Below are 134,689 nucleotides of genomic sequence, written 5' to 3'. Positions count from 1 at the left end.
GACGCTGCGCTTATAGGTACTTAGGGTTATAGATACCACTTAAGGAAAAATCGTGGTCGATATTATTAGGATATAGAATAAGCCTATAGACCTCTAAGTACCGGCTGCTTAGCGCTTTAAGTAAAAGATCTCCCCTAATATAAGGCAGATTAATAGAAGTTAATTACCACCTATATAAGGCGGAGCGCTTATAAAGGGCTTAGCTAGAATAGCAATTAAACTACCCTAAAGGCACTAACAGCTCCTTTACTATAGATGGGGGGTCAATATACAAGATTAACTGGCTAGGATAAGTCTACTACTTAGGTAGTGTCTTGCCCTAGGAAGGATAGGCGTCGGAAGTAGATTATATAATGCTATTCCTACTAAGAGAGGCGTTATTAGGGGTCATTGTTAACTTCTAATTCTAGTTTATAACTTTATGCGAACGCTTCTAAACCCTACTAAGGCATGCGGCGTCCGTTAGGGATTGTTAGCTATTTAAGTTTAGCAGCAGCTTAGCTAATAGCTACCCCTAATAATGCCTTACTTATAGATCACTCTAGGCACCTATAGTCTCGGGCGCAGACAATATATAAGCTGAGAGTAATTACAGCCACTAAATATTGTATTATAGACACCACATAAAGTGGAAAAGGGCGGCTAGTATACTCCGCCTTTCCCTTCTACCTTCTATCCTAACTCTGCCCTAGAAGAGAAATGGAATATAAACGTCGTGCTCCTGGTTTTTATATGCCATTAATTTGACTTACCTTTAAATTTGACCTCTTGACTATATATCCCTTAACATCCCTATAAGAATACTAGACATTATATATATTACCTTAACTAAGCTTAGATACGTTGCTAACATAACCTATAGGTCCTTAATCGGTACTTATAAAAACATTATAATATGCTATCGCCCCGAAGATAATATACCTATTTATTAACTTGCTAGAAACCTTAAATTATCCTAAAATCGCATTAACAATAAAGATATAGCATCTGCTAGCAGGGAGAAGAAATAATTATAGCTTTCTAACCCTATGTAGAAACAGATGCCTTATACGCCTACTTAAATACCTAATAAGGTTAACTCTTATAAAATCGATAATAATACGGAGGGTGATATATAAGAGGATACGGAAATATATGCTAATTACCTTAAGAGCCTAGAAGGCCGTAGTGAAACTAAAATAGTCTTACCTAAGCTAATAGAGAGCTATGGCGAGGCTAAAACAGACTTACCTTAACCAAAAGAGGGCCATATTAAAGGTTTGCCAGTACCTCTAGGTATATTTATAAAACACCTATATATTTTTTAGCAATACTAATAGTTAAGTAGAAAATAGTTTAGCCAATTATATAAACTTCTTTAGAGATATATCTCCCCTAACTAAAGTATTAATAATTTCCGATGCTACAATTTTAGACGGATAACTAAAGTATCTCTTATTATAGTTACCAACTTGCTATATAATAGAGGACTTAAAGCGTCTCCAAAACCCTAGATATAGATTAGTTATATCTATATATGGTCCTATCGCAGTAGTATACTAGTATCCTACCTAGGTTTTACCCGCAGGTATACCGCATAAGAAACTTATATTATACTATACTAAGAACCCGCGTCGTCTCCGTTATTATACTAGGATATATAAACCGCTTAAAGATATTATAATAGAGATAGCTTGGAAGGGTAAACTATATAAGTAAAGAGACCAACTAGGAAAGGCACTAGATAATTATTTAGATCTATTAAGGAGAGGGACATATAAAAGAAAGGTGGATTACACTATAGATAGAGCCTCTAAGAAGCTAAAGAAATGAGAAATTTCTTATAAGAAAAGATTTTTATAATTATATTCTTGTTTTCTAGCGTTAAGAATTAAGGCGCTAATTAGGATTTCTTTAGCTCGGCATTGTTTTTCTATCTAGTTGCTTCTATATTAAGAGTATCTCGTTATCATTTACATATACATTAAATTAAAGTTAAGAACTTGCTTATAGTAAAGTCCTCCACCTTTATATACTTAGTAGCGATAAGTTAGCCGCCCTATAACTTACTTAGTCCTCCACAAAGAATTAAAGTTAAGGTGTTAAAGTCTCTAGCGTTTTTATGGGTAACTAGGGTGCGGGTTAACTCTAAATTTCATATTAATAAGGTGGGAATGTTAAAAATAAATATAGGATATCTCTCTTAATATTGGCCTAAGTTGTAACTCTAAAAATAGGATCTTATTTTAAGAACTAGATCTAATTCTAAAGACTCTATCCTATCCCAATTCTGAGCTAAACGTACTAAATATAGCCAAAAAGGTATAGCGTTAAGCCAAGCGGTTTAACGGTCTTGGAAGAGAGGAGCTATTTTTAGTTATAGCTTAAGTTATAATTCTAGGAACGGAATCTAATTCTAAAACCAAGATTTTAATTTAGGTTTATAAAGTAGACCAATTAACTACTATAAAAAGGGCGTAATCCTAAAAAAGGATCTAGTTCTAAGAACTGGATCTTAGTTATAGAAAATAGGTTAATTAAGCGCTATAAAATAGGGTTGGCTATATCTATATTTAGTATATTAGGTTTAGCTCGTTTTAGGACTAGCTACGTAATTAATTATAGGTGCTTACACGACTAACCTAATAATTAACCCGCTGTCGCCAGCTATATCTTACCTAGCGCCTTTTAGTATTACTATATTAGAGCCTTATACGTCGCGGAATAAACTAAAAGCTAATAACTATAATTACTAACAAATACTGCCTATAACTTTCTAATAATACTAGAACCCTATATGCGTATTATATTTTTAACCTATATAACTAGGACTATAAACAATATTCCTATACTTTAGGTTATTATGGCTTAGTATTTAACTAAGCCCTATAAAGCCTTAGTCTAAGCCACGTTAGATTAGCTTAACTTTTCCGCGCCTAACCTTTAAATCCTCCTCGCATTCCGCTCGTACCTTACTTCCTCTCTTACACTTTTCTCTCTCGCTATTCCCTTATTTTAAGACGTACCCGACATGTATTTAACCTCCCTACACTTATTTACTTTTCTACTATTATACTATCCTTATATACTAGTCTCTTTAATCCCCCCCCGCCTACCTACCTGCCTACTACGTTAGCCCTCCTAATATAGCTTTTAGCGCGCCCGCCCGTAATAGCGAATCTCTTTAGATTAAAAACAAAGCCTATTGGGGAAGGGCTGAATAACTTTTATAATTTATTTAACTTAACTTATTAGGATCTGGGCATCCCTAGCTCTTTAAACTTATTATACTAAATAGGTAATAAAGGTAACTATTAATAGACCTATTATAAGTTTTTATCTAACGCCTATAGGACTAAAGGATATTTTGCTTAATCTAATACTTGCTCTATAAAGCCTTCCTACTTTTTATTTATTGCCGTCCAATAGCGGCAATAAAAACCTCCTTAGTGATTTATTAAGACTTAATTTAGTAGTTAATTCTGATAACTTCGACGTTAAATAGTTCCTGCCTCTTCTAAATGCGATCCTCCGGATTAAATCTAATAAAGTCATTTAGGAAAAGGTATACGCTACTATTACGGAGTCCACGCCTTCCCCCTAACCGCTACTATTCTACGTTTAAACCCTACATCTACGTAATATAAGCAGCTTCGCTAACTCGTCCAAATATAGAAAATACGTGGATAATGTTTTAAAGGAGGAGCTAGGCCCTCTTTACGTGGGGATTCCTGGCTTATATAAAGTATTCTTTAGAGGAGTGGAAGGTCTTAAAGAGGTAAGCGCCGCCGTTTTTAAGAAATGCAAGGAAGGGGATAATCCACTATACGCCGATAAGGGCGGCTAGCGTAACTAGCCTAAAAGTGTAGAGCAAGATAATATCCTAGAGTAGTTTAATAACCTAATTAAATTATTTTTAGGCTTTGCAGAGGAGTACGGGTCCGCCCTAAAGATATGACGAAAGCTTGTCGCATATACTAAGCAGCCCTTATAAGGGTCTACGGCGAAGCGAAAGCTAAATATTAGTTTTATGGATAATCTAATAGCCAGCGAAAGCTCTTAATGCTATTAGTTATATATACTTATACTAGGAGAGCTAAAGAGTAATCTAAACACCGATATAGCCTTATAGGCATGGTTTGCTTTAGGGAAATATATAAGGGAAGTCTTCGCCGCTTAGGACAATCGTTGCTTTATCCTAGGTTTTACCCTCTATAGATTTATTATACGGCTATGGGAATATAACCAGGTAGAAGGCATCGTATTATTACTATTCGATATTAATAAAGACGGACTATAATTTACCTCGGCGATATTAGGGTTTCTCTTAATAAATAAAGAGTAGCTCGGGTTTAACCCTACTATTTTAATATTAGACGGTAAACGATATATTAAGGTCGTGCGCAACAATCAGACTAAGCGTCTTATCCTTAACGAACTTATAAAGCGGGCACCCTGCATTACTAGTTAAGCGACAACTTACTAGAAAATACACCGTAAGGGTAACACCTCTAAGATACCTCTTATTATTAAAGACTTATGGCAGTACCTAGAGCGTAAGGAAGAAGGTAAACTGCTGCATAAGGCAGCGGAGAAAGGAGTAATTAACGTGGCTAGGTACTATTACTATGGGACTGTTTGTATAAGTGGACAAGATAATAATATCTTTAATATCCGTAAGGGGCTGGATATTACTAAAGCGACAAACTATAAGCCTAAAAGCTTAATGGTACCTCTAAGCGTAGCTAGAGTGCAAGGCAGTGTAAGGAAAGGCTAAAGTACTAGCAGAAAAAGGTCGTCCAGCTATATTAACGCCCTATTACCGCCTAATAAGCGCCCGTGTTCGAGCTCTCTAATTAAACGCCCTATTATATAGAATTGGGTATATTAATATATCATTACTTACGACTATAGAAAGGCTCTTTATAAGGCAAGCTCTCCGACTGCAATACTTACTGCGCTAAAGGGTAGCATTAAAGGATATAAGTCTTTATATACGTAGGCTGGCATCTTCTAACGTAATATTTTAATAGGCAACCTCTTAATAAACGAGGAAGACGACAATCCCTCCTAGAAGTCATTCTTAATTAATCTTAATCTCGTAATTAAAGAGAAGTAAGAAGGACCTTTAGGAGCACGGGGTAAGACCGGTATAAGAGTGTTTATAGCTATAGGAGTGCTTCTAGGCAAAAAATACTCCTTTAGGTATGATTTGGAGTTGTTCTTTTAGGTGCTTTTTTAGATATATATTTATTATAAGGGTCTAAATAAGGAGCGCAAGCCTATCCTAAGGTTTAAGAAGTGGAATTATATGGACACTAAAGAGCTAGCTAAGTTAAAAAAAGGAGAGGTAGCTTATAAAGGTGATTTTATTAAAACAGCGGAGGAGTACTTTACGCCGTACTATTAGTTATTAGTCCCCTGGGTTAATAGGCTCCGGAAAATAGTATTTCTAAATAGTAGGAGGTAGGAGAAGGATAATCTAGAGCTATATTCTAGGATAAAGAAAATACTCTAGCAAGTATAGAAGGATCTAAAGGTATTAGCAGAGTAGATAGAATAATATTTTATTATCTTATACTCTTCTACAGCACGACTAAAGATTTGGGCGGCTAAGGCTAGGTAGTAGCCTTAGTTAAAACGCATATAAAATAGCGTAGGGTAGGCTAAATAAACCCGGAAAAGCGGATAACCTAATCTTCTGCCAGATTATCAGGTCCCTACACCCTACTATCCTATATAGGCTTTATTTTTCTATAAAATACGCAATCCACTTACTAGCCTATTAGAAGCCGCCTTATACTGCCTAAATAGAGGCTATAGGAGAATTAATCCCCTACTCTAACCAATCCCCTACTTAAATAAGTCCCCTACTTAAACAAATCCCCTACGGAAGCTAATGCCTACGTATTTTGCCGCCCTATAGGAACTAGTCCCCTACTCTAATAAATCCCCTATAGAATCTAGTCCCCTACTCTAACAAATCCCCTACGCTAATAAATCCCCTATAGGAGCTAATCCCCTTCTTTAATAAATCCCCTATACTAACAAATCCCCTATAGGAGCTAGTCTCCTACTCTAACGAATCCCCTACGCTAACAAATCCCCTACGCTAACGAATCCCCTACGCTAACGAATCCCCTATAGGTGTTAATGCCCACGTATTTTACCGCCCTATAGGAACTAATCCCCTACGGCTTATATTCCTATATAGCTTTTAGTCCCCTATAGGAGCCTATAGCTACGTTTTCCTCTCCCCTATAGGAACTAATGCCTTATAGCTTCCGTTCTCCTATTTTTAGATCTATAAGTAATTCGCCCGCGCTCTAGCCTACTATATAGGCTTTATTATTACAGAAGCAAAATTAATAAAGAGATATCCTCCTTATAAAGGTAGCTCCTATATTAGCTAAGTAAAACTTAAAGACAACATCTACCCGGCTAAGTCTTTGTCCTTACAACGCTGTAGCTTACGCTTTACCCGTTCTATAGCTTCCTCTCCGTTTTCTATCCTTTTAACTATATTTAATAGTACTTTACCTAGCTTCTGCGACCTATTTAAAAGAAAAATCCTAAGTAGGGTAAACCGTCTCCTATATAGGGGGGAAGTGCTTAAAGTAGGGCGGAAATTAATTATGTCTAAGACCTATAAAACTGTTAATATATAAAAAGCCACATTATTTATAATATTTACCTTAACTTGCTTAAGTTGGTCATTAAAGGAGACCCATTTAAAGAATTTTTAAAAAGATAAAGTATTTTTTATCTAAAGCCAATTATTCCTATCCTCTACCTTACATTCTACCTATTTAATCATTTCTAGCCCACCTTTTATAAGTACGAAATCACCTAAGAATACCATGCGTTTAACCACTAAACTATTAAAATTAAATATCCCTAAAAAGATACGTTCGCCGTAATATAGGTACGAGCTATTTTACTAGCACTACCGTATATAGCAGAGGGCAAAAATATCTTTAACCTATAGAACTACTAAACTAATATAACTAAAGGGTAAGTGGTATCTTTTACCTTAATACCGTTATAATCTGTACTAGGTTTATAAAAGCCCTATAGGAAATCTTAAGGAGAAACAGGAGGACAATTTAGTCTAAAAATTAAATCGTCCTTTGTAATTTCCGGCAGCTTCATTACAATGTTATTCTTAAGGTAAAAGTGCTAGGTAAGGATAACGACGGGAGTGAAGGTCTAGTAGCCTCTTTATATAGGACTAGAGGATATATATCTATATACGCTATATAGCATATCCTCTTCACCTATAAATATTAAGACAATTTCGATAAGTCGCCCGCACCTCTTTTGTAAGGCGCGTTAATACTTAGGCGCGCATTAGCGCAATAACGGTTCTTAGGAACGGGCGGTATTATATAGGCCCTACCCGACCGGAAATCAGCCCTACTAAAAATCAGCCCCGCTAAAGAAAAATCAGCCCCTTTAAAGGGTCTTTATATCTATTCACTAATGCGTTTATTACTTACATCTTTCTTAGACTTATTATGTCCGCACTATAGATAGCTTCTAGCATAGATAGCAGATATTTAGATTACTTATACGCCTTTCTATTAGCACAGAGCCAATCCTTATCCTTCTAAAAGGAGGACTTCCCCTTCTATAAAATACCTAATAGTAAAACAACGTTACTTTATATTTCACTATATATTAAGGTATTACTAACGCTAGGTAGATTAGCAGTATGCTAATAAAAAATATTTAGAAAGTCGCTAGGCAGCACACTGCTAAAATCCTCCGCACTACTAAAGACGCGGTCTCCGTCGAAAACCAATATCTAGTATATTATAATAATATAAATAAGGAAATCTAGGCGAACCCCAGGGATAGCACGGTAAAGGCTATAGTAATATTAGTACTTGGCCCGCTAAGTTTAGATAACGGTTTACCGGGGTTTAGGATTTCCACGAAATATAAATACCCTAAACTTTAGAGCGGCAATATAATAGGCGCACTTAATAATACGCCTTAACACTTTGTAGGGAAGGGGGGTGGATATGCTTATATATCTATATGGGTCTATATAGCCGCAGCCTTATAGGAGCCGTTTAAGGCCGCGGGTTCCCTAGAAGCAGAGTAGGAATAATATTAAAATATACAGGGAGTGCTATATTGCGAATTCTGGTTTAGGTTAAGGCTTGCTATATATAGAAATATAGGATATAAATTAAGCTAGTTATTTATTACTATAGTAGCTGGCGGAGTAATTAGCTGGAGATTAGAATTTAAATTAAAAGGAATTAACAGAGGATCTAAATAGATTTTAGGAATTAATAGAGGTTTAAAAGGGGGAGGTACTTCGGAATTTAAGTAATAGTCTAGGTTTATATTAGAAGGAATTAATAGTAGATCTAAGTAGATTTAAGGAATTAAGGTAGGTTTAAAAGAGAAGGATATTCTAGGGGTTAAGTAATAGCTTAGGTTAAGAGGGACTTCTAAAGGGTATGAGTAGATCTTAGGGATTAAGGTAGATCTAAAAGGTAATAGTATTTTAGGAGGGTCCAAATAAAGATTAGCTATACTATGTTGGTCCCTTAAAGACGTTAGAAATATTTAATTAGAACTCCTATTAGGGACGGCTTACGGACTACTTATTTTAGATAACTCGCGCCTAGTACATTTAGTATTAGACTGCTTAGTAGTAGTTAATCTTTTTATACCCCTAGGGCTTTAAATAGCGCTACTGGCTTCGGGCTGACTTATAGAGTTAGTATTAGCACAATAGAGATATGCATCCTTTAGGTTCCTCGCTAAAGGAGATAATTCCGTCTATTTCTAGCATTGTGGTTATATTTCTATCTAAGCAATAAATATATTAAATTCTTTAGGTACTATATGCCTTTTAATACTATTATAGGTTAGTCGTTAATTTAATAGAGGTAATTAAAAACTAATATTATACTAGAATCTAGGTTATAGAGACTAATAAGTACTCTAGGTTTAAGACAACTCCATTTTTAGCTAGCAATATTATTTAGTTTAAGGCGCTCTCCTCCTAATAAATAGGCCATCTCCCGTGCCAAAGCTCTAAATTATTAGCCCTTTTTAGGCTTATACCCTTTTTTTTTTAATCGCTCTACCTTATTATTTAGCATCTTAGATAGAACAGACTTTATTAACCTATAACTAACTGCATTTTTGCCTGCGTTAAGGACATTAGCTAGGTTACGAATTATTACCTAATTATTAGCTCTTGCTAGTTTAATATATAGTTCCCAGAGAGCCTTAAGTAATCCGCCCTTAGCCGGATTATAAAGCTTAAGGAACTGTTCTAATTCACAATTATCTAAAGACTAAATTTTTGTGTAAACTATAACTAGTCGCTTTATGGCTGCCGGCGATAAATTCTAGCGTTTTTTGGGGGCGGGGTTTCCTCTATAAAGTAGGTCTGGGCTTCTATTAGGAGGTAAGGTTCCTTATCTTTTAAGAATCTAAAATAATAAAATAAATTCAACTATAGCTTTCCTAGTCTCTAAATCTATAGGGGTTGTCAAGGCCTTTAGGGCTTTTAGGGCTTTCGCGGCTTTTAGGATTGCTAGGGTGTTCTAGGGGCCTAAGACCGTTAGGGTTTTATTTAAACTAAGCGCCTCTCTATAGTCGGTAGGTAAGGCCTCCAGAATTTTATCTACTACTCTTTTATAGGCTTTTACTGCTTTACCTTTATTAGTAGAGCGTAGGAATTACGCAAATAGCTCAATCTTATTTAACAATGACTATTATCTATAAGTATCCCTTAGGAGAGGAGTAATAGAAGGTAAACCCACGGTGTAATAAGGATGGACGGTGCAAGTAAGCTATAACAGTGCACTGGGAAGGACTACTTCTCTATCCTATAGCGGATAATAATTAGCCTTAGGAAGGGAAAGGCTATAGAATAGAATTACCGTGGCGCTAAAATCTATTTCACTATACTACTAAAGTAGAGAGGCATTTACAATCCTATAGGTTAGCTAAACTAAAAAAAGAAGGTAATAGGGTATAAGAGTGAGAGAAGTAGGAAATGTTGTAGGGGATTATCGTTACTATCGCAACAATAATACCCCTATAATTTTAGCTTGGCGTATATTAGCCCCTCACCTTATTACCCCTAAGACGCCATACTATGCTAAACTCCACTACTACAACTTATGCTCCTCTAAAGATCTATAATAGAAAACTAAACAGCTAATTAAAGTAAGGATATGCAGCCGTCTCCCTAGTTAATTAGACGTAGCCTACCCACTGCTATAAAGTCTAAAAGCTCCCGTTAATTTCTTTTTAATAATATAATAATACGTCCCATAAGAATTAAAGGCTAAAACGCCTTAATAAACCTAAGAATGCTTTAAATCTTAAAGGTATAGGATAAAGATAAGTGATATATAAAGCTAATTTCGCCCCGTTATACTAGGGATGTATAATTACCTTTACTGTCTACTTCACCGGTTGCCTTATTGCCTTCTTCTACAGCTTTTATTTATTACTTCCTTAACTTCGCTATTTTTACCGCTCCTTTTAAACTATTCCCTAGTCTCCCCTATTTCTGCTAGCTATTTACGGCCACTTTATTCTTTAATATGGATGCTACTTCTTTAATAATTAGCTCGCTCTTTTAAGCCGTAATTCGCTAGACCCTACTAGTCTTAGACTAGTATATTTAGCAGCCTTTTATAACTATCACTAGCAGCTAGGATTAAGATTTAAGCTATAGTGTATTAATTACCGACCCTGGCCTAGGAGTAAGTGCTTTATTATACGCCGATATAGATCTAGAAAAGGGGTCTTTAATTATATTAGAAAGTCGTCCTAGATTAGCTACTAGGCTTAAAACTTCTTCGCGTTCTGGTACTTACTAACTTAAGGGTATATAAGGCTAGTAGACGGAACCCCTAAAGTCGTGTCCTAGTACTGGCCTATTAGGGGATCAAATCACTATAGGCCTAAAAGACTAATAAATGGCAGGTGCGGGTCTAGGAAATCCTAACCGCCTAAAATACTAACAAGTCGCTCGAACACTTAATGATTTAATATTAAGTGAAATTCTCTGCATCTACCTAGATGAGAAGACTACGGATAAACTTTCTTACTCCTTAATTTATTCCTTCTCCAAGTCTTAACGGGAGTTCCTTAGTACTCTTTATAAAAAAACTAGAGGGCGATAAATACGGGATATTATCTATTTACCTACTTTCCTTAAATTAATGTGTAACTACTCTAACGCGTATACGTTTTAAGTACGTTTAATATCTCTTATACGGTATCTATTCTAATTAAATTGCAGACTATAATTTAGGGAATCTCTAAGGCTTAGAGAACTATATTAAAGAGAAAGGTATAGAGAATGTTTTAAAGTAGAGGCCGCGTCTATCCATTATGGACCCTTAATAGTAGTCATTTGTATCTAGCTTAGGAAACTAAATCTTTTACCTTAGCACCTTATCCTTGCATCTAATGGCATTCGGCAGCGTTAGACTTATATATATACGTTCCTAGAGGTTAAGCATTAGGTAATACTAAGCAGATATAAAATACATAACGATAAATTAGCATAATACGTGCGGCAATAATTCTCAGCCATGCCTGCCGTATAAAATCCTTTACTAGATACTATCTAAAGGTAGGGTGAAATAGTAATACTAAAGAACCTAATTCCGTTAGTCGGAGTAGGGGCTATAGTTATTATATCCGCGACGGTCCCAATAGCTCTCGTTTAATTAATATTGTGACTTCTCCATATACCTTTTAAGGGTATTCCTCCTTCTACTACCAATTTTACTTTTCTTCGCTCTCTCCTATAATGGCTACTTATTAAATTCGACCGCTTATGCACTTAGATATATTTCGAGCAACCTATATTATTGTTTTAGCTTTTAAAACCTCCCAATCTTTTAAGATTCGAAGACTACATTCTAAAGCATTCCTAATAGATACGTATAACTTTTATGCAGTTAATCTTATTAATGCGCTTCTTAGTTCTACCTTAAGGGTTTATAGTATAGAAAGCCTATATAATAAAAACGAAGCTAAGGTAGTTAAGTTGCTATAGGCCAGGTAAGATTTAACAGTATTAATTAGCGGAACTGTAATTTCTAGTGTCCTTATTATAAGTGGCCTAGAACCCTAGCCACTACCTAAGGGGGATATTTATACGGTACTACTATTTATCTAGTATAAGTTTATAAGCTAATAAAACAAAGGTATTCTTAACAGCCTCCTAGAGGGTATTAAAAATCTATATTAAGATAAAAACCTAAATGGTATTAAGTTTTATAAGGAAAAAACTTACGCTAAGGGGTATTAGTATAGTTCCTAGGTTATAAGCTTAGGGGCGTGGCTAATTTTACGCTAGGTACTCCTAAGATTGCTAAATAAAAATCTCTACTCTTACTATACACAAGTCTTATTAAAAGTCTGGTCTGGGCAGAATACTTATTAAAATAGCAGTAGAAAAGCAGGACAAAGAGGGAAAGAAGATATAGGTGTTAGCTATACTAGCAAGCCAACCTATTCTAAGACACTTTGGGTTTAATATTAAGACTAAGTTAATAGAAGGTCCGGTAAAGTATNTATANNGTTTTAGTNCTTATAAACNANAGCGCCGNACTATAAGNNTANAGCTAGGAGATAAAGATTAATATAGGGCATAAGGGTATAGAAAACTTATAAGTTACCAGCTAAAATAAAAGATTTATACTCTTCTCTTTTTCTATTTAGTATTACCTAAAATTATAAATAGTATTAAATACTTAATCTAGTAATAGAATAGAGGAGGTAACTAACCCCTATACGCCCTAAGTGCCTTTTATTGCCTAAGGTTGGGGCGATAACTTATTAGAAAGCCGCTTGGTTAAGTTATTTAACAATAATAATATAGCGTTTATATAGCCCGCCTTATTTCTAAGAAAAAATATTATTATAAACTAGCCTACTCCCACTTTTATCTTTATTCTTTTCCATTTTCTTAGATATTTAAGATTATAGCTCCCGTCAGCAGATTTACTTACCCTACCCTTATCGCAGCTGCTTAGATTTTGTTATATCTAAACCCTTCTATTATTAAAATAGGGCTATATAGTGCCTTTTCCTGCTTACTTATTACTTACTTTTTTATAATATACCTTACCAAAAAGTTAGTTAAAGATTCCGACGTCTAGCGCGTCTGGCTTTATTACGCTATTATTATTCTTAGTTAGTATTTACAATTATGGCTTTAATAGGATCGCCCTAAATACGTATTATCTATTTAGGTAATAAGTTTCTAGTATATAAGCGTGATTGGGATAATAGCAATAACTATAAAGATGGTAATTAAGGCCGTAGGGCTAGTTTTAATGTACAAAGCCCCCCTAGATTTTAGCTATTGGTTTACTAATATATAATATAGTTACGCAGGCCTCGCATTGGCCATTTTTAAGATTATATATCATTAAGAGTTATATTTTGGGTATTAGAAAATAGTATAAAGATAATATTTTACTTTATAAGCAGATTCTTTTTCTAGCTCATACAGAGCATTAGGGAGGTTTTGCAATCTATAAAATAAATTATCCTTCTAACAACTGTGGAAAATGTAACTGTTATCATTAACTTAGCCCCGGTTCCTCTCGCTTTTATAATATAGCGAGGAGAACCGGATTAGCTATAGCAGGCAGCTTCTAGCGCTTTAACTCCTCGCAGCAGCCCTAGGGCTATCAATATAAGAAAGATCCGACGTATTAGCTAGGGGCTGCCTAAATCATAACCTTATATAGTTTTTCTGCATATTCCGTGACGTAGTAGAAGTATTAGGTGGGCTACGTCTAGCGCGGCTGCCAAAACCGGCGGCGTTTAGCTAAATAGTTAGTGCGACCCCGGGGAAGGCGGGAGGACTAGTCTTATAAAACCAAACTAGTAGGGGTAATACTAGTGGCGTTAACCAAGACACTTAAATAACTTAAAATTCTCTATTTGTAAAACCCTGCTTTATTACGACATATTAGGACCTAGTAATTTCACTAATACCTATTTCTAAACGCTACTACGCATAATAGATATTAGGGCTAATGCTACTATAAAGCAGGTGCGGGATGCAGTTTAGTATAACCTAAAGCAGTAGCAGCGTTTCCTAGCAAGTATATAGGCCTAGGCTAAGGCGCCTTTTTTTAATAAGGATTAGTAGAAATTTACAAATAAGGAAGCTAGAAATATTATTACCTTAGGGCGCGGCTAGAATAATATAAATTTACCTAAAAGGGAGGAAATTTTAGAACGCGTAAATAAGAGACTAAGAGATAATAGGTTAAATAAAGTAAGCTAGAAGGCTATAAGCTGGCGTATACCGAAAGCTATTAGAAGTGCTACTAGTTAGTTTTAATATAAATATTATAACTAGCACGTTTTCACTAAGCTATATTTTAGTTCTAGAGAATAAGGAATCCTAAGGGGAATTAACTAATAAACCTATTTAGGGGCTCCCGTAGGATCCTATATAAAACAATATATAAAAATAAGTAGCGGGTAGTACGTATAGGGGTATAGCTATACGGATCATTAAAGATAGGCGCTTAAATTAAAGCCTAATGTAAGTGTCGGTATCACCTAGGGGGGTACTGCAATTGCAATATAAGGTAACAGGTTCTTTGATTCATTCGTATCTTTCGCAGAGGATTATAAGGATCGCGGTGCCTAAATAGGGGGCTGATAAGTCACCATAAGGATAACTAATCAGAGATATAACCACGTAACCTCTACTCGTATAGACACTGGCGACATTTATAAAAAGGAAAGAAGGTAAGAAAGTATAAAGGAGAAGTATATAGGTCAACAGGTGCTTAGGGCAGTAATCGCGAATATCTTAGGTATTGCGAATATTACGGATATTGCAGACGTTGCGGATATTATTACGGGTATTACGGATATCGCTACGGATATTGCGAATATTGCGGATATCGTGAATATTTGGATATTGCGGTGGAGACAAGTAGGCGCGTATAAGGTGTTACTAAGGTGTCCTATAACAGAGCGTAGTTAAAGTTAAAACCAAAGGTATAGCGGCTTTAAAAGGTATAAAAGTCGTCACAGACTATAGGGGAAGCAGGTAGAAGGGCTAAGTCCTATCCATTATCGTTAAAATGACAGTTAAGGAAGTTAATATTAACGGTAAGGTTAGGAGGGTTATTGTTATAGAGGTAGGTGGCGCTCTTGCCCTTATTGTTGCTACTCTTATTATTAACATCACCGCGCCTTACTATACTAGGTTCCGTACTACTAGGGTCTATACTACTAAGCTCTATGCTACCCGTAAGGCTATAGGTAAAGGCATTATTATTTATAGATATGACTATATTCTTAGCCGTTTTAATTAGTATTGGTCCATTTAAGGTTATAAAGTGCTTAATACCATAATCGTTATAAAAGAAGTTACCACTAGTAGGAACTGCAGTTGGGGTTAATATATTAAATGCCATAGCCGTTATATCCTTGTTAAAGTCGTCGTTGATATTATTATCCGCGAGGTACTAGTGGACATATCTTTTAAATCCTTCTCTTACTTCATTATATTCTTCTTTAGTATGCCTAGTTAACTAATAGTCTCCTTTCTTACACACAAAGCACGTCCTAGCATTATTACTATAACGATTATTTAATGAACTTAGTCGAGACGTTAGTCGGTGGTAGCGACGGTCAGTAAAGAATACGTCCGTAGGCTATTCTGTAGGCTATAAAAACACATTAGCAGGTTATCCTATAGTACTATTAATCTTCTTATAAGTAATAATTAACGATTATAGGCTGTTTATAAGGCCAGTAAGTGTAGTAGGTGGGTTAGAGTAAGCTACCTAGTAAGCAGTGACGTCTTAACAAGTGATGATGAGCTTATTATATAGGAAGTCGTTATTACGGAGGTTAGCGTCAAGACCATACTGTAAATGACGGAGGTCGTTAAGCAGTAGCTATAGGCAGTCCCCTATAGACTTGCCTTTATTTTTTATTATTACGGTCTTTAAGGTTATAGCGTTCTATTTTATTAAGATTCTACGCTTATATTCTAGTCCTTTAAAGTAGTTGTATATAGCATTATAGATGCTGTTAAAGGTGGTATAGGTTACCTTGTTCTTATAGTAGAAGTTAAAAGTAATACCCTATAGCATCGTCAGAAAGCCTTTAATCTTTACCTCTTATAGTATATCAACCCTATTACAAAGGTCGTTAAAAATCGTGAGCTTGCGGTTAAAGTTATTATCCTCTCCGCTGTACTTGCTTTCCTCTATATATATCTTTACCAAGGTTACTAAGTCTCTGCTATAGGTAGTGGCTTTAGCTTCTATAGAAGGAGCTATAACGTTTATAGGGGGAGCTGTGACGTTTATAGAGGGGGCCGTGACGTCCGTAGGGGGAGCCGTAACGTTTATAGGTAAGGGAGGCTCGGCCGTAAGGAGGTTATTCGAGATAGCTGGGGTCAGGGTAGGTGCTATTAAGGGAGTTAATAAACGTAATTTAAGACGGTAGTTAATAATATACGAATTAAAGCGTCCTTTATTATTAATGTATAGCTTAATTTCTGCATCTAATTATTCCGTAGGGTTGTCTTCGTGGGCGACATTATACAGTGCTTATAGTACTAACTTGCTCTTCTTATTAAAGACCCATACTCCGTTGCGTTAGAGTAGTTATTTAAGTCCCGTAAGTATAGGCCTATTAGCGTCTTTAAATATCTATACCTTAAAATTATTAAAGTCCTCTTAGTATAATTCCTATAGGCTTTTGTCTTTAAAGTTATATTTAGTGTACTTATTAATTTTAAAGTTAATATAGTTAGTAATGTCTTCTACGGTAGTCTCGTTAGTTAAGGTAATTCTATTACTCTAGTTTAGACGTTAGGTTCCTGTATTAGACATAATTAACTAGCATAGATTATAGTGTAGGTTATAGTCTTACATATTAAGCGGTTAATGGGTATTAGGGGGTACTAGCGCTCAGTAAAGAGGTCGTACTAGGTATTGATTTTGCGTAGTAGACGCGAACCGAACGAAGCCTTGGTAGGAGTCGGTTCTTAAGTTCCCAGGGCCTTAGTAGGAAGGGTTCTCCTTAACAAACGCGACAAGATCAACGGGCCTTGGTAGGAGCGATCGCGTGGTGTCTCTCTTAGGTATTAGGGGTACTGGCATTTAGTAAAGAGATTATACGGGGTTAATTTGCGTAATAGACGCGAACCAAATAAAGCCTTAGAGGAGTCGGTTCTTTAAGTTCCCAGGGCCTATACAGGAAGAGTTCTCCTTAGTAAACACAACATAGTTAACGGGCCTTGGTAGGAGCGATCGCGTAGTGCCTCTCTTCATAATAACACCTGGCTGATCTGTAATATTAACTAATCAGTGTCGGTATTACCTGGGGGGGTACTGCAATTGCAATATAAGGTAACAGGTTCTTTAATTCATTCGTGTCTTTCGCAGAGGATCGTAAGGATCGCGGTGCCTAAATAGGGGGCTAATGAGTCACCGTAAGGATGACTAATCAGAGACATGACCACGTAACCTCTACTCGTACAGACAGTAAGTAGTGCCTGTCTCGCCTTACGAAATTAGTAGCGTATTGTACCCTAATTAACGCAGCTATGCCTTATGTAAATTTATGCCCTATAATGCTACTACTTACCTAAAAATGTAGGGTATTTGCTCTTCTAGTCGCTAAGTCTCCACTATAAAATTAAAAGTAGAATGTCCTATATAGGCTGACTATCTTAGCGCAATTCTTTAAGCTCTGAGAACTATAAGAGCAGGCCTTACTATTTACTTCTATTTAGCCTTATTGTATTTAAACGCTAAGCCGTTCCCTTAGGATATAATAAGGTATTTAGATATAAGTGTAACTAATAATAAACTTTACATATAAACGTCTACAGTATTTCTAAGTTATTACCGTATTTCGATTTAGCTATAGGCGTATACACCACGCGCTTTAGCTTACGGAGGATTTAGGCAGCCCTATATATAGAAAGCCGCTTAGTGCCAGCAGCTCTACTATACTTCCCTTACATAAATGTTTACTTAGTTTACCCCACTCCTATTTCCTATAAATACTTCCCTCCTATAACCGGCAACGAAAATCTATTAATAACTTCCTATAGAAACTCCGAGCTATTAGGCTGCTAGCTCTATAAGTAACTAAAGGCGAATTATATACACTAGAGACTTATTATTAGATAAGGCTAATAAAAACACTATAAACTCTTATGTTAATAATATAACGAGCAACATCTAGCCCCATCTTTATCCCCCTTCTTTAGTGGATATTAATAAGGAACTAATACCTATTAGGCTTAACTCTTCTTACAGCATTAGGGAGACGGTAATTACTACTAACTCTAGTATAGACGATATAATAATAAGCGTTTAGCCCTATCTTTCTCGCCCTCTGGTAAGTATTAATAAGAGGCCAATGCCTTCTAAGCTTAACTCTCTTAGCGGTGTTAGAGCGACAGCGACTCCTTCTAGTGTTAGCACGCCGAGCTAGCCCTTTCCCTCTTCTACAAATGCTAATGAGGACCTAACCTACCCTAGTAATATTAAAACCCCCTCTATATACTCTAGAGTGGAGGATAGGCTTACTTAAGGCCACTTTAAGGAGGAACTAGGCGCACCCTTAACCCCTATATAATTATTATCTCTTAAATCCCCAACGGATAAGGATAATAAGACCGAGACATTACCTTACCTTACTCTAGTAGCACTAGTTAGGGACTACGTCCTTTAGCTAACTGTTTTTAGTTCAGCTATAGAAGCACCAGTTAGGGAGTATCTAAAAGTTTATATAAGTAACTAGTTTACGTTCTCATAGAAGAAAACTAACCGCTATAAAGATTTTGTTAATAAGTTTCTTATAACGGCGGAACTTTATCTTAATAATTGTTAAACATTTGGGCTTAAAGCAGTATTAGGATATAGACGTCACGGTATAAAGATCGTCTACTAGTTATTAGACAATCCTAAACTCCTAAAGTACATTAATATAATCCATAGCCCTACTAGCGAGTAGATACCAACGGGAATTTCTAAGGATAAAGATAGGCCGGTATTTACACTTAACGGAGTAGTAGATAGATCTTATAATAATTCTCTAAAGCGCTAGCATTATTCTATACTTATAGTGCAGACTAGAATAAATAAGGGCAAAGAGGAGATAAGGATAGTCCAGTATCCATCGCTAAAGGTAGTTATTACGCGTGCGTTAGATAAGGCTAAAAGAAATAGGTAGTTACTAAGATGCAGTTTCGCGTTTATTAGTTATAAAAAGGATAGGCGGTGTAAAGAAGTCCTTAAAGCCATTAAGAATTATATACTAATAGATAGGATATACGTACTAATCTAGCTATGCAATGCATATTCATTTCCCTATAGTAGAATTTCTTTAATAACCAGATGCTCGAATTTATAAAGCATACCTTAAATAGCCCCGATAAAAATGATAACGTTTACGCTCCTAAAAACGGGCCTTAGTTGGTTAATGTTTTAGGTAAATATTACGCCTCCAGCCTTAAACTACGGCTTCTTTAGCAGCAATTTTTAAATTCTAGTTACTGGCCTATTAGGTTATATAGGGATTAAGTTTATTAATCCGGAAATTATAAGATACGCCGTAAATAGAACTTAAGCTAGAAATAAAACTTTAGGCTAAAAAGAACAGTACTATTACTACCAATTCTTCCGCCTAGTAGGCCGCCCCTATTTCTTCTACACAACAGGCTAAGCCTTTAGTTTTAAATAGTAATGCCCCTATAGTAATCTAAGACTTTTTATTAGAAAGCTGTCTTTAATCTAGTCCTATAAAAGATTTTATTTCCCTTTTAGGTTAATAAGTAGCGCGTCTTCCTCTTTAGTAAATTTTATTCTAGACTTTGGCCCTTAGGGCTTTAGCTCCTAAGGCTACTTAACTAGGTTAAAAGGTAAAGGGAATCGTTAAGAAAGAATATTTAGTATATATAACCCGTCTTTCTAGCGCCTAAAAGCTGCTTAGATTAAAATTTCTTCTAAATTAGCATTTAAGGCGGCTCCTAGTATTGCTTTATTAGAGTCGGAACTAGAGGCGGCGCTTAGTAGCAGTTTTTGGGTACGGAGGCGATTATATATAGGGGATACAACCTACTTACGATAATTGCTGGTAAGCGCAGTGCTTTAGTCGGACGTATACGTAGATAAAATTAAAGGGGAATAGTAAAACCGCTGGAAATAATGCTTCGCAGTACGCTTTACCTTTAATTAACTAGTAATGGGGGTTAGTAATCCTTGTCGCCCTATATACCTACGGGCCTCGTTATCCTTATCGCTACTACTACTATTACCGTCCCCAGAGTTGTTATTATCCGTATTATTACTATTATTACTTCCATTACCGTAGTTCCTGGCCTTACCTTTATTTATAACGTTCTCGCCATCCTTATTATTACTTTCTTTAGTTAAGCCGTTTACAAAATCGTCTAGAATATAATTATAATGGTTATTAGCCCTATATTCTGGTGGTTTAGTATTATAAGAAGACATACAGTGCTAGGGGGAGAAGCTAGTGGGCCGCGTAGTAGAGACTGCTCGCTCTTTAATACCGTTACAGTTATTAAGGCTAAGGGTAGGAGAGCTAGAAGGCGTGGTCCTCTAGGAAGCAGGTAACCTTTATTACTTCCTAAGTTATACGCTCTTGCTACTCTTACTAATAGAAGTATTAGAGATATAATTAATGCTGCCTAGTTAATTAAGCTAATCGGACCTCCGCTTCTTTAACTTCTTGGCTCCTAAAGACTTTTAGCCGGCAGCTACTAATATCCTAAGCTCCTGCCTAAACTATAGAGTAGTTCTAATGTGACGCCCCTTAACTAAATTATCCGTTTAATTGCCGTCTAGCGTTAAGGGTATAGTACGATTGTGTGTAGGTATGTGTACCTCCTCTTCTAGCGCTTTTAACAAAGGTAGCTCTTTATTATCTTTATTGCCCTTACTATTACCGTTATTCCTATTATCTACTAATTGTTAAACAAGCTATTATAAATTAAGGGGGGAAGCGTATACCTAATTCATAAGGTGTCGGTCGATTATTGGCTTTGTTAGCTTTATTGTTAGTATTATTAGCTTTATTGCCCTTAGTTTCTAAGTCCAGATTAGCTGTATTGTCTTTAATAATTATTGGATTTGCTACTAGTCGTTAAAACTATATATTTAGAACTACTAGGGAAAAAGGAAAAGTGGTGGGGTAATTACTGGGATAATTACCTTAATTACTTCTTCTAGAGACTTAACTGTCATTTTCATCCCCATAGAAATCTTCTTCGTTATCCTCATTATCCTTATTATCCTCGTTATCCTTATAATACTTATTATTAGCTTTCTTATAATTATATATAGGGTTTATAGGCGCTTTATTAGACGGAATATCTAAATTAAGGCCCTAGGTGGAATAACATGCCGTTAAGTGCCTAAGCTTATAATGCTTCTTAACTTTTTAGGGGAAAAAGAGGTACTCTCCTACTCCTCCTTTTAAGCTTACTGCTCGCGCTTTTCTTAGGGGCCGTAATTATATAGTACTAAGATAAAGCTATTAATTTTCTAGGGGGACTAGTGTAGAAATTGTTCTTATTAAGCGAAATTTTAGGAGAAATATAAAATAAAGACTAAGGTGGTGCCAACGTTGTTATTATTAGAGTTGCCATTATTTTATAGCTTTTAAAAGCTTTAAGGGGGAATTAAAGGTCTTTTTAAGTGCACGTCAGTCCTCCCTTTACCGCTAGTACTCGCCTATTGCCCTTTACCCTTTACCCCTCACCCGGGTTTCTTATTAAATTAAAGCATTTAATATGTGCGCCTCCGGTATAGACTAAGGTTAATTACTATTTATAGGGTATAAAGGTTTATAAGGGCTTAAATTCCTAGCACCTAATTAACACTTTTAGTAAATTACGATTAAACCATATCCGCCTATTTAAGCTAGTATATTTAGCTTTAATATAGCTGTCGCATCTAGCCCCTTATTAGGAGGTTAGTAGCTTAAGTTCTCTACCCTTATTCCTTAGTAAAGGGCAGTACTAATATATCTATTTACTTCCCAATAATGCCAATCCAGCTAATCTTCTGCGCCGCTCGTATTAATAGGATATAAAGCCCTACTTATGCGTGCGCATTATAAGCTATCTATAACGGAAGGAGGCAGTATTATTATTAGTAGTAGGTGGGGTTTTTTAATGCTAACTGCCTAGTAACAGATACGCCTGCCGCTTATATAGTGATCGTATATAGATATATAAATGCGCTAGGTAAAGGACTGCATAGGGTGCTACATAAGGTGCTATATAATGCTCGCCCTCTTAATATAGCTGGCTAGTGTTAGAGATTTCTTCGCAGTTATGCCGTAGTGCCGCAGATCTATTATACGCCTAAAAGCTGTAACCTTCTAATTTTAATCCAGGTGGTTCCTACTATAGCCCTATAGCTTAGAAGGCCGGATTATTAATCTTTTACCGCTTTACCGCTAAGTAGTTAGGTAGAGCTAATAGCCCCTTAGCCCTAAACTAGTAGATTAAACGGTATCTCTAAAACATCTGTGGCAATATAACTATACTACTAGGCAGGCATGCATGGCCACCTAGGCAATACTCCGTATAATATTTGTTTGAATAATACCTAACACAGCCCTATATGGGGTAGTCGCTTAAATCGGCGACGTCTAGCTGCTTTTCTGCTGGGTAGCCTAGTAAGTATACTAGCCGTAATATAGGTGGCTTTAGCTATCGGCAAACGCTAAAGCGGGTTATCTAACTAACAGTATATTATAGGTGAGAAAATAGCGCGTAGGTTAGCTAAAATAAGTGCGACGTAAGCTCGCTTAAACCCTTAAGGGGGCAGATACGGCATACCTATCCCTCCCTACCTTAGAAGGAGATATGCGGCAGAGTTAAATAAGACAATAGTGCTAACGCGGCTGGTAAGTACGGAATTCCCCTAACCCCCTTCCTATAGGACGGTTGCGGACCAGCGCCATCTAGAAGGCGAAAGGAGAGAGGATAGAATTATAAGGATATGGACGCGCTTAGCGGATAGAGGCGGCGCTAAAAGAGGTTAATAAAAATTAAAGCCATTGGCTCCAGAGATGGGAATTAGGAGAGGAGGCTAAGACTATTTATACATTACTGTAGAATAGAGACTCGCCCATCGGAAAGGCCGTAGTTAACTATATTAATTATTAGTCTAAGATATAGGGGAATAAAGCAATAAGCGGGCTAGACTTATATACGCATTAGCGCTAAAGGGACGGCAGAAATACCTTAATACGACTATACTAGGGACTAGCAGCAAGAAGAGAAGGAGGCGCAGTATTAGGAGAAAGGAAAGATAGAGGATAAGAGGAAAAGCAGCGAGAGAAATAGCCTTTTATAGTTGAGGTTGAGGGGCAGTTTTAGCTTGGTCGGGGTTAATAAGCAAGGGCGCCTTACCCGTAAAGGAAGCCTCCATTTCCTAATGCAGTTTCCTACACAATAAAATAACTACTTTAATTCTTGCCTACTTTAATCTAGACCTTAAATATATTATTAAAATAGACTCGTCTAATTATATACTAGGAGAAGTGTTATTATAATATAATAAGAACGGCGAGCTACGCCTAATAGCCTTTCTCTCTTAGAAACTTATCCCTACTAAATTAAACTATAAGATATATAATAAGGAACTACTTATAATTATTAAATACTTTAAATAATAGCGTCTAGAACTTAAAGAATTGTTATTTCTAATACGCGTATTAATAAACTATAAAAACCTATAGTACTTTATAACTATAAAGCAATTAATATAGCGCCAAATTCGTTAGGCCGAATACCTTTTATAATTTGACTTTAAGATTACGTACTAACCTAGTAAACTTAATTAGAAGCTTAACTTATTAATATAATAATTATAGGACTTATCTATAAACGCCTCTAATAAACGGATTATAGATTAATTGCGAATTCTACTACCTCCTAAACGCTTTAAGAAACTACGCCCTATATTTCTAAACGCGAAGCTTAATAAGAATAAATTAGAAATTAATAAATTAATAGAGCACAAATATAAGAATAACCCCTAGATAGTAAATATAATAAAAGCAATTTAAATAGGGAAACGGCAATATAAAGATATTACACTCGCTAAATACAAAATCTATAATAATCGGTTATATTATTAATAGAAGATAGTAATCCTAAATTCCAAACCCTTATAATTTAAGATACTTAAATTCGTATACAATTTCCCTATAGTAGGGCATCCTAGCTATATAAAGACCTATAAGATTATCTAATAAGTATATTACTAGCCTATAATGTATAACTATATACGAAAATACATTTAAGTATATAGAATATGCGTATATAGGAAGACCTCTTATATAAAAAAAGTAAGGAGTACTTTAACCGTTGCTAATTCCAATATAAAGATAGCGAGATATCTTAATTAACTTTATAGTTAACCTACCTAATAGTAATAGGTTTATAAATGTTATAGTAGTTATTAACCGTTTTATAAAAATATAACATATAATTCCTATAGACTTAATTAATACAATATTAGTAGCCGAATATTTTATTAAGTACGTCTTTAAGCTATATAGACTTCCTAATTTAATAATATCCGACTATAAAAGCCAGTTTGTTTTAGACTTCTAGTAAGCCCTATATAAATAATTAAGTATATAAATATAACTCTTAACTGCATTTTATCCGGAGATAGATAGTTAAACTAAAATTGTAAATATAATTATAGAATAATACCTATAAATATACTGCTCCTACCTACAAGATAACTAGGAAAAGTAGCTACCTTTAGCTAAGTTTACTGCGAATAATATAAGAAACAAATTAATAGGCGTAATACCGTTCTACGCAACCTATAGATAAAACCCTTAACTTAAATTTAAACTATAACCCAAAATTAATATAACAGGACTTATAATTAAGAGGATTTAACTAATTAACATATATAACTTTGCTAATTAAATAAAGTAGTTAACGGAACTATTATAAAGTAAATTAACGTACGCTTAAATAGTATAAAAATGGCATATAAATAAAGAACGAGCTCCCGTATAGGACTTTAAGGAAGGTAATATAGTTTACCTAAATATATAAAACCTAAAGACTTAACAACCCTTAAAGAAACTAGATTAGAAGTTTGCGGGCCTATACTAAATTAAGAAGAAACTAAGCCTATACGCTTATAAGCTTAAACTACTAACTAAGATAAAAATATATCTAACGTTTTATGTAAACTTACTATAACCTTTAAAAGGTAAACCTTTAACTCGTAAAGTGCCGCCGCTACCTCCCATAATTATTAATAACGGTAACGGTTCTTACTTTATTAATTTAATTAATAATATATAATAAAAAATATAATCTAAACAATTTAAACTTCTTATTAAGTAGAAAGGATATAAAATATAAACCTAGGAAACCTATAACCAGATTAAAGCCGACGCGCCTTCCTTAGTAAAAGAATTCTATAAGGACTATCCTTTGCGGCCTACTTTAGCTAGATAGACATGATATAAAGGTAAATAACTGCCACCTAATATAAATACATGAAATATAATAGTAGGAAGCTTAAAATTAAAAAGAACTTAAACTACGTTATAATATCTATAATATAATTACGTAATATATAAAATATTAAGGAACTTTAACCGCCAGTTAAAGTTATCTAATTAGTTAGATTTACCTTACTAAGACTTACTATAAAGATATTAGTTCTACTTATCGCCCTAACTAAGCTAATAATAATTTTCTATACTAGGCATAGAAAATCTTAATTAGTTTATTTATAATTAGAACCGGTAAAACTCTATACTACTACTTAACGCGAAAACATAATACGCGATAAGTTATAAGTCTTAACTAAAATTAAATTATTTAGACCTTTGGCTAAAAGGGGGGGTACTATAACGGGATTAGCCTAGTTATAGTAGGAATATCTTAATAAAATACTTAATAGATAAATTCTAACGCTTTAACTAAATTCTGCTAGATTAATTAAATTCTACTAAAGTCCGTTAAAGACTACGTGTATATATACGCACGCATTAACCACCAAGCCCCTAACTATTTAATTATATAATTTTCTTATTATTCTCTTCTCTCCTTTATATAACGTCTTGTTTTTAGCAAGAGCTATATATTTTTAGATTTAGATAGAATTTATATTATTCCTTTAAATCTTCCCTAAAGTCTCTCCGCGCCCTTATAAAGGCTAATACTTTAACCTAAAGAGAATAAGATATAGGACCCTAGGATAAACTAAAGACCCTATACCAGACGCGCGTCCTTCTTTACCCCAAATAGCTTAACCCGCGGATCTTTAGGGAGCTAGACTCCCAGTAAAACTAGCTAGCACTAATAGAGGAGTTCTTAGATAAGCTAATAGGGCTAATTAACCGCCTCCTAACTGTAAACCGCACGGCTAACGCCCTAAAGGCCCTCTGTAACTAAGCTGTAAAAAGAGACCCCAATTTTAAAATAGAGAAAGGATTACTCCTATACTAGGAGCGGCTTATAGTCCCTAACGTTAATAACCTACGGACTAAACTAATCCGTAAAGCTTATTACTAAGTTTTTATAGCACACCCTAGTAAGAATAAGACACGTAAAATTATTAACTGCCGCTATTACTAGCCGAGAATAGTTATAGATATTAACCGATATATATAGAACTATAAAGACTACTAGAGAGCTATAACCCTATAAGATAAAACCCTAGGACTACTTAAGCTACTCCTAATACTAGAGCGCCCTTAGTAGTATATCTCTATAGACTTTTATAAGCTACTTATAAACCGTAACGGATACGATATAGTTATAGTTATAGTTAACCGCTTTAGTAAACGCCCGTTCTCCCTTCCCTATTATAAAAATATTAATACTAAAAAAGTAGCCCGGCTGTATATCTACTACATTTACTAAATTTATAGACTACTAGATACTATTATATCTAATTATAGGCTATAGTTTATATCAGCCTTTTAGAACGAGTTTACCTAGATCTTAAGCATTAAGCTAAAGCTTTTTACGGCTTACTACCCCCAGATAGACGGTTAGATAGAGATTGTAAATTAGTACCTAGACTAGAGGCTTAGGCCCTTTATTAACTACTTCTAGGATAACTAGTTTAAACTACTACCTTTAATAGACTACGCCTAAGCAACTCTACCCTATAACTCTATAGGGTTTGCCCCGATTTAGCTAGAAATAGGATACTTACCCCATATAAGCTTTAACTAGAAAAAACTAGAAGAACCCCAGACTATATAAGAGAAGCTATTCTATAATAAGGCCTAATAGTATATTAAATGCTTAGAAGAAGCCTAGATAGTAGCCTATAAAAACCTAGGAAAAGCCTAAAGGTTAATAAAATAGTAGGCGAATAAATACTATTAAGAGCCTAACTTTACCCCTAGTAATATAGTCTAGGTTATAACAAAGAATTGGAAGACTAAACAACCTAGCTGTAAGTTAGACTACTAAATAGCAGGACCGTATAAGGTTCTTAAGAAGTTAGGCAACTTATATAAGGTAAAGCTCCCGGATTTAATTAGGGTGTACCCTATCTTCTCGCTAAATAAGTTATAAAAGGCTAAAAATAACTTATTACCCAGATAAAAGAACGAGCCTCCCCTACTAATTTAAGTAAACGGCGACGATAAATAGGAAGTTAATAAAATACTGGCCTATAAAATAGTATGGGGAATATTAAAATACCGTATTTAATAGAAGGGCTACGACCTAGACCTAACCTAGTACCCTATATAAAACTTTATAAGCTGCCCCTAAAAGCTTAAAAGGTTTTATAACTAATACCCTAACATACCTAGACCCCTAAAGTACTTATATAAGTGGATAAAATGCTAGTATAATAAAGATAATAAGTTACCAGAGGAGTATAGGGATAAGAACGCCCTAAAGCCCTAATATAGCTATCTACTAGATTCTACCAGATTCTGCCGTTTTCTGCTAGTACCGTAAAAGTTTAAATATCTAGGAACTTTAACCACCGGTTAAAGTTATCTAATTAGTTAGTTCCTTACTAAGACTTTTAGCAGCTACTCTTCTTAGCCTAGCGCTTCCACTTAACCTACGGTTGCCTCTTAGTACTTAGTCCGAACGCGCTTGTATTTTCTTTCTTTTCTTATCTTATATTTTGTAATCTTACGTTTTAGAAGCCTAGTGCTATCTTATTTCTAACTAAAGCCTAAGGGTAGGCTTTCTTTTAAAAAGGGGGGTAATATAACGGCGCTATTGTACATTACCTGCCAAATTCTACTAACCTATAATTGGCTCGCCTAAAGCTAGCGCCTTGGCGGCTTATTCTATATATTTATTTACATCGGTCCTAGCGACCCCTTTTCCTTCTCCTTAGCTTAGTATCTTCGTAATACAGCATTTTATAAGCTTTAGTTTAGAGGTATTTATACGAGCCGTAACAGGCGGCCTTTAGTTATTAATAGTTTTAATATATTTTAACCAGTTAATCTATAGATATTATATAGTCACTAGCCTAGTTATATTTATCAAATTTAACCTTCCACGTTAAGGCCTAGTTTAGTGATGCTAGCTTTACCACCATTAAAAAATCTCTAATTACTTAGTCGCCGTATACGTCCAGCAATTTAATCTTTTTATAGTCATTATGTGTCTTCTTTTACTGCTATAGCTAGGCCTCGAAGTTCTAGTTCTTTAGGCCCTTTTTAACCTTAGCATATTAAGTAGATAGGTACAGCTTACATACTATATTAGTAGGGGCAACCCTCTCCTTAAGAGCCACTAGGGTATTATATACCAAGTTAATACCCAGTATATAGGTGTTAAGGTTCCTAGCTACTATACTAGTAATATAGCTTTATAGGGAGGTTAAAGCTACCTTTTACTTCTTATATTCCTTTTTTACTATCTTATACCTCTTATAGAGAATTTAAAGCTCGTCCTTCTTATCCTTAGAGAGAGCTGCATATAAGGTCGTTCCTGTCTTTACATCTTAAGGCCTAGGAAAGACTAGTTTAAGCAAACAAGGCAACTAATCCTGTTTGGTTAAGGGGTCGACGTACTCCTATACGTCTCCTGTTCGAGCTTAAAGCCTAATAAGGTCAATCTATTCATCCCAATCAGCTTAGTTCGATAATATTACCGTTGTAGTAATAGCTTGGGTATATTAAGAAGTTATATTAAGAGGTGCTTAGTGCTTGTAAAGACGAATAAAGTATTTAATAAGGGGTATGATTAATTAAATTAATTAGTTAAATAGGTGTAATATAGCAAGTCACCCGGGCTTATAACTGTTAATCGGTAGTCTATATACTGATAAGTAAGTAAAGAATAAGGACTCTATCTATTTAAACTATAAAGAAAAGAAGCTATTTATATATAAGGTAGGTATCTAAAATAGGAAAGATAGGGGGAGTCTATAACTAAAACGGGGGTAGTAGTATAACTAGAACAAGAATAAGGATAGGGTAATAGGCTAAATCTAACCTAAATTGATAATAATCTCAGGCTTTACATAAACTATTTTTTAAATCTTATATATATCTTAAACTATATATTCTAAAGGACATCTAATATAAAGAGTAGATATACCATATAGGCGTTAAGGTACTTTAGGTAGAGTTTTAAGTACTATTAATTTTAGTAGGCTTAACTTAGTCGTAATTTAGGAGGCTATAACTCCTACTCTAGCAAATCCTCTAACTACTCCTCTTTTATAACGAGTTAATTCCTTCCTATAAGGAATATTCCCGCTAATTAGAGCTAATGCACGACGTGCCATGGTTGAAAAGTAGGGCTAAAATAGTAGGGGGGAGAGGGTAAAAAAATTGGTGTGGGAAGCGCGGACACTTTTTAACGATGTACTGTAGATACTATATAAGGTAAGCTCTGTGCCACTCAGCCATTAAACAATTTAAAAAGATAGCGAGTATCTGGCTTAATTGTTACCAATCTTATATTAAAGATATTACGGCTGCTAAGAGGAGAGCCGGACGAGCTACTAGAGGTAGCAGGGGCTATAATAGACCTAGTGGAACCATGTGATAAGTGGTAAACGACGTTATATACAGTATACGCGAGATATGGATTATATACCTACGTATAAAGGGATTTCTTAGAAGTACGGTTATATATTTAAGGATCTATAGTCTCTACTATAGATAGTTCTCTCTTATAGTAATTCTTATAATATAATTAGAGTTAATCTATTAAGTACTTACTCTATAGTCTATCTTATTAATTATTAATTACCTATAAACCTAGCCTATCTACTAAGCTACTATAGTATTTCCTATAAGTTTATATAATAGTAGTAGATCTTTAATTAACGTTTAATACGGATCCTATCTAGCCCACGCAGACTACTCTATTATAGGGGGAAAACTTATAGTTTATATAAAGAAAACCCTGCAGTTGGGTTAGGGGAGGAAAAACCCTATAAGCCACCTTAGTAGGATAAAAAACCCCGGTTTGCTATATCCGTCCATAGCGGCGGCCCTGCGGGCCTACGGCTACGTCCTGTCCTCCTTAGATGTTTAAACTCCTTGGGAACCGCTGCTTCCTTCTCTAGCTTATCCCAGCTAGGGTTTACTACGTCCTAGCTAGGCCTTACCAATTAACTGCTATACTGTTGTTTCCTATATCTTAGCTATCCCCCATATACTATCTCTTATTTAACCATTACCATATACGCCATGCCTCCCTCCCCCCCTAAGGCCTATCGAAGGCGTAAGGGGGATTTATCTATAAACTACTACTATACCAAAAGGCGAGTGGGACGTGTGTGTATACTTGGGTATCTTTTACGCCTAGGCCCTAGTTGCTAGGCCCTTGCCAAGGGTCACTACTCCTTAAGAGGAGATAGGAAAACCGTACGGTGTTATCTAGGCTGCTAGGTAGTATTTAATAGTTAATGGTGAGTAACCGCATGCTCCGCGGGCGATCGCCCTAGGGGTTAGGAGGGGCCGTATATTTGCTCGTCGCTCGCTCGCAATCGCTTGTTCGTTAATATAAGGTCGTTAATGCTTTCTGTTGGGGGTTAGGGGATGCTATTAAATGCCGTATATCCATGTTGGATCGTACAGGTGCTTAGGGGAATAGTAATGGCTGTATTGTGAAGGGGTACCGTCTATAGTGGTTTTTGAGATCTTACCATCCCATGTAAAAACTTTTCACTACGCCCCACGACGCACACAACCACCACCAGGCCCACCAGCACGCGCTATGCGACGTCTCTGCGTTGGCTCTGGATCTGAACTTCGAAGACTAGGTTCGTAGCCGTCACCACGTACAGGTTTAGAGTCCGGTTTTAACGGCCAAGTTTATATAATATAATTACTATTAAGGTTACGGTAAATAAGTTAATAAGATACTACTAACTGCTAATATAAGGTCCGTAATAAACCTTCACCGTATATACAACCTTACTAAAAGGTAGCGCCACACTTCTAAACTTACGCATACCCATCTTACCATCAAAAACAATCGATTTTCCAACTTTTAAGACTTAATTCCTACTGCCTAGCGAGCTAAAGGTGGATTTATTTGTCGTTTTACCCCCTTTCCCCCAATAGAAAATTCTTCTTAGGGGTAGTCCTAGCTTATAAGCGAGGTACGGACAGGAACACCAAAACTAAATACCAAAACCACGAAATATAGAGGCTAGATTTTCTACTACCTCTTAGCCTAATCTCCCCAGAAATCTTCTAGTAGGATTAGTAAGGAGAAAAGGTATAAGGATAGTAAAAACTAGGAAAACCCCCCTATAAGACACAAAATGCCAAGGCCCGGTAGGCCTAAAAAGAAACCTATAGAAATAAGTGATAATAAGTCTATATCTACATTCACTTTTTCTAGCCCTTCTCCTTCTCCTAGCCTATTTGGGACAGGAGAAAAAAGAGGACATCCTTAGTCTTCCACTAAAAAGAAAACCAAAAACCTGCAAAAAAGACAACTAAATTAATAACTTTTACGGCTGGTATACCTAGTATATCTTTCTCTTCCCTTTCTCCAGAACAACACCTATAAAAGGCTTTAGATAGCCTAACCCAGGCCTATAAAGGACTAGAAGAAGAAGAAGATAAAAAAGAACAAGTTAAACAGCTAGAGGACTATACACGTAGTATCCTAGTAGGAGAAAATCCCTTTATAAAAGGAAAAGAAAAGACAAAAGATGTCCTAAAAGGACTAGTTAAAGAAGTAAGAGCTCTCCGTAAGAAGGTAGCCCCTACTAAAGAAACCTACGCAGAGAGGCTAAAGAAGGACCTCCCTACTTTGTCCTCTCTACCCTCCTTATTACTACTACCTCCTACTCCTTCTACTTCTACTAGAAGTAAGAAAAAGCAGCTATAAGAAAGAAAGCTAGTCCTAATTATGGACCAAAAGGACTAACCTTTAAATACCTTCTCTATACGAAACAAAGTTAATTAACTATTTACATTAAAACTGCAAGTAAAAAAAACTTGTTTTAGCATTTATAGCTAGAACTAAAGGAAAATAAAATATTCTTCTTACGACTACGGAAGAGTATAATGTGGATTTCCTAGTCAAATATAAGGAAATCTGGCATAACTGCTTTACCTTTTAAAGAGAACAAAAACTAAAACCATGGGTTTAAATTATAGCCCATAGGGTTCCTACCCTACTTTTCCTAGGAGAAGAAGGCTCTAAGCTTCTAAAAGAAGAAATTAAGACTTTTAATCCTATAAGGATACAAGGACTACCTAGATGGATCTTATCTAGTGTAAAAAGACACAATCTACAGACCAGATTTAGCTTTATAGTTTTTACTATAGAGAACAAAGAAAAAAGACAAGAAATCCTTAAATAAAAAGATATATTAATTGCAGGTACAGCTACTAAGGTAGTAAAATACCTCAAAGTCTCTCCTACTACGCAGTGTAATAGCTGCCAAAAATTTGGCCATATAGGAGATAGATGCTCTACTAGGGCCTGTAGATATTATGCGGCTATACATCTATCTAAAGACCACGTCTGTCCTACCTATATGGTAGGGGGCAGGCCTTACAAGCATACTACCCCTCTTTATATCAATTGTAAAGAAAAACACTTTACTAATAGCAAAGACTGCGAGGTTTTTAAAGCAGCTAAACTAGTATATAGTACTAGTGTAGAAGATTCTATAGAAGAATAAAAATTAATAGGATTCTAGAAGGAGGTACCTCCTACTAGGCTTCTAGGTAAAAGATATTAGAGAGTAAAAGGATAGAAATAAATTGCAAAAGGATAGGGACAGGGGTTAGGATTTCTTATAGTTTTTCCTACCATTTTCTCATTCCCTAGTAGTTGTAGTATCTTAGTATTTTACTAGGAAACTATAAACTCCTAGTTTAGGGGTTTATAAACTACTAGGACATAGCCACTAGTATATATTAAGCTGCCTAGAAAGGATTTATGTATATAGAACTATAGCGCCATAGCCTAAGGCTGCATGCGCAGTATTGTACGTAGTATAATATAATGGACAAAAAAAAAAAAAAGATACTACTAAAAGTATAATCTATATTACTGTTATAGATAACTACGTTAAATAATTGTAAGAGTATAAGAGTATACATATTGGGTCCCGCAAGAGTCGCGATAGATTCGCGATTACTCTCTATCTTTTTGGCCGTATGGCGACGTGGAGCGGGACACGTTACAATAATATAGAAAATACTAGTATAAACGATAACGACTTAAGTAGTTGCTATAGTATAGCTAAAAGTATTTATAGAATAAGTAGTTAATAACTAGGTAACTCTAAATAAGCAACTTACTAATATAAAAAGAGAAATATTAAAATACTAATAATTAAGTAATTTATAGATAAGAAGTTAAAACTTAAAAGATTTCTAATATAAATAAAGTTTAAAATCTAATATAAGGAAACTAAGTTATAAATACCTATAGACTAAGTTATATATATAGGATTATTTCTAATAAGAAGGGCAATTAAGTAGTTTAAGCTATATCTTATAGAGATATAGAAGAATAGTATAACAATAACTAACCTAGAGGTTACGTATATATTCTTAAGCTAGAAAGGCTTCGTAGATAGACTTAAGCAGATATATAGAGACCTAGAAGTAGTAGTAACGGCTAAAATAAAACTCTATAAGTGTAAGAGGCCAGTTCGACCGGAACGTATGATTATCTAATCGACAGTGTCCAATGAGAGTCATAGGTAAGTCGAAGGTAGAATGAGCTTCATGTGTTTGATGGACAATCGCTTCCTGACCCCTTCTATTCAGAGACTAATCGCTGGTTCTTCTCTATTCAGAGAACCAGCTTCCTATATAATCCTTCCGAGACATTAGTAAAACTTTTCGCCCCTTATCTGTCTGACGGTGTCTTCTCTGGGACGTTGGTGAAACCTTCATCTGTCTGACTACTGTCTCGTCTAATATGTACCTTCTGGGAGAGCCCGTTACAATAAATTAACTCAGAGAATACTAGCAATAGAATATATAACGTAATTCTAAATATATATAGTATAATATCGGTAAAGACTAAAGTTAAAGGTCTAGGATATATTAATCCTTATAGAAGATATAATAACTATTAGAGAGTTAATTAATTAAGTAATTAAAATTAATAACTAGATTTTCCAAAGGGAAAGAGCTAAGAAAGGGTACAATAAATGTAAGAGTGCATATATTAGATCCCGCAAGAGTCGCGCGAGTGCGGGAGTACTCTCTGTCTTTTTGGCCGTATGGCGACGTGGTGCGGGACACGTTGCAATAAACTAGTATAGGTATAAAGAGCACTATAATAAGCATTAAAACTATAGTATAGCAAACTAGAGCTAATAGATCTAAGCGGAATATAAGAGTTAAAAAAGAAATAACTATAAAGGTCTAAAGGTTAAAGACTAAAAAGGGATAATAACCAAGGGAAGGGATAGTCTCTCTTTCTTCGTCGTTCCTGACCTGATATTTCTAGTCGACAAGACCAGCCCCACCCAGGGTTACCAAGTGCTTCCCAGGTATCATAATCCTCCTCAGGGCCGCGGCAAAGTAACATACCATTAACCGCTCCACCTACTACAGCTCCAGCAGGGACAAGGATAGTGCGATTGTTTATACTAGGCTGTGGAATGTACGTCCAGTTGAAGGCATCTCGAGCGTCATCAATAGCTGTCCGTTCAGGGATTAAAATGTTTATGTCATCATTGAGATATCCAAATTCGATGACGAGGACGGAATCTACAAGCGAAAGTCAGCGTCTTGGTAAGGCCGGATATAGAACATGCTCAGTTTGTAGATTTACTCTTGCCGTCCCAAGTCAGGCGGTCCGCAACAATCAGACCACTTGTTCCACCACCAGCAATAATATAGTCATATGTATTTTCTTTAGCAAAGCGCTTAGGCCGAGCTGGGCGGGATATGCTTGGAGCGCAGAAACAGACGTGGACCCATACGAGCGGTCGAAGGGGCACCGATATTTTCAAGCCTGCCATTGATTTTCTCAGTTGTAAGTTCAATCGCAAAAAACAATAGCGGTCAAAGAGGTATAGGGCTGGGGAAGCGCATACCTTAATATCACGGCTATGTGAACAGTCAATAAGGGCGCTATTAGATTGGTACTGTTGATCTTACGGAAATTTATGCGCCCTTCTCTTGTCTAGGGTTCGAGTTAGGGAAGACCAGGATACTGTCATATTTCTAGAATGCCTAAATAGATTCTGCCAAGGCCAAGTGAGAATTGGCATTTAGCGGGGCTAGGTCAGCAGACATTCAAGGCGTTTGTCTAACCAGAAACCTACAGATGGGGGGACTGCCCATAAACTTGGTAGCAAGGATAGGCCTGAGAGCGCGTCTGACAGCCCTAATATAGATCGACCGAAGAAATTCCTTTATTCCTTAACCCGCCGGAATTCGTCTTACTGTTATCGATAAGAACTAGCCAATCAGATCAGCCCTGTGTAGCTATTCTGGTGTTCAAGCACGGACTAATTTTCAGTAGGACGTCGGCGGGTTAATGGATAAGATGTTGTCCTAATATCCGCCATATAGCGTAGTCGTACATATCAATTCCTATGCAATAAATCTTGGTCCAAATGCGCAGCATTTGTAACTCATATTCTTAACACCAGACCATCAGCACAACTCCAGTTCCTCAAGTCTCCTGAGGCTCATACACATTTCCAGAACCCATTCCTACGCTCTCCACCATTAACCCAGACAACCCCTTTCACTTTCCAACCGTCTCATAAGGGACTAGCCTCTAACCGATCCCTCTCCCTTGCCTCCTCCAACTCCTCTAGGATATCTGGCAGCATGGCTTCGACATCCTCCTCCCTGACGCCCAGCGCCCCCGTAATCAGCCGCTTATACTCACTCTGCCGCTCGCCCATGCCCGCCACGCTCAGATTCTGCACGACCTCCGCGACCAGCGCCCTCCGCTCCGCTTGCGCTCTATGCAGCAACAGAGCCAGATTCAGCTTCTCGCGCACGAGCGTCTCGCTGTCGCCGTCCTGCCTGTCCGGCTCGGGAGCGTGGTTCTGCGAGACGCTGGAGAGGCGCCGCAGCTCTGCGCGCTGCTCGACCTCGAGGAGCGCCTCGGCCTCGCGCACTAGAGCTGCTAACCCGTCCTCTTGCGTGCGGTCCACGTCGACGGCCCCGGCGTCGTTGCCCGGCGGCAGCTCGGCCAGCTGCTTACGGATGGCGTCGATTTCTGCCTGCCGTTTCCGCACGACGCGCTCAGCGTCTGCGATCTCGACTTCTTTTTCCTCGAGCTCGGCTTCGTAGGCTAGTGCCAGAGCTTCGCATTTCTCGAGGAGCGTTGGCGCGATCTTGTGCATTAAGTGGCTTGCTGTTTGGCTGCGGTACTGTACCGCGCCGGGCATACTTGCTGCTAGTGAGCTCGTGAAAGGGAGAGGGGCGCTGTCCCCGTTCAAACGGGGGTCAGGGGCGAAGGGAGAAGAGGAGGCTTGGCGGGGTCGTCCGACGCCATGACGGCGGCGCTGGTTTAACTCGCGGATTAGATCATCGGCTGTTTCGCCTTTGTTGTTTGGTATATCGACCGCTACGTTGCGGCCGAGGAGAGAGCGGACACATTTTCGAGCGCCGTTGCGTGCTGCAATCATGATGGCTGTGTCGCCGTTTTTGTCTTGAATATTTAGGAGGCGTGTAACTTCATCGGGTATCCATGTTTCAGAGAGCTTGTTGATTATGCAGTCGAGGTAATAACGGGCGCAGACGTACTTATTAGTGGAGCTTGTGGTCGCGGCGATATGATGGAAGACTGTGCTACCAAACCAGTCGGTGCGGACGACTGTTTGTTGGAAAAATTTTACCGTGCTCGGCATTGTAGATTTGTCAAAGTTGTTAGTAAACATTACAGCACGCATGAGGGGTGTTTCGAGGTTATTAGAAAGACAGTCGATGCGTGCTCCACGACCGATTAGCTCTTTGACAACATCAACATCACCCATAGCAGCTGCCCAGTGTATCGCTGAGTGCCCCTTCTCATCGATAGGGCGGTCGAGATTGACATTTGCGGGAGGTTCTGGAGGAGCGGGGAAGCGGTCTTCGGATTCTAGGAGCATGAAGTAATCTAATAAAGCATCTGCCCACATCTGATGCTGTTGGTCTTGCAAAGACATCTGATCTGCTCCGCGTTTTCTTTTCCGTGAACCTGTAGAGTACTGCGATGCATTGAGCATGTCTTGATCACCAAGCATTGACTCTGATATGACGGTGTCATTGTCGGGAGTGTCGTCTTTGGCGTATGGGACACTAGTGTTGTCGAATTGCTCTTCACTGAGTTGGCTTACGCTTGCGCCGGGGATGGCTATCAGAATGAGTAAGTTTCAGGGCATATGAAATGATATCTGTAACTCGACGGTGTGCTCCGAAACGCTTTGAATAGCTCATTTGATGTATGACGTAGAAGAAATAAGTAGTATTCACCCTTACCATTTGCTCTCCTTGCGGCAGCACTTTGTCTAGGAACCTTTGGTCTATTCGACGCAGCCGTAGCATGCTTCGGGGCTGGAGGAGGGCTTCGGTCTCCTGGGACATAGTCGAAGATTGGAAGCAGCTTTTCCAGCACTCCATTGCGCTCAGCCAATACCCGGCCGTCTTGAAGCGGTACCCATGTTCCTGTATTCCTTAAGTCTCAGCGACCATACCCAGAGGCTAATTCGCTCGCTCCTGACCTTGGTATTTGCCATATCCACCCTGGACTTTCTCATGCACACCCTTCTGAACCTCTCGTTCCAGGATGCGAGTTCTCGCAGGTTTGTCGAAGTCGGCTACCTTTAGAATGTGCGTCGCATTAATCCAGTCGTCGGCTCTACGGCGCATGACATGGTTTCCCAAGACATTATACTCGTAGACGGGCACCTAAGGCAATGATCAGCACTGGTGAGGTTGAGGGTTTGCGCGCGAGGATTGTAGAGGATGTATTAGGCGTGACGAACATTGCTATAGGTGGCAGAGTATATCTTGCCGTTCGCATCAGCGGACATGATGGGCTTCAGTTTGGATTTCGGGCGCGATAAAATGGCGTTGCGCGGTGGAATTCTAGCTGGACGCGCGGGCGCGTTTCACTCAGGCTTTCATCTGCCTGCTCTCGGCAGAATTAAGGCGGTGACCAACGAAAGCCGAAACGCTCGACTTCACCTGTCCAGCATCACACAACACCGCTCCGGCTCCTTCCACCACCATGACTATCACCGATACTATTAAGGAGGCTGTTGGCCTGAGCAATGCCTCGTCCACACGTGAGTGGTTCTACCTCCCATCCTCCAATTGCTCTCCCCGCGGAGTGAATTCGCACTGACATATACTCAGCTGCCTCAAGAGAGGCCATGTCAGAGGCACGACTCCCTCTAGCATACCGAGACAGCTGCGCACATCTCCTCATCCCACTAAACCGCTGTCGATATGAGGAATACTACCTACCGTGGAAATGCGAGGTATGCAATATTCCCCGCTTGTGGGATAGCTCCCCCCAGCGAAACAAGCCTGACCAGACCACCATTCAGAACGAGCGGCACACATACGAGAAATGCCAGTATGAAGAATTCAAGAGGCGGGTGGCAAAGATGGATGAGCTGAGAGCGGCAAAGAACGGGGCACGGAGCAATTGATATCAAAGAAGCTAGACGACGTCTTCTCACGTATCGGAAAAGGTTGGGGAAGCTGCATGTATATATTCGCAGCATCACCAACTATGTAAAACTTTTCAACCAGGATCTAGAGCCACTGTGTAGAGTTTCGGCACCGAATTATACCTTTTACATTAATTTCTAGCTCTGCGCGGCTTATTCTAACTGACTAGCTAGATTCTTATAGCCTTGACTCTCGAGCATCTGAATCTCCGACCTCAGCTTTTGCTTTGTCTCGCAAGATCTTCCGCAGGATCTTTCCTGACTACACCTTCATTAGTTTGAGCTGACCAATTAATCTGGATCCCCGACTTACAGGATTCTTTGGTATAGCGTCGGTGAAGCAGACTCCTCCAGTTAAGCGCTTTGATTTTGAGATTCTCGTCGCCATAAATGCGTTGATGTCTTCTGCGGTTGCTTTCTGTTCTTGATTGAGAACGATATATGCTCGAGGAGCCTCTTCGCCTTTGCTATTTCTGCTCAGCATGTTGCTCTCATGATTTTGTGCGGCAGTGGTGATATAACTTACATCGTCACCCCAACTACCGCTGCATCTGCAACAGCCGGATGGTCTAGCAGCAGAGCCTCCAGCTCTGCTGGCGCAACTTGAATACCTTTCACTTTAATGAGTTCCTACATTGTTCATTGTCAGCTCCTGTAAACTTTTCTCGCAGTTCATTGCGCTCATTCTCACCTTCTTCCGGTCTACAATAAATAACTTGTTCTCCTTGTCTATGTACGCGATGTCTCCAGTTCTGAGCCATCCGTCCTCCGTCAATGTTTCTCTTGTGGCCTCTGGCCTTCCCCAGTACCCTTTCATTACATTAGGCGCGCGGACCCATAGTTCTCCCCGTTCTCCCTGCTTAACCTCGTGCAGACCCACCTCATCATCCACAATCTTCGCTTCGCAATTTGGCGCCAACTCACCAACCGAAAAGGAGTGTGAGATGGAGTTCGGCTCCCAAGTAGTGACCGTACACGTCGCCCTGCGCAGGTTTGTCAGCTCGCACCGTCCTAGTGCAGATTCTCTCCATAAGATCAACCCGGCCTTTGTCAAGAAAGCAGAATCGCTCCGTCCAGAACGCCGTGACGCAGCTGGGATAACGCAAAGCCACTTACTCAGTCATCCCCCATCCCTGCTTCACATTGATCTTCCCCTCCGGCCATAGCGTCTCCAACTCCGCACACACCTCCCTACCCAACGGCGCCGCACCGCTCCCCACCCTCTCCACCGAGCTCAAATCGAAGGTCCTCGTCGCGGGATGCTTCGCCATAGTCACCACAACCGGCGGGACTAGAACCAGATCCGTAATCCGAAACCGCTGCACCGCCTCCAGCATGCCCAGGAAATCAAACCGCGGCATCAAATACACCGGGACGCCATGCCCCGGCGCACTAACACAAAACAGCGTCTGGGCCATGGCATGGTACATGGGCAGGAAGCACAGATAGCGACTCCGCGCGCGGCGCAGCTCATACAGCGGATCCAGCCTTGCCAGCCACGCCGTCTGCGCGCAATTCGCGACGTAATTCGCATGCGTGATCGTCACCCCCTTGGGCACGCCCGTGGTGCCCGAGCTGTAGTTCAGCGCGACGGGCCGTCCGAGCTCCTCCGCGGTGCTCAGCTCCGCCCACGCGAACGCTGCCGCTTCCGCCGCCCCCGCCAGCAGCGCGCTCCAGTGCCGCACGGCCCCGACGTCCGCGCCCCGGCCCTCGAACGTCGCCGCCCCGCTGTCGAACGCGAAGACGGCGTCGCGCGGCAGCCCCGCGCTGGCGGCGGCTTCCAAGCCTGTCGGCAGGCTGCTCTCGGCGCAGAGCAGGAAGCGCGCGCCCGAGTCGCGGAGCTGGTGGGCGAGCTCCCGCGCGACGTAGGTTGGGTTGGCGCCCGTGAAGATCCCGCCTGCCATGATGACGCCCATGAGGACGGTCGGGAAGAACAGCGTGTTGCCTGAGTAGAGCAGCACGCGGTCGCCGGGCTGCAGGCCGGCTTTTTGCAGGCCGAGCGCCAGCCGCTGCGACCAGAGGCGGTAGGAGGACATGGTTAGGAAGTGGGCTTCGGGAGCCGCGGTGGAGATTAGGGCGGGGGTGGTTGGGAGGGGTGCGGTGGGGGAGGTGAAGAGGTAGGTGGGGAGGGAGACGGAGGGGATGGCGATTTTCCAGCGGGATTGGATGGGCATTGTGGCGGATGGTTGGGTTGGGTTGGGGTAAGGGGAAAGTGAGAGGTGGGAGGTGATGATGGTGATGATGGTTTGGGCTTAAGAGCTGCGGTTTTGAAGCTTTACTAGTGCTGAGACGTGCCCAGCGGCGTTGGGGAGAATTTGTGAGACCGGTGGCGTAAGCTCCAGGAGATGTAGACGCGGTTAGGGGTGCCCAGAGAGAGCTGAGCTCAGCATTGCCGAAGTGAATATGGATCGAGTCAGGACCTACTAGGCTTATCTAAATGGCAGCTCGGAATGTCAGAAACGATATGAAAGGATCGACGTAAAAGGAATGTAACGAACGAACATGCTCACTCGGTCAAGCTGGAAGGAGAGGCTCTTTTATGAGTAGGCAAGAGACAGGTACACGCAGACAGCTACGCAATAACAAATATGATGCGTCGTTGGAACCCCTTCTGCTTTTTAACTCTCAGCCATACATGTTGGATCCGCCACCAGCTCTCCCGTCTTCCACTGACCGCTTGACCCGCTCCCACAAATCACACATAGCTTTTCCCCTAAGTTTCTTGCCCTCGCGTCCTCCGTGATAACCGGACCGCCCATGCCACTCCACCTTACCGCGTCGTCGCTTCCGCCGTGGAACATCGCGTCCAAGGGGTCCCGACGCTGCGGAGATGACAGGGGCTGGGAAAGATACCGAGGCACGTCTTGGAAGCGACTTAGACCCCACGATAGACGTATTTGGTAGTATTTGGCGAAGCTTGCGGAATATGGTTATCAAGGCTTGCAGCGATGAATGGATATACTGTAAAGAACGGCCCATTTTGCGTGCACGCTTTAGTGAGGCACAGGATGATTTGGCCTTCAGCTCACGGCCACGCAGGAATGCCGTATGGGCCTATTGCGCTTGATGCATCCGGATCCTGCCCGCGTTGTGAACCAGATCTTGATAATGCGTTTGGGATGGCTGCTGGCAATTATTACGATACGTGCCACTGTTCCGCCATTTGGGCACGATCTAAAAATGAGAATTGAGAAACTTGCCCTCTCAGATGAAGAGGAACTTGTAGGTTACATAATGCACAGGACTATCGGATCTCTAAATTAAACTATCTCGCACAGAGCGGGTCGGTAGTTGCACTATCCTGATATCTGTTTGGCAATCTGTTTGACGAGCTGCATGCAGCAAGTATTTCTCTTTTCTTTCTTCCATTCTTGCTACAAAAGTCCACGCATTCGAAAGTTTACCATGTCTTGAAGATGAACGGACGTCAAATGGCACTGTCCCCCGAACTCCTCATTTGCCTATTAAAGAAGGTGAGAAGTCTATTTATCCGGGTCATTAACTACAACTGGATTTCATCCGCACCTCTTCTCTTATTAGATGCGCTCTACAGCCTCAAAATCCTTGCGTCCATGCATTGAATTCAGCGGATTTTACAAGAGTCAGAACAAAACCGCTCCATTAGTTTCAGAGCCAAGGAAACCCTAGCCTTCCTCCTGTCCAAATTCAGCATCCGTTCGAGTGATCTCCATTGCTTCTCGCACATAAAGCCAAATTCTGCCACTGTGATTAGAGGGCACACGGGGGATGAAGTTATTCGAACCTAAGCTCCAAAGCCTAATTTCGGTCTAGTTGTATATCGAAATTCTTCTCTGCCTGAAACATCTTGCGAAGCTCGTATCTACTTAGCTGAATATCCTCAAGAAAATGCCACAATAAAGCCTTCCTTCCAGTATCAACGCGCCGTCTACCGAAAAATCTCGAGAGCACACATCCATCTATTGCGTCAACCTCTATAGCGAAAATCGATGAAAGCACAAACGCCACCCTAGATATCACCGAAATGCCTAACCTTAACCCCAACACAGCCGTCTATCGGACCCAGACACCGATACTCCCATACCACCACCAATGCTAGAACGCTCACAATAGCAGCCGCAAAACATGCACAGAACGAAAAGAACGACGCACGACGCACGACACCTCAACCCCCACCCTCCCCTCCGCAGAACCCCTCAAACCTCAAACTCGTCTAGCCAGTGCCGCACGACGACCTTCCCCTCATCAAAGCTCTTCTTGTTCATCCGCACAATCAGCGCCGCGTGGCTGTGGCGATCATGACGGATATAGACCGGATACTTTCGAAACCCGACCTGGTCCAGAGCCTGGATCATCGCAAACTGATGCGGCGTCAGCGCCAGCGTCGGGAACTCGAGCTGCCGCTCCACCAGCCTCCGCTCGGGCCGCGCAGCAGCGGCAGCAGCAGCAGCGGCGTCCAGCGCGGCGGTTGGGTCCGCGGGCTCCGCAGAGTGCGAGGAGGTCGTGCGCGAGCGCGTGGGCGAGAGCGGCGGGCTGCGCGGGGCGGTGTCGGCGAGCTCTTCGCGCCCGGCGGGCAGGTACGCTTGGCGCTTGGTGCTGTTCAGGTTCTCGAACATGTCTTCGGCGGTGCGGCGCACGTCGTTGATCGTGAGCGGGATGCGGTAGACGCCGATGTCGATGCCTGCTTTGCCGAGCTCGTGCATGCGGATGCGTTGGCGGCTGAGGACGGATTGGACGCCCGAGTTGACGAGGAAGAGAACGGTGCCGATCGGCAAGAAGAAGAGGAGGAAGAATAGGGTGGGGAGTTTGTTGGCCATTGTGCGCGTGTCGACTGTTAGGCGTTGGGTGAATGATGGGAGCACTTCTTCGTCTTTGGGAGATACGGGGTTGTCGGGATCAAGCAGCACGCGGTCGTATCCGGGTAGGTAATTGAGCTTCACTTTGTTTAGATTGGCGTAAGGGTCGATGCGTGAGATGCTAGTCGTGTAATAGACGGCCGAGCGATCGTTAGTGATGTTGGTGTATAGGCTTCTATGCTTGAATTTTGCCAGTGCCTGTATGAATATACTGTTTGGATCGGCGAGGATTGAGAGAAGGGGTCGACCCGTTTCGCGGAAAGAATCAATCGTGAACAGTTGGCTGCCAGACACCGACAGAGTCCTTGCACCCAACACGTTCCATATGCGGTTGTAGAATCTTAGGAGTGGTGATCGAATGCCTAGATGAGGTGTTGCGAAAGTGGTGAAGTTCTGGAATTCGTGAGCTTAGATTCCCAACAGGTCTCCAATGTTCCTCATAGCACATACGACAGGTTCCAGTTTCTCAAACCAGCCATTATGATATAGCAGTCCAATGGCATATCTCGCGACCAGCCCTCCTAAGGAATATCCGATAACACTCAACTTCGTGATCTTTTGCCCGCTCGTTGCCAGCTCTTCAAGTGTCTCCTCGATCTCTCTCGTGACTCGTTCCCCTCCCAACTCGATGCCATCGTAGGTAAAGTATCCGGAATTGCGCTTTGCGACGAGTATATGTAGCCTATCTCCCAAGTACTTTTCGCGAAGGGCAGTGGCGAGGTAATCTAGGTGCTGAGGGTTTCCCCAAAGCCTGCATTTAATCTGTCAGCACCGGTCCTCCAGGGTTGAGTAGCCAAAGTACAGTATTTGGATTGGGAGGCATTCGATTGTCCACCTGGTCCCTTATCGCAATGCCCGCCGCCGCAGCTTTTTCAAGCTCTCCGAGTTGTTGAGCTTACCCGTGTACCAGAACGCATAAGTGATTCGCAGAAGCCGAAGGCAGGCTCGCTGTTTCCATTGTTTTAGAGGAAGTGATGACGTGTCTGCAATCTAGAGAGGAGGGAAGCACAGCAGCAATATGTGAGTCCGCCTTAGTTGGGGCTCTTCAGCTGAGGCTAAGCCGGACGAAAAAGTGTAGGCGTTATCGGCGGTAACAATAGTTGGTGTGACGCAAGGTTGGCAGCGGTCCAGCCACTGCAAGGTCAAGGGGCGATCGGTGAAAGCGTGCAGAATGCAGATTTGGGCCGGTGTAGAGTAAGCCTGCGCCACACCAGGGGACAACAAACCTTTAGCGGACCTGGCTCGGGAAGCTTTGTCTTGACGGCACAAGGCACCCAAAGTCAACCACGCAAAACTGATATTGCCAACAAGCAAAGACGATGATGGGAAGGATAGGGCGGGAAGCGTAGTTCTTATATCTACTTGCAGTTCTACTGCTCGTGATCCACTACGCCGCTTGTCTCAGCTTCGACGTCACGGCTTCAACAGCTGATTGTTCCTCGTGCCTCATTGGGAATCTCTCATAAGCTGTGAACTACACGCTGTTACCCGGAAGACAACCTGATCCTATGGAATCCGCCGTGTGCAGCTTCACGCATGTCACTCGTTACGGCCTGCGAAATACATAGCATTCGCCCATCCAGTAGGTTGTTCAGAGATTGTTCGGGCTCACTTATGGGGTAAAGGGTTCATGCTAGTCTTCGCTGCATCATTGGACTCTTCGAACTCACACCAAATCTAAAGCCTTTGCGTGGAAGTTGTAGTATCTGACAGAGCCGCCTTTGTCTCTGCACCTCGGCTTTCTCCGGACATCAACTCACCACAGCCAACCACATACTGCCAGAACTCTACGAGATCTACCTTTAAGCTTATAAAAAGCGGCTATTAGACTATTCCGTCTAACTAAAAAAATGTGGTCCACTAAGAGCGGATTTGGGAAGTTTCCCTGTCCCGAAGAAGCGAGATGTCGAGTGCCAGCTTGCATCTTTTCCCACGAGCTTATCCCCACCCCTCCGAAGGCTATCACCCCAACCAAGCTCCAACAAACGGGCGATACGTCTGTTGTTGAGCAAGGAGATTTCAAAAGACGAAAGTTAGCGAACAGCGGGAAGGAAGCCTCTCTTGAAGGATATGTAAACTCTGAAAAACCAGGACAAACGGCCTTTGTCGGTGTATTGGCTCCAAAGCCACACACGGCATCACCGAACAGTGACAGAAAGAATGATGGAAAGATCCAGACCAAAGTGTCGGCCAAAACCCCGCAGGCCATCCAGTCCGCTAAGAGACCCATATCGCCACCTCCATTAAGCTCCGCTGTCAAGAAAACTAGCGCTCAAGCACCCAAAAAGGAAATCAAAGAGAGCCTAAATCCTAGAATGGTACCGAAAGACCCTGCAGGCTATGTAACTCGACGCATGCTGCTCGTCAAAATGCACGAGGAAATGGTAAAGCTCAATGACCAAGTATCGAAGAGTTCGGATACGGAAACCAAGTCGTTACATTTGGCTGAAAATGACCTGATTAAACTCGCCCTCACTGAAGAAGAGAAGATAGCTTTGGACCAACCCTCCGTCTATGCAAACATTGTCAAGATGCGCATCATGGCATACAGGAAGATGAAAGTCGACGACTGGATAAAGGAGCGCAAAGAAGCTCTAGAAGCTAAGAAAGGAGACGCCCCAGCCGCGCCCGAGGCGCCAGAGCCAATAGATACCGGCCTCACTCCCAAACAAGAAGTCATGATGCTCTCCCGTCTCATCGCGACGCAAACGGGGCTAGACGCACATGGATATGTCACGAAGCCGCCCACCGAAGACGAAATCGAAACTGCCCGAAAAGGAGTCGAAGCCGCAGCCAACTGGGAAGTCTGCGACCGGTGCGCAACGCGTTTCCAAGTCTTCCCCGACCGCCGCGAAGACGGCGCCCTCACCACAGGCGGCAAATGCACCCACCACTGGGGCCGGCGCGTATTCCCGAAACGCGAAAAAACTGACGCCATCACCGGGCCCAAGCAGACGCGTTACTCATGCTGCAACGAAGTGATCGGCTCGCCCGGCTGCACCGTCAGTGAGACGCACGTATTCAAGATCTCTGAAGCCAAGCGGCTCGCCGCCGTGCTGCCCTTCATCGAGACGCCGGCTAACCCCACAGCGCCAGCCAACACGGCCGTCTGCTTCGACTGCGAGATGGGCTACACGTGCCACGGCCTGGAGCTGATCCGGCTCACGGCCACAGCCTGGCCCTCCGGCGCCGCCCTGATCGACGTCCTCGTCCGCCCCCTCGGCGCCATCCTCGACTTGAACTCGCGCTTCTCCGGCGTCTTTCCGGAGCAGTTCTTCAGCGCCCCGGAATACAACGCCAGCCGCGAGAACCCTTCCGCCTCCCCCAACCCCAGCTCCAAGACCCCCGCCCCTACTCCCCAGCACGACCCCCCCAGTCTCCCCATCCTCCCCTCCCCCGCCTCCGCCCGCGCCCTCCTCCTCACCCACCTCACCACAACAACCCCCCTCCTCGGCCACGCCCTCGAAAATGACCTCAACGCCGTCCGCCTAGTGCACCCGAGCATCGTCGACACGGCGCTCCTGTTCCCGCATCCGCGCGGCCTGCCACTGCGCCTCGGGCTGCGCAATCTCGCGCGCCTGCATCTGGGGCGCGAGATCCAGACGGGCGGTGCGGCCGGGCATGATAGTCTTGAGGATGCGCGCGCGACGGGGGAGCTGGTGCGGTGGAAGGTTAAGGCGGAGTGGAGGCGGTTGAAGGGGGAGGGGTGGGAGGTTGGGGTTGGGGAGTTTGTGCCGCCGATGGGGGTCGAGGGGGAGAAGGTGGGAGAAGTAGAAGTCGAAATCGGCTTCACCCCCGGAGCTGGAGAAAAAAGAAAGCGACCCGCTTTTCTACTAGGGTCTTGATAGTCTAAACTCTATCCAGATAGCCTCCCACCAAGCCTTAGAATAAACTTTGGAAGCATAGGCTGCAAACTCTAATTACGTTATCCACAATACTACAAACATGTTGAATACGGGAATTCTACACGTTATAGAAAATTACTATAGGATATAGACTACAGTCGCCTGCAAAATCGGCTTCCGCCCTATGCACTACCAAGCTATAGGGTCATGTGCCGCCGTTTTGTTTTAGTATTCTGGAGATTGCGAGGGCAGTTTTTTATAGTAGTCATTATTCGGCAGTGGAGATCACACGGTGGAACCCGATAGGCTACTTAAATTCAGACGCGTATTTACCACCGCACATTTATTACCAGTTATATTACAGTCACAGCAATCGACGGGTAAAGCTAATAGTTATAAGATTTACTAGACCCTTAAAAGCACAATAAGTATCTTAGTCGAGTTGATTTCTCAGCAGAGTTAATTTCAAAGCTAGGGAGAGGTTTAAAAGCAAACGGTTTATAAGCGAAGTTTTATTCGAGTAGATTCTATTACCAAGCTATATAAGAAAGTCGGGCAGTTAAGTGGTGGGTGGGGAGGAGGTATAGGAAAATGGCCTGTCTAATTCCAGCAGCTTCACGACCGCCTCGTGCCCCCTCCATGCCGCCCACGACAGCGCCGTCCGACCGTCGTTATCCTTTGACTCAACGTCGACCTTGCCCGTCTCGACCAGCAGCTTGACGACCGCCTCGTGCCCCCTCCATGCCGCCCGCGACAGCGCCGTCCAGCCGTCGTTATCCTTCGACTCGACGTCGACCTTGCCCGTCTCGACCAGCAGCTTGACGACCGCCTCGTGCCCGTTCCGTGCCGCCCACGACAGCGCCGTCCAGCCGTCGTTACCCTTCGACTCGACGTCGACTTTGCCCGTCTCGAGCAGCAGCTTGACGACCGCCTCGTGCCCGTTACGTGCCGCCCACCACAGCGCCGTCCGACCGTCGTTATCCTTCGACTCGACGTCGACCTTGCCCGTCTCGAGCAGCAGCTTGACGACCGCCTCGTGCCCGTTCTCTGCCGCCCACGACAGCGCCGTCCAACCGTCGTTATCCTTCGACTCGACGTCGACCTTGCCTATCTCGACCAGCAGCTTGACGACCGCCTCGTGTCCGTTCTTTGCCGCCCACGACAGCGCCGTACGACCGTCGTTATCCTTCGACTCGACGTCGACTTTGCCCGTCTCGAGCAGCAGCTTGACGACCGCCTCGTGCCCGTTCCCTGCCGCCCACCACAGCGCCGTCCGACCGTCGTTATCCTTCGACTCGACGTCGACTTTGCCCGTCTCGAGCAGCAGCTGACGATTACCTCGTACCCGTTATGTGCCCGCCCACCACAGCGCCGTCCGACCGTCGTTATCTTCGACTCGACGTCGACTTTGCCCGTCTCGAGCAGCAGCTTGACGATTGCCTCGTGCCCGTTATGTGCCCCACCACAGCGCCGTCGACCGTCGTTATCCTTTGACTCGACGTCGACCTTGCCCGTCTCGAGCAGCAGCCTTGACGACCGGCCTCGTGCCGTTCCGTGCCGCCCCCACAGCGCCGTCTCGAGCAGCAGCTTGACGATTGCCTCGTGCCCGTTATGTGCCGCCCACCACAGCGGCGTTCGACCGTAGCTGTCCTTAGGGTCGGCACAGATCAAAGGCTCTTTACAATTGACCGTTAAAAGCATTCTTGATAAGGAAACCAGTCCAAATCTTGCTAAAAGATGAAGCCCAGTAGTAGCTTCCGGGAAGCTTTGGCTATATCCGCTGTATTTATAATTTCTCACTGATATAACCTGGGTATTACACGACACCAAGTCACCATCTCGAAGAAATGCGAGCGCTAACTCAGATACCGTCTCTTCTATTGGACGTACATGTTCTGCCCAATGCCGCGCCGCGTAATCCAGGAAGATATTCTTCCTCGCCCTCTCCTCAAATTCCTTATCGCTATTACAGCTACCGCATCGAAACGAGTCCAACGAGAGGTAGATTAGACAGGCCGATGCTATCTCTTGCGGGGCGTTAGGACTCCACTCTAAGCGGACTCGCTCAAAGAACTCCTGCGTTGTGTAGTGCACAAGACGGATAATCTTGCTCTCCTCGTCTACAGCAACGAGCCCGGCGCATACTGAGACTACGTCTTCGACATCTGGCATATTATCCTCATCTAGCTCTATATCACCGGGCTCTACTGCTAAAGCATGACATAACTCTTGAGTAGTAAGTAGTCTCTGCGCATACGTCATCCAGGACAGTACATGCCGTGCAAGTTTACGGTCCTCAGGCAGTTGCCCGTCTATCCGTTTGATTGCTTCGCTATATGCCTCGTCAAGTGCTGAGGAGCCCTTTGCTAAATTGTCTAGAGTCGACATCGCCTTCTTCTTCGTCTTCTTATCGAGCAGTGAGTCAATGTGGAGACGTGCAAGTAGGAACCTGACTACTCTGTTAGCTCGATTTCTTCTATCAAAGGTAAGAGAGCATATACATCCCGTCCACAGCCTTAACGATCTTCCCCTGTACTAGACTCTTCATCTCATCGTCGCGTTGGATGCATTTCGGCAGGCGTGGTATCTGACCCGCCACATATCGCCATACGTCCTCGTCGCTGGCCCGCACTTCAAGCTTTAGCGCTGATCGGAATTCCTGCTCTATATCCGGTATGAAGCGTGAAGTGACCATTAGGCGTATATTTGACCCATGCTGCAGCTCACGAAGCTTAGCAAGCAGTCGGCTGCGTGCGCCCTCTTGGTCTGTGCACTCGTCTAGTGCATCTACCACAATGCGCACCCGTGAGTACTTAGTGCAAGCAGATTGGAGTGCGGTGAAGATCTCATCGAGCGATGGCCGCGTCCTCTTGATAGAGTGGCTCTTGTATAGTCGAATAACTTGTTCTACCATAACCGGCTGAGTCTGCACCAGCTGTTTCAAGATAGCAGCCAGTAGAGTATTTACGCTCTGGTCCGCTTGCGACTTGTAATTACAGAAGATGTAGGCGACTCCAATATTCTCGCTTCGTGCTACATTACTGAGGTGATCGATAGCGATGGCTGCTATCATCGTTTTGCCAGCTCCAGGGATGCCAGGACAGAACAGTGTCTTGCCGGATCCCTGTAGCCAATCTGTAAACTCTGGAGAGTTTAGAAACCATTGCCCCGTACCTTCTTGTCGCCTTGTAATAACATCGTGCTGCTGGGCCGGGAAGTCTGTCGGCGAGAGCCAGTCCATGACTGTGTGGTACTTCTGGAGCTTCTGAGCGTCCCATTGCAGGCTCTGAACGTCTCGGACGGCAACGAGGTCTTCTTGTAGGGTAGGTATGGTGTCGCGCATAAACGTACTGTCATCCTTAATCGCTTGGTTGCTGATGTGGAGGGTGTCCACACTAGCCTGAATTGCTTGAGAGAGTTTACTGGAAGACATCAGTATGCGGGTTACAATCTTCGTTGCCAAAGCACCTACAAGTGGTCCATCTCCAGCGCGATGCTCACAAGACTCTTCAAATGCTCCATTCTTGCCAGGATGCTTGCGACTTCTGCCTTGCTAAATTTCCACAGCAGCATCGTCCTAAGTTTATGCGCGCGGTTTTCAATCATTACTTTGGACCGCAATTGCTCTAACACTTGCTTGCACTGGTCGATAGGTCCGTCTGGGACGGCAAGGCTGCGAACGACTCTATACCAAGGCTCGTTGGATCGTCCATCCTGAAGGTGATCGTCCAGTCTGTAGAAGAGGGTGAGGAGGCTGGCCGCCTCCTTTCTGCATTGCCTACATTCTTCAGGCGCGTCCTTTACATCGTTAAGGCATTTGATCACTTCGCCTGTGAGCTGAAGGATCGCAATGACGCTGGCGGTGATGCTGAGTGGGTCTGCCATAGCATCGTCCGATTGATGATTAAGGAGGACCGCACATCCGACCCTTGAGCAAAGTGCATTATCCTGTAGTCTCTTGGATCATCATTGCAGCCTGCTGCTAGATTGTGTGGTTGCTGTATGCACTACGCGCTTTTGACTACGGACATTCTGCACGGTATTGACACGTGACTAGCTTCTCAACCAACAAGGAAGGGCCAAGGGTAATCTTTCAGTCAAGCATATCAACAGTTCGTTAGAACCATCTTCCCAGACAGGTCGTCAAAATGCCACTTGAAATCGGGCTATCACATGACGTAGCTAGGCATGAGGCGCCGAACGTTAGAGCTGGCCATTTTACAGTACGCACCACTGTCGACTTTACTGTAACGCCCCGAGTACCCAAACCATGGCTCCGAACCTTGCGGTCTCCCAACATGCGATAATACATCATATGACACTTTCTCAACCGCTCTCTGCTACTCAAATAGCTGAAGTGGCTAGCTGCAGCAAGCAGTCTATCAAAGCAATCCGCTCGAACCTACGGTGCTTTGGCACTACCAAAGCCCACTCCAACGACGTCGGAGCATCGCGCCTCCAATGCTGGAAGCCTTGAAACAATATCTTCTGGAAAAGCCGGGACTATATCTGGATGAGATGGCGATCTTCCTATGGGATGATTTCGAAGCTGTTGTTACGACGTCTAGTATACGCGGGGCTTTGGCATCAATTGGTTAGTCAACGAAAGTAGCTCGCAACATAGCAAAGAACGTAATGCTGACCTGCGGAATTTCTATCTCTATAACCTGACAGCTTTTCGCTCCTACCAACTCATGCCCCACGTCGTGTCATCGACCAGTTCACGTGATTCGTACAACTTTTCGTAGCTTGTACAAGCAAAAGCAAATCTAGACTCGGGCCTCTGGTTCTGCTACAGTGCGCCTACAAAGCCCATTCTAAGACTTGGCGAGAGGCTATCCTAACAAAAGTTAGTGCATTTTCAACCCTAGTAGAAAAGCGGGTCGCTTTCTTTCCTCTCTGGTTTCAGGGTGATGAGAAGCTGTCGAGGGGGAAGAGGAAGCGGAGAAGTGCGCAGCTGGATGGGGCGGATGAGGAGGATGGGAAGGGGGGTGCGGAGAGGAGTAGGAGTGGGAATGGGGACGATTCGGTGTTTTTGGACTATTGATGAGCCTTGAGCATGGTTGGTACCTTATCGCAGATAAATATATGGGGATTGGTCATGCGGGGATGGTCATGAGCGTCCTGGGTGCGGAATGCGTGTGGTTTGGGGAGAGGTGAGCTGTGGAGGTGGCTCGGTGTTGGAGAGATCGAAGACACGTGTTGGTCATGTTTTTGTCTCTGCATATCTTCCTTATTTTTGAAGTTAAGGCGGGGGGCCTTGATATAGCACTACCGGAATATTAATAACGATGTGGGATGGCTCATGTCCATACGGGAAAGTATATCATCATGTTGAATGTCTGCTCAAGCTGATGACAGAGGACACAACACCCGAGAATTCGAACAGAAGAACAGCATCACTGTACTGCGCTGCCATTATAACTACAGGAGCACTCAATGCTCAAGCCAGCACCCTGTGCAGTGCTTCTACAAAGACGATGCGCCGATCTAATGCGGCCGTCATTCCTCCATCATTCCTCCATCTCATGAGACCGATGAAACTTTTCCGATCCTATCATACATCTAGTAATTCCTCCAGAGGAAAAGACCCCCGTTCGAGCCTCTCAGCCAAAGGAAATCCTCGATCAAGATCCTCTACAAAAGGAAATGAGGAGATGAGGAGATGAGGAGATGAAAAGATGAGAAGGATGAGCAGAAGGGTACGGAGAGGGTGAAGGAGCATCCCGAGATGCCGGACGTGGTTATCGGCATGCAAGACGAGAGGGCCCGGAAGGGGACTTGAGTGGCTATTTCCTCATCTCCTCATCTCACCTTCTCACCTTCTCCTCTGCCGCATTGCCGCCTAAGCCTTTGCTGCGCTCCCTACAAAATCATCAGCCCCGACTCTAGCCAAAAAAAGAATCCACGAGTGCTTGACGCCGCACATGCATAATAGGAGTAGAAATAAGAGTAGGAGTAGGAGCAGGAGCAGGGAAAGTGATTTACGAGGTAAATTGGAACGTAAGACTGACAAGAGCAAACGGAGGACGGCACCTCAGAAACCTACACTTTCCCCTAGTGCACGCTGGCGTTGTACACGTCCCCTTTCGGGTCCTTGCGCGTCGCCTGCTGGCCGTCCGGGTACCGGTCCGTCTTGACACCGTCGGTGCTGAGGCCCGGCTTTGCGGGACGCGCTGCGCTAACGCTAAAGCCGCGCGATGACAGCGGCGCCATGGTGGGCCGGGCGGCGCTGCTGAGGCTGCTGGCGCGGATCGAGGGGTGCGTTGCGAGGCGGCGGTAGAAGGTTAGGAATTCGGAGGGCGAGGGCGTCGTCATTGTGATGAGTGTGAGAGGGGCGGTGTGTTGATGTGGTGGTGGTGGCGGTGGTGGGCCTAGTAGAGAAGAGAATATTGAGGTGAGGTGTAGTGAGAATGAGGTTGGGCCGCAGAGGATTTATGGAGCGCAGGCGAGGGGCTCTCTAAATGCTTGATAGACGCACTGGCAAATCGGTTGGAGTGAAGCAGAAGAAAATCGCGCCACCACTGCGGCTTTTGTAGTTGGATGCAGATGACCACTTCAGCTACGATGCGCGCTGCGTGATGACGCTGTGACGTTACTCTGGCGCTGCTCTGGAGCGCCTTTTATGCGGGGTAAGGGGCATGCGAGGAGCCAGGCATACTGGCTTGGCAGATTGCCGGCCGCGGACAGACCGAATCCTCATATCGCAACTGCTGTTTTCAGCTGCACCAGCAGCACCCACTTTGCTGGCCTGACTACTATGGCTGCTCCAGCTGACCCGGACTTCCCGTGCACGCTGTCTGTCTCCTGCAGCATGTTGCTCATTGTTTGAAGCTAACGATACCTACAGGACCCTCAACATCCCATTCCCTACCCCCCACCTGGCCCACACTGCCCTGCGCGCGCTCGCTGTGGATCAGGAGCTCTCGCCTCTGGTCCGTCGCTCTTTTACTCTCGCGAGCCCGGGTGCCTCTGCAGCGAATGGTGCTGGTGGAGAGACGGCGTCGGAGTCTAAGAGCGTCTTGCGGGTTTTCTACGCCGCGACTACGAATCGCATGCTGCGTGTCGCCGTGAACGGCTTCTTTGAGAGCGTGGGTGTTGTGCTAGGGGTGGTGGAAGAGCTAGATGTGGATGTACTGGGGTTGCCTGGGAAAGAGGGATTGGAAGGCGTGCAGGGTGTTGAGAAGATTCCTGGATGAAAAGATCAAATTTTTGTCTCAGGATCTGAAATAAAGGTCTAATATCCATACTGTCCGAAGGCAGCACTGATTGACCCTAGTCTGTGAGAGATAAGGCAGTCAAGAAGCGGAAACTGGGAAAGTTGGTACAGCTGATGGGTACATGGCTAATGAGAGAGGAGTCGAAAGGCTGTTAGAGTGCTAAATCAAAAGCATGATGCAAGAGATTGATTTAGCAGAAGCCTCGCTCTTCAGTTATAAGATGCCAACATACTCTTCAATATCCACGACAGGAATGTAAGCGGACTCAAGGGTTGCACGTGGATCTCTATCTCTCAACGAAATGATTGCTTTGAAAGTACTTTCTGAGTGACTTCGTGCTCTTATTTCACCGTTGTATTACAGTATCAAATTTAATGGAGGGATATCTAGGTTTCATTGCATCGTGTATTGTGGTGGGTCTGCGCGAGAACCGAATTTCTGGACTTTTGGGGTATACATGCTTGCGTACATGAAATCTAAGATACCAGAATGCCTATCTACCAGCCGGCAAATAGGCATATTTGAAACAAACAAGATACTGGAGGACGCCACGTACGATCCCTGCACAAAGTAACACAGTATCAATCCACGCTATGCCATCCATAACACATTAAGGAAGCAAACAAAGTCCTGTATCACGTAAAAGAACTTCCGAAATATAGAATCATCCGTCATAACCATTTACGTGTGCATCATAACTCCCGGAACAAGCCTCTCAACTATTACGCTTCTTCTTCGTCTTCTTGGGCTGGCTGCTGGGTGGCTCGACCTTGAACTCATCACTGTCCAAGTCAAGGTGACCGCGCAGGATGCTATTGGAAAGGAGATCTTTATGGAAACATTTCCTTCCATACTCGTGCAGAGTGGCGGCGTCAAGATCTCCGTTTTGAAGCGCAAGCATAATGTAATCGGCATCTTTAACATCTCTTGCGGGCTTTGAAATCACCTTCTCCACCCCAACAGTCTTGGCGATCTCTTCAATCTCCTTAAACCCGCCCTTGCCGTAATCTTTCCTCAATGCCGGTGTTATGTATAGAGTCTTCCCCTCTAAAAGATTACGCTGAGGTTTGCCTACGATGGCCGACATGGAAAAGCCCCATTCCTTCTCTCGGCCTGGGTCGTGAGGGATGAATGCGTCAGTATTCAGGAGGCGTTCCGCTTTCGAGCTTGCGAAAAACCATTCATCCGTTACGATGCGCATTCCTAATGCAATGCTCAGAAGTAATTTGCCTGTCTTCCTCAAACCATTCTTCCCCACACTACCCCGGGAAAGTCAATGAGAGTCGCTCTGAGAGAGTTGTGAGAGAATATAACTTACCATAGGACGTTGGAGTCTGTCTCGGAAACCTTGTCTACAACAGACCCGCCATGTTTATGCAGAAACTTAAGCAGCTGAGTTTTATCTGAGACTGTGCTATTGCTGAACACGACTCGTGGAGGCTCTTCGTGGTTGTACAGATCCTTCTCCGCAATTGACTTCTGTGACGCTTGCGGCACGGCAGGAGTCGGTATTTCTGCAGTATCCGAAAGCGATTGTCTCCGAACCTTCGAGTTTGAGTCTTGAAGGCGAGTATCAACTACCATCTCCTCTAACCGACTATCCTGAGAACGATCATTTGTCGTTTTCGTCCTTTTAATCAGGCGCCTAGTATATAAGAGCCCACGGACTTCTTCATCAGAGTCCAACATGATGCTTGGACTGGGACTTGGTCTTTTCTTTGCTGATTTGTTTGGAGATGGGATATGCACTCCCTCAAGTACACGCCGGCCTCGTCGTGGTATTTCTTCGGGCTCGTCTTCATCTTCCGTACTATCTTCAGCACCGCCAGCCACATCGGACAATCCGACGATCGGAGTAAAATCAGAAGTTGGATTGAAAGAAGGATCTGCTGATGTAGGGATATCATCATCCTCTGGACTCTCGGGCATCTCTTGTGAAGCTGTTGAGTGGCTCTGGTGTTCCTCTGCGGGGCCAGTCTCTTCAATAGCACCGTTATCACTTGCCGTAGGTTTCTGTTGAGACACGCCAGCTGAGGCGGTAGAACACCTTTGTGCCTCATTATCGGAACTTTGTGAGCGACTCGTTAAGGGTTCAATAGAAGGAAGAGAATGCTTCGGATCAGCACTTCCATCCAGAAGTTGTGGTCCTTCTGCCTGTTCATTGTAGCGTAGAAAAATCACGGAGTAATCACCAGTGACTTCACTTTCTTGTCGCGATGCCGTAAAGGATGAAGTCTCTACAAATCTGAATTGCTTATGTTTTGAGGCTGGCGTTTCTTCCACAACCTCAGATCGAGACACAGACAGAATTGGAGTAGATCTTGGAAGCGGCAGAGCATGCTGTGGATTAGAATGCACAATGATTACTTCTTCATTCTTGGAGAAACTTTGTTCTTGGCTCAATTTATTTGACGCCAGTAATTGCGGGTCAAGATCCTGGAGCTCTGATGCTTCTGCGGGTACGGAGGAGTTCACCTGGATTTCATCAAAGTCCAGCATTAGAGCCAACCTAGATTCAACCGAGGGGAAATACACCACGTCATCTTCTCTTAGGAAAATTATTTCAGAACGACTGTTTATAGAGTGGCGTTTCAACTGATATGCCTCAGACACAGGAGGTGTTTGCTGATGCTGACGTGTTATAACTGGGGAGATAATGACATCGTTTGCGATGGCTTCCAGTTTGACTCCCCAAGGGCCAACATCTATTTACCATCAGCACACAATTAAGCCAAATGCTAACGGATATAATCTTACATATACGTGCCAAAGCATCAGCCCTCCATGTCCCATCGGAAGGGACCACTTCAAGCGCACCATCCTGGCCTTTCAGAATATCGCTCTGGGAGTCCCTGGCAAGGTTGTGGAAAGCGATGTGTTCGCCAGATTTCAAGTGCTCTCTCAGTCTCAGTTTCGGCCCCATGTTGATGTTGGTATCATTGGCAGAAACAGCGGTCAGAGAACAGAGCCAAGATATAATGCAACCGAATTGCTGTGCATGTATGATTCCGGACTACAAGGAGTGAAATGAAGTGCGAAAACCTTCCTTGGGGTAATCGCGAAGACGCGAAGTCACGTTGGCGCGATGCCAAGCCGCTAAATTTTGACATGTGCCTCGACATCAGCCCTAGGCTAAACCTCTGGCTAAACCTCTAGCTAAACCTCCGGCAACCCATCACGGTATTTTTGAGCGTCAACCTCAAAGTCAAGACCTTACCCAGCCAGGCATTTAATTTCCACCGGGTCAGCCGGTGCGTTGCTTCTACCTAGTCTAGCCAATAGTAGGGTAGTTCTGGTGAATCTAAGACAATGGCCGCCGAAGAACAATACTAAGGGACTCCCGTCAAGCGCTTCAAAAATCCCACCACTAGGCCGGATCTGAGAGGTAAACTGAATAAGTCCCCTTTCATCAGTATTCGGGGGGGAGTGTTCTGCTATGAGATGTTGCGAACGCTGTTATTTCCCAATGTGTCCAGCAATTGAGCCGGCTCTACCAAGTCCCGCCGTCTAAAACTAGCCGAATCTTCATGTTAGACTGTATAGTCTGCAGCTTTGACATGTTTGGTGAAGCACTTGAAACCTGGGCTACGGCTACACGTTATGGCTTTTGGCCGAAGAAAAAGGGTTCTCTCCTTAGCATTGTTCTCTTAGGGCAACTCGTTCCGAAGCCATAATGCTACTCCTCGATTTCACTTAAGGATATTGTACTCAATGCCAGGAATATTGCGCCCCTACCCATTGTTCTATTTCTTTATTACGTTCTTCATCGCCTTGGTCCTTTCTTCCATCAATTTCGGCTTCATCCTTGATCTTTACAACCTTTACCTGTTGTGGACTGTTAAACAGCGTCTCCTCTGTCACACCTCTCTCTGTTGAGTCTCTGCAGAGGTTTTCACGGCTTCGAGGAGTCGTATAGTTTCTTGGAGACATCCTCTAGCTCTGCATAACGATACCGATTTCGAGGGCCCTGGTCGGAGATTTGAGTAGCATCATCTACTCGAAGCAGACCGAATTCTCTACTCATCATGTCAGCTAGCAACCCGACTGCTACCCTTCCGGCCAGTTTTGATCCTTTTGCTCAAACAATCACTCTTCTTCTCCAGGATGGAACTCCCTTCAATATCTCCATGTACGACCTGGACGTCTACCGGTCGTATGGCATCAGAATCTGTATCAACTACAGCTCACAGATCGGAGCTTCATTCATGCTTCTTGTGATTCTCTTAACTCTTTCGAAGCGAGAGAAACGACGATCTCCAATCTTCTTCCTCAATGGGCTTTCCTTGGCTGTGAACACCATACGTTCTCTGCTCCAATGTCTGTACTTCACGGGGCCATTCTACTACCCGTATGCGTACTTCTCAGGAGACTACTCCAGGGTTCCGCAGTCTCAAATTGGCATTTCCATTGCGGCTGACACGCTTACACTCATTCTGGTCATCCTCATCGAGATTTCTCTGATTCTTCAGGTTCGAGTGGTATGCGCCACAACAAGGGAGACTCAGCGCTTCTGGATTATGGTGACATCTGTAACCGTAGCCATGGTTGCGATTGGATTTCGCTTTGCGTTGGTCGTCATCAATAGTGAAGCCATCCGAAACATTGAGAACTTCGGGTCCTGGCTTTGGCTGGTCACTGCCACCACCATCACACAAGCAATCAGCATCTGGTTCTTCTCTCTCGTTTTCCTTATTAAGCTCGGCTATGCCTTGGTTCTGCGCCGCAGATTGGGACTGCGCCAATTCGGACCCATGCAAATCATATTCATAATGGGGTGCCAGACCATGGTGATACCAGGTTAGTCACAGTCCACCCTCAACACATTCAGCTGAATTCTAATATCCTCCCTAGCTCTCTTCACTATCCTCCAATACATCGGTTCCGTCCCAGAACTCGTAACTCAAGTCCTGACCATGGTTGCCATCTTCCTCCCTCTCTCAGCCATGTGGGCCGGCACCTCTGTCGACGATCATCATACTACTGCTCGTGGACCGGATGCCCATCACAAGCTCCTCGGCACGTTCAGTTCTGGAGGTAGCAAGGGATCAAGAAGCTTCAAGTCAGGACGCAAGCCCTCAACCACCGGCACCTCAACTCAAGTATCTCACTCTCCCTTCCCCAGCCCGCTCTGTGCCCGCACAGACTCGGAGGTGGGCGAACACGACAAAGATATCCATGTCGGGAAGTCGTTTGGCGTTAGTGGTGCTGCAGAGCATGTATGATTGGTCGCAATTAGGAGGCACCGGAGATATGGCCATGGCAGCGAGTGTGGTGCAAATTGATGTAGATTGAAAACCTGATGCTTGCGGTCCCTAAGCAGAACTTCTAAAATCATTCTTCTGATGTTGGGAGACTCTGCGGTGTGGTCTTTCTTCACTTCAAACTATTTATTTACTTTCTTGGGCAGTATGCCTTTTTATACTAGCTGAGTAGCTGAAGGGTATTTTAATGGAAGTTGCAAGATTCTGATATGACCATCCAAGATGTTCTACCATCACATACACTTTTAATGATTCATATAGTAGTGTCTGCGCATCCCTGACGGCTTCATCGGGGCATAGAGTTACATATGCTGGTCATCGGAATGACGCCTTCGCTGATTAATTCCCTCGATCACATAACATATCCAAACCTCGAACTGCCTCAAACGATCCCTCCATCTGTTCCGCAAACTTCAAGTCATCCAAAATGCGTTTTACAAGAGGGCGAAAACCATCCTTTCATTGTAGATAGCTGCCAAGAGACAAGCCAGATCTCTCCTTCGTTGCTTCTAAAAAATGTACAATTCAATCTCAGCGGTATATACGTTGCAAAGCAGCCCAAGTGAGTATATAACCTCTCCCTCGCTAACGCCAATGCATGCACCAACCAATATGAAACCTCCAGATCACACCCCTACTCCTCCCTCAACTCCGCAACAGCAAAATACCCCTTACTCTCCACAACCCCCCTATCCTTCACCACCGCCGTATACTTGACAACCCACTGCGGCTCCACACTGCCCTTCAGCCCATCCGGCGCCGCGGGCCCCGCCAGCACACCGGCTCCCTTCTCCCCGGGCCCCAGCAGCTCACGCAGCGTGCCGCGCGGCAGGACGTTGGTGCAGTCGTTGTGCGTCAGCAGCTCGACGCCCTGCTCCTTGGCGTATAGGATCAGCGGCTTGGGCACGACGCAGCAGTCGCGGATGTTGATCTGGTCGACGGCGGGCCGCACGCGCGTGCGCGGCAGGAACCTGGAGAGCCGCTGGGCGCCGAACTCCGCGACGCCGAGCTTCGCGATCACGCCCTCCGCGTGCAGCGCCTCCAGCGCGCGCCACGTCTGCAGCGTCGTCTCCATGTCCTCGGGGGGTGGTGAGGAGGCGGAGGGGGAGGCGGCCTCGGCCTCGGAGTCGGAGTCGTCGGCGTCGAAGCTGATGCCGGGGAAGGAGACGATGAGGAGGTCGACGGAGCGGACGTGCAGGGAGCGCAGGACCAGGTCGATGGCGTCGCGCGTGTGGGCGCAGCGGGCGGAGGCTGGGATGCTAGGCAGGTAGAACAGCTTCACGGTGATGTCGTACTGGGCGCGCTCTTCGGCGAGGGCGGACGCCGAGACGTCCAGCGCGGGGATGTAGAGCGTGGAGTCTTGCTGCGCGGTCCAGGCGTGCAGCGGCTTGCGGGTGGGAGCGGTGGGCGCGCCGTTGGGGAGGTTCGTCGGGGAGGGTGCGAGCTGGTGCGCTGAGAAGTTTGCACGGAGGGAGGATGTCAGTTCCGTGTTGGACTTCTCGCTGGTGGGACGCCGGATTACGGATGGCCCGCCGCCCATGATGTTTCTGGGGGTTTGGTGTCAGTAGGACTGGGAAAAATGGAGGAGGTTGTGGACTTACGAGGTGGAGAGAATTAGCTTCATGGCACTGGAGATACTGTTATACTGCTCGAGAGGCTGTTGCTAGGCTCAATTTGGTGATTCCCTCATCTACCAATAAGCTCGCTCAAGTGGTTCCAATTACTTGAGTTTAACGGCGGAGGAAGCGGTATTCTAAAATAGGAATAGAAGTTGTTCACCTCAGACGTTCAGGTCAAAAGGCGTGGCAGAGAACGGCAAGCTTTTTAGTTTATAGGATTGAGGAGAGTGCTTATGGTGTTTCTAGGGGTTACACTACGCTACACAGGTTAATATTTGTAAGAAATGCCTTCAGCCTCATAAGAGAAGATCACTATGGCTGTGGTGGGGCGGTTGGATTCTCTGATGGCGGGGGTCAACGCACTTCACCCGAGCGGGCTCTTGGCCGCCAAATTTCCTCAAGGCCACCTACCATCGAGTCTTCTCCAAACACACCATGGCCATAAAGTGAGCCCGCACTTATTTCCCGTGATTCCTCTGCCTCTGCTAATCGGTTATAGATATCTCATTCTACTCTCTAGGCAGGGCAAAGTTGTATGCTTCCCTGACATCGTCCTCGCATCATGGCTGTCAAAGCTGACTGCTTTCTAGCGCCTGGCCAAATGGTTCACTACATTATCACCAAAGGACAAGGCAAAGATCATCAAAGACGTCTCTCAGCTTGTGCTTGCCCGGAGAACTCGGATGTGCAACTTTCTAGAGTATAAAGGTGGGCAGTTCCCCTCCTCTCGGCTGGGTGCCATGACTGATGATTACCTTCAGATACTAAGATTGTCTACCGTCGCTATGCCTCCCTCTTCTTTATCGCTGGATGTGATTCGACCGATAACGAGCTTATCACTCTAGAAATCGTCCACCGATATGTTGAACAAATGGACAAATACTATGGCAATGTTTGCGAGCTGGACATAATATTTAACTTTCAGAAAGCCTATTTCATCCTCGATGAACTCCTCCTAGCAGGGGAAATGCAGGAAAGTAGCAAGAAGAATGTGCTGCGATGTATAAGTCAACAGGATAGTCTTGAGGACATGGAGGTATGTTAGTGTTCCAACGTAGAGGCATTCTCCTTCTCGACGCAACGTGCACTTCAACGCGAACATCTTCTTGTCATCTGTTGTTTCGGATATCAGGAGTGACTTGGCGAATACTGACGCGTGTATCACTATCGTCAGGCTGAGGATGACATTGTCACGAAGATTATGTAGCGGTCGAGGCGGATGGATCATTCTATAATTCTTTCCATCCCTACCAGCAGCACTCAATGGGCCTTGCCTGGATTCCCTACGATCAGTGCTAAGAGTCTCCTGCTAACTGTATATTGTTGTCTTCGGCGTGCAGGAGGCGAATGCACTGGTAGGCAGGATGCGCGACAGCGGCGTGGTCTGATTGACCAAAACGAACGGCACACGAGGCGTATGGAGCAGGGAGCGGCATGGAACGGAGTTTTGGAGTCGCAAGAATCATACCTTGGTACAGCACTTTCTCTAGGCCCTGAAAGCCTCTTTGTGCATAATACGCTAAACCAGTCTTGCAAGATGTAAGGATTCACAGGTATCTAGAGTCTGAATGAATGAAGCTACTTTGAAGGCTTTTTTTAAAAAAAGCTTCCAGGGCTATCATGACTAGATGACAATGGAGATGAGACTCTGCCATTGGTCTTGGATACCACCCTGATAGCACAGAACAAGGCCATCTACTAACCAAGTCTCAACCAACTAACCATACATACTAACAAAAACAAAAAGATATGAGCAGTTGGCACCCAAGAGTTGGCACTCAAGAGTAGCGATAGATTACTGTCATCACCAATCGCTTGTGGGCGCCCACCCAGGTGCTGGCTAGACAGGCCCGTCGAGCTGGACTTTTGAAAGCGCACCTTTCACATATCCGACGAACCGCCGGAACTCCATCAACCTCATCATCAAAGCTTCAAAGGGCATTGGACGACTTGCACGCTTGATTAGCATTGCAGGAGCCATGGATTCGTTTCTCCAATCACCTTCGTCATCTCAACAACGCCGGCAGTCACATGACAAAGCTTGGGAACGTCAGCTCACACCTCTCCACCTCTCTCCTAACCGGACTCCCTTCAACAACCACCATCGCAACACTGCTTCTATGCCTTCTATTTCCATCACCGTTTCCTGCTAGGCGTCCGTCTGGCTTGAACAGCATACAGAGACCAGTCCTTGCAGCCAGCCTGGAGTGATCTCTCGTGTGTTGTCTCGCTGAAGCAGGTCAATCCGACACGTCGAAATACAGCAAGCGCAGCCAGTCCGCGCTCATAAACCGCACGTAACGCCTTCGACGGTCTGTTTATATTTCAACCCGCCCACTCTGCTGATTTGGACCCGGAACGCTTATATTCATCATCATGAAGGTTCGTCTGCACCAGGATTGCTTTTCGGGATTGTGTTGCTAACAGAAGTCTGCGATGTGCAGTACCTACCCTTGCGCGATTTTGAAGATGTGACGAGCGCATTGAATTTCGACACAGCAGACTGCCACGTCATCGGCGGATGCGACCTCTACACGACGAAAGCCGCAGGCAGCGACAAGAAACTCTACAAAAATATCGAGAACTCGCTTGAATCGCAGTATGAGTCACTACTCCGACTTTCGGCTTCGCTTTCCCCTCCACAAGCGGAATCGCTCGCGGCATCTATGAACCTGTCGAGATCGAGTCCGTTTGGTCCGTTGAGCCAGATTTCAAGCCGCCGCACGTTCGCCTACCTTATCGCAACGCTCAACGCCAGCCATCCCGACTATGACTTCTCCCACATACTCCGGCCCTCCGATTTCCGCAAAGAACGCAGCCTACGATCCGCCATGAACACTATTGACACCACCCTATACAATTTGCGTCCAAGGCCTTCTGCGGCTCTTTTAGCGGTTCCACATAACTGGGGTAGCGGCGCGATAGCACCCGGAGCGCAAACTCCCTGTGGCAGTCAGACGTGGGGACCACGCATGTGGCAGCTTATCGATAATGAAATGAACCTGCGTGAATGCGCGATATATTGCTACGCACCGGAAGAAGATCCCTTCGACGGCGAAGAGGGCGCGATATGGAGCCTCAACTATTTCTTTTTCAATAAATCCCGCAAGCGTGTCTGCTATCTCTACTTGCGCGGACTCAGCGCCATATCGCACAGTCCCATACACGCCACGGCTGCCGTCGCGAAACGCAAGAGTTCCCTGAGGAGTGGGCTGAGCGTGAGCATGNGGGCCCGGAAACGCGCGCGATACTGGCTTGGAGACCGTGCTGACAATGAAGACTTTGAAGGCGGCTGGGGAGAAGACGACGACGAGATAGTGATTGATGGCCCGGGTGATGACGAAGTTGACGCCGAGTCCGTGATCAGCGTGCGTGATGGAAGCGCCGGGCGGTACTCATCTGACGACAACAGCGATGTGGAGATGGAGATGGAGATGATGCGAGAGCGCGAGAAGAGCTCCGTCAGAGCCATGAGCGAGCACATCACCGAGTCCATGGAGGTTTAAAACAGTCTCCCCCAGAGACGACATTTTACGCGTTTAATTATGTTCTGGTTTCTCCCCCGCTTTTTTTTAACAAAAAATTCCGTTCCAGGTCTTTCAACCGCCATCGATCGCCCCTTCCTTTTTCTATTATGGCAGAGTATTGCTGCTGGGTCCTAATTCTCTTGGGCTAAAATGACATGGGCATTCCCGGCCGGTGGGAGCGGCTGCGACTCGCGTCCTAATTCGCCTTTTCTGAGATACCCGTTTTCTTTTATAACAGTTTGAGTGCTGCGCATGGTTTGTGTTTTGTGTAGCATATGGGCGTCGTAAATCCTAGTCGGTGGGAGCGACTGGGGTTAAGGCGTTCGGGCAAATGGGCGGAACGCTTTTATGTACATGAAATGCTGCATGGATGGGTAAATGTGTTTTTATGGCAAGACTTGAGCAAGAGAGGATACATCAGTCACGCTCGAGTTTTGTACAAGAGCTGTAATCGTACTTTGAATTAATCTGGTATTACTGCACTTCTGTTCTTGGGGATCCAGTGAGACTTGATCTATGGCCTCCTGGGAGTTGCAAATTCGGGAGATGTCAGTGCTCATTGCAGACGTGAACAGGTGTTATAAGAGTGAAGTACTTTTGTAACTTCCAGTATCTTTTCTACCTATCGGGTATACAAGAGCACCATGCTCACAAGCATCGAATGTCATGTTCCCCGCCACGGCTGTATAACTTTTTTCAGCCTCTTCCCAAACTGCGCCGTACACATCTATTCATGTTCATTCCACAAACATGTCCTAAATCCCCATAATCAGCCACCGCATCCCCTCCTTCCTCCCACGACTCTAACCAAGCATGCTCCTCTTCCTCCCCCTCATCCTCACATCCTCCAGCCTCTTCAACACAACCTTCGCGCCACGATAGCTATCCGCGTACACCCGCAACACCTCGCGGAACAGCGGTTTGGCCGCCGGATGCGTGGCCGCGAAGGCGCGCTCCAGCACGTACAAGTCCACCGCGCGGTCCTCGTCATGCGACGACTGCGTCGCCAGGCCGAAGTCGATCAGGACGATGTCGCCGGCGAGGGAGGTAAGTGCCGCTGGAGCGGTGGAGGATGGAGGTGCTGAGGGGGGTGTTGGGGGAGTAGTACCGGTGTCGGTGATAGCGGCCTCGCGCTGTGCGGAGACGGTCCCCTGTCCTGCTGCCAGGGACGCTCTCACGGCTTCTCTCTCCCTCTCCCTCTCCAACTCGTCCTTAGTCGGCTCGTCCTCCCCCAGCGCATCTGCAACCCCCTCCTCTCCACCACCACCACCCCGCGGCGGCCTCAGCATCAAGTTACTCGTCGTCAGATCCCCATGACAAACCCCAATCTCATGCATCCGCCCCACCGCGCGCCCAACCCTAGCCATAAGATCATAGAGCCCGCGTCTCGCCTCCCCCCCAGCATCCTCATCCCCATCCCTCTCCCCCTCTCCTCTCCCACCCCCAACACCGCTCTCCCCCCCCAACCCCCCAACCCACCCATCAAGCACCGCCCTCACCGTCCCCCCCTCAACCCACTCCAGCCCCACCCACCCGGCCTCCCAGTCCGCCGCCAGCACCGCCGGCACCTTGACCCCCTCGCGCCGACACTTCACCAGCACCCTCGCTTCCGCCAGCAGTCGCGCTTTCGTCAGCCGCTTGTCGAGCGTCGGGTGCCGGTACGGTTTCGGGGGGCGGACTTTCAGCGCGCAGGGCGTGGTGGGGGAGAGGAGGGTTGTGCGGAAGAGGAGGGCTTCGGCGCCTTGGGCGAGGGGCGTGAGGGGGGTGGTGGAGGTATGAAAGGGGGCGGGGAGGGTGTGCGAGGGTGGTAGTGGTGCTGGCGGTGGCGGTGCTGGCGGGCCGTTGGCGGTGGGCGGAGGGGAGGGCATGGCGACGTGGTGGTGGTGGTGGAGGAGGGTGTGTGACTACGAGAGATGTGGTGAGGGCGGTAGGCAGCTTGGTGTGGGTGATTGTAGGCTGTGGTGTGGTTATGGGGGTTGAGTTGTCGAGGGCGTGTGCGTGGTGTTGGAGGGCGAGCGCGGGTCGAAATTTTGGTGATGGTGGGGGTGACGCTAAGTGGGGTGTAACGCTTGGTTGGTTTAGAAGCGCGAGATAGAGTTATAGTAATAGCTGCAGGGACATGGTCTTTATGTGTTTAAGAGGTTCTAGAAGACTTTCCGCGGATTGTCAGCCCAGTAGCCCGGCATCGCGAATAGACCTAGTCCGCTCAACTTCGCAATACCAGAGTTCGGGATAGATATTCACGTCACACGCAAAATCAAAATCTAGTACGCTTCAAATGAGTGATCGCATTTTCGTCTTACATTCCTATCAAGTCCAAGCCCTAGCCACTACCATTTCACCGTTTTGAAGATGCCTTAGACCGCCCTATCTGTAAAGTTGAAGAAAGGAGGGAAAAAGCAAAAGGAACAAAACTCCCACCGCAAAAATCGCCCAGATATGCTTGCCCGAAGGGAGCGCCACAGAGACTCGTAGAAAAGAATAAAACGAGTGTAAGGATCCACCCAGCCGCAGGCCGGAGTATCGTTGTGGTTTTTTTCCAAGTCCCTCGCTGACGCCCCCTTCCCATCTTTCAAACACTACCGGCTAAAAAGATCCCCAAATCAAGACTAACAGGAAGGTGTCCATTTTTTCAGAAAGGGAAGCCACACGACCGCATGCTCATTACAGCAGAGATCACGTAACTTGAGGAACAAGGGTGGGGTAAGGAAGCAAGAACGGGAGGCACTTTAGCACTTGAGACGCCTCATTGCTGAGCAATCAGACACCTTCAAGAGCTGAAGCGGAGAAGAGAAGTGTCATGAAATAATGGATAACTACCGGGAACCAAATGCAGACTCCTCTCCTACCATCTGCACCCAAAAAAAGCCACGCAATAAACAGGGAATAACAAGAAAAGGGAAATCATGATTGGCCGTAAAAGCATTGCGGTGTCTCCAAAGGGAAGGGAACCGCACAATATGGACAATTGAGAACCCCAACTCAAGGTCTACCCGAGTAGGGAGGGTCTCACAACCTTCCCCCCACTGCTTTCGAATTAGTTCCTTTAGAACATTGAGCTCTTCCGCTTCTCAGCGCTGGTCAACACGAGCAAAGGCATCTTACGGCGCTCGCCCGAGGCTGGCTTTGGTTCCTCGACACGAACCTCAACCAGTTGTCCACCGATTCCAATTCCCTCATCACTGCCAAGGCTATTAGCAGTGTAGCATCCGTCAATGCTAGTGCAATCACGAGATCGTTCCTTCATCTCCTTCCTCTCCGAGCCAATGGCGCCATTGGCTGCGGCACGGAGGCTCCCAATGCTAGGCTTGCCAGACAGGCTACCGCTTCCACCGCTGTGCACACTATCAGAGTCGTTGTCAGACGACAGTGAAAAGGCGATATCAGTCTCGCTGACTGGGGTCATGCTTCCACCACTGCCAGTGCGAGCCCCACGGCGCTCTATTCCAGCGCGGACAAGGCTGTGGACAGCACGACGGCGTTGACGAGTGGCAAAATTCTTGCTGCCCTCATGCTTGGTCGTTGGGCTGACCTGAAGCTCCTCGAACGGCGGAGGGTTACGAGGCTGACGAATAGGATGTTCACCAGCGCGAGCCTGACCAGGTCCAAAGGTACCGGTGCCAGGCGTTTGAGGAAAGCCTGCTGAACGGGATTTTGGTCCTTCATTAGAAGTGTCGTTGACGTTGTTGAAAACGAGAGACGATAATGCCTTTTTGTGGCCACGGCGGAAAGCATTGGCGGATGGTGGTGGAAGAGGGACCACTTCCTGCGGGGGACTTGGTGATTTCTTAGGAGGGGATGAGCTGCGAGATGTGAAAGGGCTGGAGCTCATCTCATTTGGAGGAGATACTTCGGCGCGGAAGGTTGGCGTGTTCGCCTTTGGAGGCGACGAGGTGTAACTCGGCGTTGGCGGAGGCGGCGAGTTAGCCAGCTGCTGCGAATGCTGGTACATCTGGTCGACAACATAGTTGTATTGACCAGTCATTTGGTTGAAGACCAGATAGACACCCGGTTGGCCAGTTTCCTGGGGCGCTTGCGCGTTGCTCACCTGCTGGTTGTAGAAATTCATGTTCGGGGTGAACGGCGTAGCAGGGAACTGCTGCGACTGGCGCATGCCATTCGAATTGAGATTCATGCCTTGAAATTGCTGGGCCGTGAGATTGAGGAGCTGCTGCTGGAGCTGCTGCTGCCTTTGCTGAAGATACATCTCCGTAGCCACGAGCTGCGCGACTACGCTAGGGTCCATCTGCTCATCCTCCAACTGGACAGGTGGTGGCGCCAAGACTTGCTCTGGAAGGGAATAGATTTGCTGTCCCTGTCCCAGACTAAACTGATTCTGGCCAGCTCCAGAAAAGCCAGAGGCAATTGCAGTCTGAGGCATCCCGCTATTAAGCCCGCCGTAACCGTGACCAGCATATCTGGAAGAATCCGAACCACTGAAGCGTTGCTGGCCCACGTGGTAAGGAGCGGATGATGGGCCAGTCGCGGAAGTAGGGGTCTTCGGAGCAGTGCGGAGTCCCGCAAGAAGGTGAGATCTACTAGTTCTAGGAGTAGGATTTTCAACTTGATGCTCGCTAATAGAAGCTATCTTTGGAGGAGAAGCGACGCTGAGACGCTTGAGCTGAGCGCCTTTGCCGCGAGATGCAAAACCGGCGCCCGGAAGGCCGAGACCGCCGCTTGTCTGAAAGTTATTGTAAGTCATTTGAGCAAGACCGCCAGCGTCCAAGCTCATTATGGTCGGTCGTCTAAGAAGCAGTTCGTCGTGAAAAAGGTAAAGCTGTAGAGGAAGAGATGACGCAGACAGTGTCAGGAATGATAATGGATCGAAACAAAAAACCGAGCGTGGCAGGATAACCGACGGACGGCTCGTTTGAGGGAGTGTTTGAAGCTTTGAAGTATGCCCGAGCGTGAACCGATGTTATGTTATACAGCAAACGTTTGCCAGGAAGACAGACGTCAGGATTGACTTGCGGAGATTAGGTGATTAAGGATCGTAAGATCCAGCTAGTTAAAAGTCTGAAAATCGTAAGGCCGGCCGACGGGCTTCGTCGATGGGTATGGACAATGCGAGTCGCTGAGCCAACAGGCGAGTGGACAGTGACGGACGCGTCGAGGGCTGGAGGCAAAAAGGGTCGAAGAAGGCTCGGTCGACAAGGCCGAAGAGATTGAAGCGAAGAGAAAGAAGCAGCGGTATTGACAAGTGGATACAGGAAGAAGCCGTGAAGGACGGGTTTAGATAGCAAGCTGGACTAGGCGTCACGGTTTGATATGCGGCAGGTCTTGCTTGCTCTGCAAAGCACAAGGAGCGACGACGCAGGCGCGCTCGGCAAAGGGCTGATTAAGGCTGAGTCCGAGGACGGTATATAATAAGACGCAATAGATGCAAGAGCGAGCTGCAGCGGCTAGGAGGAATAGAGAGAGCGAGAGAGAAGGAAAGGGCGGGAGGGTGAAGGCGGAACAAAGAAGGGCTGCGTGAAGGGGAGTCGGGATGGGTGTGGAGGGGGAGAAGAGCGATGGGGATGGAGAGAGTGAAGATGCGAAAGACGGTCGGGGTGTGCAGCCTTCAGCCTTGGCGGAAAGGCTAGTAGGGGAAAGTGGGCCAACCAAACGCGAACCCAACCTGTGAACGCCACGGGGCCCCTATACTGCCCAAGTGAGTCCTTGCGGCCCTTGCGAAGCCTGGCAAATCACAGTGCCCACCGCCCCGATTTCGTGATGAAAATCTGAAGTTCAACGCGTCCTCGGCCTGCTCTTTGCCCTGCTTACGCCCACTGCCCGAGAGGCAATGGCTCATATTTTGCGACTTGAAAGAGCCAGCGCATGCACATCACCCACCTCACCGGCTTCAAAGAAGTGAACAGCGTCTATCTGTTCCACTGACGGCCCGCGAGCTCTGCGCTGGGCTTCTAGTGGGCGCCTAAGCATGCAGCCTCCTCGAAGGATTTCCTCTTTCGCCATCGTGGCCGCCCTCCATCCACTCATCGCGGCCTCTATGCGCCTTCAACCAGCAGCAACAGTGACGCTGGAAATAACGGCCTGCATATTCCTGTCCTCCTGATGTCGATTGCGATGAGCCATACCTACCGCCAGGTGCTGTTTGCAAATTTTTTTCTCTGTGCATGAAGGAGAGGGAGGACCCGCAGATTTTCAAGCTGCACCGCTACGGCCCAAACCCAAGGGCCTGTTTAGATAGACAGCTGCTACGTTCTGAACAAAGGCTTGCTTCGGGGAGCCGTCGCGACCCAATCGGTCTTCGTGATCCGCACCTGAAGGGCTTCGGAAGTCTTCTGAGTCAATGCGAACTTATCCATAAACTTAAACCCCGTACAGACCCTGATTTTCATGAAGCCAACCCGATTTTGCTAGAGCGGCTGAGGTCAACCCGAAGCCCTCGAAACGAAGCTGTACGGCAAAGACCAGAAGTGGCCTGGAACCTGCAGCTGTGAAAGCGCTCGACGGCCGGTTCAGCCGATCCGGCAATTCCCAATAGATTCGCCGACCTCTATGGCGCTTAGAGGCTTGCTTCCGCACATCGCCTTGAATACAGTCAGCAGCAGAGGAAAAAAAAAACCCTTTCTTCAGCTTCGGCGTCTCCTCCACGATCAATTGCGCGAGAAACCGTTTTCATGCCCGGCCTGACTGGCNCATGGCGCCGCTGTCAAATTCTGTCAAGGTGACGGTCGCGTTTCATCTCCGGGATTTGAATGGGGTGCCTATTTGGGAGGCCCGGAACTGTCTCAACCAACCTGCATCAGCCCTAACCGTGCACATCTCATCTCGCGAACGGTCATAACCTGTCAGGCACGCAAAACCAAGCTTCGAGCCGGCACAGGAACTGTTGAAACGCTTCTTCCTTGGCTTGCTTGGCCGTCTTATGCAAAATGCTTCTCCTTAGAAGCCCTCTCCAATGCAATTTACTATGTCGCCCTAAGCTATTTTTACGTTGGCTAAGATAATATGTGTGGTGGGAGAGCCTCTCAGCTAGCTCTCCCCCAGGAACGTATTTAGAACAAAAGAAAATTATCGCCAAGACGATCCATATTTGACCAGCCAAGACCAGAACGTGGCAAATATCCATCGCACAAATATTAGTCACCTACTACCCGTCGGTTCCAAGAATCCGATCCATCTAATTTCATGCATGCTCTTCGATGCCCGACAATTCTTATGCATGCCATTGCATGATGTTATCTTTCCGCCTTAAGTAATTAATTCCTCCTTGATCCACCAAAACTAAGCCAATTCAAAATAACGGCCGGCAATGTATGATGTATAATGCTCTCCAGTAGGCGTCTACATATAGCGACGCGTGGGCGAGCGAGAACGAGAACGAGCATAATGCCCATGGTATCCCGTAGTAGGGGACTCAAAAGTACGCGTCTCCCGATCGGGGGCAGGCTTGCCGATGTGGGTCGACCCCTCTGCAGAAGAAAACTCATCAGTCCCTGGACACTAAATCTCTGGCTGTTCCACAAACCCCTCCGAAATCGCTTTGTCCAGACCTACGACCGGATACCAGGTTTACTTACGGACCGTACCCAATCCAGCTGGAACCGCCCATACCAGGCTTCCAAGAATATCGCCTCTCTGACCCTTCGCGTTCTCTACCGTTATATTCTTCCTCCCATTGAAAGGTTCCTTCGAATAGTCTGCAAGTAACAACTCGTTCTCCCCAAAGGTGAAGTCTCTATTGCGCACATAGCCTCCTGGTTGCCCTAATAGAGTGCCGTATCCATCCCTCTTCGCCACAACAAGACGCTCTTTGATCAGTACCTCATGTATTTGAGCTAGTAGACCGTCCGTTGGCTGTGTGACGATACTGAGCGGCTGCGCCTGTGGCTCTGGTTTAATAAGTTGCCGTTCCAGGAACAGCTCAACCTGCTGTTGCTGGCTAGCTGCTATCTGTACTTCAAGAAGTACTTGACCTAGAGGATTGTGATGGCCAACCGATTGACGTAGTATGGTCAAAAACCTGGGTTGTCTGATAAGCCCATCACGATGACGTTCTGAAGATTCCTTCATAAAGGTGAGCAGTTCTTGATCTTGTAATATTTCCGCAAGGATATAGAGATGTTCTAGGAGTGCAAGCGTTTCCATAGCGAGTACCGGATATCCGGTCCTAAGCTTCTTAGATGAGAATTCGCGAAGCTCTGTGTGACTGTGGTCGGCTGCAAAGGCATATAATTTCATCTCCTTTACGAAAAGATCAAAGGTAGCATCCGTAGTGTGAACATTATCGGCTCTCGTGGACAAGCTAGACCATTCTGAGACGCTTCCTGCCGCATCGACAATTTGTAGCGGCATAGAGGGCTTGAATGGTAGGTAGTCTCCATGAGCTAAATATTGCTTCACGCGCAGAAGAGATTCTACCGACTCAGTAGCACCTAACCGGCATACCGATAAGCCAGTACCAGTGTTTAGCGTCTGGCCTTCCTCGAGAATCTTCGCTAGGCATTCCGGTGGCAGTTTCTCGAGTTGTCTACCTGGAATATTATATTCGTCTGGAGAATCCTGCGTTCCAAAAAGAAGAGCAACAGGCACTTCAATAGAACTATTCTGAATCAGCATCTTTGTCGACGAGCCAAGTAGATGCTCCAACGGAGCAGTTTAAAAGGGCCAGGTCTACGGAAAGTATGTTTCTTGGAGGAATTGAACCGGCGATGTCTTGGCAAGCTGAGCTTGCAGGTCACGCCAGATCCCGGTCATTTCATTTGGCTCACCTTGATGTAGTAGCTTTTTCTGGCGCTTCACCATTAGATGCAACAAGTGCGCTAGTTTTTGTAGGTTCGCTATGTCCATTGGCGCCTTCAGCAGCCGTACCGTAAATGCCATTGCTCTCGACTTTGGGCACAGCCCCGCTGTTCTCCATGACTAGATGCAAAGGTAGAGTTGTCGCTTTTTATAAATAGATGCTCAATGAAAGTGAGAAGTTATCGTCGTGGTCAGAGAATGGTATGCAGATTGGGAGTGAGAAAGAAATTCTTAATCAGAGAATGAAGTTTGGTTTTTAACAAGGTGAAAGGAAAATCCGTGTTGAGACAAGCTGCCGTTACGAGCAGAAAGGTGCGCAGACGCAAAATATGCCCCGTCGCTGAGTTTGTGCATGCAATGTATCAGTTTGCGAAATGAAAAACTTCTCGCGCCACCAGAGTCAGCGGTCTTGCTGGGAAGAGCCAAAGAGTCTTACCGAGAGGGTGAGATGTCTGGGATGCAAGAGGAGAAAGAGATGCTCTACGTTTGTGGAAGATTTAAGGAGCGAAAGGGTGATGACTATTGCGACCCTGCCACAATAGAACGTGATGAAGTGGAAGACGACAGGAGTAAGCAGGTCGAGAAAGTGGCCTGTATCGGGGGTGGTGGATTTCTCCGAAAGCACTGGTCCATGCTGGTGGACTCTCACCCGACCTCCTCCGCCGGAACCCCAAGCATACTTTCATCACCACTGCACATATTCATTTCAGTGTCACCCATAATCCAGCATTAATGCTATGGCTCTAACTAATGCATGTGATATCTTGAAAGCAAATCTGCAACGACAGACTCTAAGAAGAAATGCACCGTGTCGAAATGCATATATGTGCCCTACCGTCTGGTGCCCAGCATCTCTGCACCCAATCCATCCCGTCCTTCGTTTCTCGTTATTGTCTCTGCTGCTTTGACCAGATCATAGTTGATTGTTTCGTTTACCACACTATCCTTTTTGTACTTAGGGTGATTGCCGACAAAGTTCCTGATCCACTTTGCCGTTGTCCACAGCGTACCATCGGCCCGCTTCCTGATCAAGTCGAGATACCTAGCCAGCTCGCAGCGGGTCTCGACATCTACATTCATACTATTCAGATAACTCTCCACGAGCGGGATTAAGCCAGGGAATCCGCCCTCCGTAGACTGCTGCCCGTTGATGACCTCATTGATAGTCATAAGCTCATACTCATCCTCTACTGAACCTAAAGGAGAAGAGGGCCTGCTGATGGCAGCTGGCGTCGACGTGCCCGAAGTATTTGCTGATTTCCCTAACCGAGAAGGGAAAGGATTCTTACGGAAGTAAAATTTCTCGGACGAGACTGCGTCACGAACATGAGCTGTCTCCATGTTCTCCGAGACCCTTGCTATCGGTATATAAAAATTAAGGTCGAAACTTAAGATCGCACGAGTGATTAAGACAATGAAAACAGAGAACGCCGCATTCTCGAAATCTGTAATCTGAATCTCCATTGGACGGAACTCAACTCGCCAGCCGGTATCACTGCCTGGTGGTGGCGGCTTGAATCGCATATGCTGCCAGTTAGTGGACTGGAGATTTTCAAAGTGATCGGCCTTCTCGAGATCGAGCTCCTTGAGATCTTCCGCAAATACAACGATCGGATCACGGATGAACAGGTGGGCAAAGTGAGTTGCCAGAAGATCGTCCATTCCGCCGTCCAATAGACGTTGCTTCAAGTCCTTGTCAATAACCAAATTTGGGTCCAAGTATTCTTTCCGTAGGCGAGGGTCCTGTGAAATGTATGTCGAATTGGATGCATATCTCGATTTCGGAACACGCCACCGGTCGTTTTTGAGGGGCTAATAAAACATAAGTCAAGGATCAAGAAGAAACTTCATCACTTTATCTTACCAATTCCCCAAGTTCCTCTCGTGTACGATCATCCACGGCCCGGCTGATTTGGTTCCATCGGACATCTGTATCGGCGAGGAATCCTTTATAGATGGGAGTGGCTGCAGTTAAGGCGAGCAAGATCGGACCCAACGGACTGAGCTGGTCATACATTTTTCGTCCTTCTGCAATGTTTTTTGCTTGAAAGGTAATCTGCAGGCAGCAACTTCCCATGCCAAAAGCCATGGCGTCCATGTAGATATAACCGTCCTTCGCGGCGCCATTACGCACATCATCATCTTCGGGCCATTTGTGGAGATCGTAGTCCACAGTGGGATCTTTAAATGGCCATGGGGTCTTCTCGTCTCTGAAAACTGGCACATTAATCTCAACCTTCCTTCCCCTCCTGGAACGAATGTTTGCCGCCAACGTCGGAAAGCGAATATGAGGGTTTGCGATCTCGTCGGGGACGAACTGTGATCGTAGCTTCTCTCCCATAATCGGATAACTGGGGGTGGTACAGTCCTTCGTGCCTAGTCGAGGAAATGTTGTCAATGTAATGGGATACTCGGTCGGAGCCATGTGATCTTTTGCTATTGCTCGCCTGCATAGCTAATCAGCGTAACCATAGCCTACAATTGAGCTTAATTTGAGTATACCGCCACTTCATATTGTGTTCAACATCCAAAAGATCTTTGAATCCAATGCCCCACGGTTTCCCTGGGGTGGCTTCAAGCATGAAGCGACCGAATTCTGGGTGAAAGACCGGTGCTGTTTCCCCTTCCCTATCGAAGTTAGTGGAAGGTAATCATTTAAAATGACTACCCATGCTCACTTGACGTGACCTCGCTGTACGTCAGGTACACCGCCTCCCTGGTTTAGCAGCGTCTCATCATCAGCCAGACATGCCAGTATATCTGCCTGACGCAGAGAGAGTCGCACCGTGTGGTGTTCGTCGTCGTAGCATACTACCAAGTATTCCACCTACAATACCTATTAGCCACAGTTTGCGATGGCTTGAATAGGGCTGCATGAAACCTCGTCTCCCCAGAGTAATGCATCCCTCTCTTTGCCCTTTGCCCCGCGCCAAATAGCAAGCAATTGCTACATTATTCGTGAGTTCGTGGCTTTTACATCTTCATAGAGTACTCTGTACCTCGATTCCCCAGGATCGTACATGGCTTGCAACTTTTTTCGCCTCCGGCCAGTCCAACGGGGTTCCAACAGCACTTCAGACGCAAGTTAGTGGGCGCATGTGTTACAGTAGTGTGAATCTCACAGCAGCCCCATGACAGGCCGATATTATCCTGCGCGTATTCTTCTCCGAGGCGAAAGCCACGAGGGATCTAGGAACAGTAGCAGATATGCTTGCTTAAGCAGCTAATACCCGGCTAGTTGCCGAGAGAGGAAATTTACGGTTGAAGTCGTCGCGCCAGGCGAGTGGCGAAGCCCGCAGTGCTATATGGAGCAGAAGCCCTTGCCTGTCTAGATGGGCGCATATAAAAGGCAGAGGACACGCCGCGGGTGTAATAGGGCGTGAGAACATGGTGAAGAGGTCTGCTGATTAATATGGCAGTCAAATCCATCATTCTAAATTCTTTGTTCCGGAACCTTATCAAATGCCGATGACGCGAAGCCGGGTGTTCCCTGATTCGTTCGGCATTGCAAGCTTACAACAACCACATCTCGCAAAAGCAAACACTTCGACGAGAGGGATATGGAGACACGTTTACGTTCGGTATTATATGCTAGAGAAGTCGTCGTTTTTCTAGTCGCTGGTCGGGATTCTTCTACCGTCAGCGGAATTGCCGAATAGGACCGGAAGCGCACTGAATCGTTGCGCAGCATCATATATACAAATAAGAGGGGAAAACAGAAAAGTGTCTTCTCACATGCCTGTCGAGGGATATCGGAAAGCTTTTACGGATTGTCAACCCGGAATCACTATCTACAAACGTCCCCATTTCCCTTCGAGGAAGCCAGCTCTCGATACATCATCAAAATAAGCATATTTTCTATGCGCAGCGAGCACTCGCGAGGCCTGTCATTATGCAGCTACTTTCGAGGTTTCTTGTTGGCTTCAGCATCTCTTGTGTAACCCATTCCGTCTTTCGAGGACCTATTGAACGGCCTTAGGGCGTGTTCGGTTGCAATCCTTTTGTCCGGCAGAAAAGGACGCGTTTGTCCGGATTTATACACGTGTTCGTGGCTTTGAACTGAATCTGAAATCTGGAACCCAGACCTCCAGATTGAACTGACGCCAAGACCTTCCGTTCAGAAGCTTCATACGGTAAAGTTGCCAATTTTTAGTGTTCTTTTAGCGTGCAATTCTAGCGTTCTTCGAGCGGTGAGAAGAACATCAAATTTTTGAGGCTATGCAGGCAACATCACTCCGAATCAACGGATTCTGAACTGAATCTGAGGCAACCGAACGCGCCGTTAATCAACTTTGCATTACCTACAGCTAAGTTTCTGTCACGATCTACGCCCAAATATACCCAGCTGTTCGACTAATCTGCTATAAACCAGAGCGTGAATACCTCTTCGTTCGCCAGATCTCGGAGGAAATGATTATCGGGATTCAGCGATCTATTTGGATCGGAGTGGAACGGATCTGAAGGCAAATCCACTCCACCAAAATAACGATTTGACGCCAGGAGCACTGTGGAGCTCCAGTGTCGATATATGGCACGTGCACAAAGTAGCAGAAGTTCTCTTATCTTATCATTATATCACTGCACGTGATATCATGTATAGTCACGTGCATATATACGGTCACGGACTCATATACCCCTTACTTCTCTTAATTTCCTTTTCGGCCCCTCCCCCTTACGCACCTACCTACTATTACTATATTAGCCTTAGTTACAACTCTACTGGGCTTAGCTACTACTATATTAGGTATAGTACTCGCACTTTTGGAGCTCTAAAGCCTCGAAATCCACTCCACGCCAATGCAGATCGGCTCCAACCATTCACGCCAAAACGCCAAAAAGGCTCCGATCCAAATACACCCTCCTGTCAATTCCGGTTGTTAGCGCAGCCACGTCTGCACGACCTTTTGTAGGGGAAGTTTTGCTGTTTAAGGGAAAGTACGGCCGTGCAGATGTGGCTGCGCTAACAACCGGAATTGACAGGAGGGTGTAGATCACTGTCAGGATCAACGAATTAAGTAAGTCTCATAGAACTCAACTACGATATGTAGGTTTGAAGGTTAACACACTAGGAGTCCGGCCCACTCCGTGCACGGTCCCACTCAATGCACACCAAAATCAAATATTACCAAGCCTCGATTTGAGGCTGTAGAGTCACATACAATTGATAAAATAGTCTAGATTTTTGATGTAGTAATCTACTAAGTCTCCTCATTTGAATAAGCTATCGTATGAAATTTTCCGACCGTAGGAAGTCGTTAAATTTAGCGTTAAGTGCGAGAAGCCCTAGATATAACCACTCCATCTACCTCCTCAATTGCGACCTTTAAAATAACAATAAGAGATTGCCTAGTAGCTTATTTCTTCCGTCTACCTCCTTTCATCAGCTTAAGGTCATTTTAAAGCTATAGATTTACTGCGTGGGCGTATATAGCCTCCTCTCTCTAGCGGCGTTTTTCAGCAGCCTCCTTCTCTCGTTAAACCTTAGCTTGTATTTTATCCTGCTTCCTCTGTACTATTGCAAGTTATCGTTCTTCCTTCGCAAGTTGCTTCTAAATCTTCTCATCCTGTCGGCGTACCTCCTCTTAGTATTGTAGTTGTTTGCGCTCCTCTTAAAGCTCTTTCACTCGCTCGATTTTTAAGGGGCTAAAGAACATAGCCTTGCAGTCAGTTTCTGCACGTAGTTTATTAAAGAAAGGCTTACCACGAGCTCTTTTCTTCTTCTTATTACTAAACGCCTTTTAGAGGCCCTTATTTTTAGAGCGGAGGAGAGCAATATCAGTAATAAGCTTAAGAACTGTATTTTCGAGCCTTTTGGCCTGCGGCTCTGTAACCTCATTAACTATGTCTTGTAGAAGCCTACGCACCTTCCTCCAGTCGCTTACTAAGAGGGCTAAGGTATTTAAGTCTCTTAATAAAGGCCGAGAGGCTATTTTGCCTTACGTTTATTAAGTTTTAATAGCGCTAAGAACAACCTCTGGATTAAGCGGATTAAGCCCAGTATTTATCCACCTACTAAGTATATTATTCCTAGTAAAGGACCTATCATAGGCAGCATAAAATAGACGGAAGAAATCGCGTTTTATGACGGAGGAAAGGCCCTAACTTTTGCAGATAAGATTATTAAGTTCTTAGCTGTAATAAGTGCTAAGAGGAGAGAAGTGTCAGGTGACGAAGTCACCTCGCCTATATGTATTGTTCCGCACAGCCGTGTCTGGCATCAAGCCAGTCACTTGCTTACCTTTTGTAGGTTTGTGTGGCTGAGTGGTGCGGAGCTTATCACCTCACAAGAAGAGACTAATGTTAAGAGGTTATAGTCGGTGGGTTAAATAAGGCGGAAATACAGCTACTAATATCCTGTGCTTATAACACTAGTTAAGGAAGTTTATATTAACATAAGATCCGTGCCCATTTAATATTAAGAGCCTCTAGGATCTTCCGCCTTTAGTCTTCTTTCTTATTTCTACATCAAAAAGGGTAGTAAGCCATAAAAATCCGATCTTGTCGTTCGTCCAACCTATTATAGTAGATAAGAAGAAAACCCGGTGTTATTTAGGGTTAAAATCTTAAAGCTAGGTGTCTATATAAGTAGAGGTTGTAAATAGTGTTACGCGCAGAGCGTATACGGCAGGGGCCGCATAGCGTAGCGTAGGTCACCTGACCACCTACGGCCCGATAGATAGTCCGACCTCAGCCCCCCCCCTATTTAGGCACCGCGATCCTTACGATCCTCTGCGAATGAAGAAGAAATCGATTGAAACCAAAAACCCCCCCCCACCGTGACCCGAACACTAGGAATCCTAGAGGTTGCTAGAAATAGCTTAATAAATTAGGCCTAGAGGGAGGCTTATTCCGTCGGCGCAGAGGCTTACAATTACTATAATCTACTCTCTATTACCGTCTTAACTAGTGCTAAGAAGCTTACCTTAAACCGCTTCTAATTTGGAGTAGATTCTCTTGCTCTTATTAAGTACGCCGATAAAAAAGCCCTTTTTATCCATATTGTACATATTATGCACCTTAATCCTATACTTCTCAATTTTCTCCTTTAATAACTCGTAAAAGAGCTTATACTAATATAGATTATCAGCCCTTTTACGGGCTATATCAGCCAGGGTTAAATAGCTTAATTTTATCTTATCCTTATGGCGCTCAATAAACCGCGAAACCTAGTTCTTTTTAGGCGTTATTCTTAAGATCTTAAAGGTGAAATTTCGCACCATTTGAGGTGTAGGAGGTAGGCCACGTTTGGTAAGAAGATTAATATACCCAAGAAGAGTCTTCTCCTGCTGTATTAATAGAAGAGATTTTATTTCCGTCGCATCCTCTCTAGCGCGAGTAATCTGCCAATGACGCCGCGAAAGCGTAGAACGAATGACATTAAATTCTTTAGCTGTCCGAGTGTAATTAGGAGGATCTTGCAGCTCTAATGCAGCAAGAGCGGCGTCAATTGGGTCCATTTTGATTGTATACGATAGAGTTGAATTTTTGGTGTTTTTTTATTTTGGTGTGCATTGAGTGGGACCGTGCACGGAGTGGGCCGGACTCCTACCGGAGGTGATTAGCAAATATTTTCATCTCCAGAGATACTTGCGTTGCTCATTGATGCATCCAAAAGGCGAAAGATAGAAGCCATGAGGAATGAATACGGAGACGGCGCAAAAATGTATTTCTCTTTCCTTTTTGGGACTTAGTGGATACCCCCCATAAGGTCGCCAAGTTATGGGGCTCTATCGGCTAAGCAACAAGGCTTTAGGCGGAGGTAACTCCTACTAAGCTCCTAGTAGAGAGATAATAGAAAGCAAAAGGACAGGGACAGGATTTCTTATAGTCTTTTCTACCATTTTCTCATTACCTAATAGTTGTTAGTAACTTAGTATCTTACTAAGGAGCTGTAAACCCCTAGGGGTTTATAAACTACTAGGACATAGCCACTAGTACATGTTAAGCCACCTGGGAAGGATTCATGTATATAGAACTACAGCGCCATAGCCTAGAGGCTGCATGCGCAGTATTGTACGTAGTATAATACAACGGATGTAAAAAAATAAAATAAAAAAAGGTTTTAGGCGGTCTATGTAAGACCCGCCGAAGCCCCAAAAGGGGCCTAAAACCTCAGCGACCTTACGGGCGCCTTATGAGGGAAACCGCTAGTCCCGAGGCCGCTGTTTATATTTCAGCCGTGAAAGAAGAGCAAGCAATATATTCTTTACCCTAGTGTACCTTCTCGTAACTCGCAAAAGCTCTAGAGCTCCAGTAAACAATGTTATGAGATGACTACAACCACCATCTTCAATCCAAACGCACCACAAGGAGATTAAGAGAGGGAACAAACAAACCTTTCCAACTTATCAAGTTCTCCAGACGTACTTTTACTTTTGCATGAGCAAAACCAACACCAATTCAATGATACTTACTATACAGAGGACGAAGCAAAAATAGATCCCCCCCCCCACTCACTCCCAGGTCCACCCTTTACACATTTCACTCACTCATCACCAAGACAAGACTCTCACAAACGATCACAAACTCCTTTCCCTTCCCTCGTCTCTTGTCTATGCAACTGAAAAAAAGGACCTATTTCTAGTTGGATATCATATCTCATAGCCTGTCTACCGTCTCCTAATCCTACAAACCCTGAACCTCAAAGACAAAGAACGCTAAATCTACTATCCCTCACAGAACCAAGGAGGGACTCTAAAGAAGAAAAAAACCTAAGAGCAAAAAAAGAGAAAAAACCGCGATCGACTGAACAGCTCCACCACTAGGTCCCAGCCCGAGCGGCGCGTCCCAGCCCTCCATCAACGGTGGCCGCACCTCAAGCAGCCGATCAAAAGCCCGCTTGAGCAACAGTGCCCCTCCTCACAGGACTACTGCTGCCGCCCGCGCTGCTGCCCTCAGCCGAATACCCGGAGTCGCGATCCGCATCATCATCGATATCGATATCGAACCCGGCATCGACCTCGTCCTCGACCTCCGCGCCCGCCTTCCCCCCCGCCGTGGCGGCGCCCTCATCCCACGCCTTCTGCAGCGCGCCGCGCGTATTCCACCGCAGCGTGCGCGAGATGCTGTCGAACCACTCGGTGGGCTGCGACAGCACGGTCGGGAAGGGGTACTGGGACGCGGCGATGGAGACGTGGTCGCCCTGGCGCAGCTCGACGCGGCCCTTGCCGTCGAAGGCGCAGTAGGCGGTCGCGCGGCTGTTGCGTGGCACCGCGACGCGCAGCAGTATGCTGTCGTTCAGCAGCATGGGCCGGAACGACAGCGTGTGCGGGCAGATGGGCGTCAGCAGGATCGCGGGGATGTCCGGGTGCACGAGCGAGCCGCCGGCGGATAGCGAGTAGGCGGTCGAGCCGGTCGGCGTCGAGAAGATACAGCCGTCCGCTTGCACGACTGTCAGCAGGGCGTTGTCGCCGTAGAGCTCGAGGTTCGACACGTACGGCGATGGGCCGCGGTCGATGACGAGTTCGTTGAGCACTTCGAATTGCTCGGCCTCGATATGGGAGGGGCCTTGATCAGGGCCGGATGATGAGGTCGGCTGTGCGCGGTATACTGTGCAGGTGAAGCGCATGCGTAAATTTACGCGCATTCCGGCATCGCCCATGATTTTGTTTAGAGACTCTTTGTACTGGTTGAACTCGAAGTTGGTGAGGAAACCAAGGCTGCCAAGGCTGAAGGAGAGGATCGGGGGTACAATACGCTGGAAAAGCCAGCTCGTGTAAAGAACAGTACCATCGCCACCAAGGGTTAGAACGAGGTCAAATTTCTCCGGAGAAGTCCAACAAAGATCTGGAGTCCAGAATCGCAGCATGTTCTCGAAACGTGGGTCTTTTTCAAGGAGGGAGTTAAGTCCGAACCGCTTGGATTTTCGCAGTTTGTGGTCCACGTAGACATTTATGCCAACATCAGAACCGTATCGCGGTGTTGTCAGGAGCCATTCGGCAAGTTCTCGCGTGAGGAGTACCAGTTGGTTATCGCGTGCCTTGGTTATGATCATGATATTTTTCACCGTCATTTTGATTGGTCTGCGCTGTAACTGCTTTGATACTTCCCGCACGCTCGTTGCGGTCTGCATCAGCCTTGAATGTGATATGCTCTCATCGTCCTGAATCTCTTCTAAAACTTTGTCGATATTGACCGCGTCGTCGAATTTTTTGTGGAAAAAGCAAGGGGAGGCAAGAGCAGCAACTTTGTTTGCTGAAAAGGTTTCTGTACTCAAATGTAGCGCCGAAATTGCTTCTTCTAGGCGGCTTTCTAGAAGAGACTCGGAGCCGTTTCTTGCCCTGTCCTCCTCTTTCCCTGATAATACGCCGTGGATCGACGTTGTGATAGACATATTAGATGTTGGCGGGGGGCGGGATTGTAATGCTTTCAGTATTGTCTGGCGGGGGATTGAATCGATCGAACAAGCGTTTTTCCGGTGCTTTTGAGTTCTGTGGGAGCTAAACGATTTTTGTTGCAGGGCAGTGAATCCTTGCGGGGCCGGTAGGGCAGAGGCGATTGCCTCGTTTGTCCGTATGATCTCGTCCGAGGCCTTGCTTATATTTCGGTCAGGCTCAGCGCAGGATGGTGTAGAACTGGTGGTGTCGAGCGGGTTTATAAATGCGGCATTGTGCTGTGCTGTATCTTCGAGAGACGGTGAGGGAAGAGAACGGGCCGGTTCGGATGGAAGCGTTACAAGCGACGGCGTGTCGTGAGCAGAGGGAGCAAAGGGAATTTCGGGGTTAAGTTCGGAGAAAGCATTGGATTGTGGAGAAAGGATCTGGGTCGTGTTATTAAGGTCGATACCCCGGTCCAACATGATTAGACGGTTATTATTATGCGAGACTCCGGACCGGCTGGGAGTTACGGTACGGGTGAGACTTTAAATATACTTCGGCAAGCGGAGGTGGCGGCGGCCTTTGCTCTGATTACTCGCTTCACTAGGGCGGCAGAAAGAACGTAGCCAGACGTCACAATCGGCTGCAGAAGCGTGTGTGGTGCAATGGCCAGTAAGCGGGCGGGAATGCAAAAGTGGAAAAAGGCTGATGGTGGGCTACTGCATGGGACAAAGCGAGGGGACTATCAAAGTGACAGTGATGCTAGTGATGCGAGTGATGCAGTGATGCAGTGATGCGAATAATGCGAAGTGATGTGACGTCTTCTGCAGAGACGCCGAGGGAAATGGATAGAGCGAATAGAAACGAATAGAACAAAAGAGTCCGGCTCAATCCAACAATCAAAGAGGGGATGGAAAGAAGAAATATCGAAGGAAAGAAGAGAATGTGACCGCTTGGGGTCCGTGCAGACTCGGAAAACCACGAGACGAGTATCAAGAAGAGATCAAGGCATCGAGCGATATAAGCGCTCAGGCTCAAGTCGACGACAGCGATAAAGCCTCAGCCAGGGTGAATCACAGACTGTGTCACTTTGCGTGGGTCCTCGGGCAAAGCTTCACAAAAGGTAATGCAACAATGGTCCTTCGCAGCTGGTGCGCACCATCTCCTAGGTTACAGCTCATACATGGCTCTAGCGTTTTGCCCCCATGTGTGAAAGAAGTTCCACAGCGCTTCCAGCCATAATTACATAGGGGGGTTCGTTTGAGGGAACATACCAGCTCGAGAGATGCTTACTATCCCTTTACTATCCCTCAGGTGAGGAACGTCAACCTCCCATCACTACCCGTGCGGAACATTTCCCTTGGATTCACACCCCGGGCGCTTAGTAGAATTTGCCGGCGTCAGATATTCTCCGAGGCCAAACGGCCGCGCCTGGCGGGTGAAACGATCAAGGGTCCACTCCTTCGTCGCGTCTTGTCTCGTACCTAATTATGTATCCCAACTGTGTCCACGCATCTTACTCAGTCGCGAATCTTGCAACAACAATCCGTGCCAAGTAAATCCAAATCTCGCACCCGCCTTTGGGGACACGGTTTAACCTTCCGCGGCCCTGGAAATCATACAGCTCGGAAACGCCTGCCGTCTTCCCTTGTGCCGCACTGCACGTGGTCCATGGGGGAAGAGGCTTGCATATGTGCCTGTGCGGCGAGCTCTGTTCGATTGTGATGAACCTTGTCGATTATTGGTAGTCGCAAATCTGTACACACCCTCCTAAAGGTCAATGGAAATGCAGTCTCCTCAGGCTTCATCACATCTTGGCTCGCATAATCTATATTCAGAGTCACCTCTCCCGTCGCCTTCAGCATCATCCTGCCTTGTGACAAGGCTGAATACTAGCCAGGCCTGATTTGCTGGGAAACGCCCTAAGAGAGCTGTTTTCCATCGTCGGCGCTTGAAAGATGGGGGCCGCGTATGTTATTCGCCGATAACAATATTTCATGCTGTTGGTATGCTTCTGGGAACTATTCGTCTTAAAGACCGTGATTCATGGTCCAAAAGCAACTAAGAAAGATAATGCCCTTGTTTCCAAACTCGGGCCAGGAAGTCTGTTGCGCTGAGCTTAAACGCTCCTATTGCCATCCACGAGAGACGCGCTAACGCTTCTTTCATGTTAATCGACGATTTCGTCCGTTGAGGGACACATCACTTTCATGTCTCAGCCTTGCGATATGCATTCGGGTATGTGCATTGGTAGATTGAATTGGAGCTAAGCAAGTAGTTGTCTGATTCTGGCAAAGAACATGTTGAAAGTCGACAGACGATAGAGCAGTCTTCCTGCGTTGTTGTAAATTTGATCAGCGTGAACTTCAAACTTTTTTCTATCATGAAATGCTCCCTATGGTATCTATGGTTGTGACATGCGTAATAAAAGATCAGCTCCGACACCGACCACCAAACCCTCTATCCAGCAGTACGAATTACCGCAAAGCCTTACGAGCAAACGTGGGCAATACGAATGCCGCCTCGTGGATCTCCTTGCTGTAGTATTTGCACAGCTTCTCCTCCTCTTCCTGAGACCATGTTCGAAGCGGTTTCTTCACGTCTCGGTTGGCATCCTTGCAGCAGACCATAAAGCCGATCTGGCCCGAGGGATAAGTTGGGATAGTGGTATAAGCATACTCGACAACCGGGAAGACCTCCTTGCAGGACTTCTTAAGGTTAGCGATCAAACGCATGTGGAGCCATTGATTCTCAGCTTTATATGTGGGATGAGGAAGTTAGCTTGTGCGGGAAGTGTCACCTATATGGTGCTGGGTGGATCATAAAAAACAGCAGAGGGTTGGGTATCGGTGGGGGCTTACAACCTTGCGTGGTGATTACACCACCGTCCCGAAGAGCATTATTCAGGAGCTCGAAGTAGGGCTTTCCGAAGAGAGCCTCTGCCGGGCCTTCTGGGTCGCTGGAGTCGGTGATGATAACATCGAATTCGTTGGTGCGATCTGCGAGGAACTTGAAGCCATCGCCTACAATGGTCTGAACATTCGGGTGCTGGAAGCCAACTGACATCCCCGGGAGATATTTCTTGGAGAGACGGATGACAGCCTAATGAAAGTGTCAACTGGAATGCCCGTGTTCCGATTAAGACTGAGCTGCCTTACCTCATCAATATCGCAGAGAATGGCTTCTTTGACGCATTCGTGCTTGACTACTTCACGAAGAACGCCACCATCACCACCTCCGATGACTAAGACCTTCTCGGGGTTGGGGTGAGCATTCATGGCTAAATGAGTGATCATCTCCTGGTATCTATCTCACTATCAGCCTTCCGGTCTGTTTTCGTGTTTCCTTGATAATTGTGCCCTACGAGAACTCATCCCGCTCAGTGCATTGGATGACATTATCCAGAACCAGCACAGTGCCATAGTCACTAGATTCGAATATGAGGACATCCTGGTATTTGCTTTTCTCGTGGTGAAGGACATTGTTGACCTTGAGAGTCATGGCTTGACCAGGCCACATGTCTGAGATTTCACGGAACCAGCCATCTGAAGTAATGAGTTGTCAGCATGAAGGCCATTTTGCTGGCGATAAGAAGTTCGTGGATTGAGCACTTGAATTGAGGAATGGCTCTTACCGACGATCGTGGGGTGTGTGATATCTCCCATTTTGTGCTGAAGGGTGCTCTTGTCCCGAACAAAGTGGTAAAAAGTGTGATAATTAGAAAACAAGAGAGAAAGCACAGAAGGACGGAAGAGGCGGGGGGAAGAGAAAGTTTGACAGCGGAGGTATATTGATTGCCAGCGCGGAGGCAATTGCGAGGTTTTTGTTTTACGCCTGCGACAGCTGATTTTTTGCCTGCGTCATGTCCCCCGCGGTTGGGCGTTTGGAGGCTAAGTTAATGCCAAAAAGGGATTCCGCTGCCGAGGTCTTGGCATCGAAAGTCCTTGTGTTAACATCAAGTCTTCTTCTGGCATCGTGCGGTCTTCTAATCCGACAATGTTTCTTCCAGGGCTCACATCAGTTCAATTCGCTAGATACGTACCATCGTATTCTCCTTTAATCCCCCCCCGGTGCATCGGTGGGAATTCACACCGATCGCGGGGCTAGGCCTGCTTATGTTTTAACTCCATGATAATGGGAGCCTGACACCCTTCTCGTCTATACTAACTAGGTAAGGCTGCCAGGTATGAGCTTGTTTAAAAGGTCATGAATACCTCTAGACAATGGTGGGTAAGACAGCAATTATGGAGCAATCCAACGATATTTTGAACCCAGCGAATACCAACACTAAGCAACCCCCTGCTTGGTTCCTTAAGGAATTGACAGAACTTGACGAAGTGACTCGAGAAGTCTTCGAGAAGTACAGTGGACTGTCCCCAGACGCTGTGATACCCCATATTGTAGAAGTGGTATGTGGATCCCTCTGCTACGGCTAATTCACACTGATTGAATGAAAGAGAAACCGCGCTTTTGACGTGGTAAGTATTCAACAAACTGGTTTTGTTGTCCGTCACAAATTCTGATCTTCCATTCGAGTTTCCTTATCCATGTATTGGTCTCTTTCGGTTTCTCGATTTAGGCATTCGAAAATCGCCTCAGTATTCCGAAGTCCTTCAACGTTTGAAAGATGGACAAAGCTTCCTCGACATCGGCTGTTGCTTTGGACAAGATATCCGCAGGTTGGTAAGCTATTGCAGTATCTTTCTTCCCTAGATTACATTCTTAATATCTGCGTTCTAGGTAGCAGATGGAGCCCCATCAGAGAACACCTATGGTTCAGATCTGGTAATGGATTTTATAGAATTGGGGTATGATCTCTTTCTCGACAGGGAAACGCTCAAAACCAAATTCATTGCGGGGGATGTCTTCGACCCGGATGCATCCATTAAGCAACTCGATGGAAAGATTGATATCATCCATGCTGCGTCTTTCTTCCATTTGTTCAACTGGGATGGACAGGTCAAGATTGCCAAACGTTTTGTATCTCTTCTCAACCCAGAGGCTGGAGTCCTCGTTATTGGGCGACAAGTGGCCAATGTTGAGGCGGGAGAGTATTCATTCTCAGGTAAGGCGCGGTACAGGCACAACGACGAATCGTTCAAGCGGATGTGGAAGCTAGTGGGTGATGAGACCGGAACCAATTGGCAGGTGGATGCGCGTATCTCAGACAGTACCCTTTTGAAGAAACACGGTTCTCTGTTTGAACAGTGGGCTCCGCCGGGATCATGTGCCCTGTCGTTCACAGTTCGGAGATTGTAGGTGCAACTTGATAGCCTCATAGCTTCTCATCTCATTCAACATGAGGTGTCAAGCTTCTTGTAGGTAGATTCTTCGCAGAATATAGTTTCCCCGAATCTTGGTGTCGACCCATTTTGTTCGTAATTCACATTGATCGGAAGTTGCTGTCGTGAGTAAAAGTGAGCAGTATAATATCTGTTCATTAATTGCACGAATATTCTCTAGTCTATGAAATTAGAATATTGATAGGTGTAAATGGACAAGGGGGAGGTCATTCCTCCAATATTCTAAGCAAATACGCCAAGATTTCGTTGTCAAACACGATTTCGCGTACTGACCATCAGGGACACTTCTCGAGAATAATCAGCTGGCCATAGACCGTCGTCTGCGATATCCAATAATACCTCTCTAACCTCCTATCACTTTTGCAGCAGGCCTTCATACAAATATGGACCCCTATTCTACGGAAGGAGGTACAATTCCCTCCCATATCATTCTCCAAGTTTAATACTCACCGCGTAATTCCCAGAGCTCGTAAACATCCACAACGCATTCCATGCCGGGCAGTACGACAAGGTCGTCTCCTTTGACACATCGGCCTTCTCCTCCTCAAACGAACTTCCCGCACGGGTACTCAAGCTGCGTGCCAAGCTTGCACTCGGCCAATTCTCCGACGTCTTCTCGGAAGTCAAAGGACAAGACAGCGTACCGGATCTAGCGGCTGTCAAAGCGCTTGCAGAGTACTCACAGGACCCATGGGATAGCGACGAAGCAGTACAGGCTGCGCAGGCACTGGCGCAGGAGCAAGGAGATAATTTGACTGTCCAGTTGCTCTGTGGAACAGTATTGGTGGATGCGGGGTTGAGTGAGGAGGCATTGGCGTTATTAGCAAAGCATCAGGGATCTTTGGATGCGTAAGGCTTTCAGGATTTTGGAGATATACGGAGGTTAAATGCTGACTCCTGGAACGCAGGGTTGCACTCATTGTACAGATACATCTACAGCAGAACCGGTCTGATCTGGCTGCGAAGGAGGCGCAAAGGGCACGGAAATGGGCACAAGATAGCTTACTAGTGAATTTGGCAGAATCGTGGGTTGGACTGCGAGAGGTACGTATCATTGGAACACTAGCCTTAAAGCCGCGGGCAAGTGCTAATAATCATTGCAGGGCGGTGAGAAGTATCAACAATCTTTCTATGTCTTTGAAGAACTAGCGCAAGCTCCCGCGACCCAAGCCGTGCACTCTCTTGTTGGCCAAGCGGTTGCCGAATTGCACCTTGGTAGGCTACCAGAAGCTGAAGCTGCGTTGAAGCAGGCGATAGCACTTAATCCAAAGAACCCAGACCTTCTTGCGAACATGATTGTGCTCACTACGATCTTGGGTCAAGATACAGAGGAGCTGAAGGGCAAGCTGACAGAGGTGCAACCAAAGCATCAGCTCTTAGCAGATTTAGTAGCAAAGAACGAGGCATTTGAGGCGGCGAGGGCCAAGTACAGCCCGAAATTCGAGCCTTGAGAAGTGGGAATGAAGAGGATGAGGATGAGTTAACGCAGGGCTAGATTATGAGAAATCACTTGAGAATATGACATCGAATATGCCGCTATTGGCATAATGATGCAGATATACCTCCCATGTATCCTTACCTGATACTCCACCAACGCCATACCGTAGCATTATTTCAAAATCGAAATTTTGGTAAGATGAACACTATTGAAAATGCAAGGAACCATAGCGCCGCTATTAATGCATAGAGTTTTATCCGATTCCACCAACCTTTGCCTTCTGTCATGCGTTTTAGTGTGCCAATACGCTGTCCTGCTGCCGCCATGCCCGTCGTGTTTTTGTCCAATCCCTCAACAGCTCGGTTCAATATCGTCTTCTCCGACTCTAATGTGCTACCAAAATGGATTGACTGCAACTTAAGAGCTTGTGCCATGGAGAGCAAGGAATTTGTCAGCGCCTCTTGCTCGGTGCGATTATGGGAGAGAAGGCTTTCGGTTTGAGCGAGGTTAGGATCGCCAAATTGGGTATTCGCAGGGAAAAGGGACGCGCTCGTAGTTGTACTGGTATCCACTGGGGCAGTTGCGGGCTGGGAACGCCGTGAACGGAGTGTGGATGTGGGGCTCGCCGCCGCTTCCTGAAGTGCCTGATCTCCTCCAGTGTTCACCTGGTTGATGGTGTCTGAAGTATTCCGTACCGCTGGCGCGTAGGAAGGAAAGAGGTCTTCGTTCTCATCTTCTGATACCGAACCATCATCGGACTCATCGTCCAGCTGATTCAGTTCATAAAGACGCTGGTTTAGTTGCTTTATGAGGTTGCGTTTCGACTGCAGGTCTGCTTGAACTGTCTGCTTTCGCGATTGAACTTTAATGCTCGCGCTGTCATATTCAAGGCGCAAGAGAAGTGATCGCGCATATTCGAGATTCTTGGAAGCTGTTAGACGAAGGACTGTAGAGAGAGGGCTTGTCCAAAAGATTACCTACAGCACCGACTTTGGTCCTTTCATAGCTGGATTTCCGAAGGTTAGGATCTGCTTCTGGGGAAAGTAAAGTATGTTCCAACCGTGAGAGTAATCGGGTCAGACTTATTGCAGTGGTGTCTAGCTGGTGGGTAGCGGTTCTGGTCGTCATAATTGAGAAGTCTATGTTGAATACTTTAAACGTGTCCTGCTCGGTGATGTCAATCGCGAATAGTCTTTCGTTTGGCTTTCCGGGTATTTTGCTGAGTCATCCAGAGCACCTTCCTTAACGTGTTTTATCACTCATCCGGTAATATCAGTCATCCGGTAGCCCCAAAAACCACCAAAAAGTGGAAAAACTGCACCTTGATATCTCGACAACGGCTTAATAATAAATTCCAAAAAATTATAATTGGCCTTTTATACGTATATTAAGACTTTTAGTAAAGTTCTAGTGTAATAAGCCTGGCCATTATTAAAATATTGGGTTTTAGCCCCCAATTTTAAGCTAAATTGCGATATTTTTAGAGCTACTTAATAGATTATTTTTTAAATCTAATAAGAGGTTTAAAATAGGTATAAAAGGCTAATTATAAAATTTCGGAATTTATTATTAAGCCGTTGTCAAGATATCAAGGTGCAGTTTTTCCACTTTTTGGTGGTTTTTAGGGCTACCGGATGACTGATATTACTGGATGAGTGATAAAACACGTTAACGTGTTCTACCACTCATCCGGCCACCCCACCAAGACGTGTCTTCGTACCAAAACAATAATGTCATCAATTTAGAACTCTAAATTAGACTGCTTATTGGCATGTAATGGAATAACTGTACGAAGACGCGTCTTGATGTTGATGGGGTGGCCGGATGAGTGGTGGAACACGTTACACACTCCTACCCCTTCTTATCAAGGCGTCTTCTGTAGGAGAAACCTTAGGATGCTAGTTTGTTGGTGTTTTGTTGATCAACAAAGGGCCAATGATTACAGTAAAGGCCTGACTTAGTCACTGAGGCTAATCAAAAATATTTATGTCTTCCTTCTTTTCAGAGCATTGCAACATTCTTTAGTATATTTTCTTGGATGAAAACAAATATACAAACTGCTTACATTACATTCATCAATGCATTAGAAACTCGGGAGGATAATACAATGGAAAAGACCGGAAATTCACTGTCAAAGAACAACGCCATGGAACACCACATCAACCAGAACTTTATGTCCGTTCAGTCACTATTTCAAAACAATTCCTTCGAAGGGAAGCCAAATTTAACCTCCCCACCCAAGTTTTATCTACTGCTTCAGAGTAGTTATGTCGCGTGGTTCCTTCGGCTTTGGATCCTGGAGGCTTGTCGGACCTCTGGTAAAGCTATTGAACAATTAGAAACTGCACACTATATAGAAAGACTAGTATATTGTGTACCTATTCCACCAGGAGCCGATAATACCGGGAGAACCAATCTTCGCATCTTGAAGACTAGCTCGACGAGTTGTGTGCTCCTCTGTCTGTGGTCTTTTAAGGGCTTCGAGGGTCGCAAACCTCATTGTACCAGAGGACTGCATGGAAATAGAATTAGTCCTATTTGTATAGAGAGAATATGCGTAGCGTTGATGCTATGGCTGAAGGCCAAGTGAAAGATATCTAGATGAAAGAAAGCTAACGTACCCTTCTACGCTCCGTTGGGGATAATGGAGGTGAAGATCCAATGGAATCTTTTCTTTCGGGAGCTGGCGGATCTGGCGTGCTCGAGATAGGGCTGAAGTTCTTATGGTTTTGCGAAGAGTACTTCTGGTGGAATGGAGAAGGCATTTCGATAATGTTTGAATACAATGGCAGTTTGGCCTTGAGGTGGTGTTATGGAGATATCTGAGCACAAGACTCTGGGGAGTGATAAGGGATTGAGATGAGGAGTCCCTTCTAACATCACATCAAGCAATCACCAACGTGACACATTACCTGCCAATCGCACCAATGAACTCACATCTCAGCTTCCCCGCACCTTTATGGCATGTCCTAGACCCCGCTGTAAGTAATGAATTCACAAACAGGGTTAGATATTTAAGCTACGGTATAATCACTCCTCCTACACCAATAGGCATTGCTATTGATATAGTATACTAGTATTTGGTACCGTACCGCCTTGTTTCTTTGGTGGAAGCGTCTCTTTGGCTAACTAAACAAAGTAGTCAGCGCGATCCTGACTTCCACCAAATCACATTGCCATCATCCCATTTTATATGTGAGTCAATTACCATCCTAAAAAGCATGTAATTGCGTGTTCTAGCCTGCCATAGAAAAGGACTTTGTCAACAAGAGGTAATGTGAGCATGTGGCCATGCTTAGAATCTTGGGGTTTTTGGTTGGCCTAAGAGTTTTTCAGGTTGAAATAAGTACGTGGTATATCTTTGCCACGTATTTCAGGCCACGCCAGGGCTAATTAATACAAATTCGGAGTGATGTTGCAGATTCTCTCATGGGCTAAGTAAGAGATAGAACGTGACATCATTGCCAAGATAAGGATTTCGCTTAGCGTCATTGCTTGGCCATGACCCATCACGTGTTTTCCCCACTGAACCGAAAATTTCTCTTCCACGTTTCCCCTACCACAACAGGATCTCACACCCATCTGTTTTCGCTATTCCGTCACCAAGCCTGCTTCAACGCTGATCAGGAGGCCTCTATCGGTCAATTGAGACAGTCGCAGCTTTTCCGGGCCCAATGGCTGGCATTTCTGCTAGAGCAGGACGGGGCGAATCCCTTCCTGGTTTCTTAAGGCTCTGTGTTGGGCATCAATACCTGCCAGGGTCAAGTTTAGGGCAGCAAAGGGCTCCTCGTCGCCTTTTCCCTCGAAGATGGCATTTCCAACCATCAAAAAGTGTCTTCCCATCGATCCAGATATTGTTCCTGGAATATCACCCTTACGGATCTCGGAATCAATCGAATTGCTATTATCGGCATGACTGCCAATCTCTACTGGAGAATCAACGTCGGTACTAGTTAGCAGTGCAGCTAAATGCATTTGCGTGTTGGCATGCGCGATTTCCGTATGAAAAGGACACCCTCAACACGTTTGACAGCTTAACCATGTCCTTTTCGTGTGTTGTTCATCTGCGCGCCGCTTCTCGAAAATTCGCATCGATGACGGCACCCCTCTTTCCTGAAAATCTGGTTTAGGGCTCAACGAACCTCGGGATTATGCGAGATCGCCAGGAGTATTGTCTCACGGCAATCTGAATGTCAATCTGAATATAAAATGATTCTTGGTATGTTAAACTCAATTTCATTACTAAGCTTCGCTTCTATCTTGATGATACACCTAAGCATAGTTCATCCGCAGATCCATTGGATCGCTGGGGACAAAAAACACCATCATCTTTCGCTCCTATCTGACATCTTAGCCTTACAAGCGACTTGTCTGCCACCCCTAGGAAAACAAGTTGCTAATCTAGACTTGTATCTGCAGGCGGAAGTGAACGGCTGCTAGCTGCTCACTTGTATTCCGGTCACGATGAGTGACACAAATCCACTCGTGGCTCCCGTGCCCTACCCTGGATAAGAGCTAAAGGCTATTCTTGGGCAACAGCACCGGTAAGTACCTTGCCAGCGTCGTAGGGACAGCTCTAGAATGCATCTTTCCTTCAAACGTCGCAGCCGCCGATGTCATTTAGCGCAACGTACTTGGATTGTGATTGTTGAAATGCTTTTTGTGAGACTCCAGCACGCTTTCGACGGCGGCTGCAGTTCAGGCGGCTGTGTCAAAATGCAGCTTCCCTCGAGCTCAGCAAATGGCACAAGAGGTGGCCTAAATCTCGTAGCGGCAGGCTGGGGTAAGGGACCCAAGCAGTACCAACGCTTGACAGATGAACGGAATGGCCGGTGGGCCAGCAGACTTGAGTCAATCAATCCCTCACATGCTTTGAATTTGAGCCATATTTGTTGAATATACATGGTATCGTACTGCGCCAAATGCTCAATAATCTAGATAATGAGCGGGCTGTCTCTCGAAGACAACGGGCCGATCGCAAACCCGCACAAAAATTAGCGCAGTAGGGTCTTCAGAGCGGCTGGAGGGTACGCGCGTGGCGGCTTGCTCGACCCGCAGCTCCTTCAATCCTTCAATCATCTAGCCCGTAGTGGCCACCACTTCTGGAAAGATGCAGTGCAACGCACAGGCTGCGCTCACCAAGCTGCCAGAACTGGCTGTGGTCGCCCAGCGGGTGAGCTGCATGGCACCGAGGGACTTATATCCAACCAGGGAGCTTTGGCGCGCTTCCTCCTGTTGCTGCGCCCGTGCCGTCCCGCCTTCACCCTCTCACGCTTCGAGTTTAAAGAGCATGGCTTTCCCCGACCAGCCAATCTGCCTTGGACGAAGAAAGCTGGGAAAAATGGCCCCACCTTGCCTTGGACAACTCATCACTGCCTTCACCGGCCCCTCGACTTACTTTTCAGTTGCCTTCCCCGCTCCCCTCCCCCTCTCTTTTTCTCCCACCACTGCCCTCGACACTTTACAATTCAAAAATTAAAAGATTGTTCACTACAGTCCTACAATCACAACAACTACACAAGCAATTTCCCGCAGATTTGAGATTGAGAATTAAGCAAAGAGCGCCCCTGCTCAGGATGAAATATCAGAGCCGCGACAAAGGAGCCCATACCAGGTACTTGCCCGACGGTCCATTTTCCACCTTTCCATCTCTTTTATTTTATTTCTTGAAAACCATGTAGTTTGCCTGACATGTACCAATGCTTTCTTTCTCGTCTATGTTTTTTTGCTTTGCCGCCATACAGTTCAAAAGCCACAATCCATGGACAGCCAGGCGTTTCCCACCGCGGATTGCTCCAATGCCAGCAACCCAGGAATTTGCCGAGGAGGCATACCGTTTTCCCTTTCTTTTCACTCCCTGCATGGTTTTTTATCGAATCAGGAAGCTAGATTCAGGATGGCTGTCACAGATGCTTCAAATCCCGTTTGCCTGCCTGTGCGGCCTGCAACACTGACGACCGCTTCTATGAGGACGATGTATGAATTCCGCCTGGAATGGTTCCACGCCGATGACTGTGCAATTAGGCCTTCAGCAACCACTGATAATTCTAGGACCAGACCATGTGCCACGCGCAGTGTCAGAACAATGTCCGCCACACTAGGATGTAAACTGGGTAGGACAATATGTATTTTTCGAACCAGTCTTTAGCCACAGACATATGCTGGCTTCACAATGATACCCTGCGGACTTGTTACCTTCCCATTGAGTTACTCCGGTTAGGCCAATAGACCAAGCCTTTCATCATTCCCATAGGATCACGAGCCAGGTTTACATCTCCATGATGTGGAATTCTCAGTCCAGGATTGCTCGCCGCACTCGCCGTCGAATGCTGGTTGTAGATAGGATTTTGGTTGGACGGTCTACTCTCCAAAGTACGTACACTAAGGCTTATGTATGCCTACTCTGTCCAACCAGACTTTGCTGGTGTATAGACTGACTTGTAGCCTGCTTATTGAAGCTATCAACAATACCGTAAGCTTTGCGTCACGAAGAGTAGTGGTAGATGGGACCGTAATTTCAGAAGCGGATCCGTGATTGTATTTTTTGCCCGGAATGAATCGGAGAAAGTCCCCGTTCCGTTACTGGATTAGGCCAAGGACCAACGCCTCATACAAATGAAGAACAGGACAACTTGAGCATCCCCTGTCTCGTTAGTAGAAGGCGGTTTGCCAAGCGAGAAAGGTCCGTGTATGGCAACACTACTTACTTTTTCGACCTCTGCTCCTGGTTCGTCTGAATTTGCTCTCATTGGGTTTCTGCCCCGCTAACTGTGTCATGCAGACCCTTACCCTGGCATGGCTTACTGGCTGTACTAACGATGGCGCTTTGCTTTCCGTATTCGAAGTCGTGCATTTAGTCTTGTTTCTTTTTTTGTCTTATTAAATGTCCTGATTACGTTCTGGCACTAACCACCAACCTTCAGCGAGCTTCCTTCCGACGAATCTCCAGTTGGAAATATTTCTTTCTTCAATCCATTGGCCGTACCATTGTGGAATCAGTCCGTTGAAGGAGCGCCCATCTCCGGGAAGGATCTCTTTTTTGTTTCCCAACAGGAGTTTCCAGACATGACGGGGCATCTCCCGGAATCGTTTCTTCCCAGGGATGATATTGTCTCCATCTCGTCTAGTACGGGCGACAGTGGCTATAATAGCCAGTCAGACGCTACCCGGCGACTTACAAGTGCTACTGAAGGTTACCAAACCAGGAGTTCTGAAGAATCTAGAAGCCGGATGGTTGAACCATTCCTAGGAAATAGCATGTATTCGCCTTCCTTGAGCCCAGATAGTCAAAATGCTTTCCATGGTTCACAATCCGACGTGAACCAGATGCTGCTTCCGCCTGCCACAGGAGATTCGGACATTGGGGACAATCCTTTCGGAATGTCTGACTTCGCTAACTACTCTACTGGCCAGGGCTACAGCCAATTTGACAATTCCGCTCTTCCCCGCTTCTTCACTCCTACAAGTGAGGTTGAGGTTGCTCAAAGCTGGACTTCTGACGCCCAGACTTTTTCTGCACCCTTCGCTGTTCGTGCAGTGGATGCGAACACTTCTTTTTCTGCGCCCTTCGCTGATCGTGCAGTGGATGCGAACACCTTCCTCCCATTCCGACAGACACCTCAAATGAGTCGCGACACCATACCTCAGTCCTACTACCCACCTTATGTCTATCAGAGTCAAGATGCTCCCAGAAGCAATTTTGGAGTTCCAGCCAACTCAAATCAACGGCGGCCTCGCGCCCGCAGGCCCCAACTTGACACCACTTCGTTGAGTTTGGATACTGCGAGCGAGTCGACGCCTCTCTCTGCCGGTCAACATGATTCTCGGAGAACGTCTAATACCGAACAGGTATTTAGAAGCTTTATGTCTGCTTCAATGATGTCGCCAACATGCAGTGTCATAAGCAATCCTCAACATGCGAGCATTGCTGGAAGCGATTTTACTGAGCAATCGACCCATTTTGTAGACATCTCAAAGTTAGTGTACCGCAATACGTCTAAACTATAACGCTAACATTTAAACCAGAGTTGAAAAAGAAGAGTCTATAGCTGGATCAATAGTCGCACCTTCTATCAAGGACGATGATTTGGAAGAGGAAGGATTTTCACCGAGCCAGAGCTCAGCAGCCCAAAACTCCTTAGAGGAGATCGAGGGAAAGTTAGCACGCACGCATCCTCTCTATCAGGCGCAGCAAAAAGAAGATAATCTTTTTCACTGCCCCAACGAGGGCCAATCTGGATGCACTCACAAGCCTACAAAGCTCAAGTGCAACTATGAGTAAGCTCTCATGTTTTAATTTCTTTTTAGGTGCAGGGTAACTAATTTATTAATTAGCAAATACGTCGACTCCCACCTAAGACCCTTTAGGTGCAAGGTCAAGTCTTGTGTAGGAGTTCAATTCTCCTCCACTGCATGCCTCCTTCGACATGAAAGAGAAGCACATGGAATGCATGGACATGGCTCCAAGCCTCATCTATGCACTTATGCAGATTGTGAGCGGTCACTGCCTGGTAATGGGTTTCCCAGACGCTACAACCTCTTTGACCACATGAAGCGCGTACACGATTATACTGGCTCTACTTCCCCACCTGAGCAGGTTCCACCACCAGTCCAACCAGCACAACCCGGACCCAAGCGCCATAACAGCACTCACAAGCGCAAGCCAGCCCCTCCAGTTGAGGACATGACCAAGAAGCGCCAAAAGGCGACTACTACCAAGGCTCCATCAGCTGCCACTGCAGCTGCTTCTACCCAGCATCGATTAGCTCAGGAGAAACAGAAGTTGCAGAGTGAATGGGCCGAGCGGAGAGTGAGGCTGCAACAACGCCTTGAAAATATACAAGGTCCTCAAGATATAAACAGTCATCTCCAGGCCAATGAGGATCTTGCTGCTCTTAGCAAAATTGCCGCAAGGCTCAATGAACTCGGATGAATGCAATACCGAGTACTTTTCAGTAGGTTCTATAATCTGGAAAGATCCCTATTCGTACTGAACATTGCAGGGTTTGTACCCATGCCATGGATCAGCCAGGAATGTTTCTGCTATGGTTTCGCATGATTGCCATCATGCCCTTTTCTCTTGTTCTTCAAGCCCGGATTCAAGGCCACTGATTACCATCGGGAGGACCTACCATCTATCCCGGAACACATCCCGCCCGGATTTGCCATGGACATATCCTGTCATTGCCAGAGACCAGAAGGACTGGAATGACCAAGGATTGTTTTTGCGGAGATGAAGCTTGAGGACTTCAATATATGGAAATCGCCACAGCACAGATTTGCCATCGTGATGAGGATCGAGATGCCCATTATACCAACAAATTGTCTGGTTTTTATTATTTGTCGTATATCGCTCTTGTGTAGTAGCCGTTTTATGCTCTGTAGTTTAGACATAGAAATAGCGTTCTCGCCTTTGTATTTCAGCATTATCTGAAAGGTAGTCAATTACGTAGATTTTAGTAATCAAAAATTTTATACTTGAAAAAGTTGCCTAGATGTGTCTGTGAGCCCAGGGTGACAAATCGAGCGCCGTAGTGATGCGAGACCGGTTTAGATTACTATTTTCCTGCAGCTAGCGTACGTCATTAACAAACGCCCACTCTGCCTTACTTGCAGACCATTCAGCACTGACGAAAAAGTATCCGGGCTCACCGAAAATGTACTGCATTTTTGCAGTTTGTATCACCATCCTAGAGTATAATATTTAGAGTGTGACATAAATTGTAAAGATATTAGAGTTCTATAAGTGAGCTTTCTTTGAATAAAAGTTACAAAAGTTGTGGTGGTAGAGAATAAATATAGTGGGAGTTCATATCTTTCGGTACATCGCTTGGGCCGGTGACGTTTGCGGAGGGACCTTAACCTTGGAACTCTAGACTTCGCGACATTATCTGCTTCACGCTTCGCATGCAGCCTGCTAGGTTCTTATATCAGACTGCTATCCGTATCCACGCCCGACCTCTTATTCTAACAAGCTTCTGCCACTATAAATCTTACTTAGGTACCTTAGCAATATACCAAACTAGAACCATGGCCTCCGCAACCTCTTTCTTCGACTTCAAGCCCAAAGACAGTAAGTTCTTTCCAGCTACCTGTTACTCTTCACCGTTATCAGGCCTCTAACACACCTTACCTGCACAGAAAAGGGCAATGAATACCCTCTTGCACCGCTCAAGAACAAAGTGATCCTCATCGTTAACACCGCGTCCAAGTGTGGCTTCACGCCACAGTTCACCAGTCTCGAGAAACTATACAAAGACCTCCAGACGACCCACCCAGATTTCATTATCCTCGGCTTCCCCTGCAATCAGTTCGGTGGTCAGGATCCGGGCTCTAACGAGGAGATCCAGGAGTTCTGCCAGATCAATTATGGCGTGAGCTTCCCCATGCTCGGCAAGATCGACGTGAATGGTGAGAAGGCAGAGCCATTATGGGAGTGGCTGAAGAGTGAGAGGCCTGGATTGATGGGCTTGAAGAGAGTGAAGTGGAATTTCGAGAAGTTTTTGATTGGGAGAGACGGCAAGGTTAAGGGCAGGTGGGCAAGCACCACAAAGCCAGAGAACTTAAGGGAGGCGATTGAGAAGGAGTTGGTTGTAAAGCCAACCGAGGCATAAAGGGAGGTGGGATAGAAGGAATTGGGCGGCGTTAGGGCTTAGGGTCTCTCTTCGCCTCTGCGCCGATTGCTAAGACATTTTTGAGGATATCCACTTCGCTCATAGTATTAGTTAGCTTCAATTTGTATTACGACTACATCTATTTTATTTGGTCAAGAATCTGATTCATCAATCAAACGGTACTCTTCTTAGCCCTTCCATGCCCATGCGCTTCCTCATCTCTTGTGCAGCGCCAATACTACTCGGAACCTTTATTCCGCAACAGTCACCCCACGAATTCGGCGTATGCACATGCTTCATGCCATCCTTCATGATCACAACTTCCCCTTCTGCCTCTTCCTCTTCCGACCGGACCCCGCTCTCCTCCTCCGTGCTCATGCCATCTACAGCTGGCACGAGCGAACCGAACAGGAAATGCTGCATTACCGGCAACTTGCCGAGCACCTCAGCCACAAACATCTTCCGCATGCCGCCCTCGACTTTCTCCCAGCTCTTCGCCGCGCTGATGTCATCGAGCATAGGACTGTGCCACCGCAGCCCCTCCACGTTCTTCACGTTGTTCACGAAAGCGACTTGATCCAAGTATATGAAATCCTTGCCGTACTCCTCCAGTATCAAGTTCTGATGTATCGACTTTGGACGAATGAAGGGGTGGTGTAGCAGCTGCGAGGCTCCGAAGAGAAATGGCAAGAATTGGTAATCGTCAAGGCCCCACACGCCGTGCGAACCCGCAGGTTCAAGGTAATATGTCGCCTGCACGGCTCGTATGAGCCTCAGGTAGCGCGGGAACACATGCAGCACGACTGCGGGGAAGGTGGAAGGCGGAAGGCGCCCCAGCCGGTTCAGGCATAGCAGCCACAGGAAGAAGTTGAGCTCATGTCCAGAGCCGTAGTCGATGCGCGTGCGATTCCCAAACGCGTTGTGTAGGTATACCGATATTTCGCCGACCGCGTGAGAGTCTGTGATGCCGAGTTCTTTATGCCAGGCGACCTGTGCGTCTCCCACGCTGTCAACGAAGGTCTGGAAGGCTTTGTTGCCGAAGCGCGACCCGCCTGTGTCTTCGGGTGGGCATTTCTGGAGAATGCCTTCGGCGAGGTCGAGGACGTGTAGGATGGCTATTATGGCAGGGTCGAGGTCAGAAGCTTTGATGGCGGAGACTGGCGTGTCGCGCACGCAATCGGAGAGGGTGAATACGAAGGAGAGGAGGAGCGAGTAAGTAGGCGAAGCTAGGAACAATTCGTGATCGCGTGGAGAGAGGATGCGCCGGCTTGGGCGGATGAACTGCCAGTTCTCTAGGGAGGGCGGTGCGGGGAGTGGAGGGGCTGTCGGCGGCGGCGCTGATTGCTCCTGCTGAGGCTTTGGTTTCGAACGAGGTGTCAGACGTGGAAGCTTTGCGGATAGGTCTGGGGGTAGGGATGTAGGTTGACTTGGCAGTGTCATGGTTGAGGATATTTGGTTGTTGTTTGATGATAGTTATGTTCGTATGCAAGAGCTCTAGATTTCTTGCATCAGTTAACTCCGAAACGGTACAGTCGGCCCGTCCTCCGAAGCAGTGTGGCCAAAAATAACGCGTTTTAAAACGATTACGATATTGTAAAATACGATAAAATATCCGATAAAATCCAATATCGATTTTTTTCGGTATATAGGTATTTAACTATTCCTAGCCCCTTTTAGAAAGAACTTCTAAGAATATTACTCCTAATCCAATCCTCTACACGAAGCTCTGCACGAAGCTCTACACGAAGCTCTGCGCGAAGCTCTGCACGAGGCTCTGCACGAAGCTCTTCACGAAGCTCTGCACGAAGCTCTACGCAGAGCTCTGCGCGAAACTTTATAGGAGAGTCTCGCAGGGCCAATTAATTTTTGGTGTTTTATAGATATACGCACGTATAATGCACGTATATTTTATAACTAATAAGAACGTAAAGGTTGCGCGCACGATAGACTAACTGAACTAATAGCAGCCATATAATATCTACTTCCTGTTTTAATATCCTACTAGGGGGTAGAGGGTTAGAAGAGAAGACTTAAGATTAGTCTCTAAAGCTATAGTTACTAGAAGAATCTATTATATAGTAGAGATTTTAAGTTAAAGTGTGCGATCTAATATATATTACGATAAGCGAATTGAAATAAATTGATATCGGATAATCCGGTATCCGATATCGATTTGTTTTAATTCGCTTATCGTAATTTTTGGCCACACTGCTCCGAAGACAGGGCTGCCGGGACCTTGGTGTTTGTTGTCGGGATCTCGTCCAGATCTCTTGGCGGGTGATCGTTCTCCACAAAACATCCCAGTCGCAACCCTCCGCCACCCTTTTAACTTTTCAGCAGTTTCCTCAATATCCTCAAAATGTCAATTCCTATGACCCAATTGGGCGGTCGCGGTGCTACCTCCTTTCCAAACATGACCATTGTCACCCTCAAACCCTCCGTTTCATCTCTGCTAACACCTTCCAGCCCTCAACCACAGCTCGGCCGGCACTGAGGCTGAATACGACCGCCTGCGCGACCTTGCACGCCAGGAGGCTGCCAAGCGAAGCTCGTGTTTCGACCGTGCACACCAAGCCTACGAGTCCGGCAATGGTGCTCTCGCTCATGAACTCTCGGAAGAAGGAAAGCGCCATGCCGCGCAAATGGACAAGTACAACAAGCAGGCTTCAGACTACATTTTTAGGGAGAACAATGCAGAGGGCAGAGTGGACTCAGATACTATTGATCTGCACGGCCAGTTTGTTGAAGAAGCCGAGGAGATTCTGGAGCAGCGGATTCGGTATGCGCAGCAGACTAGGCAAACGCATCTCCACGTGTAAGGCTCTTTGGCTCTTTGGCTCTCTTTGCGCAAGTCCGAGGAGGCGCTGACAGGAGGTACCATGAAGCATTGTGGGCAAGGGAAACCATAGCCGGAACCATGTCCAGAGGATGAAGCCACGCATTGAGCAAGTGTGCCAGGAGCTAGGCTTGCAGTACTCAACGGAGGAAAACGAAGGTCGCATGTATATCAACCTTACTGGGGCTCCAGCACAGATGCCACCTGCGCCACATCATGGTGGGGGTGGCTATCAGCAAGGTGGGCAGCAGCAGCACCATGGAGGCCAGCAGCACCACGGACAGCAACAGCACCATGGCGGGCAGCAGCAGCAACAGCAGGGCCAGAATGACGAGGTTGAGGAGGTGGCTAAGAAGTTGTTGCCAAGAGTATTCAAGGCCCTTAGAGGGTGCTGTATTGTGATGTGATAGTAGTAGAGGGACTATTTAAAGATACCCTACGGCAATGCTGACGCAGGAAATGGCAATTTCAAACTAGAAATGGGGGTTAGGGGCTGGGGTTTTGTTATAATATATCGTGGATCTTATCGCATGATTGGGTATAAGAGCTTAATATGATTGGGATAGAGTGTACACGAGGACGCTGTATATATCTGTCAAAGTTATCCATCCAAGAACATTTTTTGATCATCGTGTGACTCTTTGGTCGATTAACTCCCTTACAACCATGCATTCATCGCATTTGGATCTTTCTCCGCCACTCTTCCTCAATTTGTCCCAAATAGTTCCTTCTGGGTATCATAGGCATAAGACAAATCAAGGTGCCAGTAATTCGGTGCCGTCACCTTTGTTAACAACCACGCCTGCTCCAAAACATCCACAACATCCTGTGGCAGTGGCCCCCTCTCACAAAATTCCAGATTCATCTCTAATTGCTCGAACCTACTAACACCCATAATAATCCCATCATTGCCCCCTTTCTCCTGCATCTTTAGAGCAGAATGGTGCACCAGCCACCGGAATGCGACCTCTAGCATGCTTAGACCATGTTTCTCCACAACAGGCTCGATGAGTGCCAAGGCATCGAATGTCGCATCTTTGAAATACCGGAAACGGTACATGCCACCCATGCGGGAGTCTTTGTCACTGTAACGGCCAGAGGCCGGGACCTCTTTCGATTTGATCTTGCCGGAGAAAAGACCTCCTGCTATTGGATTGTAGATGACGAGGTCAAGGCCGTAGCGTCGGCAAGCAGGGATGAGCTCCATTTCAATAGATCGGGCTAGAAGATGACTAGTTAGTAGGGCGTTGGGAGGAATGTAGTATGTTCAGATTGCTCGGATGTGAAGGGTTGCGATAATTGGTGGGTATGCAATCAAAAGAAGATTATCATATGATGATAACATGAAACAAAGATCGTCTCAAAAGGAATATAAAAATGCTGAGCAGGGAGAATGATTGAAACACTGTGTAGGGACATACTTATGGCATTGTAAATTGCTTGGTATATCGTAGGCCTAACCCATCCTCGCTCTTTGCACGTAATGACCAATTCAGCAACTTCATAAGCGGAGAAATTACTGAGGCCAAGCTGTTTAAATTTACCCTCCTTGTAGAGTTCATTGACAGCCTCTAGGGTTTCCGTGAACTACAAAAATCAGCTCTGCCCGTTAAATTGTATTTTGATTTGCCTCAGCTTTAATGCCCGCAGAGCGGTATTAGCAGGATATCTTGCAGACGAAATCAGTTGGTGAAGTTTATGGAGCTGCGAAGCTGTTTTATGTTCCGCAGCCAATCAACATCTCGTTCAATAACTTACCGGAACAGCTCTATCTGCCGCATGCAAGTAGAAAATATCAACACAGTTTGTGCCAAGCTCTGTTAAGCTTTTGTTAAGGTTTTCCTTGACGGTGGCAGCATTATGGTCACCAGGCTTCAGTGGATACCATTTAGTCGCAATTGTAAGGCCTCGCCCTTTCCAGCCTGCAGCCTTGGTAAAAGCTTCCTGCTGGCCTCCAACGTAGATGCGGGCTGTATCAATCTCATTGTAGCCTTGAGCTTGAAAATAGTGGAGGCATTTTTTGAATTCATCTAGATCCGTCACACGGGCTCCGTTGGATTCGTCAGGCCTTGAAAAAGATCAACATGACTGCGTTGCCTGCCTTAATATTGTTATCGTGGCTTACCCAAAGGTCATCAGACCAAGAATGATTCGTTGTTTCGGATTCTGGATGATACGAGACATAACGAGTTGACTTTGAGAACAAGGAAGAATAGGAATGTTGAGAAACACAGCGAAGAAACGCCAAAGAAAGTATTTAAATGGGTTATTGAGAGAAATCTGAAATACTGAGCCATTTATACCAACTTTGTATACCACGGAGATAATATATCTCCGCTGATTAAGGTAGCAACTGCATGGGTCGACGATTCTGATAGGTAATCATGCGAGCAATGTGAGCAATACGAACAATCCGGAAGGTTTCCTCATTCGTGAGACAGCCTCGTGCAGATATGGGTGAGTTTCCCCATAGGTGCAGGGAGGTGGACCCTGCAGGCTAGCTATTGCCAAGACTACATCGTCACTCCCGACACATTGGATCTCCGACTACGGGGCACGGGGGTTCTTGTTGCTCTGATGGCCACCACTCTACACTGTCACCGCCTTATCGCGCACTGCAGCCACACCACTACTGCCACTGTGCCTTGTCCTGCTGAGTCGCTTGCATGCCTAAAGAACCAATACCTCTTAAGACAAAGGCAGCACTACAGTCCACTCTACAACCTCCAGACCGATTCCAAGACGATTCGGCGTCTTCAGAACCTCTAAGCTCCCCTGTCCATATATCTCAGTCGTCATCACGGCAACTTTCCGGAACATCGTCGCCGTTCTCAGAAGTTCCCCAATACGGCGAGTGGGGCCAAGAACAGCGTGTTCAAAGGGAGGAGGCATTTGACAGCGATTTTGGTTTCGAGGACTGGAACGACCAAGAAGTCGACGATCACGACATGCCTTCCGATCTCCGACCTTCATATCATCGGCCTACAGATGGAAGGTCGCAGACACCACTTTTAGGATCCAAAGCTGATGCACCAGGGTACGACTCGCCAACTCGGCCAGCTCTTTTAACCCGTCGGTCGACTTTCCACGAACGAGACCCCATTACACAGGCAACATATGAGACGAGGAAGAGGTATACATATGCGGCTATATTTTTGGCATTAAGTCTTGTCAGCTTCACGGTGCAAACTGAGACGGCCGTATACATCCAACACCAGTTGGAGTGGGAGAAACCGTATTGCATGCTGTGAGTATGCACAGTTCGAACTAGAATTCCCAATCATAAATATGATCACAAGCAGATGATCTTCTTATCAGGCCCATGAGTTCGCTGTAAAGCTGATATTCGTCTTCACATTAGATACCTAACGCACGGCTCCTGGACCCTTCTATGGCCCACGCAACTCTTAATATTGAGGATACAGAAATGGAACATGCCATGGCAGACGTTTTGGCGGAGACATGTGCAAATTCTTCGAAGCACTGCTCTGATGGTTGAGCATGGCACTCTCCACCCATCAGTGCGGGCTTCACAAAGATCGCCGGTCCCGTACATGATCAAGATGACCGCCTTCGTTACTTGCGCTCTTACAATTGCCGGAGGAAGCTGGTACGTTGCTGTGAATATGACGACCGCAAGTGATTTGACAGCAATTTACAATTGCTCTGCATTCTTCGCCTACGCTTTTAGCATACCGCTACTTCACGAGAAGGTTCGGGTATCCAAGATCATTGCTGTAGCTGTTGCGATCGCCGGCGTATTCGTCGTCGCCTATGGCGATTCATCGCCAGCAAAGCATGGCAATAAATCTGGAGGCGGCGCAGGAGGAGGCAACGCCCCGCCTCCTGAAGAAGCAAATAAAAGAGCCCTAGGAAACTTCATTATCGGCGTTGGAAGTGTTCTCTATGGTTTCTATGAAGTGTTATACAAGAAACTGGCTTGTCCTCCAGATGGCTGCAGCCCAGGTCGGGGCATGATCTTTGCCAATTGCTTTGGTAGCTTGATTGGATCATTCACTTTACTAGTTCTTTGGATCCCTCTCCCGATTTTGCATGTTTTGGGTTTGGAGAAGTTCGGACTGCCGACAGGAGAAGCGGCATGGATGATGGCCATTAGTGTTCTTGCTAATGCAAGTAAGTTAATACTGCTGTGTCTTGCCTAGACCCCGCAACTAACATATTCGTAGCTTTTTCCGGTTCCTTCCTCATCCTTATTTCTCTAACTTCTCCGGTCCTCTCCTCCGTCGCAGCTCTCTTAACCATTTTTATTGTTGCTCTCGTCGACCAGCTTCTTCCTGAACCTCTTTATTCCCCGCTCACGCCGGCAGCTATTGTCGGCGGTTGTTTGATCATTGGTGCTTTCATACTGCTTAGCTGGGCAACCTACAAGGAGATGGACGAGGAAAAGCGAAAGAAATTAGAAGAGGTCAGCGAGAGTGACCTCGAAGACTAGATTATTTCGTATGGTGCTATTCCGATTTTTGAACATTATCTATGGATGGCGTATGGATATTGGCATCTAGATTCTGGCATATGAACGGTTTTTGTGATATTGTCTTATGGGTATGATATCTCAAACCCAAGCGCTCGACCTTTCTAGGGTGGCTGGCTATCTTTAGACAGGACCATAGCGTTTCGCATCTGTTGACGCGTGCGTTTTTCTGGACCTTCCGGACGTATAGATAGAATGGGCGGCGTCTAGCTCTTTTTTTGAACTTTTGGGTGGTTGCACATTCCAATAAGATCTTAATTTCAGTGCCTTATTACTAGATAGTAATAGAGAAAATCCTGCCAAAAGGTAAGACTAGCGCGTTTGCTCGGGATCAATAGATCCGATGTTGTCCCCGGACGACATCTCAGCATACAAAAGTCGGTACGCATTACCCTATCGAACACGTACCAGGAGATTGTCGATTGCGTACTTATAATTGTAGCCAGACTCCCGCGTCAACTACCTCCGAGATGACCCGCAATTGTTGCGAAAGCCGAACATTTTGTCAGCCGAATGAAGAAAAAAGCCAAACAAAAACCCTACAGTACCGCGATTCTAGTGCCGTTGAGGCTTTTCATCGCGTGAGCCAGGGCTAGCCGAGCCAGGATTCCGCGCGTCCGCCTCTAACGCTACGGGGAACGTTATGGCTCGGGAGGCGGAAGTCTTAGGTCTTTTCTATGTTTAGAGTGGCACGGATGGTACCGGGAAGTACACGTCTCTACTTCGGTCCGCTAATTTAGAGTTTAGTCTGACGGAGATGCATACAAGCAGGTTGTATCCGCGCGACGCGCTTTTTGCTTAATGCGAGCCACAATAATAAGTATTTGAATTAATTCTAAGATATAGGAGCTTTATGTTCTAGTGAATTGTAGAAACTGCAGCGTGGTAGAGCGCGTTTCTTTATTTCTCCTTCCGACTTACTATCCCTTGGGCTGGTAGCGTCCTACAGTAATTGGACCGTGCGCAAAACACCAAAACACTAGAACCAAATGTACGCGTATTACCTACATAGATTCAGATATTATACATACCTTCCAATTGTACTTCTAATGATATAGACTTTGTTCCACCAACTCAATATTCAATTCCACCAACTCGAAAGGCCAAAGAACCCCCGCAGCCATGGCTGTTGCCCTCCTTCGAGCCTTTATATATCGCGAATTTTAACAACCATGGCACCCTAAATCTTCCTCTAAACCTCGCTGTTTGCAAAATTCCGTTCTACAGAAACGATAAATATTAGTTACCTTATCTTAAGTGACTTAACTCCAAAAATTGGGTGCATATAGCAATTGTATATGGAAATCTGCAGATTCTACGACCTCATATTTTTCATCACGGAGCCTTGATCCTATTGATCCTATTGATCCTATTGCCCAGTTCTTATCGATAATGTCACCTCACTATTTAATAAGAAACTGTAGCCCCTTAGCACGCTTTTACTTTTTAGTTATCTCCCTCGTTAAAGTTTACCGCTAGGGGTTAAAACCTAAGTCTTATATAATATAGCTTAAGAAGAGCAACGTTAGGGCCTATAATGGATTGAATAGATATATATAATACTACTGTAACGTGTTGTCACGATGACGAAGTATCACATGCGAACGCTAGATGAACAGGCATCAGATTCGAAGAATTGATAGCTACGTACGGCTGTCGTGGAGACTCAAGAGGATTGCTAGAGACCTCAATAGGAATGCAGCTGCGGCTACATCTATAGGGGCAATGGGGCGGATAAACTATCTGCCGAATAATGCAAATAAACAAACAAACAAAAAAGGGAATCTGTAAGCTTTGCAGTGTGTGGGTATTGAACGAGCAACTTAATTGTAAATCTATGGAAATCGAGTGGACTATATACAAGAAATAGGTGGCAAAAGGGTGTCGGTGATGCCGTCGGCGAAGCCGACGACGATGTACAATTGCAGCTGAAAACAAGGGTGGTGAGTCATAGGGTGGCGCAAGCTTTGGTACCGGTAGTCGGTTACAGAATCCTATGACGCCAGCTACGCGCACGGCGTAGCGCATGGAACGGGAGTCCCGTGACGGACGTGGGCCGGGGAGAGGTAGAGAAAGTATACCTACCGGCCACTCAGCGAGCGGATAAGTAACCTTACCGCATAGGGTAAATACATAAGCGCACGGCTGGCCTAATAGGCTAATAGTGCGCGCATTAGCGGCTCGATTAGCGGGGGGAGGTAAGATATTCGAAAATATCCACGGCTTGGCTGCAAGCTTGGCCGTGGACATTCGCGAATGTCGACGGGGGTTGTATGCGTCACGTGCGGCTCAGCGACTCAGCGGGCGCTTAGCCGAGCAATGAACACCACTGTATGTTACATAGAGCGTGGCAGACGACGTTCGGGAACCAGCTTTCTTAGAGACGCATGAAAACCCAATTCTGCTAGATCTTGCAAGTAGATTTCTCATTTCCTAATACCTTCACTAATCGAAGTTCCCGCAGCGTTTTTCCTAGGGCGCTGCGACCATTTCTGTTAAATTAAGGTAGCATTCATGGAAACATGTTAATATCAAGAGGAGTCTGCGACATCACCTTTTTTGTCATACATGTAGTCGCAGCCCAAGATTTCTATGCCGTCCTCCCTGCAGATTCAGCGTTAGTGCATTTTCTGTGGACCCTGAAGGGTGCTGCAGAGAATATCCTATGTTTGTTAGCCGGACCCATGCCGCGAAGGTCATTGCATAAATGAGGACTCTAGTTTCACCCTCGTGTACAGGGGTATTCAGAAATGGTGCCCTACCCAATAGGGGCCCTGTACAGTGCTCAAAGGCATCCGCTCTAGCTTGCTTGGCATATTTAGGAGTGCTATAATTGAATGGAGTACCGACCTAAAGATTTGCTTCTCAGTGACCGCCTAGTAAACGGACGAGCCGTGACATTCCGGAATGCGAGTCATGCATTACGATCTACTACAATTTAGCGCAGAGGGTCTTGAAACAGGCGCCAGCATACTGACTACACTGCGATCTGAAAGAAAGTGAGCCGTGTCCTGTGCATTTTACAAGGTTAAAGCAGCACCGAGTTGATGATAGTAATGCACTGCAACTAAAAACGGTTCAGAGGCCTGGTGCATTTGCGAAGTCAGGTTTAGTGAAATAGTGAGTACTGTGATAATATCGTACGAATTGTAACGGGCCATCAACTATGGTCACCCGGCCTACTCATAGCAGTCGCACGGCTCGTAAGGGTAAGATTGCAACTCACAGCAAGGTACTTGAAAGCGAACACCAAAGCTCAATTCCTAATCAGCGCTTTTTGACCTATCCAGATCCAACCCAAATGGAAAGATTCATCCCATATTCCGTTCCCATTTCCAAAATTCCCGTTCTGTCTCGTAAATACATCTGACATAGCCATAAATCACATCGATCTCGTGAAAAGACCCAACCAAACCCATTTGTTCGCCAGCTACAGAAAAAAAAAAGTAAGCGATCAACGCAGAACGTACCCAAAATCCTGCAATCCATAAGTATCGCCGGCATTTCTCCGCCGCACCGCGCAGGAAATGCATCGAGGATAATATTATAGGAAAACACCACATCCACGATTAAAGCGAAGTGAGAAAAGCATAGCATAGCGTACTACAAAGCGCTCGCGTTCAATTCGTGATAAGCATTACCAGTAATATCAAAAGGCCTCCAGAGGCCGAAGGGGCAAGGACTGTAGACAAGATTCAAAGAATGTGGTTGCTTATTTGTGTTCAGGCGTATTTCGAAGTTTTCATCATGTTGGAAATATATTTACCGAGCCCGCATCCCGAAGGTTTTTTTTACTCATAACAAAGGGTTAGGTGGTAGGAGGGGTTTTTCAGAAACATGAAAATATACAAAACGAAATAGGACCTTGAGAAGGGAGGGCATTACTGAATTGGACCAAATTGCCCAGCAGAGCCTAGCGAGATGTAATATTGCCATATTTTCGTCCTGGCCAGGCGGGTAATCTTTCTCCTTTAGTGTTGTGAACGCGTAATCGCTAGCCGGACTTCACGTTACTCGTGAAGGTAGTCACTCATGAAGATAGTATATAACGTAGCCCGCAACAAGGAGAGTGTAAATGGTACATCGACATCGTGTAGATAGCATGAAGATAACGACTTTTACGACACCGCCGCAGAAGCTTCGGCGCGTTGGTTTATGTGCGCAGCGTGAGCCTCCAGGGCACGAGCCATGACATGGGTGACTATGGCGTAATTAGCATGGGCACAAGAATAAATAAATTTGGTGACTTACCAGGCCATACAGCGGCCTTCTCAAGCATGTATGCTATCACCATCAGAAGCTTGGTTCCATAGCCACAAGGGCTGAGGCTCGAAAGACCGCCCGGGATCGGCATTGCAGCTGAAGACCCCATGCTCGTGATGTCGAACGTCAGTTTTAGGTCTGCGTGGTTCAGGATGTCTGAGATCTTCTCCAGTAGTTTGATGTCTTCTTCTTCCAGAAGCATTATAGCGGGAACAGCTGTATAATCAATCTCATCCTTACCAAGTACCCCAAGGTACCGGCCCACGCGATCCTGGACGGTGGCAACCCACTCTGCAAGGATCTGGGCGCAGTCGAAGGTGCACACTGCGGACGAATTTGGCAGCTCTCTTGCTGTAAATTCAGCATAAGTCGCTCCGAGCTTATCAGCCATGGATAATGAGTCTGCGGCGTAGAAAGCGGCCTTCCGGAGATATCGTTCTCGTTTCGAGGATTGGTTCGGCTGCAGGTTATTTACTGTCTGACCGGGGCTCGCTTCGCCCAGAGCGTCGATGTCCTGGGGAGAAGTGACCGCCCCAGGGGAACTGGTTGATGTGTTTGACGTCCTAGTTGAGTCTGTTGGGCCTGATGAACGATCTGGAGAGCCTTCTGCATGAATGACGACTTCGACCCCGTTGGCGAGTTCTCCAGCCATCCCATCAAAATCTCGCTGCCACAGGAGCTCTTTCGAACGTCCCAGGTTCACGAAGAGATGTACATATGCTAGATCCAGTAGAGGAATACTGTCTGTGGATAATGGTCCAAATGGGCTCGGTCGTTCGATGCTGTGATTTGGGCTGGCCCTCCAAGCAGCCTGCCAAGCCTTTAGTGCTGGTTCTATTTGAAAGTGCATCGCCCCTGTCTCTTGCGTCTTCCAGAGGCGTCTGGTATGCCTTTGCCTCGTCTCCCAGATGTATACGTGAAGGGCATTAATCAGCACATAGCACCCGAAAGTGCTGGGCTTGATATCACTCTCTACAGGTTCGTCGAGTGAGGTGTTAGACCCGAAAGGCCGTGAACAGGAGTTGTGTACCCGCTGGTCGGATTGCTGTCGCAAACTTGCCTCTAGCAAATAAGTCATGGCAGAGTTAAAGGACAATCCCTTTTGCTGAGCAACTGCAGGTCCACCCATGGCAACCCAGGCTTGAGCGCTATCTGTAGACCACAAGTCTTCTTCGCAAGGAAGGTCCAATCGAATTTCAGAGTTGAGAATCTCCGGCGCATGAGCGTAGGCAGAAACGAGCAAGCTATATATCGCGAATTTTGAAAAACATGAGCGTAGGCAGAAACGAGCAAGCTAGACATCGCAAAGACCGCAAAATAAGTCCGTTTACGTTCCTCAGCTTTTTTCCACTGGATCCATTGTGAGTGCTCATCAAGATGTTCCAAATGTGAACTCTTCTGGAAAAGGTCCGAAGGCAAACCATCGTCGCCCATTTCAACATCACCATCAAACTTGTTGAGCGTAGTTTGGGAGAAGGGATCCCTGCTGGCCAAGTCTGACTCCGGTTTATCCAACCCTGCAGCTTTTGCAAGACTGACAAGGGCTGTGCAATGAGTGCTCGTAACCTCAGCAGCCTGCTTATCCCCACAGTTATGCTCATAAACAAGATTGAGTATCATAGCTTGTACTAGCCACAAAGGAGGTTTGTTGATGGAATCGTGAGCGGCATTGGGCCCATTCACAGCAGCTGACAAACCCGCCCTACGGCGTTCATCAAGGTAGTAGAGGATCATCTTTTTAGCAGCTTCGAAAAGCTCTTTAGCGACGGCGTGTTCAAACTCGTAAAGTGCGCCTATCGCTGCCATTGCCAAAATTAGACACCCACCATCTCCAACAAGGCCTTCGTGGTTAAAACTGCCTGCAGCCCGCATTTGGTAAGTATAAGCAGGCGTATCGAAAGAGAGCGTGGGAATGTGCAGGAAAGGAAGATGCGGATGGAAATATTGAATGTAAGCGTTCACATAACGCTGGAGCTCTATGGTGCTCGGAACTGAGGCAATTTGATTTTGAGGCTTTCCGGTGCTGGAGGCCGACAAAGGAGAGCTAACTTGAGGTTGCGAGTATTTCCGCTGATTGTGCCCGTAACCTAATGCTTGAGACAAATTCATGATCAAAGCCTGCCGAGTCGCGTCGGTTATCGAGTCTGTAGAGACAGAGGTGACTGAGCTATGACGTGCACTGCCATTTATTGACGAAGATGAGATACTGGTGGTGTCTGAATTGAAGGTCATCGGTGGCCGAAAGTATTGGTTAGGCATTCCAGGAATGCCCGCAGTCGGAGTCATGGCGGATACCGGTGGCGGAGATGATATGTAAAAATCATTGGAGCCATTCTGCTCATGGAGATCCTTTGGGGACACGGTGTTAAGCATCAGCTCTGGGAAGATAGGAGCCATCGTGTCTAAAGCATATGGAGCTTGGTTAATGCCGGCTTGCGTTACTAGTTGGTTATGCCACATGGCTGCGGAAGTCTGTTGCCCCGAACCATCTAACATTACTTCACTGAACCCACTTTGACTAGCTGTGCTGATTGCGGATGGTGAGGATCCATCAACAGCGTTGTCATTACCACCGGTGAACACCATAGAATTATCCAGCCCAGCACCCCAGCCGAAGCTGTCGTCTTCCTCCATTGCCGTGGCCCCAGGAAGCTGACCACCAAAAGGATGAAAAGGCGAAGCCGGAGCACCCAAGCCGAAGTGCAATTGGGCTGGATTGATGGTTGAGCTAGATGATCCAAAGTACTTATCAATATCGAAGTTTTCGCCAAATCCTTGAATGGGAGCAGTGCGGAGACCTCCGCCTAGATTGAGCCCAAGATGCGTATCAAGTTTTGGTAAACCGTGTTGGTTCCCATGATTTCCTAAAGAGGTAGACATGCCCCTATAATCAAAACCACCAACCCCAGAAAGGCCTGAAAAGCTGGAATGGTGGCTATGCCCGGAATGCCCACCACTTCTTCCCGCGGATGAATTGGCCGAAGCAAGCAAGTTATTGAACGCTGTACCATCGATGTGGCTGATTGTGTTTGCCCGTGGCCTCATCCCCGCGGTGCCAGAAACACCAGATGTACCCGTAATGCTGCTTGCTACGGAGTTCTTCCGGACCCTACCGGTGCCGCTTGGAGGCAAACCGGTCGTGCTTTCGCGTCGACCACTTCTAGGCCGGGTAGATGCAGCACCTTGTTGATGAAGCTTCTGCTGGTGCCGGAGTAACAAGTCCCGCCTCGCAAAGCACCTCGTGCATTGCGGGCACTCGAATGGCTTTTCTTTTGTATGAGACCTTTCATGGCGCTTCAAATGTTCCAGCCTCGCGAAGGATCGACTACACGTTCCGCATACATGTGGTCTTGGCTTATCAGTCTTGGGAGGTGGGAAACTGGCCATCGTGTTTTGTGGACCATCTGTCTTTGCGGGTTGTGCTGGCGCTGTGTCCGATGTGCTATGTCAGTAGAGTTCGGCAGGAAAATGCATATGCTGTTAAGCTCACCGCTGCCATTTCCTGCACCGCCAGCGCTATTGGTGCTCGCCGGAGTGGTTGACGGGCCCATTGTAGAATCATGTGAGTTTTCAGCGTCTGCTACTATGCTCTTTCCTTGAATCGCAGCCTTGGGCGTTGGCAGAGCTCAAAGGAAACCTTGACTGAGTCCGAGAGATATTTTCACGGAAATTAAGCTTTGGGAGGTCGTTCCAAGCTCTTGGAGCTGATTCTGTCGTTATTCTGGACACTATCACCGCCAATCGGAACTTTCAAGTTATCAGCTCAGCCTTCGCGATGAAAACAAAGAATAACGGGGACAAGGACGCTGGTAGGCCCAAGAGGGTGAGTCAGCGAGGCTTTACAGCTAATACGAGGTCAACATACCTGCCAGGCGTTCCTGCGACGCTGCGTGTTCCTGGAGGTGCCGAAGTCGACCAGCAATGATGCAGGTGGCCTCCGAACACCGGCGGTCAACCACGGCCTCCAGAACGGGTTCTCGCAGTCAATCGAGCTGAAACACGGGCGATACGGGAGACGGGCTTCGACTTTGCTGAGTAGAGGCTAAGCGGCTTACGTTTGAATACAGGAGTATCTTTGAGAGGGATGGTATGAGGCCGATTGCAGCTGGCGGGTACAAAGCGGCGTTCTTCCAAGTCAGCTGCCTGGGAGACAGGCACTGGGAACGGAGTTAAACTTCTGCTAAAGAATTCGATCCACTCGCGCTGCGTAGGCGGGCAAAAGATGCTTGACTGGTCGGCCGTCAAAGTCAAAGTGTTCGGCCAACTTCCCGCGGCGACCGAGATCGAGGCGTGGCGATTGTGGTGCCGCAACTTGGGTACGCTGGAGGACAACGATTGAGGACAAACGAGTACTTTGCTCCAGCTCGCCTCCAAGACTTCTCACAGCCTGTTGGGTGTCAGCGAGTCTCCGGACGTTTCGTTGCAAGCCGTCAAGCCAGTTTGGTGAAGGCACAGCGTCGGAGGACAGTGAATGGCAAGCTCTATCCTCGACGCAGTGGATTGGCTGGTGGACCCCAGGCCGCAGGAGGACAAAAAGCTGGGGAGAACGATGACCGGGCTCAGGCCAGGATCAACGCTTCGACTCTCAACGGCGAAATAAAATGAGCCAAAAGGAAAAACTCGCAAAGCTGCTCTAAACAATGACGAATGATGGGCACTGTCTCTGCGCAGCTCTTCTCTCAAGCGATGATGCTCGCTGTAAGCAGATCCCCAAGGCGGTACTCGTAATCCGTCGAACCAGGTCCTATGAGATGTTGCATGACACAGCAGTCAACGTCCTAGACCAGGTGCATGGCATGGGCAAGGGCACTTTGACGCCTCTTGCGGCATGCAGGATCAAGAGCTTCGGGATTGGCTGTTTCATCTGAGTACAAAACGGTACTTTACTGCTTTACACCATGGGGCCCGTTGGGCATTCGCTGGCAGGGATTTCCGCCTGCAGCTTCCTGAATACTCTAGTCCTTTTCGCGAATCTTCTCCGTGTCGTATGCGACCAGACCGAGGTCTTGCCGACCTGCACATTCTCCTGGCCATTCCTCTGTGAAAGCTTCCTGGGGAGGGCAAAGATTCACCCTCAGCCCTTCCCGAGCTGCTCTGACGACGTCCATCACCAGTTCGCCAACGCCATGTTGTTGATCCTTTCTCCAGCACTGCCAGCCATCTTCACAGCCTGCCTCGTCTGGAAGTCGGCATTGCGTGGCTGCGTGCTACGCCCAAACCGTCCTGGCAGTGACGGGAAGCCTGCTCGACAGAGGTCTCGGCCCATTTTCATACGAGAGCTGTATCATTTTCATTTCGGCTTACTACTTTAGTATATCCAGTGTTCTTTATTCTCTCTCAGGCCAGCCATGCTGGCTCTACTATGAAATAACTTCCACCCGTGCGTCAAACATAGTAAGACACTCATTAGGCCTCCTAATTCGGCTAGACTAACATTCTTCCAATTGGTGAGCAATAATTAATGTTCGCGAACAAGCAGCAATGTCCCTGAGGGCGTCATGAACGTAGGGGTGTCGCAACAATAAAAATCGCGATAGTCGGGCGATGGGACGGGTCGGACGCTGCGTTGGCTTCCGAGATCGAGTTTCATGGCCCCCCTGGGGCCCTGGACGCGGAATTAAAGGACGGCGCTGCGAGAGGCCAGCGAGATGGGTCTCTCCAAACGACGGAACCAGCCACACCTGCAAGGCCGCTTACAACCGCGGGTTTTGCAGCTCTGCGGGCGATAAACGCCATCGGAACGATCAAGACGTGGCAGGGAGCCAGCCGTAGAAAACCGTAGCGATTCTCCCGGAGGTGATCGGGCGTGGGAAGCTCCAACTGCCACCGAAACTTGGGGTATGACGATGGACAATCATCGGTAAACATAGACGACACGAGCAGGTGTCGGAACAAGCTGGCAGCGCCGGACGTGGATGGCGCTATTTTCCCACCAGACCAATTCACGCCAGAAGGATGCTAGCCATCTGTTGGTTCGAGCGCTGCACTGTACTAACCCACTTTGGGCCAAAATCTGGGGATAGGTCATGCGCTCTGGTGAAATCGGCGGCGCCTGCATTGATTCTCTGCAGCCGTAAAACCACCCTGTGCCGTTGCTGATTCGTATCGCTTACAGCCCACTTTGAACGGCTCGACCCCTCGATTTAGAACAACTGGCAATTGCTGGTGGACGAAAAGTTGTGCCAGTCTTCGACATGCTCACATCTAAAAGGTTCAGGGTTGCTTCGCCAGTGAGCCTTTTGGGCCTATGCAATTTGTCGCCCCAGGGAATGGGATGGGATCCACCCAAGGACACGATCCGACGGAACACCTGGGACTGAGGCAACTAATACCAGATAATACCAACAGCCTTGGCCTGTAAAGACCGAAAACTGTGCAGATTTATACCTGACATCCACGGAGGACGCCCGCCGCTAAGAACGGCAATAAGCTTGCAGGTATCGCACATGACCCCCTTCCGTACGAGTCAAGAAGACCCTTATATGTCACTCCCGTCTCCAAGGGCATATTTGTCGCTCTCGGCCAAGCAATAGGATGTTTTCTTCAAGCTGCCACGAGATTTCGGAGTGCCCTATGACGACAGAGTCTCAGAGAAACGTCTCATTGGCTACCGACAACCATCTTCGATTAGCTGGTTGGACCGTTTTTCATCTGAATGGAGATTGCACAGCCATGCTTGGAAGTGCGCAATTACGCAACCGTCGGTCCGCGACGCGCGTTAGAAACGCTCCAGCCGTGGCGCTCCATGTTCTAGAATGCTATTCGAAGTTGACGCAGACTTGTTTGTTTTGAAGATCAGCGATACAGGAGTTTTAAAATCCCGCATTGAGCGAACCCCGATGCAATTCTTTGGGGCCCAGCAAATACGAGCGATAATTTTCCCCATAGCTTATTTTTCGCATGCATCTTCACGATAGAAAAGCTTGAAGCACCAAGCTTCCTCCCAGACCAACGCCTTACCGCTTACTTCGAAGTTATAAACAACCATGTGCTTCTCCAGGGTTATTCCACTGACGTAAATGGCTTCTAGATAGCCGTTCTGCTTTCAAATCTCAGTTAAAAGATCTGCCGCAAGCTTGGCAAGTTCATGCGCAGCTGGAGATCGCTTCTTGCCACCGAAATAAACGTCGGCGTCATGGTTTGCCTCTTCTCCCGACAAGCTTTCCGTGAACAACCCTTAGGCTTGAATCATAAGGTTACAGCTAAGCACTGCCGCCTCAGTCGCTTCTAGACCTAATAATTTCCGAAATAGAGTTCGTGGTCCATTTCACTGTAGGTTTTTGTTGCATGACAGAAGATTAGTATTTATTCAATGCGTAGGCCTACATACCAACTATAACTGACCCTATAGCGGACTCACGTAAATACCTAACATATGAAAATACCCGGCCTTCAACACTTCTAGCCGGCGACTGCGAAATGCATGCATGGACATAGAGACTGTACATATTAACAAGACAGGATTTCTTACCAGCGAGCAAATGCCGATGCAACCCCAAAGTTGCCACTTCCGGTTGGCCCACCCATCCCACTTCGCGCAGCCCGCGATGCCCCACCTACTCAATCAGAGCGAAGTTACCACGTTGTAGTGCTTTCTACGCGCCGCATTCAGAGCCTATCAAGACAACATGCGGGACAATAATAGCCTTCGACAACCCCTTGACTCATCCGCAAAACCCTTCACAACGGAACGTTCACCTTGGATGCGTGTCCTGTGCGGGAGCTCCAGTGGTTTGATTTGCGTCCAATACAACCTTAGTTCTTATTCCTTAGTCTTCTCATAAGCTAGGAATAGACAAAAGGTCGAACCCCTAGAACTCGGTTACCCCCTCAAGTTGGTCATCTTACCAAAATCAAATCACCTACTTGCCCACCTATTTTCTACACAACCAACCGTTCAATATGGATCAAAATGAGCAGAACTTGCAAATGGCACTTGCTGATTTCAAAGCCGGCAAATTTAAATCTAGCAGACAAGCCGCAATAGCGTACGGCGTTCCTCCGGCGACTTTCAACGATCGATTGAATGGTAAGAAGCCACGACAAATTGCATACCAATACGAACACGAGCAGCAACTGACCCCTATCCCTTGGACTGGTACAATTCGTCCTACCGTTATCAATAAGAACTAGCCAATAGGATCAGTGGGGTCAAGGCTCCGTGATGAGAGAACTGAGGTCATAGAATCTGCCGATTTCCATATACAATTGCTATATACACCCAATTTTTGGAGTTAAGTCGCTTAAGATAGGGTAACTGTAGTGATCTATTTGGACTGGAGCGGCGTGGATCCGGCGTGGAGCGCCGTTGGAGCGCCAGTTTACGTTTATCAATTATAGGTTTAGCGCCTTCCTAAGATAGATAAACGTAAACTGGCGCTCCAACGGCGCTCCACGCCGGATCCACGCCGCTCCAGTCCAAATAGATCACTGCGGGTAACTAATATTTATCCTTTCTATAGAACGGAATTTTGCAAACAGCGAGGTTTAGAGGAAGATTTAAGGTACTCTAGTTGTTAAAATTCGCGATATATAAAGGCTTAAAGGAGGGCAACAGCTACAGCTGCGGGGGTTATTTGGCCTTTTAAGTTGGTGGGATTAAATATTGGGTTAGTGGAACAAAGTCTATATTATTAGAAGTACGATTGGAGGGCATATATAACATCTAAATCTATAGGTAATACGCGTACTTTTAATTCTAGCGTTTTAGTGTTCTGCGTATAGTCTAATAATTATAGGAAGCTACTAGCCTCTTTAGGTACGATAAAACTGGCCCATTTGGTATCCCTTGACCCGTCAGGGCGAGCAGAGGGGAAGGCCCGTGCGCGAACACCAGAATCAGAACAACGCGTAGAATTCAACTATTAAATACACCACCACCATGTCTTCTAATCATGCTAGAATTGATGCAGATCTTGTTCAGAAGACTCAATATAAGATTCCCCCAAATAAGACGGCGAAAAAAATCCCCCCGAAGCCTTGGCCACTTTCCGAATTTTGTATTCCTGAGCACGGCTACCAAATCCTACTGATCTGATTGGTGGGCTCTTATCGATAACCTGCGGGCCCAAGTTAACGGGTTAAGGGATATGCGCAACCCCTAAAAATTAAGAGTTAGAACACTATATATATTAGATCTAATATCTTATTATCTAATCGTCTATATTTATATAACCGCTTTATATACCACTTATACTGCTTTTAACCCTTCTTTTAATCTAGCTCCTCCTTAAATATATATATATAAATTAAGCTAACGCAGTGTAACGTGGCCCGCCTCCACGTCGCCATACGGCCAAAAAGACTGAGAGTGCTTGCGAACTTGTCGCAAGCGCGGCGGGACCTAATATATATACTCTTACACGCAGCCTTCTTCGTTATATAACGCCTTAAATAAAACTTCCTCTTTAACCCTTAAGCTTAAGGCTTAATAATTAAGAAATTAGGAGAATTTCCTAGCCCCGTAATAATTAAGAGACTATAATTCTTTACCTAAGAATAAATCGCTCTTAAATTATAAGCAGAGTCTTTGTTTTAATAAAGAGTAAGCCCTTTTAAGTAGAAATTGTTAAGAATTATTAGGAGAATATAGTTAATATAAACGTTTATAGTTATTTTCCTAACCTTATTTAAAACCTCGTATATAACTAGCTTCTTATAATTAAAGCCAATAATTATAAAAGAGCTTAATTAAGTCCTCTTCTTATGCCTTAGCTTTAGTATCTTTACTTATAACCTTCTTCCTTTAAATATTATATCCTTTATATTGACTTACCAAACCCTTATATTATTTAATACGCTTTATAATTTAAGGGCTAATTCTAAAGTAGAATTTATTATAAAAAGCTACGTCTTCCTAATTCTTTAAATGCAGTTATTACGGGGGTTAGATATTAATAAAATTAAGACAATTTTTGGCTTGCGTTTAAGTTAACTCCTTCTCTTCTTTATAGACAGCGTTTATAATCCCTTTATCCTTCTTACACGTCCGTTAAATTATTTAATAGTATATAGAGGAAGGAAGCTTAACTTTAGTAGCGTCTATGACATTAATCTAAGGCGCGCCTTTATCGTTAAGAGGGATATGTTTATTATTAAAATAATTTGCGATTACGGCTGTTTTGGAGTGTTTAAGAGACCTAGGTTTCCTATAAGGGTCTGGGCCTACGTTAGGCTGGTTATACCGTATGCGAAGCTGTTTTAAAGAGAGTATTTAACTCTAAATTTAAGGTGCAACGCCGGTAATATCTTAAATCTCCTTTTAAGTAAGTGTAAGATTGTTACGGCACTGGCAAACTGCCGTCAGATTGCCGCAAATTGCCGTCACGTGACCAGAGGATTGTATATAACTTCGAGCGGCGCTGCTACTCTTCTTCTTTCCTTTCTCTAGCTTTAGATCCTCGTTTATAGACTACCAATTATACAGGCTTGCGCGTCCCTCTTGCTATACTTATGCCTTAATTAACTAAGTTACTAACATTATCCAAAGCTTATACTACTCTTTCTTCCTAAGAAGGAACTTAAATATATCTACGAACCCTAAGGACAGGACAGAACCCTAAGGATATTACTAGAACTATAGGGGTAGAATAGAACTAAAAGGACACGTACGATATGAACTTTAAGAATAGGACACGCACGGACTAGAACCCCTAAAAATAAACAAACACTAGAAATTACCTAACACCCTTACTATTATGCTAAGAAATACAGCAGCCGGTAAAGTAGCTATAGGACCCTTAACTACCTTTAATAGTAAAACAGCAACTAACTCGAACCCCTAGGTAGAGCTTATAGCAGCTAATACTAAAATTAAATAACTTTAAGAGCTGCTTAAAGCCAGAGACCCCCCTATACCTAGTAATAAGTTATTAGACACCTAGAGACTTGCTATAGTCCTTAAGGCCCTAGCCTAGCGTATAGTATCTATATTGTTGTAGTTAGTAAAGGTTACGGACCCCCTGTTGCTTATAGACGGAACTAACCCTATATTTAATAACTAGAAGCTTTAACTATAGGATAAGCTTAAAGTTAATACAGACCACTTCCCTACTACTTAAGCTAAGATGGCCTACGTCTTCGGCCGTACCGGCGGAGACGTATAGACGCACCTACGTTTGTAATACGCCCAGGACTTAACAGATCCCTTCCTCTCTGGAGACAAGATAATTAACTACTTATCGTCTATTTATAAGGACCCCTTTAAGGTATAAAACGCCCGCCCTAATTATAAGGGTCTAAATATAAAAACAACTAAAACCTTCTTAACCTTCTAAACCCGCTTCCTATACCTAGCTAGCCAAGCCTAAATTCCCTAGAAAGATCTACTACTAGACCTATTTAATAAGCTTACCCTAGACCTACAATAAGCCGTACTACTAGTCTTTACTACTATAAAGACGCTAAAGGAACTTGCGGACTAGTGCTTAGCTATTAACTAAGGCCTCTAGCGAATTAAGGTACGTGCTAAGAGGTATAAAGCTAGAAACCCTTCTAACTAGACTATAAGTACTACAAGAACAATACGTAGTGCTCCGGCACAATCGGCCAACCTTATAGTACTAGTTGTATAGCCTACCGTTAACCTAGCAGCTAGCCGCGCAGCTAGTCCTACTATGGGTCTAGAGTATACCCGGCCAATATATAGTAACCCCTATAAATAGGCCCTTAGCAATTAAGGAGCTTACTTTTTATGCGGCTAGAAGAACTACTTTACTAAGGATTACCTAATAAATATAAAAGTAGGCGAGGTCCTATTAATCTAGGAGGATAGCGCAGAGTTAGAAAAAGAGGAACCCTAAAGAAAGACTCCTCTCTAGGGTTAAAAGGGATTAATATATTATATATTAATCTAGGTCAGCTAGTTAGTAGAAAAAGCTACACTATCCCTTATACTTTATTCCGTAATAGATATCAAGTTTTAACCTCTACGTTAGCTAACTCTAGAGTAAATGCCTTTACCCTAATAGACACTTAGTATGCCGTAAAGCTAGCTAACTTTTTAAATGCACCCCTTAAAGAACTGCCTAAACTAATTCCTATTCGCGGGTATAACGGACGGATAGGGCTACCTATTAAGACTATCTTGCAGATTTACCTCCGCGTTAACGGACGAAGGTAGTATAACGTCCCCTTTCTTATTACGGACTTAGGAAGTTATAATATAATCTTAAAAAGAAAATAGCTAGCCTATTTAAGCTTATAGCTTAATATACGGAACAGACGGCTTATCTGGCCTAAAACCCTACCCCTAACCCCTTCCTTTATAAAAGAAATTAGCATTATAATAGAAAACCTTATACGGCCCTAGATTAATACCATTTACTAGGCCGACGCTATACGCAGAGACTAGGCCTTTAAGAAGGATATACAGCTTAACCCGTAATAGATCCGTATACTACGCCACCCCCAAACTACCTATATTACGCCACCCGCACTAAAGACCTAGGAAGTTAGTAGTAACCTAGCTAAGCCCCCTATAGAGAATCCTATAAAGCTATAAAGGAAAGCTAGGGATATTAGACGCTATACCGAACTAATAGATAGGAAGGACAACTTGCAGAAAATGGAACGTAAGCTAAGAAAGACTATAAACTCTATACTATAAAATACGGCCTAACAGAAGTCCGTAAAGAAACCTACGGACCTTCTACCTATTAATATCTGCTGCATTAGTGCCGTAGGATTTTACTAGAACTTAGTTTAGCCTAATATTATTACCTTTACAACTAGCTTATATAAAATTAATTAAATAATTAAGGAAAAGGAAAGTAAGCTTAGCGGAAAGGAAAGCGAGCTTATAAATAAGGAGCTAGTAGAACAAAAACTACCCTATTAATACCGGAAATTTAAGGATATGTTCTCTAAAGCAGCGTCTAATACGCTTCTACTACACTAACTGTATAACTATAAAATCAAGATTGAGCAAGGTAAGGAAAACACCCTTAGCTTTAGCCCCCTCTACCCATAGTCTATTACCAAATTATAAGCTATAAAGTAATACCTTATTAATAACCTAAATAAGGGCTTTATTAAGCCTAGCTAAGCCCCTTTTAACTCGCCTATTCTCTTTATTAAAAAGCTAAATAGAGGACTCTATTTCTGTATTAACTACTATAAGCTAAATAACCTAACTCGCAAGGACTGCTATCCGCTGCCCCTACTTAATAAGACTTTAGCCTAAATAAGTAAAGCTAAAATCTTTATAAAGCTTAATATCCGCTAGGCCTTCTACCGAATTAGAATAGACCCCGGGTCTAAGGATTTTACTATATTTTAAACCCGTTACGGAACGTATAAATATAAAGTATTTCCTTTTAGACTTACTAACGGACTAGCTACGTACTAGCGGTATATAAATAATATACTCTTTAACTACCTTAACGACTTCTATACGGCCTACCTAGATAATATTATAATTTACTCTAAGAACGAACTAGAATACAAGGAGCACGTCTATAAAGTCCTATAACAGCTCCGCAAGGCTAGTCTCCAGGCTAATATTAAGAAGTTAGAGTTTAGTGTTAAGCATACAAAGTACCTAGGTTTTATTATCAGTACGGACAGAATTAAGGCTAACCCAGAGAAAACGGCCGCAATTAACTAATAGGCACCCCTACGGACCGTAAAGGGGGTATAATTATTTTTAGGTTTCTATAACTTCTATTAACGCTTTATTAAAAACTACAGTAGGATTGCCCGGCCTCTTAACCGTCTTACTAGGAAAAACTAGCCCTTCTATTTTAACGCCATATATATGCAGGCCTTTAATGAGCTTAAAAAACGGCTAGTATTGGCTCCCCTACTTACCCATTTCGACCTAGAATGGCCCTTAATGCTAGAAACTAATGCCTTAAATAGCGCGATAGCCGGTGTTTTTTCCCAGAAGCAACTGGACGGAGAATAGCACCCTATTATATACTATTTAAAGACTATAATAGATACCGAACTAAACTACCATATCTATAATAAAGAAATGCTGGCTATTATCTCTAGCTTTTAGCACTGGTGTGCACAGCTAGAGGGGACCCCTAAGCCTATTAAGGTAGTTTCGGATTATAAGGCCCTAGAATACTTTATAATAACTAAGGCCCTTACAGCCTAGTAGGCACGCTAGGCGGATATCCTATCTTAGTTTAACTTCTTAATTATATATAGACCAGGCGCTATAAACCGTGTGGATGCTCTTACTAGGTGCGAATAAGACCTAGGTAACTAGACGGCTATAAAGATCTTATTATAGACCTAGACACTACTATAACTGGAACACCTTAACCCCTAGATATAGGCAGAACTAAGTATAGACTCCTTAGGCGCCAAGATATATCCTATTAACCCCTTAGGATTTAACTTTATTAATAAACTACTATAAGTAAACCGAACGGCCCCCTCTCTACAGGAGTACCGTAAAAAGGTAAAGAACATTACTAGCCTATAGTCCCTTAAAAACGGACTACTTAAGCACTAGGAACGGCTAGTAGTAGCTAAGGAATAGAACTTATAGACCTAGCTTATTGCCGAAGCTTATACCTAGGTCTCTATGGCCTACCCCAGAAAGAATAAGACCCGTAAAATTATTAGTAACTGATACTACTAGCCCGGAATAGTTATAGATATTAACCGCTATATACGGAACTATAATAACTGCTATAGGTCTATAATTCCACGGGATAAGACCCTAGGACTATTAAAGCCACTTCTAATACCAGAACGCCCCTAGCAGTATATCTCTATAGACTTTTATAAACTACCCCTAGACCGTAACGGATACGATATAGTTATAATTCTAGTTAACCGCTTTAGCAAGCGCCCGTTCTTAATTCCCTGCTATAAAAATATTAATGCTAAAGAGGCGGCCCGACTATATATCTACTACGTTTACCGAATATAGGCCGTAGTTTATATCGGCCTTCTAGAACGAGTTTACCTGGATCTTAGGCATTAGGCTAAAGCTTTCTATAGTATACTACCCCTAGATAGACGGTTAGACGGAGATTATAAACTAATATTTAGACTAGAAACTCCGGCCTTTTATTAACTACTTCTAGGATAACTAGGCTAAACTACTACCCCTAATAGACTATACCCAAGCAACCCTACCCCACGACTCTACTAGATTTGCCCCTATTTAACTAGAAATAGGCTACTTACCCTATATAAGCTTTAACTGGGAAAGACCAGAAGGACCCTAGACCGTACGCGAGAAACTATCCTATAAGGAAGCCTAGCAGTACGCTAAGCGCTTAGAAGAAGCCTAGACGGTAGCCCGTACGAACCTACAAAAGGCCCAGAAATTAATAGAATAGCAGGTAAATAGGTATAGGCGCGAGCCTAACTTTACTATAGGCGATATAGTTTAGGTTATAATAAAGAACTAAAAGACAAAACGGCCTAGCCGTAAGCTAGACTATAAGATAGTAAGACTATATAAGATTCTTAACAAAGTAGGCAACTCGTATAAGGTTGAACTCCTGGATTTAATTAAGGTCCACCCTGTCTTCTCGCCAGATAAGCTATAAAAGGCTATAAACAACCTATTACCTGGATAAAAGAATGAACCGCCCCTGCCGATTTAAGTTAACGGCGACGATAAATAGGAAATTAAAGAAATACTAGCCTATAAACTTATAAAGGGAACGCTAAAGTATTATATTAGTTAGAAAGGATATAACCTGGACCCTACCTAGTACCCTATATAGAACTTTATAGGTAGTCCCTATAAGCTTTAGGAGTTCCACAGCCGTTACCCTAACGAACCTAGACCGCTAAAATACCTAGATAAATAAATAGAATGCTAGTATAATGAAGACGATAAGTTACCAGAAGAGTATAAAGATAGGAACGCCCTATGGGTATAGTACAGACTATAAAGCCTGAGGGTAGGCTTTTTCGGAGGGGGGGTAATGTTATGGCACTGGCAAACTACCGTTAGATTGCCGCAAATTGCCGTTATATGACCAGAGGATTGTACATAACTTCGAGCGGCGCTACTACTCTTCTCCTTTCCTTTCTCTAGCTTTAGATCCTCGTTTATAGACTACCAATCATATAGGCTTGCGCGTCCCTCTTACCGTGCTTATGCCTTGATTGACTAAGTTGCTAACAAAGATCTTGTTTGCGCGTAAGCGCTTATAGCGTAAAAACAGCGCTTCGCTAGGGGTTTTTGCTTGTTTAATATATAGTGCAAGGTCTAGACAAGGCGTATACTGTCGTATAAGTGCGTTTTATGCTTTGCGAGACCATAATTGAGCTATTCTGTGTGTTGCTTTGAAGTAAACAAATTGACGATTAAATGGGTTGCGCACGTGCTAAATAGGCCAGTTTTATCGTACCTAAAGAGCCAGCTTAAGGGATATAAAAAGACTTTCTTACTAACTAGGTACTCGAGCAGGACTTATAAGGACTTATTCCCTCGTATATATAACTATAAGAGATAGCGGCCTAAATCCTTAGTTAAAATAGTAACACTAAAGCCCTTAGCAAAGTATAGGTGTCTAGCTACCTTTTAATATAATTCTCGCGTTAAGTCCTTACTATGCTAACTAATAAAGAGTATATAAATTGATAGAGCATAACTAAAGCAAATTTAAGAGTTTTATGGCCTTTATAAAAGGGTAAGGATGCATATAACTATTACGCTTAGACCATATTAAAAAAAATAATACCACTTATAACTATAAAAAGTTACTATTTATAATATATTGCCTTTACTAATAGTGTTGGTTTAAAGAAAACTTATTACCTAGGTATATAATCGCATACCTAAAGGCTAAGCGGCTTGGAATTAGAGTCTTTATATAATTATAAGCACTAATTTTAGGCGATTATATTGTTTATATGCATCCCTATAAGAGGGTGCAAAGGAGGGACAATATATAAATAGAGAATACCTAAAATATAGACAAATCTGGTGTCGTATTAGGTGTTTATATAGGCTTAATAGGTATACGAGACGCCTTTAAAAAGAAGACTCCTATAAAGTCACTAAATAACTATATATAGGTGTCTATTATAGAGGTAGTCTCTACCCTTAGCCTATTAATTTGACCTATTATAATCTTTAAAGGAAAGACCCCTTAATTAACTTAGTTTTACTATAATAAGGTGCCCGATTAAATATATACAACCTATAAAAATAGTAAAATAGCTAATTGCATCGCCTCTAAATAGCTTACTTAAGTCTTCTTACCTAAAATAAAACTACTTAGAAATAAAGCTTAATTGCTTGTTTTTAATAGCTATGGAAGCTACTATATAATAAAGTTCTGTTAAATAGTAGAACTTATCTATTAATTAATCTATAAAAGAAAAGAGACTATATATATATATATAATATAAGTGCAGGTGTTAATTAGGTAGTATATTATGCCTAAGCCTAACCTACTTAACCATATAAACTACTAAAAAGGTAATAGTAGTGTCTTGTGACTAGACGGACTGCTAGTTAAAATGCCTTATAAGCTCTCCAGCCCATACCTGCCGTATAGGTAGCGCAAGGTCGTGACATTATCGGCAAAATATAGTACCATACTAATGGCCTCAATAATTAGTAGTTGACGCAATTAGCGCGCAGTTGAGGGCATTTAGTAACTCAACCACCTAGCCTATATCGTGTTTTTTTAACACGCAGCCTGCGTGCAACCTATGTATTTAGCAACTATAGAGCTATCTGCCTCTTTTATACTAATAGTATATTTTAGATAATAAATAATAAATAAAGGCTATTTTAAAGCTATTTATAAAGTTAGTAAGGTATATTATATATACTTCTTTATATAACCTCTATATATAGTTAAAAAGTAGCTACTAAGAGTAGTAGATATAGACTTATCTATATCTACCTATCTATATCTACCTACCTATTTATATTTATCTACCTATTTATATCTACCTACCTATTAGCATCTACCTACCTATCTATATCTGCTTGCCTATCTATATCTACCTACCTATTAACATCTGCCTATTTATACCTACCTACCTATACTACCTTAATTTAATTAATTAATCAAATCGTTTATAGTGTTCGCTGGCTAGTTGTTGTCGTCTAGTTCTAGCGACGGTTGTCTAGCTCTAGCGACGGTCGTCTAGCTCTAGTGACGGTTGTCTAGTTTTAGTAACAATCGTCTAGTTCTAGCGACGGTTGTCTAGCTCTAGTAATGGTCATCTAGTTCTAATAACAGTTGTCTAGTTCTAGCGATAGTTATCTAGTTCTAATAACAGTCCTTTACTAGCTACTGTTCTAGTACCTCCCTAAGTAGGGAGGATGTAAGGAAGGAAAGAAGGGTAAAAAATAAGGCGGCTATATAGGCAGAGATACGTGTAGAGGCTATTAGGAGTATAGCGGGGACCTAATACAAAGCTTTATATAGAGCCTCCGTATATAAAGCTTCGCGTAAAGCCTTATATAGAGCCTTTATATATAGGGCTTTATATAGAGCTTTATATAGAGCCTTATATAGAGCCTTTAAGTAATAAGACTATATAAGATTATATAAAATTGCGTAATTAGTATATAACTTTACCTTAATTGCATATTAAGGAATATATAGTTAGCTTTTAAAGTTGTTAAGTAGGTTAACTGCGTATTATTTAACCTTTAAATATATTAAGTAAGTTAACTGCGTATTATTTAACTTTTAAATATATTAAGTAGGTTAACTACGTATTAAGTTAGTTAATTTGCATATTAATTACGCGAAACGCGCTAAATAAAGTCTATTTAAATCTTATCCTACGAATATTTCCCCGATAATAGTAATAATATAGTATTAATATTAGCCTTTACTACCTACTTTATATATATATAATCTCCTTTTCTTTATAAATTAATATTTATACAAGTTTTTCTTCTCTACATATAGACTTCTAATTAATAGTAGGTAATAGAAATAGGTAGTAAGATATAAAATAGTAAGTAGTAGGGTAGTGAGTTATAAGGTAGTAGGTATTAAAGACAGTAGTAAGACGATAGTAAGTAAGTCTAATTTAGGTCGATATACCCCCCTAGCTTTAAGCTTACTTATAAGTTAAAAATATATTACTAGTCTTAGCGTAGTGTTAATTAAAAGACAATTAATAATTTATTAAAGCTTTTTATTTAATTAAATCTTCTTCCTAATTTCCTATTTAATTTTTAAATCTAGCTTTTAATCCCTTTATTAAGTTCCTTCTAAAATATAAGGATACTGTTTAAAATAGTAAGTCTTACTATCAGGAATATAGGCAAGTTGCCGTCACGCGAGGCAAGTTGCTATTACGTGTCGCCGCGGCACTAGCGTGGCGAGGAGCCTTAAGCTCCTCGCCCTTCCTTAAGGAAGAAATAGAACAAAAAAGAATAATAATAATTATACTACCTATAACTTGTAAATACGTGATATCACCTTATATTACTAACACTAATTAGTAGTTAACTTTATTATTATACTATAGAACAGCTAGGTATTTCACTAAAAAGAGACAAGCCACTATACTAGTACTACTTGTGCTAGAGGAAGCTATTTTTTAAGATTAGAACTAGTCCTAAACCTTAAATAGAACTCTTCTATAAATTTAAGGATTTAAAGGCCAGAACTAGTCCTAAGCCTTTCTTAGATTATAGATTCTTATATCTATTATATAGAATAATACGCTTTATAAGTCTTTATAATTTAAGGCTAGAGCTAGTCCTAAGCCCTATAATTACAAATAAACGTCACGAATGCGTATTAAATAACGAACGCGTACTAAATAACTGTTGGGAATAAGACAAGTGGTCGTTACGTGTCGCCGCGGCACTAGCGTGGCGAGGAGCCTTAAGCTCCTCGCCCTCCCTCATTTATTATACAATTAAACAAGAACAACAATTATTATACTATCTACGAACCGTAGCTACGTGATATCCCCTTATGTAACCAACACTGATTAGTGGTTAACTTTACTGTTATACCATAGAACAGCTAGGTATTCCACTAAGAAGAGACAAGCTACTATACCAGTGCTACTCGTGCTAGAGGAAGCTATCTTTTAAGGTTAGAACTGGTCCTAAACCTTAAATAGAACTCTTCTATAAATCTAAGGATTTAAAGGCCAGAACTAGTCCTAAGCCTTTCTAAGATTACGGATTCTTGCGTCTATTACACAGAATAATACGCTTTACAAGTCTTCGCGATTTAAGGCCAGAACTAGTCCTAAGCCCCATAACCGCAAATATACGTCACGAACGCGTACTAAACGACAATCCCTACACTAATAACACTTCCCTTCTTCCGAAAGCATGGCTACGGCCATTTTAAACGACTGGAGAGACTCCTTACTACTAGGGGTAGCTATATACGCGAAACTTATCAATAAAGATTGGGACGAATTTACCCTTAATATAATAACTTATACCGCAAAACAAGTTAATGGCTTTCTCCTATATTATATTATATTCTACCAAAATAAACACTAGGCCGATTTATAGCTATAGAAGTATTTTAGGGAAGATTTTATAGGATGGACTGCTGATACCTAGGCACTTAGTAACGTTAATATTATTTAGGATTTTTAAGACTTCCTTTATAGGAACGGAGTATATATTATTAAGAACGGTAACCTAATTACTAGCAATATTTAGGCCGTTATTGTTAGTATAAAAGAACTAGTATGGATGGAAGCTAAGATTATACGTTAACTATAGAAACCAAAAACCAACCGATATTCTTTAGAAGGCAACTTTAATTTATATTAAAACCCCTAGAACGCTAATCTCCTACTTAGTTCTCCTCCTGCCTAGTAATATCCGCAGTAATGTCCGCAGCAGCCTCCGCAGTAACCATAATCTCCGCAGTAATCTCCATAAAAACCTCCGCTAATTCCACTAGCTATTCCAACTGCTGCACCATAAGTTGTCCCAATCGCTACACCACCAGCTACTCCAATTGCTGCCCCTGCTACCCTACAGCAGCCGCAGCAACTACAGTAGCTACACGTCTATATACTACCTACACCGCTAATATAACAATCTCCGTAAGAACCACCGTAAGAACCTCCGTAAGAACCTCCGCAGCAATCTCCGTAAGAACCTCCGCAGTAATCTCCGTAAGAACTTCCGCAGTAACCACTATAGACAACCTCAGGCTATTAAACACCTTAAGTTCCTTAAGCTACTGTATCTTAACCCGTGCCTTAAGCTCCGTCCCACCAGAGATTGTTAACCCCGTTCAACTTAAGCGCTAAGACGTCTCCTCTAACCCCTACTGCGCTTAGATAACTGGTAT

The 134,689-nt window shown here is 45.1% G+C and overlaps 35 protein-coding genes across 35 annotated transcripts; 14 read left to right on the top strand and 21 right to left on the bottom strand.

Moving 5' to 3' along the window:
- Positions 1-35,985: 35,985 nt before the first annotated feature.
- Positions 35,986-38,526, bottom strand: K441DRAFT_625296 (apses-domain-containing protein). The gene is made up of 4 exons (XM_067646103.1): positions 38,439-38,526; positions 38,175-38,361; positions 37,933-38,118; positions 35,986-37,807 (listed from the first exon to the last, which is right to left on the bottom strand). Exons 1-4 carry the CDS (start codon positions 38,484-38,486, stop codon positions 36,222-36,224), a joined length of 2,007 nt encoding a protein of 668 aa, XP_067510579.1. The 5' UTR covers positions 38,487-38,526; the 3' UTR covers positions 35,986-36,221.
- Positions 38,527-38,683: 157 nt separating this feature from the next.
- K441DRAFT_600240 (uncharacterized protein) lies at positions 38,684-39,508 on the top strand (the record flags this gene model as incomplete). Its single annotated transcript, XM_067645188.1, has 3 exons — positions 38,684-38,741; positions 38,812-38,936; positions 39,006-39,508. 3 exons carry the CDS (start codon positions 38,684-38,686, stop codon positions 39,108-39,110), a joined length of 288 nt encoding a protein of 95 aa, XP_067510578.1. The 3' UTR covers positions 39,111-39,508.
- On the bottom strand, positions 39,310-41,744 carry K441DRAFT_702093 (4-coumarate-CoA ligase-like protein; the record flags this gene model as incomplete). The annotated part of the gene is made up of 5 exons (XM_067653390.1): positions 40,248-41,744; positions 39,823-40,114; positions 39,658-39,761; positions 39,445-39,598; positions 39,310-39,393 (listed from the first exon to the last, which is right to left on the bottom strand). The coding sequence occupies exons 1-5, from the start codon at positions 41,303-41,305 to the stop codon at positions 39,310-39,312; spliced, it is 1,692 nt and encodes a 563-aa protein (XP_067510577.1). The 5' UTR covers positions 41,306-41,744.
- A 1,075-nt stretch (positions 41,745-42,819) lies between these two features.
- On the bottom strand, positions 42,820-45,049 carry K441DRAFT_625288 (lipase/serine esterase-like protein). Its single transcript, XM_067646102.1, has 3 exons — positions 44,866-45,049; positions 44,417-44,717; positions 42,820-44,359 (listed from the first exon to the last, which is right to left on the bottom strand). The coding sequence occupies exons 1-3, from the start codon at positions 44,922-44,924 to the stop codon at positions 43,307-43,309; spliced, it is 1,413 nt and encodes a 470-aa protein (XP_067510576.1). The 5' UTR covers positions 44,925-45,049; the 3' UTR covers positions 42,820-43,306.
- A 3,777-nt stretch (positions 45,050-48,826) lies between these two features.
- Positions 48,827-49,084, bottom strand: K441DRAFT_483956 (ankyrin; the record flags this gene model as incomplete). The annotated part of the gene is made up of 1 exon (XM_067641914.1): positions 48,827-49,084. A coding segment is annotated over one exon (258 nt), but the record flags the coding sequence as incomplete, so codon positions are not given.
- Positions 49,085-49,686: 602 nt separating this feature from the next.
- On the bottom strand, positions 49,687-50,259 carry K441DRAFT_488219 (ankyrin repeat protein; the record flags this gene model as incomplete). The annotated part of the gene is made up of 1 exon (XM_067641961.1): positions 49,687-50,259. A coding segment is annotated over one exon (573 nt), but the record flags the coding sequence as incomplete, so codon positions are not given.
- A 31-nt stretch (positions 50,260-50,290) lies between these two features.
- Positions 50,291-51,696, bottom strand: K441DRAFT_531364 (uncharacterized protein; the record flags this gene model as incomplete). Its single annotated transcript, XM_067642200.1, has 2 exons — positions 50,291-51,206; positions 51,284-51,696. The coding sequence occupies 2 exons, from the start codon at positions 51,694-51,696 to the stop codon at positions 50,291-50,293; spliced, it is 1,329 nt and encodes a 442-aa protein (XP_067510573.1).
- Positions 51,697-54,571: 2,875 nt separating this feature from the next.
- On the top strand, positions 54,572-55,010 carry K441DRAFT_683503 (Pcc1-domain-containing protein; the record flags this gene model as incomplete). The annotated part of the gene is made up of 2 exons (XM_067651696.1): positions 54,572-54,609; positions 54,662-55,010. 2 exons carry the CDS (start codon positions 54,572-54,574, stop codon positions 55,008-55,010), a joined length of 387 nt encoding a protein of 128 aa, XP_067510572.1.
- A 423-nt stretch (positions 55,011-55,433) lies between these two features.
- Positions 55,434-58,043, bottom strand: K441DRAFT_691943 (uncharacterized protein). The gene is made up of 3 exons (XM_067652523.1): positions 57,789-58,043; positions 56,350-57,736; positions 55,434-56,290 (listed from the first exon to the last, which is right to left on the bottom strand). Exons 1-3 carry the CDS (start codon positions 57,952-57,954, stop codon positions 55,747-55,749), a joined length of 2,097 nt encoding a protein of 698 aa, XP_067510571.1. The 5' UTR covers positions 57,955-58,043; the 3' UTR covers positions 55,434-55,746.
- A 1,040-nt stretch (positions 58,044-59,083) lies between these two features.
- Positions 59,084-59,983, top strand: K441DRAFT_495758 (uncharacterized protein; the record flags this gene model as incomplete). The annotated part of the gene is made up of 2 exons (XM_067641997.1): positions 59,084-59,828; positions 59,883-59,983. Coding segments are annotated over 2 exons (846 nt in total), but the record flags the coding sequence as incomplete, so codon positions are not given.
- A 752-nt stretch (positions 59,984-60,735) lies between these two features.
- K441DRAFT_625262 (gamma-cysteine synthetase regulatory subunit) lies at positions 60,736-62,234 on the bottom strand. Its single transcript, XM_067646101.1, has 2 exons — positions 61,894-62,234; positions 60,736-61,839 (listed from the first exon to the last, which is right to left on the bottom strand). Exons 1-2 carry the CDS (start codon positions 61,914-61,916, stop codon positions 60,927-60,929), a joined length of 936 nt encoding a protein of 311 aa, XP_067510569.1. The 5' UTR covers positions 61,917-62,234; the 3' UTR covers positions 60,736-60,926.
- On the top strand, positions 62,226-62,956 carry K441DRAFT_683500 (putative adapter-related protein complex 1 sigma 1B subunit; the record flags this gene model as incomplete). Its single annotated transcript, XM_067651695.1, has 4 exons — positions 62,226-62,242; positions 62,411-62,444; positions 62,502-62,619; positions 62,673-62,956. The coding sequence occupies 4 exons, from the start codon at positions 62,226-62,228 to the stop codon at positions 62,954-62,956; spliced, it is 453 nt and encodes a 150-aa protein (XP_067510568.1).
- A 1,331-nt stretch (positions 62,957-64,287) lies between these two features.
- Positions 64,288-65,417, top strand: K441DRAFT_672629 (mitogen-activated protein kinase MAF1; the record flags this gene model as incomplete). Its single annotated transcript, XM_067650574.1, has 2 exons — positions 64,288-64,293; positions 64,356-65,417. 2 exons carry the CDS (start codon positions 64,288-64,290, stop codon positions 65,415-65,417), a joined length of 1,068 nt encoding a protein of 355 aa, XP_067510567.1.
- Positions 65,418-65,949: 532 nt separating this feature from the next.
- K441DRAFT_600202 (kinase-like protein) lies at positions 65,950-67,586 on the bottom strand. The gene is made up of 3 exons (XM_067645187.1): positions 66,914-67,586; positions 66,700-66,844; positions 65,950-66,495 (listed from the first exon to the last, which is right to left on the bottom strand). Exons 1-3 carry the CDS (start codon positions 67,304-67,306, stop codon positions 66,242-66,244), a joined length of 792 nt encoding a protein of 263 aa, XP_067510566.1. The 5' UTR covers positions 67,307-67,586; the 3' UTR covers positions 65,950-66,241.
- An 898-nt stretch (positions 67,587-68,484) lies between these two features.
- Positions 68,485-70,170, bottom strand: K441DRAFT_672627 (uncharacterized protein; the record flags this gene model as incomplete). Its single annotated transcript, XM_067650573.1, has 1 exon — positions 68,485-70,170. The coding sequence occupies one exon, from the start codon at positions 70,168-70,170 to the stop codon at positions 68,485-68,487; it is 1,686 nt and encodes a 561-aa protein (XP_067510565.1).
- A 2,110-nt stretch (positions 70,171-72,280) lies between these two features.
- Positions 72,281-74,713, bottom strand: K441DRAFT_650649 (uncharacterized protein). The gene is made up of 3 exons (XM_067647069.1): positions 74,159-74,713; positions 72,968-73,989; positions 72,281-72,859 (listed from the first exon to the last, which is right to left on the bottom strand). Exons 1-3 carry the CDS (start codon positions 74,305-74,307, stop codon positions 72,732-72,734), a joined length of 1,299 nt encoding a protein of 432 aa, XP_067510564.1. The 5' UTR covers positions 74,308-74,713; the 3' UTR covers positions 72,281-72,731.
- Positions 74,714-74,900: 187 nt separating this feature from the next.
- Positions 74,901-77,547, bottom strand: K441DRAFT_650647 (GCS-domain-containing protein). Its single transcript, XM_067647068.1, has 7 exons — positions 77,312-77,547; positions 77,189-77,261; positions 77,071-77,136; positions 76,868-77,016; positions 76,692-76,817; positions 76,054-76,636; positions 74,901-76,001 (listed from the first exon to the last, which is right to left on the bottom strand). The coding sequence occupies exons 1-7, from the start codon at positions 77,320-77,322 to the stop codon at positions 75,021-75,023; spliced, it is 1,989 nt and encodes a 662-aa protein (XP_067510563.1). The 5' UTR covers positions 77,323-77,547; the 3' UTR covers positions 74,901-75,020.
- Positions 77,548-81,355: 3,808 nt separating this feature from the next.
- Positions 81,356-81,646, bottom strand: K441DRAFT_531462 (uncharacterized protein; the record flags this gene model as incomplete). The annotated part of the gene is made up of 1 exon (XM_067642203.1): positions 81,356-81,646. One exon carries the CDS (start codon positions 81,644-81,646, stop codon positions 81,356-81,358), a length of 291 nt encoding a protein of 96 aa, XP_067510562.1.
- Positions 81,647-82,051: 405 nt separating this feature from the next.
- Positions 82,052-85,410, bottom strand: K441DRAFT_702081 (ATP-NAD kinase; the record flags this gene model as incomplete). The annotated part of the gene is made up of 2 exons (XM_067653389.1): positions 83,207-85,410; positions 82,052-82,070 (listed from the first exon to the last, which is right to left on the bottom strand). Exons 1-2 carry the CDS (start codon positions 84,985-84,987, stop codon positions 82,052-82,054), a joined length of 1,800 nt encoding a protein of 599 aa, XP_067510561.1. The 5' UTR covers positions 84,988-85,410.
- Positions 85,411-86,740: 1,330 nt separating this feature from the next.
- K441DRAFT_600189 (spermine synthase) lies at positions 86,741-88,514 on the bottom strand. The gene is made up of 5 exons (XM_067645186.1): positions 88,140-88,514; positions 87,870-88,050; positions 87,664-87,811; positions 87,370-87,607; positions 86,741-87,260 (listed from the first exon to the last, which is right to left on the bottom strand). The coding sequence occupies exons 1-5, from the start codon at positions 88,168-88,170 to the stop codon at positions 86,983-86,985; spliced, it is 876 nt and encodes a 291-aa protein (XP_067510560.1). The 5' UTR covers positions 88,171-88,514; the 3' UTR covers positions 86,741-86,982.
- On the top strand, positions 88,495-89,973 carry K441DRAFT_650642 (uncharacterized protein). The gene is made up of 4 exons (XM_067647067.1): positions 88,495-88,914; positions 88,963-88,983; positions 89,042-89,188; positions 89,246-89,973. Exons 1-4 carry the CDS (start codon positions 88,729-88,731, stop codon positions 89,762-89,764), a joined length of 873 nt encoding a protein of 290 aa, XP_067510559.1. The 5' UTR covers positions 88,495-88,728; the 3' UTR covers positions 89,765-89,973.
- A 218-nt stretch (positions 89,974-90,191) lies between these two features.
- On the top strand, positions 90,192-91,259 carry K441DRAFT_532462 (coatomer subunit epsilon; the record flags this gene model as incomplete). The annotated part of the gene is made up of 4 exons (XM_067642236.1): positions 90,192-90,216; positions 90,273-90,657; positions 90,717-90,852; positions 90,912-91,259. The coding sequence occupies 4 exons, from the start codon at positions 90,192-90,194 to the stop codon at positions 91,257-91,259; spliced, it is 894 nt and encodes a 297-aa protein (XP_067510558.1).
- Positions 91,260-91,422: 163 nt separating this feature from the next.
- K441DRAFT_600179 (uncharacterized protein) lies at positions 91,423-92,374 on the bottom strand (the record flags this gene model as incomplete). The annotated part of the gene is made up of 2 exons (XM_067645185.1): positions 91,423-92,169; positions 92,228-92,374. The coding sequence occupies 2 exons, from the start codon at positions 92,372-92,374 to the stop codon at positions 91,423-91,425; spliced, it is 894 nt and encodes a 297-aa protein (XP_067510557.1).
- An 840-nt stretch (positions 92,375-93,214) lies between these two features.
- K441DRAFT_691930 (uncharacterized protein) lies at positions 93,215-94,219 on the bottom strand. Its single transcript, XM_067652522.1, has 3 exons — positions 93,868-94,219; positions 93,625-93,758; positions 93,215-93,570 (listed from the first exon to the last, which is right to left on the bottom strand). The coding sequence occupies exons 1-3, from the start codon at positions 94,009-94,011 to the stop codon at positions 93,495-93,497; spliced, it is 354 nt and encodes a 117-aa protein (XP_067510556.1). The 5' UTR covers positions 94,012-94,219; the 3' UTR covers positions 93,215-93,494.
- Positions 94,220-95,411: 1,192 nt separating this feature from the next.
- K441DRAFT_650637 (uncharacterized protein) lies at positions 95,412-96,212 on the top strand. Its single transcript, XM_067647066.1, has one exon. It carries the CDS (start codon positions 95,828-95,830, stop codon positions 96,140-96,142), a length of 315 nt encoding a protein of 104 aa, XP_067510555.1. The 5' UTR covers positions 95,412-95,827; the 3' UTR covers positions 96,143-96,212.
- A 1,954-nt stretch (positions 96,213-98,166) lies between these two features.
- On the top strand, positions 98,167-100,327 carry K441DRAFT_650634 (uncharacterized protein). Its single transcript, XM_067647065.1, has 4 exons — positions 98,167-99,222; positions 99,272-99,523; positions 99,581-100,200; positions 100,249-100,327. The coding sequence occupies exons 1-3, from the start codon at positions 98,312-98,314 to the stop codon at positions 100,176-100,178; spliced, it is 1,761 nt and encodes a 586-aa protein (XP_067510554.1). The 5' UTR covers positions 98,167-98,311; the 3' UTR covers positions 100,179-100,200; positions 100,249-100,327.
- On the bottom strand, positions 100,249-100,726 carry K441DRAFT_650633 (uncharacterized protein). The gene has a single exon (XM_067647064.1). The coding sequence runs from the start codon at positions 100,670-100,672 to the stop codon at positions 100,427-100,429; it is 246 nt and encodes an 81-aa protein (XP_067510553.1). The 5' UTR covers positions 100,673-100,726; the 3' UTR covers positions 100,249-100,426.
- A 266-nt stretch (positions 100,727-100,992) lies between these two features.
- Positions 100,993-102,174, top strand: K441DRAFT_650632 (glutathione peroxidase 1). The gene is made up of 2 exons (XM_067647063.1): positions 100,993-101,318; positions 101,387-102,174. Exons 1-2 carry the CDS (start codon positions 101,276-101,278, stop codon positions 101,857-101,859), a joined length of 516 nt encoding a protein of 171 aa, XP_067510552.1. The 5' UTR covers positions 100,993-101,275; the 3' UTR covers positions 101,860-102,174.
- K441DRAFT_532677 (Phosphotyrosyl phosphatase activator) lies at positions 102,028-103,299 on the bottom strand (the record flags this gene model as incomplete). The annotated part of the gene is made up of 1 exon (XM_067642246.1): positions 102,028-103,299. The coding sequence occupies one exon, from the start codon at positions 103,297-103,299 to the stop codon at positions 102,028-102,030; it is 1,272 nt and encodes a 423-aa protein (XP_067510551.1).
- Positions 103,300-104,166: 867 nt separating this feature from the next.
- Positions 104,167-105,306, top strand: K441DRAFT_650629 (Smr-domain-containing protein; the record flags this gene model as incomplete). The annotated part of the gene is made up of 2 exons (XM_067647062.1): positions 104,167-104,674; positions 104,745-105,306. Coding segments are annotated over exons 1-2 (526 nt in total), but the record flags the coding sequence as incomplete, so codon positions are not given.
- On the bottom strand, positions 105,238-107,128 carry K441DRAFT_691925 (aflatoxin B1 aldehyde reductase member 2). The gene is made up of 4 exons (XM_067652521.1): positions 106,821-107,128; positions 106,454-106,763; positions 106,117-106,282; positions 105,238-105,916 (listed from the first exon to the last, which is right to left on the bottom strand). The coding sequence occupies exons 1-4, from the start codon at positions 106,877-106,879 to the stop codon at positions 105,402-105,404; spliced, it is 1,050 nt and encodes a 349-aa protein (XP_067510549.1). The 5' UTR covers positions 106,880-107,128; the 3' UTR covers positions 105,238-105,401.
- A 233-nt stretch (positions 107,129-107,361) lies between these two features.
- K441DRAFT_533045 (uncharacterized protein) lies at positions 107,362-109,148 on the top strand (the record flags this gene model as incomplete). Its single annotated transcript, XM_067642262.1, has 3 exons — positions 107,362-107,942; positions 108,057-108,829; positions 108,883-109,148. The coding sequence occupies 3 exons, from the start codon at positions 107,362-107,364 to the stop codon at positions 109,146-109,148; spliced, it is 1,620 nt and encodes a 539-aa protein (XP_067510548.1).
- Positions 109,149-113,305: 4,157 nt separating this feature from the next.
- K441DRAFT_531650 (uncharacterized protein) lies at positions 113,306-116,837 on the bottom strand (the record flags this gene model as incomplete). The annotated part of the gene is made up of 3 exons (XM_067642213.1): positions 113,306-113,388; positions 113,439-114,694; positions 114,751-116,837. 3 exons carry the CDS (start codon positions 116,835-116,837, stop codon positions 113,306-113,308), a joined length of 3,426 nt encoding a protein of 1,141 aa, XP_067510547.1.
- Positions 116,838-121,099: 4,262 nt separating this feature from the next.
- Positions 121,100-121,638, top strand: K441DRAFT_650619 (uncharacterized protein). Its single transcript, XM_067647061.1, has one exon. The coding sequence runs from the start codon at positions 121,353-121,355 to the stop codon at positions 121,581-121,583; it is 231 nt and encodes a 76-aa protein (XP_067510546.1). The 5' UTR covers positions 121,100-121,352; the 3' UTR covers positions 121,584-121,638.
- A 594-nt stretch (positions 121,639-122,232) lies between these two features.
- K441DRAFT_650618 (uncharacterized protein) lies at positions 122,233-122,510 on the top strand (the record flags this gene model as incomplete). Its single annotated transcript, XM_067647060.1, has 1 exon — positions 122,233-122,510. A coding segment is annotated over exon 1 (151 nt), but the record flags the coding sequence as incomplete, so codon positions are not given.
- Between the last annotated feature and the right edge of the window lie 12,179 nt (positions 122,511-134,689).

The sequence above is a fragment of the Cenococcum geophilum genome, assembly GCF_001692895.1.
Source record: "Cenococcum geophilum 1.58 unplaced genomic scaffold K441scaffold_1, whole genome shotgun sequence".
NCBI classification, from domain to species: Eukaryota; Fungi; Ascomycota; class Dothideomycetes; order Gloniales; family Gloniaceae; genus Cenococcum; species Cenococcum geophilum.
Note: the sequence above shows the minus strand (reverse complement) of the source record. Positions and strands in the feature narration are given on the sequence as shown.

Coding starts and splice junctions, on each gene's coding strand:
- K441DRAFT_625296 (XM_067646103.1), bottom strand. CDS start 38,486: ATGTCCGCTGATGCGAACGGCAAGATATACTCTGCCACCTATAGCAAT. Junction 38,119..38,174: donor TGGATATGGCAAATACCAAG/GTCAGGAGCGAG, acceptor TAAGGAATACAG/GAACATGGGTACCGCTTCAA. Junction 37,808..37,932: donor TGCCGCAAGGAGAGCAAATG/GTAAGGGTGAAT, acceptor TCATTCTGATAG/CCATCCCCGGCGCAAGCGTA.
- K441DRAFT_625288 (XM_067646102.1), bottom strand. CDS start 44,924: ATGGAAACAGCGAGCCTGCCTTCGGCTTCTGCGAATCACTTATGCGTT. Junction 44,718..44,865: donor TTATGCGTTCTGGTACACGG/GTAAGCTCAACA, acceptor GATTAAATGCAG/GCTTTGGGGAAACCCTCAGC. Junction 44,360..44,416: donor TTGAGAAACTGGAACCTGTC/GTATGTGCTATG, acceptor CACGAATTCCAG/AACTTCACCACTTTCGCAAC.
- K441DRAFT_691943 (XM_067652523.1), bottom strand. CDS start 57,954: ATGGGGCCGAAACTGAGACTGAGAGAGCACTTGAAATCTGGCGAACAC. Junction 57,737..57,788: donor TGATGCTTTGGCACGTATAT/GTAAGATTATAT, acceptor GATGGTAAATAG/ATGTTGGCCCTTGGGGAGTC. Junction 56,291..56,349: donor ACAGACTCCAACGTCCTATG/GTAAGTTATATT, acceptor TTCCCGGGGTAG/TGTGGGGAAGAATGGTTTGA.
- K441DRAFT_625262 (XM_067646101.1), bottom strand. CDS start 61,916: ATGAAGCTAATTCTCTCCACCTC. Junction 61,840..61,893: donor AAGCTAATTCTCTCCACCTC/GTAAGTCCACAA, acceptor CCAAACCCCCAG/AAACATCATGGGCGGCGGGC.
- K441DRAFT_600202 (XM_067645187.1), bottom strand. CDS start 67,306: ATGCCCTCCCCTCCGCCCACCGCCAACGGCCCGCCAGCACCGCCACCG. Junction 66,845..66,913: donor GGGCGGTGCTTGATGGGTGG/GTTGGGGGGTTG, acceptor GATGGGGATGAG/GATGCTGGGGGGGAGGCGAG. Junction 66,496..66,699: donor GCCGCCGCGGGGTGGTGGTG/GTGGAGAGGAGG, acceptor CCACCGCTCCAG/CGGCACTTACCTCCCTCGCC.
- K441DRAFT_650649 (XM_067647069.1), bottom strand. CDS start 74,307: ATGGAGAACAGCGGGGCTGTGCCCAAAGTCGAGAGCAATGGCATTTAC. Junction 73,990..74,158: donor GAAAAAGCTACTACATCAAG/GTGAGCCAAATG, acceptor GATTCAGAATAG/TTCTATTGAAGTGCCTGTTG. Junction 72,860..72,967: donor AGCTGGATTGGGTACGGTCC/GTAAGTAAACCT, acceptor TTTCTTCTGCAG/AGGGGTCGACCCACATCGGC.
- K441DRAFT_650647 (XM_067647068.1), bottom strand. Junction 76,637..76,691: donor GAACACAATATGAAGTGGCG/GTATACTCAAAT, acceptor TTAGCTATGCAG/GCGAGCAATAGCAAAAGATC. Junction 76,002..76,053: donor GAGAGGAACTTGGGGAATTG/GTAAGATAAAGT, acceptor ATGTTTTATTAG/CCCCTCAAAAACGACCGGTG.
- K441DRAFT_600189 (XM_067645186.1), bottom strand. CDS start 88,170: ATGGGAGATATCACACACCCCACGATCGTCG. Junction 88,051..88,139: donor CACACACCCCACGATCGTCG/GTAAGAGCCATT, acceptor TCATTACTTCAG/ATGGCTGGTTCCGTGAAATC. Junction 87,608..87,663: donor TTCTCTGCGATATTGATGAG/GTAAGGCAGCTC, acceptor CACTTTCATTAG/GCTGTCATCCGTCTCTCCAA.
- K441DRAFT_650642 (XM_067647067.1), top strand. CDS start 88,729: ATGGTGGGTAAGACAGCAATTATGGAGCAATCCAACGATATTTTGAAC. Junction 88,984..89,041: donor GAAACCGCGCTTTTGACGTG/GTAAGTATTCAA, acceptor CTTCCATTCGAG/TTTCCTTATCCATGTATTGG. Junction 89,189..89,245: donor GACAAGATATCCGCAGGTTG/GTAAGCTATTGC, acceptor TCTGCGTTCTAG/GTAGCAGATGGAGCCCCATC.
- K441DRAFT_691930 (XM_067652522.1), bottom strand. CDS start 94,011: ATGCCTTCTCCATTCCACCAGAAGTACTCTTCGCAAAACCATAAGAAC. Junction 93,759..93,867: donor CCCCAACGGAGCGTAGAAGG/GTACGTTAGCTT, acceptor ATTTCCATGCAG/TCCTCTGGTACAATGAGGTT. Junction 93,571..93,624: donor ATCGGCTCCTGGTGGAATAG/GTACACAATATA, acceptor ATTGTTCAATAG/CTTTACCAGAGGTCCGACAA.
- K441DRAFT_650637 (XM_067647066.1), top strand. CDS start 95,828: ATGCATCTTTCCTTCAAACGTCGCAGCCGCCGATGTCATTTAGCGCAA.
- K441DRAFT_650634 (XM_067647065.1), top strand. CDS start 98,312: ATGACGGGGCATCTCCCGGAATCGTTTCTTCCCAGGGATGATATTGTC. Junction 99,223..99,271: donor CATTTTGTAGACATCTCAAA/GTTAGTGTACCG, acceptor CATTTAAACCAG/AGTTGAAAAAGAAGAGTCTA. Junction 99,524..99,580: donor AAGCTCAAGTGCAACTATGA/GTAAGCTCTCAT, acceptor TTTATTAATTAG/CAAATACGTCGACTCCCACC.
- K441DRAFT_650633 (XM_067647064.1), bottom strand. CDS start 100,672: ATGCTGAAATACAAAGGCGAGAACGCTATTTCTATGTCTAAACTACAG.
- K441DRAFT_650632 (XM_067647063.1), top strand. CDS start 101,276: ATGGCCTCCGCAACCTCTTTCTTCGACTTCAAGCCCAAAGACA. Junction 101,319..101,386: donor CGACTTCAAGCCCAAAGACA/GTAAGTTCTTTC, acceptor TTACCTGCACAG/AAAAGGGCAATGAATACCCT.
- K441DRAFT_691925 (XM_067652521.1), bottom strand. CDS start 106,879: ATGTCTCGTATCATCCAGAATCCGAAACAACGAATCATTCTTGGTCTG. Junction 106,764..106,820: donor CTTGGTCTGATGACCTTTGG/GTAAGCCACGAT, acceptor ATCTTTTTCAAG/GCCTGACGAATCCAACGGAG. Junction 105,917..106,116: donor AGCAATTTACAATGCCATAA/GTATGTCCCTAC, acceptor GTCATCTTCTAG/CCCGATCTATTGAAATGGAG.
- K441DRAFT_650619 (XM_067647061.1), top strand. CDS start 121,353: ATGGATCAAAATGAGCAGAACTTGCAAATGGCACTTGCTGATTTCAAA.